Source organism: Physella acuta, unplaced genomic scaffold, assembly GCF_028476545.2.
Source record: "Physella acuta isolate Inbredline_101_S28 unplaced genomic scaffold, ASM2847654v3 ptg001336l, whole genome shotgun sequence".
NCBI classification, from domain to species: Eukaryota; Metazoa; Mollusca; class Gastropoda; family Physidae; genus Physella; species Physella acuta.
The window spans coordinates 7,501-127,500 of NW_026732851.1; the positions used below are offsets into that span (position 1 = coordinate 7,501).

General features: G+C 35.2%; 7 protein-coding genes across 14 annotated transcripts; 5 read left to right on the forward strand and 2 right to left on the reverse strand.

Annotated features, from left to right (window-relative positions):
- The first annotated feature begins 5,440 nt into the window (after positions 1-5,440).
- On the forward strand, positions 5,441-7,641 carry LOC131958564 (hormonally up-regulated neu tumor-associated kinase homolog B-like). The gene is made up of 4 exons (XM_059323652.1): positions 5,441-5,845; positions 6,528-6,746; positions 7,218-7,336; positions 7,566-7,641. Exons 1-4 carry the CDS (start codon positions 5,441-5,443, stop codon positions 7,639-7,641), a joined length of 819 nt encoding a protein of 272 aa, XP_059179635.1.
- Positions 7,642-13,573: 5,932 nt separating this feature from the next.
- Positions 13,574-16,123, forward strand: LOC131958567 (aurora kinase A-like). Its single transcript, XM_059323662.1, has 4 exons — positions 13,574-13,978; positions 14,556-14,774; positions 15,718-15,836; positions 16,048-16,123. The coding sequence occupies exons 1-4, from the start codon at positions 13,574-13,576 to the stop codon at positions 16,121-16,123; spliced, it is 819 nt and encodes a 272-aa protein (XP_059179645.1).
- A 4,373-nt stretch (positions 16,124-20,496) lies between these two features.
- Positions 20,497-27,998, forward strand: LOC131958568 (uncharacterized). The gene is made up of 4 exons (XM_059323664.1): positions 20,497-20,883; positions 26,148-26,366; positions 27,198-27,316; positions 27,923-27,998. The coding sequence occupies exons 1-4, from the start codon at positions 20,497-20,499 to the stop codon at positions 27,996-27,998; spliced, it is 801 nt and encodes a 266-aa protein (XP_059179647.1).
- A 9,934-nt stretch (positions 27,999-37,932) lies between these two features.
- LOC131958561 (leucine-rich repeat protein SHOC-2) lies at positions 37,933-49,658 on the forward strand. 2 transcript variants are annotated; one of them, XM_059323649.1, is made up of 16 exons: positions 37,933-38,414; positions 39,012-39,149; positions 39,782-39,850; positions 40,023-40,238; positions 40,331-40,426; positions 40,724-40,844; positions 41,087-41,195; positions 41,362-41,455; positions 41,589-41,693; positions 41,835-41,949; positions 43,916-44,040; positions 44,253-44,340; positions 44,490-44,559; positions 44,716-44,783; positions 45,017-45,186; positions 45,452-49,658. In XM_059323649.1, the coding sequence occupies exons 1-16, from the start codon at positions 38,148-38,150 to the stop codon at positions 45,479-45,481; spliced, it is 1,881 nt and encodes a 626-aa protein (XP_059179632.1). In that variant the 5' UTR covers positions 37,933-38,147; the 3' UTR covers positions 45,482-49,658. The 2 variants fall into 2 exon arrangements, with proteins under 2 accessions (XP_059179632.1, XP_059179633.1); XM_059323650.1 differs by having other exon boundaries at positions 39,018-39,149.
- A 138-nt stretch (positions 49,659-49,796) lies between these two features.
- LOC131958563 (uncharacterized) lies at positions 49,797-55,218 on the reverse strand. Its single transcript, XM_059323651.1, has 6 exons — positions 55,071-55,218; positions 54,353-54,510; positions 53,447-53,599; positions 53,081-53,199; positions 52,573-52,751; positions 49,797-52,217 (listed from the first exon to the last, which is right to left on the reverse strand). Exons 1-6 carry the CDS (start codon positions 55,187-55,189, stop codon positions 52,094-52,096), a joined length of 852 nt encoding a protein of 283 aa, XP_059179634.1. The 5' UTR covers positions 55,190-55,218; the 3' UTR covers positions 49,797-52,093.
- A 210-nt stretch (positions 55,219-55,428) lies between these two features.
- LOC131958565 (TBC1 domain family member 7) lies at positions 55,429-60,377 on the forward strand. Of its 4 annotated transcripts, none has more exons than XM_059323655.1 (7): positions 55,429-55,501; positions 56,699-56,957; positions 57,311-57,495; positions 57,936-58,079; positions 58,367-58,518; positions 58,919-59,048; positions 59,233-60,377. In XM_059323655.1, the coding sequence occupies exons 2-7, from the start codon at positions 56,768-56,770 to the stop codon at positions 59,518-59,520; spliced, it is 1,089 nt and encodes a 362-aa protein (XP_059179638.1). In that variant the 5' UTR covers positions 55,429-55,501; positions 56,699-56,767; the 3' UTR covers positions 59,521-60,377. The 4 variants fall into 4 exon arrangements, with proteins under 4 accessions (XP_059179638.1, XP_059179639.1, XP_059179636.1 ...); XM_059323656.1 differs by having other exon boundaries at positions 55,453-55,524; XM_059323653.1 differs by having other exon boundaries at positions 55,453-55,501; positions 56,753-56,957.
- Positions 60,378-62,862: 2,485 nt separating this feature from the next.
- LOC131958566 (ubiquitin carboxyl-terminal hydrolase 44-B) lies at positions 62,863-85,025 on the reverse strand. Of its 4 annotated transcripts, none has more exons than XM_059323661.1 (19): positions 84,911-84,950; positions 82,692-82,982; positions 81,126-81,291; positions 80,865-80,942; positions 80,449-80,489; positions 79,973-80,131; positions 79,075-79,125; positions 78,696-78,762; positions 78,203-78,360; positions 76,775-76,922; positions 74,265-74,437; positions 73,578-73,727; positions 73,345-73,447; positions 72,899-73,025; positions 71,721-71,789; positions 71,278-71,389; positions 70,681-70,868; positions 66,706-66,872; positions 62,863-64,851 (listed from the first exon to the last, which is right to left on the reverse strand). In XM_059323661.1, exons 3-19 carry the CDS (start codon positions 81,231-81,233, stop codon positions 64,615-64,617), a joined length of 2,136 nt encoding a protein of 711 aa, XP_059179644.1. In that variant the 5' UTR covers positions 81,234-81,291; positions 82,692-82,982; positions 84,911-84,950; the 3' UTR covers positions 62,863-64,614. The 4 variants fall into 4 exon arrangements, with proteins under 4 accessions (XP_059179644.1, XP_059179643.1, XP_059179641.1 ...); XM_059323660.1 differs by having other exon boundaries at positions 82,672-82,982; XM_059323658.1 differs by having other exon boundaries at positions 82,635-82,982.
- Positions 85,026-120,000: the final 34,975 nt, after the last annotated feature.

Genomic DNA, 120,000 nt, shown 5'->3' on the forward strand with positions numbered 1-120,000 from the left:
CATTTAATAGATCAGCCACTGGGCCATCTAATAGATCTGCTACTGGGCCATCTAATAGATCTGCTACTGGGCCATCTAATAGATCTGCTACTGGGACATCTAATAGATCTGCTACTGGACCATCTAATAGATCTGCTACTGGGACATCTAATAGATCTGCTACTGGGCCATCTAATAGATCTGCTACTGGGACATCTAATAGATCTGCTACTGGGCCATCTAATAGATCTGCTACTGGGCCATCTAATAGATCTGCTACTGGGCCATCTAATAGATCTGCTACTGGGCCATCTAATAGATCTGCTACTGGGCCATCTAATAGATCTGCTACTGGGACATCTAATAGATCTGCTACTGGGCCATCTAATAGATCTGCTACTGGGCCATCTAATAGATCTGCTACTGGGCCATCTAATAGATCTGCTACTGGGCCATCTAATAGATCTGCTACTGGGCCATCTAATAGATCTGCTACTGGGCCATCTAATAGATCTGCTACTGGGCCATCTAATAGATCTGCTACTGGGCCATCTAATAGATCAGCTACTGGGCCATCTAATAGATCTGCTACTGGGACATCTAATAGATCTGCTACTGGGCCATCTAATAGATCTGCTACTGGGCCATCTAATAGATCTGCTACTGGGCCATCTAATAGATCTGCTACTGGGCCATCTAATACATCTGCTACTGGGCCATCTAATAGATTGCTACTGGGCCATCTAATAGATCTGCTACTGGGCCATCTAATAGATCAGCTACTGGGCCATCTAATAGATCTGCTACAGGGCCATCTAATAGATTAGCTACTGGGCCATCTAATAGATCTGCTACTGCGCCATCTAATAAATCTGCTACTGGGACATCTAATAGATCTGCTACTGGGCCATCTAATAGATCAGCTACTGGGCCATCTAATAGATCTGCTACTGGGCCATCTAATAGATCTGCTACTGGGCCATCTAATAGATCTGCTACTGGGCCATCTAATAGATCTGCTACTGGGCCATCTAATAGATCTGCTACTGGGCCATCTAATAGATCTGCTACTGGGCCATCTAATAGATCAGCTACTGGGCCATCTAATAGATCTGCTACTGGGCCATCTAATAGATCTGCTACTGGGCCATCTAATAGATCTGCTACTGGACCATCTAATAGATCAGCTACTGGGCCATCTAATAGATCTGCTACTGGGCCATCTAATAGATCTGCTACTTGGCCATCTAATAGATCTGCTACTGGGCCATCTAATAGATCTGCTACTGGGCCATCTAATAGATCTGCTACTGGGCCATCTAATAGATCTGCTACTGGGCCATCTAATAGATCTGCTACTGGGCCATCTAATAGATCTGCTACTGGGCCATCTAATAGATCTGCTACTGGGCCATCTAATAGATCAGCTACTGGGCCATCTAATAGATCTGCTACTGGGCCATCTAATAGATCTGCTACTGGGCCATCTAATAGATCTGCTACTGGACCATCTAATAGATCAGCTACTGGGCCATCTAATAGATCTGCTACTGGGCCATCTAATAGATCTGCTACTGGGCCATCTAATAGATCTGCTACTGGGCCATCTAATAGATCTGCTACTGGGCCATCTAATAGATCTGCTACTGGGCCATCTAATAGATCTGCTACTGGGCCATCTAATAGATCTGCTACTGGGCCATCTAATAGATCAGCTACTGGGCCATCTAATACATCTGCTACTGGGCCATCTAATAGATTGCTACTGGGCCATCTAATACATCTGCTACTGGGCCATCTAATAGATCTGCTACTGGGCCATCTAATAGATTGCTACTGGGCCATCTAATAGATCTGCTACTGGGCCATCTAATAGATCAGCTACTGGGCCATCTAATAGATCTGCTACTGGGCCATCTAATAGATCTGCTACTGGGCCATCTAATAGATCTGCTACTGGGACATCTAATAGATCTGCTACTGGGCCATCTAATAGATCAGCTACTGGGCCATCTAATAGATCTGCTACTGGGCCATCTAATAGATCTGCTACTGGGCCATCTAATAGATCTGCTACTGGGCCATCTAATAGATCTGCTACTGGGCCATCTAATAGATCTGCTACTGGGCCATCTAATAGATCTGCTACTGGGCCATCTAATAGATCTGCTACTGGGCCATCTAATAGATCTGCTACTGGGCCATCTAATAGATCAGCTACTGGGCCATCTAATAGATCTGCTACTGGGCCATCTAATAGATCTGCTACTGGGCCATCTAATAGATCTGCTACTGGACCATCTAATAGATCAGCTACTGGGCCATCTAATAGATCAGCTACTGAGCCATCTAATAGATCTGCTACTGGGCCATCTAATAGATCTGCTACTGGGCCATCTAATAGATCAGCTACTGGGCCATCTAATAGATCTGCTAATGGGCCATCTAATAGATCTGCTACTGGGCCATTTAATAGATCTGCCACTGGGCCATCTAATAGATCTGCTACTGGGCCATCTAATAGATCTGCTACTGGGCCATCTAATAGATCTGCTACTGGACAATCAAATAGATCTGCTACTGGGCCATCTAATAGATCTGCTACTGGGCCATCTAATAGATCTGCTACAGGGCCATCTAATAGATTTGCTACTGGGCCATCTAATAGATCTGCCACTGGGCCATCTAATAGATCAGCCACTGGGCCATCTAATAGAACTATGAGGACACGTTACAATTTTTTTCTAATGAAGGCAAAGCTACACATTTAAACTTAAGTGTTTGTGTGTATGTGTGTGTATGCGTCTATGTGTGTTTGTATGTATGTCTATGGGTGGGTCTATGTGTATATCTATGTATGTGTATACTGTATGCCCCAGTGTATTACGATGAGTGTGTGTCTGTGTGTTTCTATGATAGTGCATTTTGTGAGTATGTGTGTGCAGTGGCGTAGCGAGGTCGGGTGTCACCCGGTGCGGCACTTAATGGTGTCACCCCCCAGAGCCGCAACGACCCTTCCCGAGGACAAACTTTCAATTTTCGATTTGCACCCCCCACCTCTTAAAATGCTATTTAACACTCTAATTAATCACTCTATTAAGTAGAATTATCATTTTTCTCTATATATTTTGCTATTTTTTGCCTTGGTGTCACCCCCCTAAATGGTGTCACCCGGTGCGGTCCGCACCCCGCACCCCCTCGCTACGCCCCTGTTTGTCACTTGTCCACGTCAACTGACACCTCTATAGGGCACCTGTCATAGCCGCAAAAAACGTTTACGTAGTATGGAGGTGAAAGTCTGAAAAGTATTCGTAAACAATCATGGATTTAATTCAATCATTTGGTCATGTTTAATTTAGTTGGTTGAAAGTCACAGATAAAAAATTTACAACTTTAAAACAATCATTGATTTAATTCAATCATTTGGTCATGTTTGATTTAGTTGGTTGAAAGTTACAGATCAACACATCTACAAGCCTAAAACAATCATTAATTTAATTCAATCACTTAGTCACGTTTAATATAGTTGGTTGAAAGTCGAAAAAGCTGAATGTTTAACTAGGGCAGAAACACAAAAACCTATCTCCACAACAGTCTAAATTTGAACGTGGGCAGAAAAAAAAGACTTATCTCTACAACATGTAAATATTTATTTAGGGCAGCAAATCAAAGACCTATCACTGCATTTAATATGTAACTAGAGCTGCAAAACAAAGACCTATCACTACATTTTAATATTTAACTAGGGCTGCAAAACAAAGACCTATCATTACGTTTTAATATTTAACTAGAGCTGCAAAACAAAGACCTATCACTACATTTTAATATTTAATTAGAGCAACAAAACAAAGCCATTTATCTATATCATTTTAATATTTAACTTGGGCATTAAAACAAAGACCTATCTCCACGACAGTTTAATATTTAACTAGAGCTGCAAAACAAAGCCCTATCCCTATATCATTTTAATATTTGCAAAACAAAGACCTATCAGTATATTTTAGTATTTAACTAGGGCAGCAAAACAAAGACCTATCAGTACATTTTAATATTTAACTAGGGCTGCAAAACAATGACCTATCGCTACATTTTAATATTTAATTAGAGCAAAAAAACAAAGACCTATCAGTACATTTTAATATTTAACTAGGACAGCAAAACAAAGACCTATCTTTACAACAAGCCTACCCTGTGTGTTAACAAAACAGCATCTCACAATATGATTGTTTTCTATTACGCTAAATTAACAAACAGAACAATATGTCATCAGGCACGCTTTTTAATTTACATTTTTCTTAAGTATAGAATTGTCTATTTCTTTTTGCAATATTGCTCTCGACCCGAGTTTTATATGGGAGGCAATTTATAATTAAATTTCAACGAAAATCTAGTAAGAACAAAGCCGCTCTAAAAGCAGCAATTTGGTTCAGGCAATTCATGTCGTATTAATTATAACTGAGTTGTTTACATGCACGAAATCTCAAGATTTACTAAGCGAGAACAAACTTTTTTTTTTAATGTTAGGTTATTTTATTTGATACTGTTTAAATAATATTCAAGTTTTTTTTGGAATGAAAACTACCAGCTTTATTTAGCGGGGAACCATCTTATTTATATTTTTAAGTTATTTTATTTCATGCTGTGTAGATCATTAAAAGTTGTTGTTTTTTTAAAGAAAACTACCAATTTTACTTATAGGGGAACCATCCTTGTTTTTAAATGTCAGGTTATTTTATTTGTTATTGTTTAAATAATTTGAAGGGTCTTTTTTTTTTAAAGAAAATTACCAGCTTTATTGGTATGATGTTTTAAGTGATACTATTTAAATAAATGAAAATTAAATTATCGTGGGCAAAATTGAGAAGTATAATGAATAATTTTTCACAAATGGCCCTTTAAAATTACCCATTATTGGCATTACGTACGTTGGTGATTAGCATTAGTTACCAGAGTATTCTGATCTCATTGAAGTTTACATCAGCTGACCACCTGACCTAACACAACACAACATGGTGCCTAATTTCTTACGTCACCTGTCCACACACCAAAGGGCAGGTAAGAAAACATACAAGGTGGCAGGCGGAACCGCTTCACAGGTGTCATCGCGCCGTAGGTAAACAAAACAACAAGAGACCTAAAACACATCAAGCGCGACGTTAAGCCAGGCGTATCGGCCGCTGGTCAAGCCCTGACGTCATCCTCCCCCTAAACACGATTCGTTAAAAAAAAAAAAACAATGCGTGGCGATCACGCGTTTCAATACACAACCGACCAATCGTATTTAATCAACTGTTCGTTCATTGGCTGTTACAAAATTCATCAACAAACTAACAGTTGAATATAAGTACCATCACCCAGAGTCAAAATTTCATTTCGTTTTCAGCTTTCTTTGAGATCGCTAAGACTTACATTACAGTGATTTTTTAAATACCACGTATCCTGCTTCGAGATTCTTGACACAATGGCCCAGTACAATGTTAACTCCGCAGACTACGAAATCGACCGCGATTTTTTCGAAGAGTTTGACGCCTTCGAAGGTAAAACCATCGGCCGAGGGAGTTCCGGCATGGTGGTGCTAGCCACATCATTCGAGGAACCGTACGTCCAGCGGGCGGTAAAGAAATTCGCCTTACACGGGATCCACACGGACGATGAGGAAGCTGAAGAGGACTCCACGGTAATCCGGAACTTTTTCAAAGAGGTCAGCATCATGAGGCGGGTCAGTAACACCAACATCATGCCGCTGATAGCATCCGTCAAGACGCCCTTCTACCTGGCTATCGTGATGCCGTACTGTCCAAAAGGAGATCTCAGTCGTCTGCTTGTTGAGTTGTCTACGAGTGATCAGCAGAAGTATTCAAGACAGGTAAGTCATTTTTTTATTATATACTCACGCATGTAAATAGTGCTACCATAAGTCAACATGAAATATTATATTGTTGTAATAAATTCTATAGAATTTTACTCGGCGTTAGAACTACGTATATTCATATAATATTTGTGTTTTTAGTTTTTAATAAAGGGTTGATCATTTAGTATTTTGGTTAAATTTCTTGAAGGATTAAACATAGCTGGTAAATCTAATAGTTAGAAGAAAAAATTTACCGCATGGTTTCTTTAACAAAAGAATGTTTTCGTTTAATGTTCACATATTTTCTTGTTGAAATATGCATATTGAAGTTACAAAAAGATCTAATAGATTCATAGGTTTATTCGAGTACTAATATTATACTAATGCTCATAACTGTTATTATTTATAATAACATTACTTTTTATTTTCTTTGTACCTTTAGAAAATAACTATTATTTATTATGACTTTAAATTATTATTATATTATACTCGCATTAATATTTCTGGTCACTTCAAACAATAATTATGTTTATTTATTATAACATTACTTTAAATTATCTTTGTTACTTTAGAAAATTATTATTTATTATTATTATTTATTATGACTTTAGATTGTCATTATGTTAGACCTGTATTATTATTTCTTGTAACTTTATATAATAATAATAATAATAATTCTTATTTATTACGACTTCAGATAACAACAGCTGTGGAGTATCTACACAGCAAGAACATCATCCACGGCGACCTGAAGCCGTTGAACGTCTTGATAGACGAGCACGATAATGCCCTGGTCTCAGACTTCGGTCTGTCTCGGGCAGTGCCTAACAAGACGGTTGAGATTTTCATGAACTTCGGCACCATGTCCTACAGGGCGCCGGAAACATTCCTGGCGGAGAGGGTTAACCCTTTCAAGGTTGGTGTTTCTTTTTTACAGAGTATAATAATACTAAATTTTTTGTTTAATTTTTTTTGTTTTTTTATGGTTTTTTTTTTTTGGGGGGGGGGGGGTCAAATTATACGTTTAATTTTTTTAAATTTAAAAAAAAAAACTTTATAAGTAAATAATTCTAGACTATTTAGTTCAAATATTAACGTATTTTAAAAAATTACTAATTGTGTAAATAAAAAATTATGTCAATATTTTATTTACCGATTTAACAAAAAAGTAGAACTACTAGATTAAATTGTATTTTTATTATTCTTTTATAAAGAGAGACACACTTTAGGTCATATGTTCGATATAGGCAATGTTTTTAAATGCGCCTGAAGTGAAAAAAAAAAGTTGAAAATAATGATGAAAAGGGCGGCCCCCCCCCCTCGTAACGCCCCTGTAATTCATGTTGTCAATATTAAATATAACCACGTCATGTTCCTCTCTCTTCAGGCTGACTTGTACTCCCTGGGTGTCACCCTCTGGGCCATAGCCCTGAAGAAAAAACCCAAGAAATGGATGGACTACGTGGAAGAGATCACCTCCGCCTCACACTTACCTCCCTTTACTAGGTAAATACCGTAAGCTCGGCTCAAGTTTATTCTTACTATATCTGAAATTTTAATTTGTATTATTAGCATTGCAAGTAGGATCGTGTCGATTGGATGAACCGAAACTAGAATGTTTATTAACTTTATACAATAAAATTAGAAGCTATTTAATTTTTTATATTATATTATACAAAACACTGAAATAGTAATTTATCATTGTTAAATGTATGTAATTGTTTTCTTATCACAGGACTGTCATTGTGTCTCTCCTGAACACAGACCCAAAGAAAAGACCAAATGCCAGTCAAATTCTTGAAGATTTATGAAACAATCAGCTTACCTTAACGTTAAGTTAAGCCTAACATGATAAGGTAATTTATTAATTTAAATTTTATAGTTCTCCTTACGCACTTTTAGTTTAAGGTTAGCGTTATATTTATTTTTAATTAGCTTTTATTGCCGAAGCAATATAAAGAGTGGATCGGCTAGTCTTCAAATTATTAAATTTCCAAAAATTAAATTATTGCTAATTTAAATATTTTCTTTTTTTTAAATGTATTTATATTTTATATTCAATTTTTTTTTTGGCTTTCTTTATCTGAGAAAATATTATTTTTAATTGTGCAGGTTCAAGCCCCCCCCCCCCTCCCCCCTCCTCCACCCCCCTCTCCACCCACACACCCACACCGATGGTCAAGAAAAGACCTGAGATGATGGTACGGCTAACCAACAAGATAATTTACCGCGTCAGGCGGTAACGACTAATTGTTCGTACATGGGTGCAGGATACCGAGAACTGATCTACAATGTTGTAGAGACAGTAGAGTGGCAAACCAGTTGCAGCATTTATCAAATACACAACGTATGAATCTTGACTGACATTGTTAGTGGTTGCAGCTATTCATAGATATCCCTGCATAGAATGTGTGTTGGTTTTAACTATAGATCACAAGAATTGCTTAATCTGGAAATAAAGTTGTTTGATGTAGAGCGTTAAAATTGTCTCCGGGTGTTTAGACCTAAGCGTCTTGGTCATAAAGAGCATTTAATTTTTATTTTATTTTAACATCAGAAATCAAAATACTATTTTTATAATGTAAATTGAAAGAACAAATGAAATTGTAAATTGGACATTGTAATTGATTTTTTATGAACATAAAAGTATGCTTAAAAATATTTATTATTTTAAAATCGTGTTTAAACTGAATGGTATAAACTTGTGAATGATGAACACAGTTTTTATGATAGATTTTGGTGGTGACCACGTGAGATATGTAAATTGTGTACCATTTGATTCTTTGAAATCCTTCCTAGACTGTAATTTTACTGTATGATTTTTAACTTGTATATAGTTTAAGTGTGTGTATATTTTTAAGGTTGATTTGAAATGGAATAAATTTTTCAATGCGTATGAACTTTTATATACTGATCATATTGTGTTCTGCTAAATAAATAACGTATATAAAGAACGTATTGACAACAATAAAATTCACTCGCTAAAATTATAATCTGATATTGTTTTTAATGATGCATTTTTAATTAAATAATAATCTGATATGATGAATTTTTAATGAAATAAACACATAAATGTTTACGAACTTTATCTTTTTAATTACTAATTTGTTACTCTGTGGTTCCGTTTGTTTGTGTTTAGATCGTAAATGTTAAACGAAAGGGTTTCCTAATTTCATATTGCCCCACTTCTTGGCTTAATCTGTGTGTTCATTTGACTTATATGTCAGCTATTATGTCAGGGGAGTACTGGCTTGTTGGTTCATTCAATAGGAGAAAACAGAAGTTTTTGTGGAGAAAATATAGCAAACTAAAACTCGAAGTTTTAGATAGATTTTAGTGTGGTAGTGAAATGGTATAAGAAGACATTAATATTTGAAACTGTTTTCAACATGGGTCTAACTTGGTCAAGGAATGTCTGTCTATGTGTGAAATGATGAGTTCCAGACTTAAACCATCTTCAGTGCCAGTAATTAATAAAATTCCGGTATGATGAAGAGATATGGAGTGAAATATTAGAATAAAAATCAATGTAATTCGTCTAAATAGTACAATACTAATAATTTATGTACCTATAACTCAGTGACTTGTCTGTAAATTAAAAAAAAACATGAATTATCAGAACACTTCAACTGATTCATTACAAAACATTCACAATAGTAACGTCATTATTACGAAAAATAACGTTTTTAACCGATACATTTATTTAGTTTCTTTTTTTTTTAAATCCGATTTCAAGTCTTAGGAATAAGGTTGTTTTTTTTTAGTATTTTCTTTTTAGTTGATTCTTAATTAACTTATGATGGGGGTTCTCCAATATACGGCGAAGAATTAAGTCCAAATTACTAGCTTTCTAATAACATTTCATATCACCTAATTATACTTTAAAATATTTTAAAGTTATTTTTCTATACATATTAATTTTTACTTAGAATATTTTTCTTGCACTAACCATGAGGACCTGGTATTGGCTTAAAACATCTTTTACAAGCTAGAGCAATTTCAAATAAAATTTCTTAATTTTTTTTTTTAATTCGTTAAAATTAATAAATATTTACTCAACGGGCCGACGAACGTTATGACAATATCATGAAACAGTGTTTCTTCAAGACTTTTTTCTCCGAGGGGGCACTTGAAATTTTCGGGGGGGGGGGGGGGGAGAGGGGGGTAGACTTTCTTCGGGGGGGGAGGGGGGGTCGGACACTGTAAAAAGTCGATATTTTCTATTCGTTCGGGGGCGGTAGAAACTCTGCCATGAAACGGACAACTTCAAGGGACATATAACAAAATAGACATAAAAGACTTGTAATGATGACCATCTTTGGCTAAGGTGGATAAGAACAGGGACGGTTTATGAAGTTAGCCGACAAAAGTTGTTTAGTTTTGCCAGCTATTGGTAACATGCGGATGACCTACATCCAATGTCACCTGACCAAGGCTTCCATTCTTAAATAAGATACAAACAAAAATAAAAACACGAAACTATTGCGATCTTTGAAATCAATCAATTAAAAAGTATTAAGTCACAGCAAGGAAAACGGCAATATCAAAAGGGGCGCTGATAAAAGACAGTAATGACCGGGCGACAACACATGCGAGTTATCTACCATGATGACAAAAGAATAGCACCTTGAGTGTGGATACCGACACACGAAAATAACCTAGCCAACATGAATTGTTTTGTTGTTGTCGTTAGGCGAGGTATAGAAAAACATGTGGGTGACCTACATAGCTGACACTTGCTCGAGGCTCAAAGATACGCCCGGCGTTTCTCTACCTTTGAAGACTTAGCACAATTATAAGACGCTGATGACGCCGGCTATCTTTGAAAAATCATTCACTGAAAAATCATTGATAATATCAATGACACTAGAATGGCGGAGGTTACATCAAAGGAAAGCCGAAAACATGGTCGCTGAATGGATTGTTATGAATCAGCGACCACGGTGAGAAAATATGACACCTGAAGCGGTTGTGGCATTAGGCTGGGGTAGGGGTGTGGTCCGCACATGGTGACACCATTTAGGGGGTGATACTAAATTGTAAAATCATAAAATATGTTGTCTATAATAGTTTAATCTTTATCCAAGGGGTCATCCATAAATGACGTCACGCTTTTTTGGACGATTTTTACCTCCCCCACCCTACCCTCAGTCACACATCGTCACAAAAAGCCAGACCCCCCCCCTAAAATGACGTCACACCTCAACCTACAACCCATCCTCGAAATTGCAGTTGAATTTTTCTTTAAACGTCGATATTTTTCCAAAATCTTCTCCGAACTCTGTCAAAATAAAGTATTTTGATCAATTCCTCTATTGCAATTTATCAAATCAGTTTTCTAAAACGCGAAATAACGTCTAAAATTCGTTTTCTAACATTGCTTTTTTATAATGCAAAAAATGTGACGTCGCACCATCTGAACCCCCCCCCCCCTCCCCCTCGTCACACATCGTCACAAAATTACGGACCCCCTCCCCCCTGTGAATGTGACGCCATTTATGGACGACCCCCCCAATTAAAATAATCGAATAGTTAGGTAGTAGGGTGACCCTATGCACAAAAACAAAACAAAAATTGGGGAGTGGGGTTACACCAAGCATAAACTAATGTAGGAGTGGGGTGACACCAAGCATAAAATAATTGGAGAGTGGGGTGAGACCAAGCATAAAATAATTGGGGAGTGGGGTGACAACAAGTACAAATTGTTAAAAAGTTGGGGTGACACCTGAGTTGGTACACCTAAGGGATGGCACAGCGATTCGTATTGAAGTCAACCCAAAAACGTTGTTTTATTTTCTATGATGCACACAACACGAAGATGACCAGCATCTCAAGCAAAAAAATTCAGCGTCCGACATTAGTTATAAAATAACTTTGTGGATCAAACTATTACTATGAATCATAGGCGTCGCAGGGCGGGGGGGGGGGGGGTGCGCGTACGGCACCGGGTGGCACCATTTAAACGGGTGATACCAAGAAAAAAAATTGCAAGATAAATAGAATAAAAGTGTTGTTTTTTTTTTGCCAGTTCAATGAATGGTTAATTAGAGCTAAAAGCATTTTAAGCACATAATGACCATCCCAAAAAGGAAGGTGGGGGAGGGTGCGGGGTAACACCATGACTTAAACATGCAAACTATAGAGAAAACAATACTACACCAAGGTGTATTAACAACCGACTATAGATAAACATCATTAAATGTGAACACTTTAACGCTTTACGGGGGTGGATGGGTGACAATAACTGCAAATTTTAGGGTGACACCCGACCTAACGACCCCACTGGCATGAATATATTATTATATTTCCCACCCAGAGTTACTAGAGATAGTTATTTGCGTGGTTGACTTGCGTGTTTACGTGCGTGGGGGGGGGGGGGAGTTGATTTCATGGGTAGTAGACTTGTATGCATGAATTCTCAGGGGGGGGTTGCTAAAATGTTTGTATAATCTTAGGTGTGTTTAGCTTGTGTTGTGTGGGATGGGTGGAGCAGGAGGGATTACTATAAATGTTGCATAATTTCAGGTGTGTGTAGTGTATGTGTGGGGGGGTTACTACATTTTTTTGCATAATTTCAGGGAGCTTGTTTTGTTGTGTGTGTGTGTGGGGGGGGGGGGATTACTAAAACTTGCAAAATTTCAGTGGTGGTTGACTTATATGTGTGGGGGGTGGGTGGGTGTTACTAGAACTATTGCTTTATTCAAAATTGTGTTGTCTATATGATACACTGTGGAAGGGGTCGTTTGTATGATAAAATGTACACAATACAACACCATTTTCCGTACACTTTCAGAATTGTGTTTATAAATATTACATTGTATGTAATGTACAAAGTAATAGAATATTGTTGGAGAACAGTGTTCGGGTGCAAATTGTTTTCATGGATTTATGGGTAGGCAACATAAACAATGTACCATAACAAATTACTATCTATTCACCTTAAAATCACGTACGCTCTTAAGATGATTATTTTAGTCATTAGGTACAATAGAACTAATTAAAAAGCAAACTGGGTTCGAATAGTCTTGTTTCTCAATTTAACGATAACATTTGTTTTACTTGTTAAAATTGTGGAATTAATTAATTACACCTGAACTCAAAAATATTTTTAACTTGACGCCAGGGACGCTCCAGTTCCCGCCCTCCCCCACCCTCACACACACACACCTAAACAAACAGAAAAGGTGTTTTGTGACGTCCATTCAAGTGTCAGATGACGTGAGCGAGCGGCAAGCGCACTGAAGCGTGTCGCCCACCTCACCGTCCCGTCCTCTGATCTATTGATGTCTGTACCTATGGCGTCACTTGACCGCCCCTGTCCATATTTCCATTATTATAATCACATATATCGATTGCCAAAAAAAAAACCCCAGAGGAAATAAAATTTGACCACTGGTCAAAAAAGTTTTATCTAGTTGGTGATGCCAATCCTTGATTGGTCAGAATTAGCATAACGCAGGTTTCCTGATACTTAATATAAGTCGGTTCAAAATTCTAGCATTAGCATGTATGTTTTCAAACCAAGTATTTGTGCACGATTTCACATCCTCAACTGAGTTTGACTCGCATACTTTTCAGTAGTTTGATGTAGGCTATTCCAGACATTGACTACATCCTTCACTGAAACCATCTTATACATCACAGCATTCTAAATCAGGCACTGAAATTTGTCTTTCTCACAAGCGTCTAGAACTAATCCTAGTAGACGTTGGCATATCGTAACTACTCGTTTCTTTATCCACTATGAGTACGGAGAGTTTCAAATACTTCGAGCTTGACTTAGACGGAGACTTTTTCATCGAGTTTCAAATCCACGAGGGCCCCGTCTTAGGCCGAGGCAGCTCAGGTGAAGTCGTCCTCGCCACGTTCATCAAACACCCCCAGTACAGGCGAGCCGTCAAGAAGTTTCCACTCACAGGCGCGGACGCCCAGGGGGACGACGCCGAAGAGGACGCTAGGGTGAGGAGAAACTTCCAGAGAGAGGTGCAGATGATGAAACAGCTTCACCACCCAAACATCATGCCCCTCGTGGCTTACGTCAAGACGCCAAGGTACCTGGCTCTGATTATGCCGTACTGCCCCAAAGGTACACTGGCCAAAATGTTGACCACGTTGGTACCTGCATTGCAAGCCAGATACATGAGACAGGTGTGTTCTTATATCTTTAAATAATTAATAATATAATATTTATTGGTTTTAAAAATGTATGGCCAGATTCATAAAAAAAAATATTTTATTATAATTATTTTATAAATAAAATTTTCTTAAATCAAACTTAATTCATAATACAATTTTTTTTTAAATATCATATTATCTATTTGTTTTATAAATGTAAATAATGATTCATCAAACACCACTGTTCTTAAATAAAATGTATTCCCTCGTTTTATAAATACACTAAAGGTCGTGTTGTTTACAACCCCTGGTATGTTAAGTACAATGCCATGTTTTAGAACCCCGCTTCCATATTCCCCGTTACTTTGTTATTCACCTGTTTCAATAAACTGAATCAGACACCTGGAAAAAAATAGAGAACCAATTTTAAATTAAAAAACAATGTTAATCCCACTATTCGTAAAGTTTGATTAATTTACGTATACTTAATCTCAAATGATTAACAATCATTATTTCCTAACCTTCTGCCCTTACTACATGATATTAATACTGTAAAACCATATTACCATAGACATCTAAAAATAGAACCCCCCCCCCCACCTTGTTGCAGGTGACTGAAGCCGTAGAGTACCTCCACAACCGCAACATCATCCACGGCGACATCAAACCTCAGAACGTCCTCATCAGCGACGACGACACTGCCCTGCTCTCAGACTTTGGTCTCTCCCGGGCGGTGCCACACAGGATGGTGGAGATGTTCGTCCACTTTGGTACCACGACCTACAGGGCTCCGGAGACTTTCAGCGACGACAGGGTTAACCCTTTTAAGGTCAGTCTACTAGCATCAAGTCCCGTCATTTATTTTAGCATTTTTATTTACTTTTATTACGCTTATGATTTGTATCAGCTCTTTTAAAAGTATCCATTATTTTAAAGTTACTGTAGTTTCCAATGGTTTAGGTCCATTTTTATTTATTTAAATATGTGTGTAAACGTATTCTATGGATACATATTAGTAAATATCAATACATAGGTCTATTATAATACATATTAATTTGTAATGATTATAATACCTATCTGATAATTCATCGCATTAACATCCTTGCTTTGACTTGAATATCCATTATATTTACATCCTGTATCAACTCCAAAAATCATCACCTTTAAATCATCTATTAACGTAAACAACAACCATCATAATCACATCTATCAACTTTAACAACCATCATTATCATCCGGTATTAGCTTCAATAATCATCACCCACATCTGATATCAACTTCAACAACTACCATATTGACATCTTGTATCAACTTCAACAACCACCATATAATTACATTCTGTATCAACTTCAACCATTATATCAACATGCTATATCAACTTCATCAACCATCTTTCACATCTTATATCAACTTCATCAACCATCACTCACATCTTCTATTAACTTCAACAACCATCACTTCCATTTTCTATCAACTTCAACAACCATCACTCACATCTTCTATCAACTTCAACAACCATCACTTCCATTTTCTATCAACTTCAACAACCATCACTCACATCTTCTATCAACTTCAACAACCAACACTCACATCCTATATCAACTTCAACAACCATCACTCACATATGTTATCAACTTCAACAACCATCACTCACATATGTTATCAACTTTAACAACCATCACTCCCATCTAATATCAACTACAACAACCATCACTCCCATCTTCTATCAACTTCAACAACCACCACTACCATCTTCTATTAACTCCTTACAGACAGACTTGTATTCCCTTGGAGTCACCCTCTGGGCTATCGCCTTAAAGAGAAAACCCAAGCTAGACATTCCGTTCGTTAGAGAGCTGGAATTGGCCACACACGTGCCACTCAAATACAGGTAATTTATTCTTCTAGATAAATTACCTTTTTGCCTTTTTCTTAAGGAACATTATGTATTTTCATTTGATCTCTTATCCTTATAAAATATTATTATACCCTATTTTTTTATTTATGCATTCTTTATAAAGAAAATTATAACTTTTTCAAAATTAAAAATAAAAATGTTTTTATTAAATATTACATAATTTACGGTTTTCTTTTTTTTACAGGAGTGTGATCGAATCTCTCCTGCACATAAACCCAGCAGAAAGACCCACAGCCACACATGTTCTAGAAGATATGTGATGGACGAGTTCAACTCACAAGTCTACATGTACAGAGGTATTTACTTTTATTACATATCAATGTGATACATTCAATTGCTGTTTATTATCGTAATATAACGTGATTTTAATGAAGATAACCAATGCTGCGACATTAATAATTTGTCCTGTAAGAATTACATATTATTTTTATCCCGTATTAGACAATCTAAAAAATTAAAGGAATTTGGTTGGGTACAAATTAATTTTCCCTGTAACAGCACTATTGTTTCTGAAACTTGTTTAATTAATTTGAAAAAATTAATTAACAAATAAATAATTGAAGTTATAAAATTAAGCATTTTTTTTTCTTAAATTCAACATTTATATAATCTTACATTTTTCTAACAAAGTTTTTTTTTTCATCATAGGTGTCTATATTAAAATGGATGCCAAATGAAGAATGCCAAAAGAATAGCCAATAATTTCATTTTACTATTACAGTGTGTTTTAAGTTAAATTTCTAATTACATTTTTAAAAATAAAGTAATTATTTGACTATTATTGATATTTTACAATTTAGTAACTTTAGTTACTTTTATTAACATTTTTAGTTACTCTTTAGTAACTTTAGTTACTTTAGTAACTTTTTAAACAAAATGAGTTTGGCCCTGGAAAAAAAAAACAAGTAAATTGTAAGAAAAGATAGTTTTTATTATGTTTCTAATTTTTTTAAATCTTAAAACTTTAGTGTAAATTGATTTGAAAAAGTAAGCAAATTTCTTTTATATGCCAAGCAGACCCCCCCCCCCTCCCCCACCCCCTAAATATTTTGCTTTTGTAATTGTCACACGTCCTTGTTCTGTTTTATAGATTTCCTGTATTTTGTCTTCTTTCACTCCCTGATAAACTTCTTAGATACTCTAACACAGTCTTATTTTTTCTTCTGTCATACAATTTTATTTTAGTAGCTTTTAAAGATTTTAGTATTGGAATTGTATTTTTTAGTTTGACAAAATATTGTTTTTCGTGAAAATTGTCAAAAAATTATTTTTTTAAATTGGAATTTATTTCATCCTAATAACAATGAGCAAATGATCATTTTTTTTAATTCTAAAATCAATAGCAAGTTTTGAAAATATTAAGGACGAATATTAAAAAAAAATGTGTGTAGCCACTTAAATTACGAAAACATGTATTTCTAGAGCATTTATTTATCGAAAATCATGTATACGAAATTGTCTCTAGAACTTTACTATTTGCCTCAGCAGTGGCTTTAATAAGCTTATCTTTTTCAATTGTTAACTTTAACGTTAACATCTTTTATCAAATTTATGTTTTAGATTTTTAAAAAAAATATTTAAAATATTTAAAAACAACAACAACAAAAAAAAAAGATTATTTTCATGGTTTAATATTCAAGATTACTGAAGCTGTATTGAGTATATCATTCCACCATAAACAAATTTAATTAGTCTGTGTAAATAAAATTTGTCTGCTTCTTTTATAAAAGTAATTTCAAAGGGATAATAAAAGTAAATTAACTGTAAAAGTGATATTTTTTTCTAAAAATGTATTGCCTTTGTTCTTATCTGTTGAAATCGTAGCCTTACCCCCCCCCCCCCCCCCCCCCCACCCTCACTTTCTTTTTACGACCATATACTCAACTTCACCATTTTGAATCCATAACTATGAAATTAAAATCTACATATTCTATTTTTTTATATTAAGCATTTAATTTTTCAAATGTCTCATAAAATGTCTCATAAAATGTCTGTATGTCTATGTTCTTGTAATGGCAATTGTTTTAATAAAAAAAACAAAAAACGTTTTTGTTCTATTTTGTCGTAATATTTGTCGTATAATAACTTGTGTTATAGATGAAATGTTGTTTATTTGTCGATTTGTTATTCCCGTTACATTCTCGTTACTGATTCATTGACACTTTTGAATAAGTAGGACTATATATACTTATATATTTCTGTGGATTTATATAGCTCTTGTTGATGGAAAGAAACCAAATACCATACACAAATTACCTGTGTACTCCTAGTAACTGAAATTACTTTCATACACATTTTAGCGTAAACAAAAACATCCACTTAATGATATTGATGTTTAATAACAAGCTTTAGTGTAATAATGCATTCAAAAAGAAGAAAATAAATGATTTTCTTAAAATATATAATAATGAACTACTATTAAAATAACTAAAAAGAATAGCGTGGGTCGCTATATTAACTGTTGAATACCTTTACTAGAATTTAAGAAGCGGCCTTAACATTTTTAAGGCAATGGAATTAAATGACCAAAAACTATTGCGCACCAAATGAGCACGACGAAAAATGTGCATATAATATAAAATGGCGTTAAATAGTAGCTTAATATTGGAACTTTTCATTAATTCTTTAAAAATTAATTAATCATCTAATTGCGTCAAATTTGATGGGTACCTGACTTACTTTCGTTAACAAATTTTTAACATAAAGGCCGCTGGGCATAGTGCTGACCTTACCATCCCTGCAAATGCCGAGGTCGTGGAACATATGTAACATAATATTATGTGAGGTGCAGGGGTGGGTAGCAAACTCCAAGTTTCGTGCTGTAAACCTTCAACTCTCTCCTGTCCAACAAAAGTAAAGTTCCCTTTCAAACCTGACGGTCTATGGGGCAAGTGAAGTAGAGTTCACTTGTTTCTGTGACCTCGGCATATGAAGAGATAGTGTGGTCAGCACTATGCCCAGCCGCCTTTACTTTCTCTAACGTGAGTTAGGTACCCATCACTCCATCAGAGTTGGGTGGACTCAGGGACGGTCTACTGACTTGAACCCGGATTCGAACTCGAGACTTACGGGTTAGCAGTCCAGCTCTCTACCGCTAGACCACTCCCCTTCAACAATAGTAGGCCCCCACAATTTGAAACAGAATCAAACACATCACAATTTTAACTAATTATTTTAACATCTTTGTCAGAATTAACAAAAATAATAAAAATAAGGGTCATTTGAGCACTGGGTTGAGATACAGTGTTTATTTTAGGACACCTCCAGGGGAGAGTACTACTATCCTCTGTAGCACGCCACCCCCCCCCCCCCCCTTTTCGGGCGATATAGAAAAAATATGTAATTTATTTAGAAAATATATTTTTTAATCTGTGTGCCCCATCCCCTCCCACACTGGCGAAAAAAATATCTGAACCCAGGTGGGTGGGTGATCCAGTCAAAATATATGGAGAATGATTTATCATTAAAGCTAGGTTTACATTTAAAATGTATTAGACAGGATGTCGCGCGGTTGTCTAATCATTAAAAATGATTAAATGTGTTTTAATTGTGTTTATCATTAGCAATTAATAGGAACTATGTTTTAATAGTAGACTAAATTTGATTTAATTGTGTTAACATTAACAATCAGTTGGGTCTATATTTAAAATGTAGTAGACTAAATGTGTTTTAATTAACATTTAGTTGGATCTATATTTAAAATGTAGTAGGGGGTCGTCCATAAATGACGTCACACTCGGGGGGGGGGGGATGGTGGGTCCGTAATTTTGTGACGGTGTATGATAGGGGAAAGGGGGGGGTTATATGGTGTGACGTCATATTTTTTGCATTATAAAAAAAGCAGTGTTAAAAACGAGCTTTAGCCTTTATTTCGCGTTTTAGAAAACGATTTTAATAAATTGTAATAGGAATTGATCAAAATACTCTGTGTTGACAGATTTCTGACAAGATTTTGGAAAGATATTAAGCAACTTTGAGGTTGGTTGTAGACTGAGGTGTGACGTCATTTTAGGGGGGGGGGGCGGGATTTCGGCGATTTGTGACTACGTGTGACGGAGGGGAGGGGGTGGAGGTAAAAATCGTCAAAAAAAGCGTGACGTCATTTATGGATGACCCCTAGACTAAATGTGTTTTAATTGTGCTTATCATTAACCCACGGTCCGTGCCGCGTGCTGGTAAACAAACAAACGCGGCTCCTGCGGCGAAAGATTTAAACAAAAAAGCTTTTGTTCAGTCGGGCGCGTCAAATATGCTCGTGACGACAACGCCATCGGCCACCTACGGCTGCTGTCGCCTAGCAAGATGGTGTCTTGTTTTTCTTAGGCAAAGGTGATGTTGACGCGACATGAAAGAAAAACAAATTCAGAGAATCCGTCATGCCGAAATCACAGAGTCATCTACACGAGGCTGGGTAAACACGAACGTGTTAATACTTGATGGGCTTATTAAATAAATCAGACAGTTTATAGTGTATCAAACATCACCAAAGTTTAGCGTAACTAAATAATAACTACTCAGACGCATGTTGTAAAATTGATACATTGAGCGGTCAAGCCAATCCACTCATAGTTTCCTCATCGCTTCGATAGATATCATTAAATCTTTATTCGGATAGATTCACACCTTATCCATAATGAACCACTCATTTGAAATCAACACAGAATTTTTATCTAAATTTAAAGCCACAGAAGAGGCTGTCATAGGCATCGGGTCCACGGCTAAAGTCGTACTGGCAACATCAGTCGACGAGCCTGACGTTAAGTTCGCTGTTAAAAAATTCACCCTGTACAAAGTTAACGCCGCTGGGAAGAGGGTCAGTGAGGATTCCATCGTTGCTAGAAACTTCTACAAGGAGGTTGAGATCATGAAGCGGCTGAAGAACCCCAGTGTGATACAGCTTGTTGCCACGGTAACGACCCATAAGTACCTTGCCATTGTGATGCCTTATTGCAGGAAGGGCGCTTTGAGTGTTTTGCTGCCCTCGTTGACTGATGTTCAACAGACGAGGTTCTCTATACAGGTCGGTTATTGCTTTGTTTTCTACAACTTTTTTTTTAAAATGTTAATTAGAACTGGTAGTTCTACGTAGTTGATACGGAAAAACATAATTTTGCAATCTTGTCCGTATGTCTGTCTGTCTGTCTGTGTGTCCGTGTGTAAACACGATAACTTGAGTACCGTTACAGCTAGGTTGATGAAATTTCATATATAAGTATTTTATCAAAATCGTAGATCCGTATCAACTTTTGAGCGATTTCCGATAACCGGAAGTGGTACTTTACCTACTTTGAATTTCTCAAAAGCCTATAACTTGAGTACTATTTCAGATAGATAAATGAAATTTCACATGTAAGTAAAAGATCTAATTCTCTACCTTCTGTTAAATTTTGAGTAATTTCGGTTGACCGGAAGTAGTAATTTACGCTACTTCCGATTTCTCAAAAAACTAATGTAATTTTTTAAAGTACTAATAATATTGCGCACTATTATGCACTTTTTTATTTAGCGTTCACTCGGTGTGCAATTCTTTTGTCTACGAGATTTTATTCTATTTTTAAAACTTTAAGTATTTAAAATGGATTTTAAAAAATCATAAAAAAAAACGTTTTAATTAATAACAAGCTTTTATGTAATGATGCACTAAAAAGTAGAAAATAAATTATAGACTACTATTTAAATAACTATAAAAAAGAAAAGCGTGGGTCACTTTAGTATCTATTGGATACCTTTACTAATGTTAAGGAAGACACCCACGCTTTTCTTTATAGTTATTTAAATAGTAGTCTATAATTTATTTTCTACTTTTTAGTGCATCATTACATAAAAGCTTGTTATTAAAACGCTTTTTATGAATTTTTTTTCAGTACTTTACATGTTTTATTTACAATAGAGTTACATGACTAAAAACCATTGCGCGCCTACTGAACATCACGTTCAGTAGGCGCACAATGGTTTTTGAACGCAGCCATTACGTGATGGCGCAGCTATTGAAGGTGATGACGCGTGTGGTGTGGTTGGCTAGACATGCCTACTAATTCGGTCCAAATTTTTATTAATTCATAAAAAAATAATTAGGCATCCAATTAAGTCAAATTTAGTTTCAGATTGCATTGTCTTCATGTCTTGACCCACGTGTCAAATGTGAATCGTATCGGTGAAGTAGAAGTTTCCGAATTTTCACTCCTGCGTTTCTATCTAGACTGACGACAGACAGACTGGCGACGACAGAGGAAGTGAGTTAAATAAAAGCTTGTAAAAATCATGTTTATAGCCCGAGTTCCCATCCCCTGCTATCTATATATATAAAGCAAAGTGGTCAGGTGCCCGATAGGGCACTTCCCGGCGCAGCAGGCGCGTCAAATTTGGCACGATGGTGCCTTCCGGCTATAGAACATGAAGGCCGGTGACGGTTGGCCGAAAAGTCTACGGAGAGGGGGTCAAAACTGACCTCGACTGACCGGTGCCTTATATGGGCTATATTACGAAAACAAATTTCCTCCGACGACCCCCCTTGAAATTTCGTGAGGTGGTAGGAGATCGCCTTGGGGTGTCACAAAAAACTCGCCATGTCCGGGAAAAATCGGGAAATGGGTCAAAACTGACCAGTCGTAATTCCCTATATAATCTTTGTATTTTATGGGAAAAACAGAGGGTCATTTCAAAACGGATTTTAGGGCACTTACCCTGTTTACATCTGGCTAATTTTTGGCATGTTTATAGGTAAATGGCTTGACCTTTAGGGAAAACTGTCGGTTTGACTCAAAGCCCTCGACGAGGGCTAAAAAGTGACCGCGAGTGAAATTCTCTTTATATGAGATCTATTACGAAAAAAAATTTCCTCCGACGACCCCCCTTGATATTTTGTGAGGTGGTAGGAGAACACCTTGGGGTGTCACAAAAAACTCGCCATGTCCGGGAAAAATCGGGAAATGGGTCAAAACTGACCAGTCGTATTTCCCATTATAATCTTTGTATTTTATGGGGAAAACAGAGGGTCATTTCAAAACGGATTTTAGGGCACTTACCCTGTTTACATCTGGCTAATTTTTGGCATGTTTATAGGTAAATGGCTTGACCGTAGGGCAGACCTGTCGGTTTGACTCAAAGCCCTCGACGAGGGCTAAAAAGTGACCGCGAGTGAAATTCTCTTAATATGAGCTCTATTACGAAAAAAAATTTCCTCCGACGACCTCCCTTGATATTTTGTGAGGTGGTAGGAGAACGCCCTGGGGTGTCACAAAAAACTCGCCATGTCCGGGAAAAATCGGGAAATGGGTCAAAACTGACCAGTCGTATTTCCCTATATAATCTTTGTATTTTATGGGAAAAAAGAGGGTCATTTCAAAACGGATTTTAGGGCACTTACCCTGTTTACATCTGGCTAATTTTTGGAATGTTTATAGGTAAATGGCTTGACCGTAGGGCAGACCTGTCGGTTTGACTCAAAGCCCTCGACGAAAGCTAAAAAGTGACCGCGAGTGAAATTCTCTTTATATGAGCTCTATTACGAAAAAAAATTTCCTCCGACGACCCCCCTTGATATTTTGTGAGGTGGTAGGAGAACGCCTTGGGGTGTCACAAAAAACTCGCCATGTCCGGGAAAAATCGGGAAAAGGGTCAAAACTGACCAGTCGTATTTCCCTATATAATCTTTGTATTTTATGGGAAAAACGGAGGGTCATTTCAAAACGGATTTTAGGGCACTTACCCTCTTTACATCTGGCTAATTTTTGGCATGTTTGTAGAAAAATGGCTTGACCGTAGGGCAGACCTGTCGGTCTCACTCAAAGTCCTCGACGAGGGCTAAAATGTGACCGCGAGTGAAATTCTCTTTATATGAGCTCTATTACGAAAAAAAATTTCCTCCGACGACCCCCCTTGAAATTTTGTGAGGTGGTAGGAGAACACCTTGCGGTGTCACAAAAAACTCGGCATATCTGGGAAAACTTCGTAAAGGGGTCAGAACTGACCAGTTGTATTTCCCAATATAATCTTTGTATTTTATGGGAAAAACAGAGGGTCATTTGAAAACGGCTTTTAGGGCACTTACCCTCTTTACATCTGGCTAATTTTTTGCATACTCTTAGGTAAATGGCTTGACCTTTAGGGAAAACTGTCGGTTTGACTCAAAGCCCTCGACGAGGGCTAAAAAGTGACCGCGAGTGAAATTCTCTTTATATGAGCTCTATTACGAAAAAAAATTTCCTCCGACGACCCCCCTTGATATTTTGTGAGGTGGTAGGAGAACGCCTTTGGGTGTCTCAAAAAACTCGGCATAACTGGGAAAACTTCGTAAAGGGTCTAGAACTGACCAGTCGTATTTCCCTATATAATCTTTGTATTTTATGGGGAAAACAGTGTAATTTCAACACAATTTTTACGTTACTTAACCTCTGTACATCATGCTAATGTTTTGCATACACTTCTATAGATGACTAGGCCGTATGGAAAAACTGTTGGTCAGACTCAAATCCCTCGACCAGTGCTAAAAGATGACCGCGAGTGAAATTCTACTTATATGAGATATATATAAATAAGTTGACGATCGATCCCCTTAATATTATTTGAGGTCGTAGACCGACCCTGGAGGGTAAGAACAAAACTTTTTCCCGTCGGAAAAAGCCATTGTAGTCATTAAATGTGTTTATATATCGTATTTTCTTATATAAGAATAGTAACTTTGTTTAAAAAAAAGTAAACACAGACATACGTCATTCGGTTAATTTTCAAGGGAGGTAACCTTTTTAAATAATTATTTTTCAAATAATTATATACTATTTTAAACAGAAACAGAAAATGACGAAGTATAGCATTTGTTTTAGAAAAAAATAAGTTGTTAATTAAAGTTCGTATCATAATTAAATAAAAAATTAATTTTAAAAGTCAATGTAATATAAATTATGAGATATACTGTTCATGGAACCTCTGTAGTTCTATTTCCATTTTAGTTATAAATTGCGTACTTTCGAATTTTTTCTCTGAAAGCGGATGTTTAAGGACATACTACATCTTCTCTAAAATTATCATTACTGTTTAGATTCAAGCACTCCACGCCTCATCCATCACCAAATAATCAGTATTCAAATTATCAAATTTTTTTCAAAACCTAAGCGAAGCTAGGCAGTATGCCTAGTTTTATATAAAAATATTCGAGAAAGTTTAGGGGAGATCACTCCCGGTTTATTTTTTACACAATTCTTCCTCAAACCTTTCCAAAATGCACCACATAAAACCAAATATGATATTTTAAATTAATTTTAAAAAAAAAAAGCTTCAGTTCCCGCATTAAATTTACAAACCCCAAACCAAACAACAAACCTGATCTTCTTCGATGAAGCTAAGCACCTCTTGAATCTTCCAAAATTGAATGTAACGAATTAGTCCAAAAACACTTATTAATATCTTTACGATTATGTATTATGTAATAATTTATTTAAATTACACGTGAAATATTAATTGGTTTTGTCCTCTTATAATATTACATCACAGATGCCATGAATTACCTACACACTTACTCTTCATAAAAAATATGTTGTTTTTTCTGTTCGGTGAAATTAATGTTAGTTATGTCCCCTTATGTTTCATAGCAAAAGCCGTGATAAAAATGTTAGTTCTTCCCCCTTACGGCAGATAATAGAACCCGTGAAATATAATAATATGTTCGTTTTGTCCCCTTACATTAGATCACAATGCTGTGAAATATTATTTTTGTGTCCCCTTATACCAGTTCACAGAAGCAGTGAAATATTATTGTTGTTGTCTCCCCTTACACCAGATCACAATGCGGTGAAATATTATTGTTGCCCCCCTTATATCAGATCACAATGCGGTGAAATATTATTGTTGTCCCCCTTATATCATATCACAATGCGGTGAAATATTATTGTTGTGTCCCATTACATCAGATCACAGTGCGGTGAAATATTATTGTTGCTCCCCTTATATCAGATCACAATGCGGTGAAATATTATTGTTGTCCCCCTTATATCATATCACAATGCGGTGAAATATTATTGTTGTGTCCCATTACATCAGATCACAATGCGGTGAAATATTATTGTTGTCCCCCTTATATCATATCACAATGCGGTGAAATATTATTGTTGTCTCCCCTTACATCAGATCACAATGCTGTGAAATATTAATTTTTGTGTCCCCTTACATCAGATCACAATGCGATGAATTATTATTGTTATGTCCCCTGATGAAATATTATTGTTGTTTCCCCTTACATCAGATCACAATGCGATGAAATATTATTATTTTTGTCTCCCCTCACACCAGCTCACAGAGGCCGTGAAATACCTCCACACCAAGAACGTCATCCACGGGGACATCAAGCCCCCCAACGTCCTGGTAGACGGGCACGACCACGCCCTTCTCGCAGACTTCGGGCTGTCCCGGGTGGTGCCAAACAAGATGGTGGAGCTGGTGGTGGATTATGGGACACGGTCCTTCAGGGCGCCAGAGACTTTTCGCCAGCTGAGAGTCAATCCCTTTAAGGTACGTTTGTTTGGTGGAGTCAATCCCTTTAAGCTAATTTTGTTTGGTAGAGTCAATCCCTTTAAGCTGGCATGGTAGAGTCAATCCCTTTAAGGTGCTTTTGTTTGGTAGAGTCAATCCCTTTAAGCTAGTATGGTAGAGTCAATTTGTTTAGCAGAGTCAATCCCTTTAAGTAAGGTGTTTTTTTTTTGGTAGAAACATTCCCTTTAACGCCCATTTGAGGTTTTTGGTTGTCAGTCCATTTAAAATAACTGTGTTTGGTAAAGTCAATCCCTTGATGGAGCGTTTATTAGAATGTACAAATCCCTCGACACCACGATAGGGTTAATGGTGATTTATACACAGTGGCGTAACAAGGTCGGGTGTCACCCGGTGAGGCACTTAATGGTGTCACCCCCCCCCCCCAGAGGAGTAGCGACCCTTCCCGGCGCCCGGGGACTAACTTTCGATTTGCTACACCCCCCCCCCTCCCTTCACCCTTGTCGGAATTTGTCAAATTTGCTCTTAATAGACTTTTTAACACTCGAATTAATAACTTAATTAAGTGGAATTATCATAGTTCTCTATATATTTTGCTATTTTTTGCCTTGGTGTCACCCCCGTAAATAGTGTCACCCGGTGCGCCCCCCCCCCCTCGCTACGCCAATGTTTATACACCATTTCTCCAAGTCACTTCCTCCCAAAAAAGTGTACCGAGTATAAATACAAAGTATAAACCCCTTGATTGTCTGTTTGGGGTTTTAATTACTCAAATTAATTATATCAGTATCGCTTCACACATTTTATTTAATTTTTAATTGAAGTTCTTCGCCTCAATTATCTAATCAACAGGCGGATGTGTACTCCCTGGGTGTGACGTTATGGTCCATTGCACTTAAGAAAACGGCTTTTTTCTGGATAGACTACAAAGAGGAGATTACTAAGGCCACTCTTGTACCTATCAGATTGAGGTGAGTTATCTTTTTTAGCTTTTATACTCATAACACAATTTGCCATTATTAGAGATGTCAAAAGTTATTGTACATGTATTAAAGTAGTCCCAGTTTGTTGGAATTAGTAGTTTGGTCATAGAAAGAGAGTTTCTTCCAGGCATCTCTTCGGGGGGTTCAGCCCCCCACCCCCCTCCCCCGAAGAAGGTCTACCGCCCCCCCCCCCGAACGAAATTTAATTCATATAGAAATTATATACGTTTAATAACAGTGTCCGCCCCCACCCGGAAATTTTTATCCGCCCCCCCCCCCCCCCTCCAAAAAAGTTCAAGTGCCCCCGGAGAAAAAAATCTGGAAGAAACACTGGAAACAGATAAGCGCTAATCATTTGCCCGGACTTGCTCTGAAAGGGAATTTCACTTCCGCCTAGTCGTGTAAAATAATTAGGCAGAACTGACTGCATAAAAATTGTATTTTTATTTTTTTTTAATTACATTTAATTATCGGTATTTGCCGGACGAAATCAGAGCATATTTTGAAATACGATTTAGCTACTTCATTAACAGGAAGATGTGTTATATTAATTTAGCAATAATTTAATTTTTTTTTATCTTTGTTATTCTTTAGGAAAGTTGTGTTGTTACTCCTGCAAGAGGACCCAAACAAGCGCCCCAGTGCCACTGATATTCTGCTTGATTTATAAACTCTAATTTGTTCAATTAAAAAAGAGAGACAATACATGTAAGGGAGAGTATTTCTTAACATTTTAAGGAATCAAGTTGCGATTGACATAATAGGGCTTATGATTGTATTAAAATGTGTATACTGTGTTAACTGTGTTGTTAATTAGTATTGGCGTGCAATTTAATTACTACGCTACTATGCTGAACCAAACACTGCTTAATTAAAAAAAATAAACACAAAATAAAACCATTTTTTTGTGTTCGTTGTATGCATTATGAAACAACACTATCAGCCAATCCACGAAGAGAAGTGTAGGTATATTTGATTGGTTGGTTCATACAAGCTCCTCCCCCCTCACCAATCTCAAAGCTGTCAAGCTTGAGTCATTACTAAACGCGAGATAAAGACAGTCTTTGACTACTAGAAATCTAGTACTACTACAGTCGGTACAAACTGCTGCTGTTCTGTCAATTATTTTTCGACATAATTTTATAATCCATTATTATGTCTGGTGGGAGAAATAAATGATTATCTCGTGGCACTGGAGCTGACTTGAGAGGTTCGCTAAGCTTCATCAAAGAAAAGAGTAAATTTAATATTAAACAGTGTCCAATCTAAACTTTAAAATAAATAACCGATGAAAGGAAATAGCCCTTATTTTGAAAGTTAAAAAAAAAAATTAAAAGCAAACAAAAGAAGACATTTTTCAGATCGCAATGGACAGATGAATTATAATTAAATTTACTTGATTAAAAGTTTATTATCAAGTGAACACGTACAAAATCAACGCGATAAAATTTGATTAGAGCACCCCAATGACGGCCAGCAGCACCCCCACTCCCATACGTGGTAGACTTGACTGGTTTTTTTTGCTCAATACTCAGGTATGCACAGCTGTTACAAAGCAGTACAATTCATATCATTTTTTAAAATGGCGATTTAATTCAATACCAGAAGAACTCAGGAACGTGAAAAGAGAAATAATCGAGAAATATTTTTCATTTGATATAATACAAGGGTGATTTCCCCTGTATTAGAACTACTATTTACGCAAGGCCTTTGGAAATAAATTGTCGTGCATAATATGGACTTACTATAATTGAGTTCTCGCTTTTTGTTGATTTTTAATTCGTAAAACATAGGCAGAACCGATCCATTTTTGTTTTCTAAATTAAAAAGGGGCATAAACAGTAAAGGATGCTTTGCCTAAAATATTAAATGGGTTTTTTTCCCTTAGCATGGTAATAAAATAAAAATTAGTTCGCATTTTTTGCTTGTTAAATTGGCTGACATAGTTATTAACTTAAAAAAAAATATATATATGCAACCTAATTCAGTGATCAATTACCATAATATTTTTCAACTTAAAAAAAATTCACAAAAAACGTTTTAACGTAATAATGCACTAAAACTTGGAAATAATCAAAAGCCTGTAACTAGAATACTGTTTATGACGGATAGACGAAATTTTACACATAAGTAAAATATCTAATTCTCTGTTTTATGCTAAATTTTAAGTAATTTCCGGTGAACGGAAGTAGTACTTTACTATGTTTCCGATTTCTCCACAAAATGGCTTATGAATTTATAAAGTACTAATGTTCCGAACTATTACGCGCTAATTGTTTGCAGTTCATTTGATGCGTAATACTTTTCATTTTTAATAAGTTGTGTTAGAAAAACGAGAAAATAGTCGGAAAGAAACACTGCCCCTAAGTGACACATTACCTAGCCTCAGTGGCGTCGCTAGGTTGAATGACATCCGTTGCCGTTGCGGCACCTCATGGCGTCACACAAACCCCACCCCGAATATATATATATATATATATATATATATATATATATATATATATATATATATATATATATATAGTTGCAATTGGTGTCACCACCCCTCCCAATTTACCTAATGGCGTCAATTTGTGCGCACATTAATTATATTAATCCACCCTTTAATTCATGTGCAAAAATCATTGTTTTCATTATAAATTATTAGATTTAGGTCTAACCACCTCCCCGGTTTTTGATTGGCTTATCAGTAGTTCAAATAACTCAATCAACACAATCTTATTTTCCCTCTGTAAAATTTGCAGTTGGTGTCACCCACCTCCCCGGTGATAGTTTTAGAGTATGCACAGTTAATAGTAAAGATGTTTACCTATAGTCAGTTATTAATACAGGTAGATTAACTCTAATTAATCATTAATTAATTAGGCAAAAAGCATATTTCTTTTGGCTGATTTAGAAAAATAAATACAATGCCTATTTCTTAATAATTCTTGTAAGATCGGGTAAACTTATTTGAGTTTTTAAAAACTATTTTGATCACAGTCTGTTGTTTAATAATTTGTTTGTGAAAGCAGTGGCATATCCAATCCATATAAGCCATTTTTAGCTCATTGACGCCATTTCCGTTTATACTGCGCAATGCGCATTTTTACTGCGCAACATTCAGTGAATCAACAGAGGAGTTGGTGTACATTGTTAAATTATGTAAGAAACTTCAGAGAAATAAGCAGCTTGAGCACTATTCATATGCAGGTCTGCTCACTATTTTAGAAATAGCTTTTGTAATTATATTTGAAAATGCAGTTGCACAAACACATGTCACATCCCGATCACTGCAAATTCATTATCTTTTTATGGATCGGGATGTTGTGACTGGGTACAGTTAAGTGTGTCAGGGCCTCGATCTGATGTAGACAACCTTGCCGTGAAAAGTGTAGGGCCAGACGTAAGGATTAAGGCTCAAATTAGGTCGCGTATTGTTCAATGTGTTTGTTCACATACCTAAACCTGTTACCATCCATACTCGGTAGACTATATTATACTTGTGTTAACCCCAGGTGCTATTGTATGAAAAACACATTTGATAATTTATTAGATTTAGAGCTAGAATCTAGATATCTACTAGAGAGATCTAGTCTACTAAATTGTTACCAATAGCCATAATTTAAAGAGATTTCTTGAGTCTAGGTGTCTTTTAGGTAATCCCTTAGTTTAGCGTCGGTTATTATTCCGGAATCGTATAGCAGTAAAAAACAGTAAAACAATGCCAAAGTCTGTCACACACTTCCGGAATTCACCGGGAGTACTGTAAACCATACTTTATTTGGCGTCATCTTTTATTTTTATACAGAATGTTTAAATTTTGGATATATTTATTTTTGTAATCATTTTTACATTTTGTAATCATTTTTACTATTTTCTTAATCTAGATTTTTTTACTTGGTCTAGCAGCTAGATATCTAGCTAGATCTAGATCTAATTAATTAATGGTCGCAAATCCGCTGCAGGCCAAAAACATTAAATTATTAAATTTGACTTCATTATTTATATTTATATTAATATATGTTTTTTTTTTAATTTTTAGATCTACTAATTTAAATCTACTATTATATTTATTCTTGTTTCCTTTAGTCGATTAAACTTAAAAAATAAAACAATTTACTACAATCGACTTTCAATTTATTTATATTTCAATGGTCAAACAAACCATGGTTTACCGTAACTCTATTTACCGAAACTCAACAAACATTACCCGATAATTTCCGACGCTAAACTAAGGGATTACCGTCTTTTATTCCATTCCGTGATTATGTTCAAATTGAAAGAGTAAATTTTATATTTAGTGAATAATATAATGAAAACCCATCTTCATAAAAAACAAAAAGACTTTAAAATATTTAATTGGCTGATTTGGGCAATTCAAGGCCGGGGGTCTGCGTGGTCGAGTCAGTAAAGCTAATGGTTAGCTTTTCTTACTAAATCTAGAATTTACCCAAATTTCAAATTAAACATGACTACTGAATGATAGACATCCATATTTAATCCATTAGGGACTAATTTTGAAGTTTTTAGTTCGTTTTAAACTAAATTACTTAATTTAATATTTATTGACACTCACTGCCATGGACAACACATCTCTCCATGACAACTCTTCTTACCCCTGAAGGCACTTGAAGCTAAAGAGAACCACACATGCGGTTAGACTTTTTAAGTGGCCATGTACCCAGAGTTCCCCACTAGTGATCATCAAATAGCGGTCACGTGGTCAAAAAAATAAAAAAAATTTGGTTGTCATTTTTTGGCCACTCTTATAAAAAAAAGGGTTGACTATATTTGATTTATTTTTTCATAGACTGATAAAACTAATAATGCTTTAGTAGGGAAATCAATTTTGTAATAGGGAAATCTATATTTAAAAAGTTCTAGTATTTTTGATGAAACCAACTTTTAAATTTAGCCTTCATTCTCCAACGCAAATTTTAAAATGCTTTTCTGGCATATATAGCCCTGCCACCTATAGCTTGTTGTTATAACGTGAAAGTCCCGCCATTTTGCGCGTGGTAAACATTTTAAAAACTAATAAGTAGAAGGTCTCTGGAATTTGGCCGAAAAATCGTCGGAAGTCAAGCGTCCGGTCCGGGCGCCATATTGTTGTTAGCAACCGGCCACGCCTCCGGGTTAGCGAGAAATACTACTAATGGTTGCTAATCCGAAAAGAAAAGCAGGCTGAAATCAGAGTCAATGGCACATAACCAGTTGACACGTATCCTTAATTCATTGTGATGGAGGTGTGGTCGAGTCGGCAAAAGCTCATGGCTGATAAATTTTAAAAAGTCTTGAGCTCAAACCCTCTGGCAGATAAGGCTTGATCCCTTCCAACACTAAAAGTTAAGAACGAAGAAGAAAAGCAATTCACATATTGTCTGGAATATTCTCGGTTGTATCTATTTCTAGAATTTAGTGAAGAGATCTTTCTTCCACTTAAGTCAACTCTCTCGCTTGTAAAGTCTATGATGAATTTATTTTTAACATTCAATATAGGCCTAGTAGTTTTTCTTACTATATGTGAAATCTACTCAATTCTCAATTTAAACATGACAACTGAATAAAAAACGTCCATACTTTATCCTCTAGGCACTAATTTGGGGGTTGTAGCGAGTTTAGGCTAAATTATTGAATTTTAAAATGTTTTGTCACTCACAGCTATGATATGACGGATCATCCATGACAACCTGGTTAAAAGTTGAAAGGTTTAACTTTTTAAGTGACCGTGAAATAGATCTAATTTTTTTTCACAAGAGAGTTCCTAAAAGTAGAATTGGCCCGTCTATCGTCGGGATATATTTATAGAGGAAAAACATTTAAGAGAATGTCATCAGAAAAGAATTTTAAAAAAGACAAGACAGAAGTGATGTTTGAATTCTTTTATTTCTTTAATTTTATAACATTTTTTATTGTACAAAAGAGCAAAATAAAAAACCATGCCAGGTAAACGTATCCATTCAAATAGCGGTCACGTGGTCAAAAAAAATAAAAAAATGTGGTTGTCATTTTTTGGACACATCATATAAAAAAAAGTGTTGAAGATATTTGATTTATTTTTTCATAGAATGATAAAACTAATAATGCTTTACTTTGGAAATCAATTTTGTGATACGGAGATCTATATTTAAAAAGTTATATTATTTTGAATGACACAGACTTAAAATTTAGCCTACATTCTCCAAAGCAATTTTTGAACATGCTTTTCTGGCATATTTCGACTTGCCACCTATAGCATGTTTTTATAACGTGAAAACCTGCCATTTTGCTCGTGGTAAACATTTTTAAAAGTAATTCCAAGGAGGTCTCTGGAACTAAGTCGAAAAACTCGCTGGAAGTCATGGTCCGATCCTTACGCCATGTTCTGGTTAGCAACCAAGGACGCTTTCAAGTTAGTGAGAGAACCTACAATATAGGCATAGAATTGAAATCTAGGTCTCAAGGGACTTTATTTGTACATAGCTACGCTGCTAATTCTAACTAATTGGTTTAGGTTCTGTTTTAACTTTTTTAACCGGCCTTAGTCCATGATGTTATTTAGGCTACTAGAACTAGATTCCAAACTTAACTAAGTAGGGCCTATAACTAGCACTAAAAATGAAATAACCATTCAACTAGGCCTATTCATTATCTTTTCCTCTTTGTGCCCAAGACACATGCCGCCACAGAAAGCTCCATTCACTTTTGTCCATTTCTGGCAATTTTCCTAGCAGTCAACCAAGACTGCCTCTGCCAGCTGCTTCTAAGCATTTTAATTGGCCTTCTCTGCTTTCTTTTTCCTTCTGCCTTCCAATTTAACGCAATTCTTCTTTTTTGCTCTTAATGAATGGTAATGACAGTAATGTGGAAGGGATTCTCTCCACCAACACAATAAAGTATTAGGTGTCAATTCGTTATGAGCCATACCGGCTGTTGACTCTAATTTCAGCCTGCTCTTCTATTTGGATGAGCTTAGCAACCTTGGGCTTTATCAGCCCAATTAGCCTATACAGATCAATTAGAAAAATGTGTTTGAGTTAGTTGATGGCTAGCAATTATAGAAAATATAAGTAGCTCCCTGAGAATAATTTAAATTTAAAAAAATTTACTACTAGTTCTGGAGTATTTCTGTTAAGGTTTATGTTTAAGTTGCTAGTTTGACACACTACATACATTTAACTACACAACTTACATACTCCATAGGTAGACTCAAGTAAGGTACAGATATGAATTTTTTAAAATAAATTACTATTTTAATTCCCCCCCCCCCCCCCCCCTGAACAATTTGTTCTACTTTAGCTTATTCCTGGCATTGTCAAACAAATTGGGCAGTGTTGTTTTTGTTTACTCATACTGCTAAATATAGGCATAAATGGTGGATTTCTTATATCAGTGTCTGATTATAGAATCAGGCGATATTTTGAGTCATCCCTTTGAATCCCAGTCAGAGTTCCCCGGCCTGGCCTCACCCAACCCTAGTCCTACCATAAACCTAACCCTAATTTCTATCCAGTAAACTAGGTATTACAACACTGCTGACAACCTAACACATCGATTTTTGGAAGAGTATTATTGGAGATAGGAATGCCCAGTCATCTCTTGATCATTAGACTGTTGACATAGATACATTTTTATAAGTAGTCCTTTTGTCCATTTCATTTTCCATTTTCCTGATGATTATAGATACCAGTGTCCGATAATGGAATCTTCTTTAAAAAAGGGGTGTTGGGTTGTTAGTGTAGTATTGTAATCTCGACTAATTTCCCTTGTTTTCTTTAACTTGCTTTCGTCTCTGTTTTTCCAATCAAATCTTGTGATCGAAATTTCTGGCACTTCCCAGTTAGCTAGCGCGCTGAAATTTTCAGGGAAGCTTTGTTTTGGATGACAATAGAATATTCAATTGTTATTATTACTAAATTGATCCATGGAAACATTTTATTGAGCATTTTAGACCGCTATATAATTGCTATAAAAACGTGGGGAAAAAGGGACATAACCCAGTAACTGTAATTTGATGAAAACAAGGTTCGGTACTCTCCCTCTTTGCTTACTGAGTAGTGTTCACTGGGTGTTTGTATACAAACAACCGTAACAACTGGTGGCCAGTATGGGGGAGACGATATGGTCGAGTGGTTGGGCACACGATTGCTATCCCACTCGACACGGGTTCAAATCTATGTGTTCTAGTCAGTAACGTATTCACACAACGTGTTTTTTACGAGTTGTCTTTTTACGAGACTTTATTGCTATACAACTTTTACGAGATTTTAATGCAAACAAACAGACAAAGACTAAAAAGTAGAAAATAATAATCATTAAAAAAGTTTTAAAAAACCCACGTTTTCTGATTGAACTAAAAAGTAGAAAATAAATGCTATACATCACAATAATGCAAGCGATCACTCTACTATAAGCAATCAAAAACGTGGGCGCCGTGATTTTCTTACAGTTTCTAATACTGTTGACTCTCTACAAGCTCCCTAATAAAAGTCAATAGTATTATCTAATCAATAGTAATGTAACTTTTACTTTGGCGCCCCACGTTTTTCATCGCTTATAGTAGAGTGATCGCTTGCATTATTGTGATGTATAGCATTTATTTTCTACTTTTTAGTTCAATCAGAAAACGTGGGTTTTTTAAAACTTTTTTAATGATTATTATTTATGGTTAGAAATTCAAATTAGGGTTAGGCGTATGGTTGGACCAGGGTTGGGGTTAGGGTTAGGGACAGGGTTAGCATTGACATTATCCAGCCATGTGTGTATTTAGTTAACTACCAGTAACCTAACACCCCTTTTTTAAAGAAGATTCCATTATCAGACACATTCTCCCCATTTTCCTAGTTGCCTTACAATAAAACTTCAAAAAATATTACATTTTTTTCTTAAACTAATCAGTTGAGAAATCTTAATACCTTAGGAGTTTATATAGGCCTAGTAATTACACAATATCAGAGAACCTGAAAACAAATTATTTCAAGTTAAGTTATGCCTACAGTACATACAAACATCCATCTGTAACCTGTTTTTATTTTAGCAGCCATTTGACTGTAGCAGAAAACTAATTTTTCAAATTTTAGTTTAGTAACTTAGAAATATTCATTACTTAACTAAAAAAAAATACCACTGCAAAAATAAAGTTTTGAAACTCCCAATGGTTAATATAGTTTCTTTACCTGCTGTAGGCTAGATATATAAATAGTTAGATTGTAACAGTACACCTTGAGAGCTTGATGGGGAAAGTTCACACATTAATTTCATTTTAAATAATAAGCAAGCGAGTGGTGACATGAAATTTAATAATGCCCATTTTCATAAAATGAATCGGTAACTTGATAATGTGTAACTTAGATTTGATTGGAGTAATTCTATCTACTTTGCCATTACAATATCCAATAGTTGACATAGGCCTACTTCTTAATTGTGGCTACTAATGTAAGAAAACTTTGCTGTAATATTACTGCAAAGGGTCAACATTTGAAAGAGTGTGGCTTGATGATGATGAAATTTGTTAGCAAAACATTACTTGACAGTCTTTATAAAAGTTCTGGTAACTTCACAAGTTATAGACAAATACACGTACAATGGACATGTTGACCCAATATTATTTTTCAGCACACAATGGTGTGGTTATAAAAAGCCCAATAACATATATTTGAGCTTTGCTCCTTTAGTTTTAGACTTAAAAGGGCTTGTTATCCTATTAAAGTAAACTCATGTCATTAAAATAGTGGTATGGGATTTTGGTGTGTTTAGATGGAAAGATACCATTCAGTATTCAATTTTTCCTTGGGACCATGAGTTGGAGTAAAGCATGATATGAGCAGTATCCAGTTGGGTTTTAAATGGTCTTATCTCAGTGGGTCTATACTTGTAGTTGGTTTTATTTTGTATCTCTATTAAATGAAATATTCTTTAATCAGATATTCTCTTTTTACCTTTTATAGGCATATTCTTTGGAGGAAGGATAGCTATTTCAACATGTGCAGATTTTTAAAAATAAAATTTACTTGTAGAAGCTGAAGAGTTTTCATTGCTGTTTTTTACAGGCAAGTTGCATTGATTAACTATGTCAGATCAGCAAATAAATAAATACAATTGAATCATTTAATACAATGTGATAACAGGTGGTTTATGATAGTAGAACTTTCTGTCAAAATAAAAATGAGATAAAAAGTTGAGCTAATTCTTGTTTTTACTTGCTGATTGTTTACTTCTTGTTTAGTTTTAGATCTTTCTGTTACTAATTTTTTCTACATTATTATTTGCTGTTAGGTTTTTAAATAAATGTACTTGATTAAAATTTGCTTGGTTCTAATTTTATGAGGATTTATAAACTTAATATTTGGAGTAGCATAAAAAAAATAGCTAAAAACTAGAATAAGTCACAACTGCTGTTTTTATGTGCCAAAATGTAGAATAACTACTTAAATCTTTTTTAAAAAAAAAATATTCCCTCAACTATTAACAATACAATTGTTCTGATGCATACTTGTTGCCTAACATAGTGGAATGTAGTTTTAGTTCTGCATCTTGTTTAACATTTGAACTTCACAAAAGCCAGGTTGTTTGGAGTTTAAATTTTAAAAATTCCATCTATTTGTAAGTTCAGTTTTTATCATTTTTCCTCTTTAACTTTTCAGATGTTATGATTGCAGCTCAAATCAGGATATTATCTCTTGATTCATCCAACTTTCATGAGCTTGTGTTTAACTAAACTTCAGTTTCACTATTCTACTCACCCAAAAAAAGTTTGATCATTATTGTTTGTAAAATCAATTCATTGAATTCTCAAGCTCACTTGAAAAGCTGTAAAATGTGTGTGACTTGTTAAACTTTTTCTTTACCACTGAGCATCATGTCAAAGAAACCAAATAAATCTCGTGAGAATTCAGCTGCTGCTGAGCGGTTGGCAGACTGGAGAGGAGCGGATAATTACATGGGACAGGGCACTCTATCTATTGCAGACTCTGATTCACCAGAGTATGATCCGAGAGGGGCCTTTGGTCAGGACACTGATGAGGATGTAGATGGTGGTGTAGATACAATGTCTTTAAAAGATGGGGACAGGGAGAAAGAAGGTGGCATAGATAACATATCTTTGAAAGATGGAGACAGGGAAAAGGTACTGAAAAAAGCATAATAATCTTGTCAGTTTATGAAGTTAGGCTTGTATGTTATGCATTGTCCAAGGGTATTTGTGGTAGTGATTCTGTGGTTGAATGTTTTTTAACACTGGTAATTAACATCTTGCACTATGTCTGAGTGTTCTTTGCTTTGTTTCACAGTCTTAAACAAATGTATTTTCTGTGCTTTCTACTGCTGTTTTGCCAAACAAATATATACATGTTTACATTTGGGAGAGAACAGTTAAAGTATTGTTTTAAGTACATTAGTTCTAATAAATGTGCTACATCAATATTTTCTTCTAATTCTATAATTCATTTTTAAATTAATGTGATACATTCATTGTTAATTCTGATTTATAATAACTGCACTTGTTTTGAACAAACATTTCTAATGCAATTTTTAAAAACTTTTTCTCCCTTCCTGTAACCCTGATGGCCTTTTGAAACCTCTGAACCCGGATGAACTAACATACTTATAAAAACATCACGCTCCTGCTGTCCTTCCCCACCACAAATAATCCCTACATGGAAAAAAACACTTGTTGCAACCAACCTGTGACTTAATTATTCTGATGGATTTGTTAAATCACAAGCTACAGGATAAGAAAAGTAGTATGTCATCCTTGGCTATTGACCCCAGTACAGGCAAAAAACAAGTTTCAGTCACAATGCCTGGACAGAGCAAAGCTAAGCCCTGTGTTCCACAGAGACCTTCAGTCAAAGCTGATTTGGTAAGGAAATTTAAACCTCACTCTTTGTAATAAAACTTAAACATATAAACCCACAGTTAGTTAGAATTTATTATTATATATGGTTATATGCTTTTCTGTAACAGTAAATTATTAAGTTTACTAGTTGGAGATGTTTTTGCCTGTACTGTAAAGTAGTAAAAATGAGTTTTGAAATACAGTAAAATCACAAGTACTGTTACTTAGCTGTGATTGTATCTCACAGTGGGTAAACAGATACCAAGTGGCATCTGGTATATCTCGGCAGCTACATGTAGTATTGTCATATCTTGTCAGCCAGCTGTTGACTGAAGCAGTTTGTGTCCTTGTGCACCAGGAAGCAAGTGCTTGAATATATTTATCTTTCAGAGATATTTTCCACTATAATGCTGTTTTTGTCTTGCCAACTGTTGTATAGAGCCACTTAGCAGTTAAATTTAGCATAAACTTTGTATCATATGATGAGAGTATAAACATTGCTTTTGATTATAAATATGTTACTTTCACCAATTTTAAAATTAATTTTTGACTACAAATGACACAGCAAGGCTTTTTTTTTGTACTTTTTTTTTAAAAACCTCTTTTACAATTATTGAATGAGTCTCTTTTTAAAGGTTGTCTTTTATAAATTTTAGGATGTTGCCAAAGAGTTTAAAAAATGTAAAGAAGAAGCAGCTTCTAGATTGGATCTTAGTAAATCACAGGTAATGTTATTATAAAAATTGGAATTATTAATCTATATATACATCTTATAACATGGGTACTATTGTTAACTTTATTTTTACTTCCCTATTGTCAGTGCCAGCATGTTATAAAGTATTTCAACAATATACACATCTCATCCCTGACCGCCCCTTCCTCATTTGTATGTTGTAGATTTCATCACTACCAACAAGTATAAAAGAATTAACACAGTTAACAGAGGTGTACTTGTACAGTAACAGGCTCACCCAGCTGCCAGCAGAGATGGGATCCTTGACAGGCCTCTTAACCCTAGCTCTGAGTGAAAATAATATATCTGGTTTACCAGAAACTTTTGCTTCCCTAAACAAGCTACGGGTTTTGGATCTTAGGCATAATAAACTGCAGGAGGTTTGTGTTCTGTATTGGTTCTTATTTTTTTAATAGCTTTGTTGTTTTTTTATTAGATTTCTGATTTTCACAATTCTTGTTTGGTTTTACAGATTCCCAAGGTTGTGTACCAGTTGCGTTCATTAACAACATTGTTCCTTAGATTCAACAGAATAAAAGTGGTTGAAGAAGAGATTAGTAATTTAACTGTAAGTATTTAGTTGTTGCTTGTACACTGTAATTTCAGTACAAAAAAATACCATGTATATCTGCTGATGCATAATAAAAACTTTAGGGAATATTTCTTGCATTGTAAGTTTGTGAACTGGTCATGTATCCCTGCAACTGATAAAAAAAACAGAATCTATACATGGCTGTGATGCTTAAGTCTAGATGAGATTAGGTTATTTAAAAAAATATTAGTAACCCAGTTTGGTCACCCTATGTTATTTGCATATTGTTTGAAACGTTAAATCAAGTATTGATAATTGTATTTTATTTTGCAGAATTTAACCAGGTTTAGTTTACGCGAAAACAAAATTAGAGAATTACCTAAAGGAATAGGAAAATTAGAAAAGCTTGTCATATTTGATATTTCACACAATCATCTTGAGCATTTGCCTGATGGTGAGTATTTTTCCTGTTAGTGTTAGATATTTTTATGTATACTACTGAAGACAAGATGGTGATAAAAATAAATTGTATTGTCTGAAATTCTAGCACAACTGTAGTGTAGTTTATTGCTTAAAACTTAAACTTTAAGTGCACATAATTCAAATATTTATCTGTTATCGCTTATTATTTATACATTTTTATTTTGTTTAGTTTAATAGTTTAATTTACTACACCACTTTTTTTTGTTACTTCAGATATTGGAAAATGTGTAATGTTAAACTCCCTTGACCTTCAACACAATGAACTTTTAGACATCCCAGAATCAATTGGCAATCTGAAAGAACTAAATCGACTAGGGCTTAGGTAAGAAATTGCATATAACAGTAATTAAACATCAGAACAACTAACTATGAACAAAACATTTGTCTGATAAACCTAGAAAATATTATTTGGCAATTTTTTATTTGATTGTATATTAACTATCTTCATTTTTCCCCCTCAGCTTTAATTTCAAATGGTTTTTCAACAGGTATAACAGGTTAAGTGTGATTCCAGGCACATTAGCAAATTGTGTAAACATGGACGAGTTCAATGTGGAAGGAAATAACATATCATCATTACCAGTAAGTATTTGATACTCTGTCAACCAAATACTGACGATTATAAATTAAATTGAATTAGAAATAGTTATTTTTTTTAAAAATAAAATCTGTTGTGATTTCTTAGCTTTGCTAATTCTGATTTGTCCTTAAATAGGAGGGACTTTTATCCAGTTTAACAAAGTTGACAAGCATAACATTATCTAGAAACAAATTTGAGAAGTATCCTACTGGTGGTCCATCACAGTTCTGTTCTGTATATGTAAGTATTTAATTCTTTTATATTTAAGTATTTTACAACTTACCTTAATTTTCATATTTAAGAATTCTTTTTAAAACATTGGTATATTTAACATATTTTTTATTTAAATTTTCATCTATTTTTTCGATCTTTCTTCATCAGTCATTGAATATGGAACATAATAGGGTGAACAACATTCCCTTAGGAATTTTTTCTCGAGCACGGCACCTCACAAAACTTAATATGAAAGACAATTTACTGTCTGCATTACCACTAGGTGAGTTTCTTTTGCAGTTGATTGAAATAGAAAGACCCTACCCAGAGTATTCAATAGGTTGTTTCTTTTGAACCTTTTCTAAAAACTTGTAAATTAAGTTACAAGCATGCGCCATATATTACAAACTCATTTGAAATGTAACAGTGAAAGTGTTTAAATTATATGCATTTTAAGATGTTTTAATCTGTAATATCATAATAAAAGGTATATTTATATGCTGTAAGAAATATAGTATTAACTAACAGAAGTTCCCAGTCTGGCTTTTAGTTAGTTAATTATAGTAAGTACTTATTGAGTTTTGAACTAAGTGGGTTCATTTTTTAATTTAATTTTATGAAAAAGTTGATGAAAGATATTCAGAATTAAGTTAGATATAGTTAGATATTAAAGTCATTAATATATTATATTGGTAAGTTATTTGCTGTTAGCTGGTGCATAAATCCCTTTAGTAAAAAAAAATTTTAAATTTAAATCGACAACTACTGTACTTGGGTCAAACCGACACTCGAATATGCGCATTATTTTGCGATTGGTCGATTGCGCTAGGTCTGACGGTGCTAGATCAAGATTAAATGTAGATTAAGATTCGGAATTTCGGCGGATATTTCCGCTGATATTTTTAGTTAACTATTTATCAAAAAACACGGGAAGAGGTAATCTAAAATAATGCAGTTATTCAAATGAAACTTATATCTCTTAAGCCTGGTAATCTAGCTATCGATATAGCCTAATTTATCTAGATCTATCGGTAATTTAACCCGCCTAAATCTACAGTTTCGCAATCTCAAATTAATATTGAAATCCTTGCAAAAGGTGACTATGAGGACTAGACTAACCCACCCCACCTCGTAGCAACGGTGGCTCTTGTGACCTCGCCTTGACCGCAAGTACGTGTTCGGTACTGCTTGTGGAAAAAAAAATGACGTCACAGTCAATTTCAAATAGCTGTTCCTGCAATACGTATGCTGCGTAGGCCTACAGATTAAAAAAAAAATACTAATCTCAACTACGACCGTGTCTTGTTTGTGGAAGAAAAAATACGTTCAGACTGGGGGGAGTCTGGCTTTTGTAGGAGAGAGGGGAGGTAAATATCGTCCAAAAAAAAGTGGATGACCCCTAACAATTTACAGCTATTCCAAAAAAAACATAAATATCGACGTGGCTAGGTTATCATAATGATTAACTTTGGTTCACACGTCAGACCCTTTCTAATTTTAGCTAACCTGGTCCATTTCATTTTTCCATCACATGAACCTAAAACTTTCAAATTGTAACTAATCTTAATCTAGGCTCTTTACAGTTGAAGACAAATATTATTACCCATCCAATCTTTAAAAGAATATATTCTATAAGGCATTAGGCCCCCTATTTAAAATTAAAAACAGGAGTACATCTAGAAGCTACACTAGATTAGTACAGTTTAAATTAGCTAAATGGTTAAATAAAACTTAATTGCTACTTTTGTTACATTGTAATTTTTAAAAAGTTGTTTATAAGGTAAACATTAAATTGCAATTAGACAAGACTTTCAATGTTATTTTAGAGTAACATAAACTTCTTGTATTTCAAATATTAACTTCATTAAACAATTAATTAGTACAGTAACAGTATGAAGCTGCTTAACCGTAATAAAAAGTAGATAAAACATATTGTTATTATCCGAAGAAAATTTCCTAATTTTTTTTCCTGGCCTGGTCACATCCCTGTTATTAGCAGACATTTAAATCTAAAAAAGACTTCATTTTATAGCACTCTGACCACTTGGTCAAACAAATCACGACAACACTATTACGTTAAGTTTTCAAAAACATGTGCATGTACATTCTCATCTGTCTACACCAATCTTGTTTATAAAGCACATGTTGATACGTAACCAGGTTTAACTTTATATAAAGCCAATATCTTGTGTGATATATAAAACCAGTATCTAGTGTGAGAAACTAAAGTGTTGAAATATTTTTAACAGACATGGGAAGCTGGGAAAATATGGTAGAACTAAACCTAGGAACCAACCAGCTGACAAAAATTCCAGATGACATTCACAACCTTCACAAGTTGGAAGTTCTTATCCTTAGTAATAATTCTTTACGTGTAAGTTGTTAGAGCCTTGATTAATCTGATAATTAAAATGTTGATAATCTACATCAAATAAAAGATATACGTTGTTAAAGGTTTAACCTAAAAGCAGTTGAGATTTACCAGTTTTACTGCACTGTGAAGTGAAATGTTAAAAATGTTATAGTAAATAAACCTCTTTACTAACTAATATTTTAATTTATAAGTAGTGTTTTTTTACTTTACAGAGGTTACCTGCCAACATTGGAAGTTTAAAAAAATTGCGAGTTTTAGACTTAGAAGAGAATAAACTCGAGTTTTTACCTTCTGAAATAGGTAACACTGATTAGTTATAAATAATACATCTTAAAAAAGTAGCACACAATTTATTCACCCCAGTTTTGTTTGTTTTTTAATTAAATATACTTGAACTTCAGACAAATTCATCACATTATAAACAAGACATTGAAATTTTATTTGTATAGGTCATCTTCAAGAGTTACAGAAACTAATAGTCCAAACAAATCAGTTGACCTCATTACCAAGAACTATTGGGTAAGTGTAATTTAATCTTCCTTCCCTGTCTTATCCCCCAGATAAAGCAAGTGATCATCCCATGTGCATAATACATTTTATGTTTTCATTTGTTATCTAAATTTTTAAAATGTTGACTCAACATCTAGGCTTTATAAGTATATTGTATATCAACAGATTTTTGAAGAACTTACAATATCTTGGTGCTGGTGAAAATAAACTAAATTCACTGCCAGTTGAAATAGGTAATTGACTTGTTTAACATATCTTTTTATAGTTTTGTACATATTTTTTCAGACACTTATTCAGTATAAACTAATAATTTATGCATTATACAACTTTAGTTGTGTGGAGTGATTTTTTTAATGGAAATATTAATGATATTAAATTAATAAAGCTAACTTCTTAAAGCATTGGTCACAAATGTATAAATATTTTTCTTAAAGTATAACTTGTCTTTATATTTTGTTGTTGACAGGGGCACTTTCATCATTAGAGTCATTGTACATAAATGACAACCAAGAACTTCACAGTTTGCCAAGTGAGCTTGCATTCTGTGCAAATCTTCAGATAATGTCCATAGAGAACTGTCCATTGAGTCAAATCCCAGCAGATATTGTGGCCCGTGGTCCCTCACTAGTTATACAGGTATGCCAAGTTCTCCTTGTTCATTCAGACATTGTTTTACATAGTACACTTAGTCTATTTTATAACGCTCTGAAATTTCATGTTGAAGCATTGGTTTTGACTTACTGTATGCAATGCTGTTTTTTGGGTAAGTGTTCAGGGTTTACCAAAGTTATCTGACTATGAAAAGATAAGGCTGATCTTATATATGTTTTATGGATGTGTTACTCATGGGTGGAAAATTGGAAGTTGAAAGAATTCAATGATTTCTCTTAATACATTTCAGTACTTGAAACTTCAGAGCCAGTATACATAGTCCATGTGTTCAAGCCAGAAATTCTTGATTGTGAACTGTCTGGCATGGCTAAAACAAGCTTGCGAGAAAAGACACCTTATATACTCCAAAGTCTGGGATCACTTTGCTGCTTGATTCTCACACTCACCATTAAGGTCCCAGTCTCGGGTGAGCACCATCTGCATTGGTTCATACATTCTTCACAATAAAATTGTTTGTTCTCTCTTCGCATAAGTTTGATGTAATTAGAGTGTACAATTACCTTTAAAAAAAAAAACCATAAGACTGTAGTAATGTGTTTTTCTTTGCCATTAAGCAAGCGCAGAGATTTGAGCATATACATTTTATTGAGATTTTGAGCATATACATTTTATTCCTTGATAAAATGCGTTGTCAGCTGTCAATATTAAGAGTTGATAAAATACGACACAATTATGCTTAGTACCTTATGTATTAAGTTTCAGACTTTACATGCAGTTATGTAATACTTAATACACCAAAATAGAAGCTTTAATATACTTGAATTTTCATATGCTAGTTTGCAAGATGTACTTTCACTGAAATTGGTGCATACATTTTTAGAATTTCAGAAAGAAATATAATGGCTGTGATGAAACATTTAAAATAAAATACTTCCCCATCCATTAATTGATTTCTTTTGGATGGTGGAAAGAAGTTGGAAAACAGATTCTACATTTTAAAATGTCTTTCTTACATGTATACACTTTCATATTGCATCTATACCTAATAAAAGCCTGATTTATACATTTTACTTACATTTTTTTTTTTAGTTTTTCAAGTCCACTATTATTTAGATTCTATATTAATTAATGATCACAAACTGGGTCCTGTTCTAACCAGCATCCCATATCACTGGTGGTTTTGGTGCTTGATAACCATGACTCATCGTATTCATCATTCATACTAGAAACTTAGTAGCCATCTACAGCGGTTCTTGATAGGCAGTGGAATGTTATTATTTTAGCTTGAATGGATTGCTAGGTGTAACATTTTATTATTTTTTTATTGTATGTATATTTCTCTGTATTTTACCCAGTTGCTAAGTACTATAGGAAAAGCAGGTCTTAACTAAAATTTATTTTAAAAATTGTATAGGTTTGAAATTTTAAAATAAAATAAAAATTATTTTTAAAAAAAACTTTATTTTTCACAAATATAGTTTTTTATCAACCCGTCCCCCCCTCCCTAGTGTTAACAAAAAGCAACAACACCAAGACAACTGGTGCCTGGTCACAGCAGGTTACAATTGTATCCTTAGTTCAAAAGATATTGTTTTTGACTCAAGTAGAGTTTGAGTTTAACAGTTTCAGTACCATATTTATGTCTTTGTTGTTCATGCTGCAGTAGTTGAAACAAGCAGAGTAGTCCTGTAAAGAGCTTCCTGGATAACAAGACTAGAATTATGGATTTATGACAGTGTATCTTATTTATTTTTTTAAAATGGTCTTTTTAAATTAAAAAAATACAATATTTAGACATAAAAAATATATGAAGTTATCAGTTTTATTTTTTGTCAGCTTGAGTTTATCCAGGATTAGAGTTCAATAAATAGGCTTGATAGTGTGTTTGAAACTCAACTATTTCTACCTTTTCGCTGATGAAAATATTTAAATATATTATAAGCACCGGTTTTAGTGAACTATCTGCTACATTTATACATCCCAACCTGTACATTGTTAGGTGTACACAATTTCTATGCTCAATGTACTATTTGTGTAAAATTTGTTGTGTGATTTCACAACTTTTGGTTCAGAAAATTATTTCCTGTGCCTCATGTATTATTTACATAAAAATTATTAAATATTCTTTGAACTGTAAACAACAGTGCCAAAGGCAAAATTGTGTGTATTCATGTATCATTCCCTAATACTGTAAACATTATTTTTTAAAGATTATGAAACTCCAATTAAACTTGAATGATTTGTATTTGTAACTGTTTTAACATATTAAAGACCAAGTAATTTCAGAATTAGTTTGTGCTACAATACTTTAAAGCAGTATTGATGTATTTTGTTAATGATTTTGCTAGGTTTTGAAGTTGGCTTTTTAAAAAATTCCTTAGTCTGTGTTGGTTGCATTGAGGTGCTGTAACTGAAAATTTTATCACATTGCTATTGTAAGTTATTTTAAACTTCTAGGACTTTTATTTGTGTGTACCTTATGGAACATATGTAGAACAAGGTAGTACAAAGTTATTGAATACACAAAGCATAGGTATCAACAATATACAGTACATTTTGCCTTGCTCTTGTAAACACCCTTGCTAAATTATTTTAATCTGTAGCTTTATACTGATGGTTTAAAAGTAATGCCTCGTTAAATCAAAGCTCACTGATTTAAAAATGAATTATCAAAATTAAATATTTTGGTTCCATTAATGCTGCACATTTCTGATGTCAGTCGACATTTGGCTTTTTCTTCCCAGATGACTTTAAACATGTAGGACTTTTATTTATTGATTTTTAAAAAAAAGTAAAGCCTTTACTTTTTAAATATAAATTACAATACTCTGAAAAATCAAGTGTTTCTAGTTTGTGTGTATTCGTTAATAGCAGGGGTTTCATCCATGCTACATCCTTTATAGCCAGGGGATTGCTGTACTTAAGGAAATACAATAACAAGTTTGGTAATTTCCAATGTTCTAGAAGTCATGCTATTTTTTGTGCTTACAGTTGAAAAAAAGGAAGGAATGGGATGTTACAGAAGCCTCATAATAATTATAGATTGGTTCAGTAAGTTGTTTTTTTATCAATGTGAAAAGAAATATTTTTTTTTGTAAAATGTGTTTTCCTGTTTCTCTAACAACTGTGTTCATTTCTGTAAATACTGCCATGAGCATCTGAGTGTATGAACTAGTGGTGTGTGTTTGTGTCTTACTTGCCTGCAAACTGCTAGTGGGTGAGAGGAAATGTTATTTTCTCTGTTCATATTAAATATTGCTGTATCATTCAGTGTTGTGCTGTAGACAAATCTTGATGTATTTCCTCTATTTAATGTCAGATTTTCAAAGTTTTCCATTTTGGAATGCTGCATTGTCATGGCAACCTGTTTTTGTTTTTAGTATGATGTCATACACCTAGATTTCTAAGTGTAAGAATTCCAATATCCAAGTGGACAGATGAATGTATAAAGGACACTTGAGTACTAGTATGGATGCTATTATTGCATTATATTTGTAACTTTTTCATACTTAAGATGAAGGGGCAGTGCCAAAATTTTCTGAGGTTCAGTATTTTTTTTGTTTGTTTTTCTAAGCTCAATTCCAAGAAACACCTGTTGTATGCTGGTTAAATGTGAGAAGTAAGCTCTGTGTGTGACAGCTATGTTTGTGTGTTAGGGTGAAGGCCTGCATGTAAGGTGGATTGTATTATTGCATTTTTAGAAAATCCTAGCACATTATATAAAAAGCAGAGTCAAAGATGTATATTTTGTATATCATGTTAGATATCTTGTGTGTGACATGAAAAAAAAAAGACAACTGTCTAATCCTACTAGTGTATTTGTTATTAAGTCTATTTTGTTCCTCATTGGATTACTACAAATGTTTTCCAAGAATGCATGACACCTGCATACTCTAGAAAACAATGAAAGAGTAATTGTAATAGTGCTACAAATTACTAATGTTTTTGCATATTGTTAAATTGATGGCGGTCACCACTTTTTTTTACAAGTCTTGATTATTTTAATCCAAATATATATTTTATTGTTAATATAAAAAATCAGCAAAAGTAATTGTCTGCTAATTGTGCATAGTTCAATTTGAGAAAAAGGGTAAATAATTGCATTGGCATGTCCTTACAAAACTGCATTTGCATTATGTTTGGAATTGGTTTCATTATAAAGTCCACACTATTAGCCTAATTAAAGAATTCTCACTGAATGATGGTTCCATCCTGTAGCATTCCTTTGTTTTTGTCAGTAACTTGATGAATCTAGTAATGGTTCTTTGTGCATCACTTTTATGGAGCTTACATCTTAGCTTGATGTTTGTGTTTATCAAATGTAGCATTTGAAAACTTGTATTGAATGTGTATGGTATGCATGTTTTATTTTGCTCTTTCTGCTTGGAAAGCTAGATTGGTTTGATTGTGTAAAGAAATGTCAATTTTAAAATGTTAATAAAAATTAATAAAAATATGGGTAATTAAAATTTATATAGTTGTGTTATAAAAAACGGTCTTGGGTGACTTGTTTTTGAATTTTAACAATAGTTGTACCTTAAGTAGAATATTTTACTGTTAAAATATGTGAAACACGTAAATTAGCTCATTTTTAAAAAGGACAAAATAATGACTAAGAAAATTCTATTTAATTCTTTTTTATTAAAAAGTCTAAAAATGATCAAAAGAAAAAGATTACACAACAAATGTAAAGATTCAAAATAAAATGAGGAAACCCTGTTGAAATATTACTCCAATATTACTAAACCAGCTGATTGGAATGGTAAGAACAAATTTATCATTTCAGTAATATTAGTCATCAAGCTGAGCTGTTACTAGTCCAGAAACACCATGTTCTGTGGGTGTTAACTATAATTTTTCCATGAATCAATCATTGGTACCTAACAACAGAGAAAGTAATAGAACCAGGGTATTGGCCCACACTAATTTGGTAACTACATTTTAACTCAAGCTGATCAGACCTATACAAGGAAACTTTACAAGTAAAATTTTCAGGGTAAATTTTTAAAAATGTGTGCACAAAAAAAATATGAAAAAAAAATATAGAGAAATAATAAAGTATTAGATACCTGAATAATAAATGTGTATTGTATATCTTTGTTAAGGTACAAACATTTTTGATTGCACAAAGAAATAGTTGTGTAAATATTACTGTACAAATCACAAAAAAGTGTATTTTAAACATTCAATGCAGTTTTCCCAAATTTAAAAACAAAACACCCAAAAGCAATTTTGAAAGAATTTCAAACCCTGTGTTGATATTTTTATAACAACATTGGAATTAAGAATTCTAATACAAATAAAATATTAACAAATGTTTGAATAGAAATACACCCAACGATTTTAAATGTTTACAAAATTTTACATATATGCATATAATTTGATCTGTAGTAAAACAATAAAATTATTCTATATTTACATGACTAACTACAGAATGAAACTCCTAAATAGATACAGTAATAATTTTAATAAAAATATTATTGGGTGTTAAGAAATAAATGTGTACAAAATTAACCTTAATTAAAGAAGAAAATTAATTATAACGAGCCGGCCCGCTGCATAACATACGCCGCTATTTAGTTGTTTCTAATTTTCAGTAATTCATAATTTGTGAATTCGACAGTACCAACGCTGACACTGAAAATATTTCTTTAAAACACTATAAGTAGCTCGTTAAGGACCATAACCCCCCCACCCCCTACGTTTAAAATCGTTGGCTCTGCTTGTAAACATTTAGAGTGAACACAGCTCACTAAAACCATGTAGGGGTGGGGAGGTAGGGAGAGTGTTTGCAGCTTGTTTTCTAACCGGTCGAAGAGGAGAATTATATATATAGATAGATTAATGCTGGAGACATCCACATTGTGCAAGAAAGATAAAGGCAAGGAATGTCAAGGTATACATTCTTATAAGAGTATTAAGGCAGATAAGCATTTTAATTTTACACAAATGCATTGAGCACAGCAAATAAATTATCTCATTTTATTCACTTAATAATTAACATACCCCACATTATGATTACAACAAAAAAATGTAAATTTTTTTTTCTTAACCAGTAAAACTGATGTTTCAAATACTATTACAATTACTATACAAACAAGTTACAATTTTTACAGAAGCTAAGAATGATTAAAATTCTTTTACAATGGCAAAGCTTACTTAAAAAAAAAAATTCATAAAATTTATTGTCATTCTTGAAACATTACAGGGATCAAAGGAAATTATTGCTGTGAAATAATTTATCACTAAATCTAATGACATTTCAATAAAAAGTAAACACATTTTTGTTTCAAATAGGCATACAGGTAAATTTATTAGCAAAAATCTAGTCATCAAGCATTGCAGCTGAACACAATTGTGAAAATGCATTGCTAAGTTACAACATGTTTGTAATTGTTAACACAACAATTAAAGAATAAGAATATGTGTACACCTCAAAAGATAAATAACAACATGAGAAAAATCCCTGTCAACATTGTAAAAATTGTATTCTATTTTACTGGGGTGATTTATTTTTTCAATTGCATCTTTTGATTCTTAGTGGCTTTTGATTCTTTTTTTTTTTTTTTTTTCAGCTCAAAATAAATGCAACAATTCAATATATAATTTTATTAGTAAACAAATAATCAAAATGTACGGGGAAAAAAGAACTAGATAGTATATATACTCATTCTCACATATAATGAAATAAACAACCAAGGCCAAAAAAAAATTATACTGGCCTTTCGTACTGGGATACAAAAGTTCAAATAAATTATTACTCTTAAGTAATACATACAAAAATCAAATTAACAGGGAGCACAAGTGCTGTTTAACAAAGGTGACTCAAGAATACATTAAAGAATGTGAAGAGAAAATCAAACTTTTGAATCCAAAATCAAAAGAATTTCCAACAAGTGGAATGTAAGTTGAAGATTATGGTCCAAAGAGATTATTTATTTATAGTCCAGTTGTAGTCCCTGTAGCTAATGTTGACATGCCCCATCATCTCTAGCTTGAGTACAATGATGCTAAACTTATCCTGCTCTGATGGCCCTAAATAATTCTGGATCCACCTGGAAAAAAAATGTCTGATCCACATTTTTTCTAAGTGCCCTTAACTTTTTTTTATACTAATTGTAGTCTAATAGTAGCTTAATTTTTGTGTTTAAGTTTTTTGAAAGTTTTGGAAAAAGTCAAATCCAGCAAGCTAATAACTATTACAATCATTACTCAAATGTAAACTAAAATGTCCCATCTGTATAAAATAAATCATCTTTCAATTTATCAAATAAAATAAAACCAGATTTTATTGGAGCTAACTACCAAACTCATTACAAGAGATATGTTTAGACAAGAGAAATCTATGTTAAATATGAAAAAGTTATTGGGATCAGTTACTGGCCAGTAACTAGTAAATGTGAGACTTACTTAAGCACATCAATGTCATCTTTCCCAAAGTCGGACCTATACCACTGGAACAGCTTAGAGATGGCAATCTCATCACCTCTGGCCTTAATCTCCACCTCCTGGCCACAGAAATTTCTCGTGGCCTTATCCAAGGCAGAGTCGATATTCTCCACACTGTATACGCTTATGGCTGGGCATGACTAAATAAAAAAAAAAACAACACACTACAAGCTCTATTACGCTGCGACTGATTAGGACAATTCTTTTGCTAAAAGCATCAATTAGCTGACAAATATTTTTTCTTTTCATACTATATACAAAGATGCAACACAGAAATTATATTGCTTTTAAATATTATTCAACTAGCTTCCAGGAAATTGAATTTTGTTTTCTAAATTATTATTATTATTTTTTTTGCAAATGAGTTAAACAGATTTTAATGCAGGCAATAATATGCAGATGAAAGTAAATTGATATTTACTAGAAAAGAGCTCAAGGGACACAACTCTATTTTAAAGCCCACACATACCTTAGCTCCACACACCAGAGCAAAATGGATGCGGGGATCTAGAGTATGACAAATAAACTTTAACCTTGGGTCATCAGGAGGAAACTGAGGTGTAATAGAGGCAGGATGGGAATTGTTACCTGCAAAAACATTGGGTGAATTGGGAAATATTACCTAAAACTTGTTTTTATTTTAATAGGAACTTACTCCAAAATATAAAGATAGATCAAAAGTAGTGAATTAAATAACTAATCAATACATTTTTTTTTATTTCATGTAGCTTTCACCAGCATTTAATTTAATGGAAAAAAAAGTTTAAAAAAGAGAGAATTAAACATTTTAGATGAAGATATTTAAAGTCATAAAACATAAGTAGGAGCTACATACATCTCAAGATACCATGTTCTATATCATCCAGGGAGTAAACATGGCCTCCAATATTGTATGCTGTTGTTTTAAAGAATTGTCTAACGCTGAGAACAGAGTCAGGCAGGGCTGGCTGCTCCAGTAATCCATGAATTGTTAGCGAGTTATATATGTCTTAACTTGTGTGAAGGATGGCAACAAAATAGGTTTCAGATCATACTGGGTTAAATCTTAAGGTTTGAAAGGGTACTTTACTTTTTTAAGGCTAAACCGAGAAGTTGTCTTCTTTGTAACATATCCACAAGGGAGATTATGGTGTGGTTCTGATCTGAAACTTTTTAGAGGCAGCCTAACTGAAACATACATCTAGGACAGTGGTTCTTAAACCAGGGTTCGATCAAACCCAACGGGTTCAGTGAGACAGTCTCAGGGCTTCGGCTCAGGTCAAGGCAAACAACAGAATCATGTGATTCATTGTCATATTTTGGCACTGCAGGTGGTAGAACTCTTGAGAAAGGTTCAGTGAAAGCGCATATGAAACTGATGAGGTTCGGTACTTTCAAAAAGGTTAAGAACCACTGGGAGTGGTTGTGGACAATTGGAGCAGCACAATTAAATATAACTAATTGTGGATGGGCACAACAGATTATTATTAAAAACTTAAAAGGCAGAGGCAAACAAAAACCATGCATTTTGTGGGTAAAATATGATTACGCTATCAATATAAATGAGAATTCAGGAGCTCCAGATATCTAAGGCCATGGGCTGCCTATCCAGCCTCCACATTAGCCCATAAATTATGCTGAGAAGAAAGTGTACAAGGTTGAGATTGTGAATACTTTACACTGACTTCTTAGATGATCTTACAAAATATAACTACCATCATGATCTTAAGATTGGAAAAAAAATATATTTCTGAAAGGATACTCAAAAAGAAAACTTTTCTTTCAACCTCTGACATGTGGCTTAAATCAACTCTGCATAGATCATTTGCATCTGTTAAATATGCTCTGAACTCTGGGCTTTCCTTCATTTGCAAGTAGTTTACTGACTTCCCATCTTCACTTATAAACCTTCCTTTTAATCTGAGGATCAGAAGAATGCACTTAATGAATAATTTGATGTGCAGTTGAATTGGATCGTGATAATTTTAGTGGTTCACTTTTTAATTAGAGGCATCATGGGATTTTAAAAATAAAATGGAATTTTAAAAAGAAATTATGTACTGAGGTCACTGAAACAGACGAACCCTGCTTCATCTGTAACATGGATCGTCAGGTTCAAAAGGGTGGTTTACTTTTACTTATTTTAAATCATTTAATTTAGCCGGTTAGCCTAATTTAAAAATTTTGCATGTTCTTCAACATATTGATCTAGCTGGTCTAGAATTTAGATCTAGTTTTTACCACTTCCTTTCACCTTTTGTTTTGGAGTTTCTCGCATCTGGCATTGATTTTCATCAGGCCCTAATTTTAATTAACTATTTTATTAGGCCTAATAATTAGTAATTAAAGTAATTAAAAATTATTTTCTACCAACACCCTTTTTTTACTTTTGCTTACTTTTTGTTTTGAAAATTAAAATTATTGAAATGATAGGGCCTAATTTTTTTTATTACTAAATAAAATCTAGATTCTAGACCTACCTGAGTAATGATTTTCGCAAATTTTCGGCTAACTTTATACCAGGTATCGGAGTGTCTTCTGTTTTTAAGTCTCGTAATTTTGTGTTGATAACTCTAACATCAGACAGTGTATTCTCCATTTTGATGCTTAACAATTTTCCTTAGTAAAAGCTATGGAAAAATACTTTTTCGTACTCACTCTCATTTGCATTAAAGCCAAATTTCTTCAATGAGGCTTGTAGTAGTAGTTTATAGATCTGTATATACTTTGTTTTATACTTTGTTGATTGAGTACAATTTCAAATTTCATGCGTAGTGCCATCAGTGTTCTTTAAATAATTCATTACGATCTTAATTTTCCGAAACTCACTTTGACTCTGACTCTTCATAACTGTGAATTCGAAAGTAGAAAAGAAAACATCAACAGTAGTCAGTAGACCTAAAAGTGAAAGGTAAAATTTTAAATAGTTAAAAGGTAAAATTTAAAATAGTTAACTTTTAAGTAGTTCCTAATAGTATAGTATCGTCCGACGCTGTAAGAAAATATTGCCTAACGTTAGAAAGGTCTTTTAGGCCGATATTTGTAACGAAGTGACTACTCGACTCGGAAGATGATTGAAGAAGATTTTTCTTTTTCTCCCCAACGTCTCCACTTAGTTTTAGTCGGCAAAAGATAGACTGCGCATGCACAGTGACCTAGGGTTTGGGCTAAATTAGGGTTAGGGATACGATTAGGGTTAGTACTATTAGGAGTATTAGAGGGTTAGGGTTAGGGACAGGTTTAGGGATAGGATTCGGGTTGGTGTTAGGGTTCTGCGGTTGTAAACACACGCATGTGCAGTACCATTGAAAACATCGCCGCGATGGCAAGTCATAGTTTCTCTCCATTGCGTATTCGTATCTAATTCCGGCTAGCATTTTCTCAAAACTCAAAAAATAGTAAATACCGACTACGATTTTACCCACTGATTTATTTCAACCTTTTTACTTTTTACCTAGATCTAGGTAAAGACTAAATAAATAAAATATTTTATTAACTTTTTAAAAGTTAATAAATTTCCTCTAGGCTATAAAGTTATAAACAGAGCCGGCGCCAGGTTATTTAGCGCCCTAGGCAACACTTATTAAAAGCGCCCCCCTTAGGGTTGCCAGATACCTTTTCCGAAAATACTGGACACCTTTCTATCCTTCCCTTCTCAGGTATGCAGCAAAGCAGAAGAAGGGGGGTAACAGAGTATTATTCATATACTTGTCCAGTATTTTTATTTATTTTATCCTGGACAGTCTGCTCAAATACTGGACTGTCCAGTTCAAAACTGGACACCTGGCAACCCTAGCCCCCCCTCCCGCAATTTTTTTTCGTCCGGGGACAAACTTTCGATTTGCACCCCCCCTTCAACTTTCAATTTGGTTTTCCAACACATTTTGGCTTCCCCCTATTGACAGCGCACTAGGCGACCACCTAGTCCGCCTTATAGGTAGCGCCGGCCCTGGCTATAAAGTACTAATTTTTCACTTAATTATGCACATGTTATTTAAGTTCATCAGGCGCGCAATTTTTTTTTTATTCAATGCCATTTTTAACTATTTTAACATGTTGTTTCTCATTGACCCTATGTTGTACCTAATAGTAACATCATTTATCACAGACAGATGGAATGCTTATACTTTTATAGGCCTAAGAATATAAATTCTCAATATAGGAGAGACTGAACATCATGGCAGACCAGGAGAGAAATTTTCGCACACATTACTATGAAAAAGTGGGCTTTAGGGCAGTGGAGGAGAAGAAGTCCATTGAAATTCTGCTAAAGGAGCAACCTATAAGAAAGGACAAGCTCCTCCAGTTTAGTCTACGCTTTGGTATACCTGCAATGTACAGAACTTATGTGTGGAAAATTTTATTGGGTAAGTGGTTCAAATTTACAGTTACATTTTTACGGTGGGTATTCTCTAAATTTATATTTAGTTATGCATATATAATTAGAATAATAGTACATTACAAGTATAACAATACACATACAATCATAATAGATTAATATATAGGGGGGGGGGGAGGGGGACAAAAAAGTACAAATCATATAACTGTTAATATTTAATAGATATTTTTAATAGCATGGCTGAGGATAAAGAGTTAGTGTAGTTGTGTAGAATTGAAAAGAAAAGAGTGCTGCATTAATGGTATTAATGTTCAATGTATTTGTTATACTTGGAAATATTTTCAATTTTTTAAAGCATACTTTGGCTTTTATCTATTTTAGGCATCTTGCCAGCCAATCAGGCAAGTCAAGCATATGTGTTGAACCACAGGCAAGAACAGGTGAAAGAGCTGGAGCGTGCCCTTGTGCTTCTTTCTCCTGAATACCTGGGTGGGTCACAAGAGCAAAAGATCCTGCGGATGAAACTTATTGAGGATGGCAAACTTCCTCTTCAGAATAAGTTCCTTGTGAGCTTTGTCTTTATTTGTTTTGTTTAGAGATTACCTTGATGCAGTTTTGATTTAATTTGGTTTGTTCCTTTTTATTTTTTAGATTTAGTAGCTGTTCCGGTTTTTACTTTCACTGTTGTGTTATCTCATTAAAACATATTTTGAAAATATTAGATTACGGCAATAATGTTACCTTGATGCTTTAGGAAAATAGGGTGTTTTGCTAGACAATCGGAGTTTCAAAATTAGTAGATATTTTGTTAGTAAATGATTACAAGGTCATTGTGTGTGCTAATTGAAAGGTTAATAACAAAAATTAACATATAATACTTCCCAGCAATCTAAATATTGTTTTTATAAATTAAAATACGAGGTTTTTTGGTGGAAAAAAAGTCAAGCGTTAATTTTTTTTCAATAATAAATAAGCTAAATAAAAGCAATGAAACTTGTATCTCCAGGACACAGATATCAGCAACCAATACTTTGTCTGTATAGCCCAGGCTGTGGGAAGTCTGGTCAGCTCTGAGGTGGACCTGTACTGGATATCCACTAGGTTCTACAAACATATCAAAGACAATTTCTACAAACACGTTCCACAGTTTGTAAGTCACTCTACTTCACTTGCGACTTGCTGATTTTTAGAAGAAAAAAATGTGTTTGGTTAAAAATATTTAATTCAACTTTTTCCTATATTTCAAGCTGTTGCTGTTTTTTTGTTTGTTTAAAACTGTCTTTTATTTAAAATATTTTAAGCAATTATTTTGTTTTGCAATAATTATACTTGTAATAAATTTCAATTAATTAACCTAAGTTAATTCATTGAAATTTGTTTGAAGTATTTTAATGTTTTTTTTTTTTTTTAAATTTACAATATTTTTTCCGAAATCAGCCTGAACATACAATGCAATGTTTAAAGAAAGAGGAAGATGGCAAAAGACTTTATCAACATTTGTATGATTATCAAGTAGTGGATGAGCTCCCCTTGAATGAATGGTTTTACACTTGCTATGCTAATGTTTTGCCAGATAATTCATTAGAGAGGTAACAGGTTAAGAAAATTTCTTCCAACTTTTTTTGCACTATTGTATGTTTATTTTGTTAAGTTGTATAAACACCAAAACACTTTAAAACAAAAATTACCCTGTTTTCGCTGTCATCTCATTACATTATTTCACTTTGAACTCTTTGGAGTTGTTTTTATTTTGGTAAAAAAAAATATACTATATCGTGACCTATACAGTTTTAACAGAGTAATGTAGTATTTCATCCATAACACTTGTAGCTATTTTATTGTGCCTGACTATGATAAAATCTAAGATTAATTTCTTTACCATATTAAGTTAAATTTATAAACTACACATTGAATCACATAAATTTCATGATAATTTTATCATAAAATATAAAATTTAATTGTGACTAACCTTTATATTTTCTGCTACAGAATTTGGGATCGTGTTATTGGTGGGTCAAGTGAAATATTTGTTTACGTTGCTGTAGCAGTGCTGTTGGTGCTGCGTCGACCAATTTTAGCCATGCAATCTGCCCATGATATTGCTAATTATTTAAAACAGGTTAGACTTTACATTTAGTCAAACATTGGCACATGTTGGCTTTGACATTGATTCAAATTAATTTTTTTATTTAAAATTGGTCCATTTTCTCTCACATTCTATTAGGGAGATTAATTTTTTTTTAAAATATTGTTTTGTAAAAATAAGTATTGGTTGAAATTTTTAAACTATTTATTCAAACCAGATCCCAGAAGATTGTGGGGACAAAATTGTTAACGAGGCCTTGACCCTCCTTCACAAAAACTCTGGACAACATCCCCCAAAACCAGACTCACCTAGCACTGAGAGTGGAAAAAACTTGGTGAAACCTGCAGACAGAAACTCTAGTAGTAAACCAACACTTACTAAAACCCAATACAGCTCTGTTGATGGTAGCTTTTCCACTGAAAAGATTGGAAAAAATGTTCTTGAGAAGTCTGTTTCTATTGACATTGGTAGAAGATCTCCGAATGATAAGTTTATTCAAATGTAATTAAAATAATGTATGCTTGTTTTAATGAAGTTTTACCTCTAATAATATGGTTGATAACCATAACATGTTTTAAAAAAGTTTTAAAAAGCATGCATGACTAGTCAATCTCTTCTATGATAGAATTTGCATTTGTATGTCAGTTCATTAGTTTGAATGGTAGTTCATTTATTTGAATAACAGTTTTTTTTAATTTGAATGATATTCTTGTGAGCTTGTTTATTGGTTTGTTTAGATGCTGGTTCATTAGCTTGCAATCAAGCAAATAGAAATGTTGCAGTTGATGAATATGTGATTGGAACTAGAATAATAGTTTTTATACTAAACAATTTAAGCATGTGTATAAAACAGCTGAAGTAGTTGTGTCTGAAGAGAGTTGTGCTTTCTGGCGTGATTGTTCCCCTTACATTGACAGTTGTTCCAATCAAAAAAGGTCATGTATATAACAAAAGTATATTCAGACAACCAGCTGGCTTGGTTGTCTTGTAGAAACTACTTTCGTTAGTTCTAGTCAAATTTTGTGGGTTACTGAAAGTGAAGTAATGTGGCTGAGTTATTGGTTTGTATGCCTTAACACATGAATTGTGATTTTAAAAGTTGAACATAGTATTTAAGAGGTTTTATGAAGATGATTGCTACTCTCCCCTTAAGACAACACCTTGTTTTACCTGAGATGCATAGACGGTGAAAAACACCATCCTTACATGTCAATTTGCTGTATGTACAACCTGCATTCCTATGGAAGCAATTGTGATTTTGTATATGTGTGTGTGTGTGCCGATTGGGGTGATTATTCCTGTATTATTAAAAATGTGCATTGTAAATAATTTTAAATGTATGTAAATTAAAATAAAATTGAAAAACAGTTTTTGGGAATTTTGGATTTAGCAAACAAATTTACTATTTGGTTTTGAAGAAAAAAACCCATCACAACCTCACTAACATTATTTTTATTATTTGATTTTTTTTTTTTAATTTATATTTTTAACAATTTAAAAAAAAAAAATATGAAGAGCATCAGATACAAACATATTAATAGAAAATAGTTTGGTCTGTTGTGTAGTTATCCAAAGACTTACTCTCAAGACTATGTTATAGAGTTTTAATTAATTAAAAAGCCTAATAAATGGTAACAGAGCAGATTACTGGAGACACTGCCATTGTGATTGCTCTGAACAAAAATTAATCTAACACACTTTTTAGCATATACATAATCTAAACAGACATTGTTTCAGAAAAACCATATTTGCTAAGTTTTCCTACATCTAATGACTGTGTGTAAAGAAACTCCTCTTCGGCTACCCTTCAACATATGAAATAATATTGTTAGTTCACGTATTGTAAGAAATGCTACTTTGTTTACATGTTAGGGGTCATACATAAATGACAATATGCAATTTCTTTCTAAAAATATACATCTTTGATAAACTTAGATATTTTTTATTGCAAAGATAAAATAACTGCTATAATTCAAGTTAATTTTCTTTTATATAATGCAATAATGTGACATTTCACTTTTTTAACCCATTCACAACATCACAACACTATACTAACCCCATCTAGAATACACATGCTATATGTAAATGGAATCATTCAAAAAAGGAAGGCATTGGTTGTTTTTGTAACGATTGGAAAAGTTGAAACAGTTAACAATATTTGAATGGGCTAATAGAAAAATGAATCTTTTCTATTTTTAACCAACATGGGATTTGACCATGAGGGATGGTGGTGAGCAGTGTGACACACCTATCATTATGGATGTGGGACTGTGGTGAGCAGTGTGACACATCTATCATTATGGATGTGGGATGGTGGTGAGCAGTGTGACACACCTATCATTATGGAGGTGGGATTGTGGTGAGCAGTGTGACACACCTATCATTATGGATGTGGGATGGTGGTGAGCAGTATGACACACCTATCATTATGGATGTGGGACTGTGGTGAGCAGTGTGACACACCTATCATTATGGATGTGGGATGGTGGTGAGCAGTATGACACACCTATCATTATGTATGAGGGCTATGTGAGAATGTGATGAGCACGTAAGACATCAGGCATTATGAACATAGTTATTTTTTTACATAACAACATTGCAGAAAAAACTCTGTGAAGACAATGCAGGTGTATAACAGGTCTAGCTATACAAAAGGTATTTTCAGTATGTTTTTTTTTGTTTGGTATGTCTCTATGAAAACATCTCATGTTAGTTTTAAATGTGCACTACTATAATGAGTATAGGATACTCTGACTAAAAAAAACTTCCAAACTCATCTTACATTTATCTTAACATAATAAAATGATGTATAGAAGTTATATTAAACACTAATGACATTAATGAGAATCACTATGATGTCTATACACTTAAAAAATAATTCTACTAAGAAACAACACAAAGGCAAGGAATCAACTGTTTTTAAAAAAAAAGTAAGATTCAATGTAAAAAAAAAATTAAAACAAATAATTTTGGGTAAACTGTCATAAAAAATAAATTTTCTTTACAGAACAAAATTTTGAAATTGCTTTAAAAACATTAGCTGTGTCAACACACTGCTGTTGTTTTTGTATACAAATTATAGCAATAAACATAGATAAACAAAGAAAATTTCATAACCAAAATAGCTGACCCGTACTCATAGTATTTGCTTCTAGTCATTTGACACATTAAAAAAAAAATTAGTAAATAATCATTAGGTATTATGATTTTTTTTACAATATGCTCATATATTCATAGGAAAATAAAATCTTTTATTTTTTTTATAAATGTAGATGATATTTATAAGAGAGTTTCAAAATTATGTTGATGACTTATAGTTTAAATGATAGGTATGGGTAATATTTGAGCACTTCATCAAATCCAATTTGGCTGCAGTATAAAAAATATTTTCCAGGTAATAATTCAACGAACCTGTAGTAATAACTGTACGTGAATTACATCGCTTATTTATTTATAGAAAACAAAAAATAGAAACATTTAAAAAGTAGAATAGTTAAACAAATTCAAATTTCTCTTCAGTGATGACAAACAACAAATCCACACATAGGGTCCTGTACAACAAAACACAATGTTGGACAATAAATAGTATAGACAACAACAGAAAAAAAATATTAAATGCGTTTTGTGTGTTAAATTTTAACAATGAGACGCATTGGTTCCAATGGTCACTAGACATACTTAACGTGTACACAGAATTTATTGCTTCTAAAGACACCAGTGTTTCTCCCAGACTTTTTCCTCCGGACACTGTTAAAAGTATATATTTTTATATTTTCTATATATAAATTCCATTTTGGGGGGGGGGGGGGGGGGGGAGACTCTGGCAGAGCCCCCCCCCCCTCCTCCCCGAAAAGATGTCTGGAAGAAACACTGAAAGACACACAAGTAGAAAGTAAATTTAGTCTCTACTGGAAGCACTGAGGGTAAAAAATTTAAGACAAAAGTCACAATTAGAGACACAATCAAAGACAGACAATCTGAGACACAATTAGAAAACAAAATGTAGCCTCTACTGGAAGCACTGGAATAAGGAAGAAGAGTAAAAAATATAATTTTTAAACAAACAAAACAAAACAAATTTGCTTAGTTTCAAGAGATAGTTGTAAGAATAATACTGAGAACTGTATTCAACAGTACAACATTCAAAACATGAAGACACTGAGTTTTTTTCAAACATGAAGAAAACATGTCATTTATTTACAAAATTAAAATCAAATGCCAACCAGGGCATACTGTGTTTTCCTTACAGAATAAGATTCATCAACTAACTGGCATATTGGCTCACAGGGCGATGAAGTAGATTTCATCTGTTTTGCAGAATTGGTATGTGAAAGTGCTGTGTGGTCAGAACCATAGCCAAATGGTCTTTAACTCTCTCCTGACTACAGTCATGTACCCAGACGGATGAAGTAGAGTTAACCTGTTTAGTAGATTTGGTATGTGAAAATATTTGTCCCTGGTTACAGTCAGATAGACTTCAATTACTGTAAAATCAACTGAACTCTAGATGTTTAGGTTAGCAGTCATTTGCTCTAACACCTGACCATACCATCCTTCATATAACATGAGTGTATATTGTCAGTAAATATTAAAATAATAAAAACACGATCAGACAAAATAAGTGAATGTAAGAAGTGACCATTCCAAGTATTTCCAACAGTTTATCAAATCGCTCGGGTACATTAGACCAAGGTTGGCATGCCACTATACACATACAAGTATAGCAATAAGTTTGAATAGTTACAATACATCGTCATGGTCGGCTGAGATCAAATGTAGCGTTTTTACAACAACAAACATATTGAGAATATTTTATATAAATAATACATTTCAAGTTTTGTTGGTGTTTTTACTTGGTATGCAATGAATATCATCATAACATATTCAAAGAGATTAGAAAAAACTAGTTCTGACTACTGATGTAAAAAAAAATTTGATAATTATTTAGAAGATTACCATTAAACAATTAAGTTGTTCACAGAATTTAAAAAAAAAAGTATAACCAATAGTAATTTTTATAATGTATGCCAATAATAGTTTTCTAAAGGATTAAGATAAACATTTTTTTCCAAATTGCTTTTTAAATAATGTGTGACAACTCGGACAAACAGTTGACTCAATGTACTTAGCACAATTAGAGTAGAAAAAAAGGGTGAGGTAGATTTTGTCAGAAAACTTAAGTCATAAAATGTTAAATATTTAGCGTTTATTACCTCAAAAATAAAAATGTTATAAGGTAAAGTGGTTTTTGAAAAACAAAATGTACTACAACTTAATAAGTTAGATTATGAACAAATAAACGAATATTTGAAATATGATTAATAAACAAAACATAACATTTGATGGTCGAACGCAAGTATGCTCGTGAATAAATAATACTTCAAATTCAGCAGAGTAATTTTATCTACGACATGAAGTTGTGAAATTTTTTATTGTATTTACAATTACTCAGCTTACTCTTCTAACTGTTCTAAGCAGTTGTAAATATTTCTCCTTTTAGTGTAGTTTTAAATCAAGACTTGTTTTGCATAGGCAAAAAAAAATAACAACCAAAGATTTTGTCAACAAAATAACATTTTTAAAACAGGGAAGTCTCCATTCATAAATTCTCCATGTGCCTGACTGTCTTAGGGGGAGGGGGTTCTTCGTCAGTCGGCGTGGACGACGTCCTTTTATTTTTGTGGTCAGTTCGAGGCGAGGACAGCCTTTTGACCAGCACTGGATCTCTATGGAAGCTGATAGACACCTCGTCGTCTATTGCTTGCACAGTTTGTCCGGGGGTCAGCTGCCGCAGGGTTTCCATCATCTCCTGGTCTAGTTCAGGTATGGTGGACAGCTATGGAATAAATAGTCAATAAATGATATCTGACAGTTTCAGGTAAGGTTGGACAGCTATAAAAAAATAGTCAATAAATGATATCTGACAGTTTCAGGTATGGCGGACAGCTATGGAATAAATAGTCAATAAATGATATCTGACAGTTTCAGGTAAGGTTGGACAGCTATAAAAAAATAGTCAATAAATGATATCTGACAGTTTCAGGTATGGCGGACAGCTATAAAATAAATAGTCAATAAATGATATCTGACAGTTTCAGGTAAGGTTGGACAGCTATAAAATAAATAGTCAATAAATGATATCTGACAGTTTCAGGTAAGGTGGACAGCTATAAAAAAATAGTCAATAAATGATATCTGACAGTTTCAGGTATGGCGGACAGCTATAAAATAAATAGTCAATAAATGATATCTGACAGTTTCAGGTAAGGTTGGACAGCTATAAAATAAATAGTCAATAAATGATATCTGACAGTTTCATGAATGGTGGACAGCTATAAAATAAATAGTCAATAAATGATATCTGACAGTTTCGAACATCTTTTGATCTAGCTTAAGAATGGTGGACAGCTATAAAATAAATAGTCAATAAATGATATCTGACAGTTTCGAACATCTTTTGATCTAGCTTAAGAATGGTGGACAGCTATAAAATAAATAGTCAATAAATGATATCTGACAGTTTCGAACATCTTTTGATCTAGCTTAAGAATGGTGGACAGCTATAAAATAAATAGTCAATAAATGATATCTGACAGTTTCGAACATCTTTTGATCTAGCTTAAGAATGGTGGACAGCTATAAAATAAATAGTCAATAAATGATATCTGACAGTTTCGAACATCTTTTGATCTAGCTTAAGAATGGTGGACAGCTATAAAATAAATAGTCAATAAATGATATCTGACAGTTTCGAACATCTTTTGATCTAGCTTAAGAATGGTGGACAGCTATAAAATAAATAGTCAATAAATGATATCTGACAGTTTCGAACATCTTTTGATCTAGCTTAAGAATGGTGGACAGCTATAAAATAAATAGTCAATAAATGATATCTGACAGTTTCGAACATCTTTTGATCTAGCTTAAGAATGGTGGACAGCTATAAAATAAATAGTCAATAAATGATATCTGACAGTTTCATGAATGGTGGACAGCTATAAAATAAATAGTCAATAAATGATATCTGACAGTTTCGAACATCTTTTGATCTAGCTTAAGAATGGTGGACAGCTATAAAATAAATAATTAATAAATGACATTTGACAGTTTCCATTATCTCCTGGTCTAGCATTGTGGCCAGCTATAAAATAAATAGTTATTTAATGATTTCAGACAGTTTCCAACATCTTTTGATCTAACTATAGAATGGTGGATAGCTTAAGATAAATTAGTCATTCATTTTTATCTGACATAGTTTCCATAATCTGATGTAGCCAGGAATTGTGGACAACTAAAAATGAATACTAGTCACTAAATGTTACTTATTTCTATTTTCTTGCTTGGTGTGGCAGTGAAAAAGGTAAGTAAAGGTAAGCAGAAGAATAAGTACTCAGTAGGGAAGATGTTTTAGATGAGTGTATAGTGTGCAGCTAAAGGCTGATGGTTTCATATCATCGTAAAGACGTTTCCTTGGCTATTCTCACAACATTTTTTTAGAAGAAGAAATGACATTTTCTGAGTAAAATAATAATTAAAATAATAAATTTTAATAATACAAATTTTATATTGATTTTAAAAAAAATTTTTGTTGTCTAAAATTTAAGGAATTATTTAGTTACAACTTTATAATACCAAGCACAAAATGACAAGACAGATCAGTTAGAATATGTGTATGGAATCAGCTACTCACTGTGGATAAGGTGTCTGGCTCCCCACTCTTCCCAATCAATGCTGGCATGTCCTCTAGGTTAACTGTGGTCAGTTGCCTGGTGTAAAACAGAATGTAGGCCTGGGAGCCAAGTACTTCAGTGAGGGGGACCAGCTGGACACGGGCATCATTACAGTGGAGCCAGGACTCTGGGGAGATGGAAATACACTGATAATTCTATAGGTAGATTACAGGTAGGTATTCATTGAGATGTTAATACACTGATAATTCTATAGGTAGATTACAGGTAGGTATTCGTTGAGATGTAAATATACTGATAATTCTATAGGTAGATTACAGGTAGGTATTCATTGAGATGTAAATACACTAATTCTATAGGTAGATTACAGGTAGGTATTTGTTGAGATATAAATCTACTGATAATTCTATAGGTAGATTACAGGTAGGTATTCGTTGAGATGTAAATACACTAATTCTATAGGTAGATTACAGGTAGGTATTCATTGAGATGTAAATATACTGATAATTCTATAGGTAGATTACAGGTAGGTATTCATTGAGATGTAAATATACTGATAATTCTATAGGTAGATTACAGGTAGGTATTCATTGAGATGTAAATACACTGATTCTATAGGTAGATTACAGGTAGGTATTCGTTGAGATGTAAATATACTGATAATTCTATAGGTAGATTACAGGTAGGTATTCGTTGAGATGTTAATACACTGATAATTCTATAGGTAGATTACAGGTAGGTATTCGTTGAGATGTTAATACACTGATAATTCTATAGGTAGATTACAGGTAGGTATTCATTGAGATGTAAATACAATGATAATTCTATAGGTAGATTACAGGTAGGTATTCATTGAGATGTTAATACACTGATAATTCTATAGGTAGATTACAGGTAGGTATTCGTTGAGATGTAAATACACTGATAATTCTATAGGTAGATTACAGGTAGGTATTCATTGAGATGTTAATACACTGATAATTCTATAGGTAGATTACAGGTAGGTATTCATTGAGATGTTAATACACTGATAATTCTATAGGTAGATTACAGGTAGGTATTCATTGAGATGTTAATACACTGATAATTCTATAGGTAGATTACAGGTAGGTATTCGTTGAGATGTAAATATACTGATAATTCTATAGGTAGATTACAGGTAGGTATTCATTGAGATGTAAATATACTGATAATTCTATAGGTAGATTACAGGTAGGTATTCATTGAGATGTAAATACACTGATAATTCTATAGGTAGATTACAGGTAGGTATTCATTGAGATGTAAATATACTGATAATTCTATAGGTAGATTACAGGTAGGTATTCGTTGAGATGTAAATACACTGATAATTCTATAGGTAGATTACAGGTAGGTATTCATTGAGATGTAAATATACTGATAATTCTATAGGTAGATTACAGGTAGGTATTCATTGAGATGTAAATACACTGATAATTCTATAGGTAGATTACAGGTAGGTATTCATTGAGATGTAAATACACTGATAATTCTATAGGTAGATTACAGGTAGGTATTCATTGAGATGTAAATATACTGATAATTCTATAGGTAGATTACAGGTAGGTATTCATTGAGATGTAAATATACTGATAATTCTATAGGTAGATTACAGGTAGGTATTCATTGAGATGTAAATACACTGATAATTCTATAGGTAGATTACAGGTAGGTATTCATTGAGATGTAAATATACTGATAATTCTATAGGTAGATTACAGGTAGGTATTCATTGAGATGTAAATATACTGATAATTCTATAGGTAGATTACAGGTAGGTATTCATTGAGATGTAAATACACTGATAATTCTATAGGTAGATTACAGGTAGGTATTCATTGAGATGTAAATATACTGATAATTCTATAGGTAGATTACAGGTAGGTATTCATTGAGATGTTAATACACTGATAATTCTATAGGTAGATTACAGGTAGGTATTCATTGAGATGTAAATATACTGATAATTCTATAGGTAGATTACAGGTAGGTATTCATTGAGATGTTAATACACTGATAATTCTATAGGTAGATTACAGGTAGGTATTCATTGAGATGTAAATACGCTGATAATTCTATAGGTAGATTACAGGTAGGTATTCATTGAGATGTAAATACACTGATAATTCTATAGGTAGATTACAGGTAGGTATTCATTGAGATGTAAATACACAGATTCTATAGGTAGATTACAGGTAGGTATTCATTGAGATGTAAATACACTGATAATTCTATAGGTAGATTACAGGTAGGTATTCATTGAGATGTAAATATACTGATAATTCTATAGGTAGATTACAGGTAGGTATTCGTTGAGATGTAAATACACTGATAATTCTATAGGTAGATTACAGGTAGGTATTCATTGAGATGTAAATATACTGATAATTCTATAGGTAGATTACAGGTAGGTATTCATTGAGATGTAAATATACTGATAATTCTATAGGTAGATTACAGGTAGGTATTCATTGAGATGTAAATATACTGATAATTCTATAGGTAGATTACAGGTAGGTATTCATTGAGATGTAAATACACTGATAATTCTATAGGTAGATTACAGGTAGGTATTCGTTGAGATGTAAATATACTGATAATTCTATAGGTAGATTACAGGTAGGTATTCGTTGAGATGTAAATATACTGATAATTCTATAGGTAGATTACAGGTAGGTATTCATTGAGATGTAAATACACTGATAATTCTATAGGTAGATTACAGGTAGGTATTCGTTGAGATGTTAATACACTGATAATTCTATAGGTAGATTACAGGTAGGTATTCGTTGAGATGTTAATACACTGATAATTCTATAGGTAGATTACAGGTAGGTATTCGTTGAGATGTTAATACACTGATAATTCTATAGGTAGATTACAGGTAGGTATTCGTTGAGATGTTAATACACTGATAATTCTATAGGTAGATTACAGGTAGGTATTCGTTGAGATGTTAATACACTGATAATTCTATAGGTAGATTACAGGTAGGTATTCGTTGAGATGTTAATACACTGATAATTCTATAGGTAGATTACAGGTAGGTATTCATTGAGATGTAAATACGCTGATAATTCTATAGGTAGATTACAGGTAGGTATTCGTTGAGATGTTAATACGCTGATAATTCTATAGGTAGATTACAGGTAGGTATTCATTGAGATGTAAATATACTGATAATTCTATAGGTAGATTACAGGTAGGTATTCGTTGAGATGTTAATACACTGATAATTCTATAGGTAGATTACAGGTAGGTATTCATTGAGATGTAAATATACTGATAATTCTATAGGTAGATTACAGGTATGTATTCGTTGAGATGTTAATACACTGATAATTCTATAGGTAGATTACAAGTAGGTATTCATTGAGATGTAAATACGCTGATAATTCTATAGGTAGATTACAGGAAGTTAATCGTTGAGATGTAATATGCTGATAATTCTAGCAGTAGATTAGAGGTAGATATGTTGTGTTGCAAAGGTTAAAATGCATCCACTGGCCTAACACCATCTCCAATGATAAACTACAAGGAGAGATGGAAATGGAAGCAGTTTCCAAGATAATTGAAAAAATTAGATGGTGCTGGATGGAGCACGTCCTAAGAATGAATCCAGATGATATTGCAGGAATAGTGTTAAACTGGATGCCTCACGAAAAAAGTGGAATTGCATGGCAGGGAAGCAGCTGGCAGAGGCAGGTCTGTCATGGAGGACTGCCTAGAAAATAGTTAGACCAAAAAAGTGGAGGGAGCTTTTTGTGCCGGCCCCATGTGTCTTGGGCACAAAATGATTAGAGGTAGATATTTGTTGAGATGTAAATATACTGACAACTCAGGCAGTAATTAGAAGTAGGTGTTTGATAAGATATAAATATAATTTTGAACATGCATTTTTGCATCCAACACCAACCACGTCAAACACCAAGCACACACAGATCTATAGCACTGACCAGCGTAACTGTTAAAGGTGTAAGCTGTGTAGTGACCAGCTCTGAAGCCTGCACCATGGTGGACAACCACAGCATTCAGTTTGTACTTGGCCACTTCAGGCTTGCCTTGGCAAAATGGGGAGATGTCTAGTTCCTCATCAAATGCAACATGGGTGCCAATCTTCTCTCTGTGATTTCGACCACACCACCTAATATTTAGAGAAATTATAGCTTTCAGTAATGCATAATAAAAACATTTATAAAAGGGTAATAAAGAATATGACCTGAAGGTCAAAAAGGTGGGTGAAGTAGAGTTCACTTGTTTCAATAAACATAACATATGAAAGGATAAAATGTATTTATTTTAATTCCCAGCTGCCTTTACTTTTCCTAATGTCTCAGGTACCCACTAGCGCTCAGGGAAGTTCTACTGACTCAATCCAAGATCCAACACATGACTTTTGGATACAGTTGTGCCAGGTACCACCTCGTTTCAGTATTCTTATAATAAAGAAACACATTTATATATAGTAGACTTAAACTTTTAAAATTTAACCTCAAGGTTTCAGTGACTGTATTAAGTGAATAAAAATAACAGATGTACATATGGTAACAGACCTAAATCTTTTTAAGTGCAGCCTCAAGATTTCAGGGGGCCTGCTGATGAGCAACTGTTTCTTTGCATTGGTTCTAACAATAGGCTGTCTGCTTGCAGGCCTGCGTCTCCTTTCTAAACATTCAAATTTTAAAGATGTTTACTGACAATGTTTAGGAAAAATAAAACATTTCTACTGACAATGTTTAGGAAAAATAAAACATTTCTACTGACAATGTTAAGAAAAATAAAACATTTCTACTGACAATGTTTAGGAAAAATAAAACATTTCTACTGACAATGTTTAGGAAAAATAAAACATTTCTACTGACAACGTTTAGGAAAAATAAAACATTTCTACTGACAATGTTTAGGAAAATATACAATAAAAGCTCAATTGTGAGCCCAACATCAACATAGTATGTTTTGTTGGTGAACATGTCTTATTGCTAAACTGTGGACTTACGGTTGCATTTTTCACATATATATGACAGAGGCTCTAACTCTTCTACATCTGTGAAAGTTGACAGCATTTCTATAAAAAACATAACAGAATAAAAGTTAGCTTCATTTATAAACCATGTTTTAATACTAAAATAGTACAGTAATTGGGAACAATTTAAAACTAAATTAAAATTATAAATAAGTATACTTTACACAAAAAAAACAATATTGAAAACTAAACAGTTATTGGAGAAAATCTGAACTCACAATTTTAATTTACTAGGTGCACTACAGTATAAAAAGTAACCTTTAAAGGAATAAGATTGCAAACTATAATTTTTCTTTCTTAAGCAGGTTATTTTAAAAAAAAAAAAAAAACAAGCTATTGAAGAAAATTGAATTCACAAAATCATTTTTGCAAGGTAAGATTACATAAAGTGGGTAAGCCATACACTTTCTTGTATATTTGTATTTAACAGTAAGGGTCAGGAAGCTTTTCTAGGTTAATTAGGTTATAGAAATGGCAAGAGAGTTTGTGACAAAACTGCTTGTTTTTTTTTTTAGAACACACCAAGAGCAAAAATGTTCTTAGAATGTACTGCTTTTAAAGAATATGATATAAAATTATCAAATTGAGAATGTTGTTGAGAAACCAGAAATAGAATAAAGTACACTTCTGATTACCTGAGATAGTTAAAAGGTTGAGAGAAACTACCTTTAGGAACTGGTACTTAAATATGAAATTACGTCTTGGTACTCAAATTATTGGGTTTACACACATACATAGACATACACTCAGACAAGATTTTTCTAACTCAGGAAGGTTTAAAATGCCAAGCTCTGTCCAAATCTCAATTTAAATTTTTTGCACATTTACAATTCTTCCTCCTGCAATTTATATATGCAGTAAAAAAGTAAAGTTCCCTTTCTGAACCTGATGGTCAAATAGGGCAAGTGAAGTAGAGTTCACCTGCTTCTGTGACCTCGCCATATGAAAGGATAGTTCAGTAAGCACTATGACCAGCTGCCTTTACTTTACAAAACATAAGTTAGGAACCCATAAAAGCTGGGTGGACTCAGAGACATTCTATTAATCCCCAGATTCGAACTTGAGACTTTCGGGTTAGTAGTCTGTCACTCTACCTGTAAGCCATGCTATCCCCTGTATACAAGGAAGTAAAAGAAAATAATTATTCTAACCTGTGAGGTGACACATGTTACGCTTGACCTGACTTGCTGTGTACTGGAAACACCTGGGGAACTCCAGTGAGAGGTCAAGAAATGGTTCGTGTCTTGATGAAACGTTGGTGCACGACATGCAAGTGACCTGTAGATAAAGAACAGGAATCTCTCAACCTAAAGATCAACTTGTTTTTTATATTCATCAACAGGATAATATCTTTAATCTGAATATCCAATCCAAATGGAAGTCTATATAATAACTTCACATAAAATATAGCATTACTGTTAAATTAATTATGAGGGTAATGAATGTTGGCTATATTATAAAAAAGCAGATTTAAATAATTTTTTATGCTTCCATTTTGCCCATCACAAAATGTTAAAATAACTTCTTGTCTAGATTAAAAGAAAAAATATTTCGATAGGCTAAAAAAATAAACCTGGCTAGTTTAAAGGAGACAAACCTGGCTAATAATTTCACCGCGAAAACTTTGATCAACAATGTTTTCTACTCCATTACACTGGGGCAAGTTTTCTATTTCCTGAGATACTTTGTCCAGAAGTTCACTAGCAATCAAGAAAAAACAATTTAAAATAGAGATATAATAATCTATAATACTAATTATACTATAATTCAAAACATATGATCATGTTATATCAAATAATAATTGATAATTACACAAAAAAGAAAACTTACCATAAAAATTCCTGAGCATCATGTTGCAAATGACCTTTAAATGCTGGTATTGCCTTCCACACAGCATGCAAGAATCCATGGGGACTGACCTGTGCCCATTTACCTGACCATAAAACACGGAGGAGGCCGTGCATCTCCTGACAAAGTGATCTGGGGAAAAAATGGGTTTTGTTGTGTTGTTGCCATTTTAATTTTAACACAAATTTTTAACACTAATGGTTTATTAAAATACAAGTAATTTTAGATATTTTAATAATTGCCGTGACTGACTACGAAATCACCTGTGTCCTTAATCCTTAAAGACAACAATAGAAATTAAACCTAACACTAGTCTTAATTCTGTAGTGAAAATGGCTAAAAAAAACATAATACATCAGAGATAAATTTTACAATAATGCTAATGCTTCCAGGTTCCTAACCCTAATAAAATACCAGCAGAATAAAAAAAAACAATTTGGTATGATTCTGTAAAACCCCAAAACAATAAACTTAACTAGTCTTAATTCTGTAATAAAAATGGCTAAAATAAAGCATGATATACCCAAGACAAATTTTACCACAATGCTAAAACTTCCAGATTCCTAACCGAAATACCAGCAGAATAAAAAAACAAATTAGGTATGATAAAAACCCCAAAACAACAGCAATGAAAAAAAAAAATGAACACTCAAATTGACATAAACTCACAAAGTTTCAAGAGCCTCTGATTTGACCTGTTCCATTGGCTCTATAGGGGCCTCATCCAGAGGTTCAGCACTGGCGCTACTGCCTCCACCATTCAGGCCACCTTTCTTGCTGGGATCACTGGCTGAAGATTTTATACTGCTGGATAGTTGTGTTGATGGCCGGTAGTTTAAGTGCTGAGAAAGTTTAAAACAAATTTGATTAAAAATCAAACATAAAGTAGCAAGGGGCTGGAGCTGGGATGGAAAAACAGGTACTTGTCAATATATATTTTTTTATGTAGCAGGCATGGCATGTTCTTTATTTAAACCTATAACCCTTGCATAATTCTAACTTAAAGGTTTATAGTAGAGTTATTGCAACTTCCTACTTAATGAAAAAATGTGTATAACTAGAAAACACAATTTAAATATATTTTATTTAACCCTTTCCCCGGCAACATATTTGGTACCCTGTCCCCGGCAACTGGGTGGATCACACCCTAAGACTTTCTTATAGTAAATTCTTTTCTTTGTTCATTGTGGGGTGGGTAACAATACTGACACAGTTAAGGTATTCAAGGCACAGAGGCCATGGAGAACACAAGACATGTTGTTGTCAATGGGAGAGCTGTAATATGATACTAGTGGTTGATGGGATTCTCAAGCAAGAGTTAACCTGTGGGTGGACACATGTAGTGATTTATACTCTTTGCTGGAGCTCTGACTTGCAGTTACAGACAGAACTGTAGTTTAGAGTTACAATAGGTTAACGAAATGCAGGGGTAAGATTGCCTGTGGGAGGACATATATAGTGATTTGTACTCTTTTAGGGAGCTCTGGAATGTAGATAGAGACATTCGAGCCTTTTAGAGTAACTTGACATTAAACTCATTAGGAGTACGAATGAGGACAAAAAGGCAAAACAACTTTGTAATGCTGCTTGAAAGTTAATACTGGGCAATTAATTGATCAAACTGGGAGTGGGGTGGGTGTTCTACAGGTTGTGACCCTGAGAGTAAGGTTTATAAATAGTCACAAACGTTATTGAGAACACAACAGAAACAAGTCTTGAACGCTTTCGTCTAAACTCAAGTGCTAATGATAAAGGAATGTATTTGCCAGTTTTTGTATAGCAGGTGAAAATGACCAACAAGTTTTGAGTCTGAACTATTAGTATCAGAGGTAGAAGATGAAGAATGGCAGCCATCAGTATCAGAGGTAGAAGATGAAGAATGGCAGCCACCAGTATCAAGCAGCTCTGATGACGAGGTCTACCCAATATACTGCATTTCAACTATCAATAATGTGTCAACAGTTGGCACTCATAATGAAATGAAACGGCTGGTGCAAAGTGAAGAAAAAGAAATATTTTCAGGAAAGACAAAGTAACAGTACACCAGACCACTGCCTGAAGTGCTAATCCCAGGAAATTTATAAACAGCCTGACTCAAAATATTTCTTCTGTACATGAATACAAAAAAATACAACCAATATTTGACTGCATTAGCAGGGATGGAGAGAAAGCAAGAGGAGACACTGGCACTCTGCAGAATAACAATTTAGTTGTATGTCAATTCAGTTCTGCTTATGGAATTTTTGAAGGCAGAATTTTCTATGAAGAAATTCAGCAACCTTCTGGGTCATATTCACTTCACAACAATAACACTAACAGTCCATCAGGCTCATGGTATATTTGTTCCCATTATGGTAGATATTCCATTCAAATTTAGAAAGGTGTTATGTTTCTGGAGATATCATTACTAATTAGCAACTGGTTGATTTTAGAGGTGGGAGTAGATTTATCCAATACATACCAAGCAATTCCGATAAGTATGGAATTAAAATATTTAGGGCATGTGACTCATGTAACACCACTAAAAGGGTGACCATATTTTGTCAAAGAAAACTAAAGTTCCCTGCCAGCAAAAGGAAATGTCCAGTTATTATAATTTTAACTAACAACTGTGCTCTCTGAGGTGCTAATTATTAAAACGTGTTAATGTTCTATTATTTTATTACTAAAGTTGATTACTTCAATCCTGTTTGATATTTTCGTTACTCAAATACCTTCAGATTGTTAATTTATATTAAACTTTGAAAATGCAACACAATGACTTAACCCACAATGAGTAAAAACAAATTATTAGAAGCCAGTTTATAAGTTATAAATATTTTTTTCCATTCAAAATTGTTTAAGGGTTTGTAGCACCCAGTTGCCAGGGACCGTATAAAAAAATTTCAAACCCTCATAAAAAAATTTTTTACGCATATTTTTAAAATTTACAACCTCCAATGTGTTCATCCCAACCACCTTATAGATGGGAATGAGGCCCAGAAAAGTTTATAAAACGAGACTCGAGATATGAGCAAAAATATAGTGACTTCGGGTCGATTACACCCAGTCGCCGGGGAAAGGGTTAAAAAATATAAGTTTAGACTTATCTGCAATTATTGTTAAAAAGTAAAATGTAACTTAAATCTAAGTTTTAGGTTTTAAAAAAAAAAATTTTAAAACCTCCCACTATTCCATACCTGGAAGTAATCAACTGTGTTGAGCCGGACATTTCTGAGGGACAAAGGGGAAAGACTGGAGGGTGATGAGCCAGGTACAGGAGTACCACTGGGAGAAAACAGGCCAAACACAAGCTGGCAGAAATATTCTCGGAAATCTTCCAAATGGCTGAAAGCATAGAGCGCATAACATGCACTTATATTAACATTTTACCTTCATAAACAACAGTATTTTATAATATTGTTAAACAAGTTAATTAAAAAAGTCTAGTGACATTTGTGCGCAATTTCCTTATGTTATCTAAAAATAGCTCTGACGTATAATGTTGGGGTGCGTTCAAGCTAGAAGAACAATCGGTTTGTAGGTGTTTATGTAATTTTAAAATTTGTGACCGAACGAGAGAATATTTTTGAAAACTTTCTTCGGCAATATTGTTCTAAATTATGACAGGAATCGATTGGTACATGTTTCAAGTCGCTAAGTGGTCTGGTTGCCGAGATATGGGCCAAAAACTGCATTTTTTGGAGGTTTTTTGGCTTTTCCGGGAAATACATGAAAGAAACCCGGAATTTTTATGGCCTATGCTCATTCTCGTAACTTGCTTAACATAATTGCTTTTGGAACTATTCATCGATATTGCTTTGTTGAGGAGGAGATACGACTTAAAGCCCGGACACACATTCATCCATCCATCCATTCCCAGAAATGACGAGTTAATAAACGCAATTCTCCAGAATGGAAATTGCGCTAAAAAAATATGTGTGATGTTATTTCTAATGTTGACTGCCATAAAAATAAATGAAAAATAAAATAGATGTGATGTAATTTCTAATGTTGACTGCCATAAAACTGAATAAAAAATAAAATAGATGTGATGTAATTTTTAATGTTGACTGCCATAAAACTGAATAAAAAATAAAATAGATGTGATGTAATTTCTAATGTTGACTGCCAATAAAACTAAATGAAAGCACAATCTAGTCTCTATGACAAGTTTTGATTTTGAAATTATTTAACCCTGAAGTTTTATACCTTCTTTATTAAAAAAAAAAACCCCACATTTATTTTGGACATTTAGTATAAACTTTAAACTAGCATTTGACTTGAAATTTAGAGCAGAGAAAACAAAAATAATATTCCCAGTACTAGATTTTTGTTTGTAAAATGTTGCAGTAAAGAAAGCAGGCAATACGCTTTTTTTTTTATAATGGAAAAAAATAACTTGTTTAAAATAAAGTTTGAGAAAATTCTTTAAGTTAAAAAAATGGCCTTTTCATGAGATTTAACTTTCCAGTGCTCCAGTGTTTTTATTAGGTTGCTCAAATAAATGTAGAGGTTACCAAGCCAAGACAAAGAGGAACAAAATCCCAAAATTCATATACATTAAATTTATAAATAATTAAGCAGTTAATAAGCAAAACTTTTTTTAAAAATAATTTTCAACTCACCCAAGAGACTGTAGAATGGAATTGATGTAGCAGGTGTTGCCAAGGTTACGGAGACCAGTGACCCCAGGAATTAGTGTCCTCCTCTTGACGTGGAATAAGCTGGACCTCGCCCGCGTCAGCATTGGGGGTTGCCCAGATGAGGTTTGACTTTTTTTTATCTGAGCTCAACCAAGCATAGAGAATTGGTTTCTACTTTATTTACACCCTAAGATTCTAAACTTAAATACAGTTCCCCTTGAATATTTTTTTTTCTCAAGACACATAGAGCAGATAAAGAAGAGTTTATTTTGGTGATGTCAGCCCAGTGGCTTTAGTTTTCCTTAATGTAAGTCAGGTACCCATTAGAGCTGGGTGGACTCAGGGAGAACCTATAGACTCGAGTGAGGGATCCGAACTCGAGACTTTTGGGCTAACAATCGTTCGCTCAACCATCGAACCACACCATCACATAATACTCCAAATATGTTTTTTAAAAAAAAACACAAGAATATACCTTTTGCTCTTTTTCATTTTGTACATAAGTTTGCCATGCCGACAGCACTCTGGAGAGTAATGCTTTTCTGTGGGACATAAATTTAAAAAAAAAAAATTAACACTCTCTCTAATGAACAGCGGATTGTTTAGTTCATAACTTTAACTAAATATATTCAGGGATAATTCAATCTTGGATGGATAGATCCATGTTGTTTAAGTTACACTAAGTTAATTATACTAAGTCAGGTTAAAGGGGAGGGTTAACGATAGTGTTAGTGCTATATTTAAATTTTGGTTAGCACAGCATCTTTAATGAAAACCAATCCAAAGCTTATCTCAATTGTTTATAAAAACCACATGAAAACAATTGACATGTAACAGAAGAATATAAGACAAACCTGTGGTGGCACTCAGCAGTGATATACCTATCATCCTCGTCTGCATTTGTCCTATAAAAAATAAAATAAATTGTTAAAATATTTTTAAAAAATAATAATTGATCTTTGCTTAATAAATTTAAAAGCAAAGTGAAATACTGTTTTATAAGGCAGATAAATAAAGTTAATCTATTTTATTAACTTTGTCATATACAAAGAACTGTTTGATCAAACAAGCTACTTTTACTTTCCCTGACTTGGGTCAGGTACTCATAAGAGCTGAGTGTACTCAGGGATGCCTAAGTGACTTCATCCTGAGATTTAAACTTGACTTTGGTTGGTGTTAGCAACTATACACTCAACAACATGATCAGGTTACATAATCATTTCAGACCTGATGGCCAATAAAGAGCACAACAGTTTTTGTGACCTCAGCAAAATATAAAGGGATAGTGTGCAATGCGGCCTGTCTTAATTTTCCCCAACGTCAAGTACCAATCAGGGGACGGAGTGGTCTAGCGGTAGAGAGCTAACCGTAAGTCTCGAGTTCAAATCCGGGTTCAAGTCAGTAGACCGTCCCTGAGTCCACCCAACTCTGATAGGTACCTAACTCACGTTAAGGAAAGTAAAGGCGGCTGGGCATAGCGCTAACCACACTATCTCTTCATATGCCGAGGTCACAGAAACAAGTGAACTCTACTTCACTTGTCCCATAGACCGTCAGGTTTGAAAGGGAAACTTTACTTTTTTACAAGTACCAATTAGAGTTTATTGGACTTAGGGATGAACTATGGGCTTGAACTCTATTGAAATTGAGACCTGGTTAATAAACATGTCCTCTACCACTCTACCATGTTGTCCCATAAGTAAGTAAATGAAAAATAGAACTAGCAAATGAAAAATAGAACTAGCTGTTTGCCTTGAAATTTCTTGTTGGTGCGTGTAGGACTGGAGCAACTTTCCTCCTTTATCAAGCGCCTCCTGTGGGGACATGGTACCAATGTCTGTTAAAGCTGTTCTGATTGTTTCAATGTCTCCATTTTCAAGGTTTCCGATAATATATTCATCACAAATGTAGCTGAAATACAGTGTAATATAATAATTGTTTACCATTTTACTATTGCTTAGAGAGCTAAGAAAAATAAACCTTAAATTAATGAATAAAAAATAAACACTTGCTTTGATTATTTATTTAAAATTTTCTAGCACTTCAGTGAAGATTGAAAGAGTAATTGAGTATTTTATTGAGACATTTACATCTTGTATTATTGATATTACACCACCATTTCTACAATCAGGGTGTGATTGAGAGTAGAAAGAATACCACAACATAGCTTCAGTATCACCCTGTCTTTTAAGGATAAAAAAGTTTTAGAGCCACTGTACTACACTTACCAGTAAACATATTTTTCATTTATCTCTATTGCCAGTGGGTGCTGGGGAAAATATATAACACACTTATGAGACAGTTTACACAATTAAATAAAAAATAAATAAAAACAACAGAGACATGTATTAGCTGATTCACACAACAACAAAAATTCAATACACACATTTACAATAAGAAACAAACAAAAAAATCAAAGAAATTTTACTCTTTTGTCCTCATATAATTATGCAGTTTGACAACATATATTACAAAAAAAGGGCTATAATTAATTAACAAATACCAACTTTAGATACAAGGATCATGACAAACAATGAACAGGTTTAAATTCTTTAATGTTAACATGTAGCTGATGTTCAATAGCTTAAAGAATGCAAGAAAAATATTTTAAAAATTTCAGGAAAAAAATGCATTACTGACTCACCTGAGTTGTCTGAAAGTGCTTCTCAGCATGTTGTTCATTCTGTCGACCACAGGCAACATTAGAACAACTCAAGCATGCCTGGGAAAATCAGTTTAAAAAGGTTAAAAAGTCATTTCAACAAATTTTAACTAAACGCCACACATGCGAATTACACCTGAAAAGTAACTTATTACCACAATAATTTTTTTTTAACTGAATTTTTAAAATTAACACCACATTTATCAAATATGATTCAGTATAGTGGACGAAGTATAAACATACCCAAACCGTTTCTGTCGTGCCACATACTGAACACTGCCAACGTGTAGGGTCGAGGATTGAATCAATGTTAGAAACAACCAGTGTCTCAACGTGTGGGCATTTTTCCATGTTTGAACCAATCAACTTTGTTGGTTTTAATTATATTTCCATTGCAAAATCAAAGAGGCTGAAAAGTTTTAGAGGGAAATAATGACTCCAATACATGTATACTCACAATTTAAATACTAAATGTAAAAATCTTTTTCCACTAATTATCTTCTCTAGGTGAAACAGTGAATTAGATTAAGATCCAAATATATGCTTTACTAAAATCTGTCCCAAGTATAAGACTTGGACATTAACAAAGACTACAGGAATCTTTACTTTAAGTATGTATTACTATGTAATAATAACTGTGTATAAAAAGCTGCAAGTAGAAACTTTATTAAAATCTAACAAGATATCTACTAGATATGGTCTCCTTTGACTTGTGGTTTAACCTTTAACCCATGGTTTAACCTTTAACCCTTACCATGTAGGAAGCTAATGAAGCTTTAGTAAGAAAAATAATAGTTATAGCACTAATAATAGACAATACAACTGTCATTAGAGGTCTAAAGTTAATAAATAAATACTAAACTAGATTTAGGCCTAGATCTAATGATATAGATCAGGGGTCTCCAAACTTTTCAGTCCGAGGGCCGCTTTAACTATCAAATTTCAGTTCGGGGGCCACTTTCTTCCTGGCATGTCTTTAATTTTTCTGGTCAAAATTCCTCAGCCATCTCCAACAAACGCTTTTTTCCGTGGACAAAAATATCTATGCGGGCCGGATGAGAGGGCCTGGCGGGCCGCATGTGGCCCGCGGGCCGTAGTTTGGAGACCCCTGATATAGATAAAACTAGTGAGTAGACCTCACCTATGCAACATACTCCTAAGCAGAGTTTCTTCCCCCCCCCCCCCCCCCCAAAAAATAATTCTACTGCCCCCCTGAACAAAATGAAATTTATATAATTTATATAGAAAATATATACTTTTAACAGTGTCCGCCCCCCTCCCCGAAGAAAGTCTACCCCCCCCCCCCCCCCCCAAAATTTCAAGTGCCCCCTCGGAGAAAAAAGTCTGGAAGAAACACTGCCCTAAGTTAGTTTAATCAGTTAATGAATGAGTAGGCTTATAATTAGGATCTATAATCTAAGACATTTTAAGTAAGGTTCTAACTTAGAATCTAAGATTTAAAATTTAAACTAAGAATCTTTCTAAGAAATCTAAATCTATCTAGATCTAGATATCTAGATCTATTTATTTAGTAGTTATTCTAGCAATGTAGTCTAGTAGTAGTTACTAGTACTAGTGGTTAGATTTTCTAGTATTAGTATGACTAGTATTAGAAATCTAGTAAGTTATAATCTAAGAATCTAAGACCTAAGAATAAGATAACTTAAAAAAAAACTGTTCAGCCTAGATCTAGAACTAGAATCTACTTAATTTTTTTTTTAACTGAGCTTAAATAATAGGCCTAATAACAACCAGCCTGTCTTTTGTTATTTTGGCAGGTATATCATACATTTTTATCACTAAACACACAAAAGCGACTTATTTTCTCCCACTTAAGAAATGGTCTTTCTTCTTTTTATGATGTTTTTCAGCTGTGATTTCTCTTTCTTTTCCGTACTTTTTTTTTAAGATGCCAATTTTTTTTTTTAATACTTTTCTAGATTTAGATCTCCTTGCTGTTTTTTCTTTAAGAATGATTAAAATGATCTGTGTGGCATAAAATCGTGCGACGTAATTAAAATACTTTATAAAGTAGATAACCCATTCTGCGAAGATAAAATAAAAACAACACAGCACTTAAAATTTCAACACAGGCCATACCTAGGGACTTTGAGAAAATTTCCAAAATGATTTACCTAGGTTAAAAAGCATATCATCTTAAAGAGCTACATCAGATTAAGACAAAACAGTTTACTTTTTCAAAATTGGACATTCCGTTTTAAAGTTATGATTTTTTTACTGAATTAAAAGTTACTATAGGATTTGGTGGTAAATTTCGCGGGCAAATTTTGTGTGTTCTTCATATAAACCAATTCCAAATCTCTATTACATGGAAATTTGTATTCAAATTTTCAGAGTTTCAAGATTAATATGTTATGAGGCAATTAAACTTAACATATTTGTAAAAATATGAAAGGGATGACAAAATGTGTGCCTTGAGGTGATGCAACCCCCCTAATTTTGTAAAGTGACTTTTTTCAAGTTTATCATTATTCTAAATCTAACAGGTTATCAATATCAATATTATGCCACAATCTGAATGTGTTAAGAGTCACTTAAGGGACCTTTAAGGGACCTCATAACCTGGAGCTTTGTAATGTAATTTTAGACTCATTTCTCTCCAACCGGTAAAGGTTCGGATATCGCCAAACATAAATCTAGACAAAAATAGACAGCAAAATTAGTTAAAAAAGAATTACTCCATTAATGGTATTAATAAAAACATATTTTAATATAAATTACATAGTAATTTACATAGTAATTTATGACCACAACACTAACAAAATAACAAATCGCCTTGAACAACATCAGTTAATAACTAATAAGTAATGTACTGTCAATAGAGGCGCTAACATTGTCATCCTACTCCTCTTTTATTTGCAATCCAATAGGCTACTCCAAGTGAATCTACACTTTACTGCTGACTTTTTTCTTTAACTTAAAAAAATTATACTTCTAAAACAGATCTCCCCCCTTTAACATTCCACTTATGTTTAATCCTCGCCCCCTCCATTCTACAAAAAAGTAGATAAAATTTCCTGTCTCTAGCATCCTATCATGAAGTTATTTTGGCATGAAGATGACTTACAACAAGTTGTAGCATTATAATTTAGTTGTTCTCCTAATTGCAAAACCTATGCTGCTGTCTTCTGTGCATTTTTCTTGTTACTGGCAAAAATGTAGAGCGCAAAGCCATCAGAATTCTGTCCTTCTGTGAACTAACAAGAAGCTCCAAGTCCTGAAGAGATTTGGAAGGCCACTCCATTTGAATTACTGAAATAAGAAATAAAAGCTTTGAATGCATTCTTTTTCTTATTATATGATACTAGAAAGTAATATGTTAACTTGTACACTCAAGTTTCTATATTGTTCCAAGAAAACGAAATCCTAATTCAATTTTGGTCCAACACTAAATATTTTGAAAAAAAAATAAAATATTGTCTTTTTAATAAAATATAATGATTGAACACTGTTAAAATATAAATATCAGTTGCAGATGCCTTGAATTAGTTGAGATTTCAATAGATACATAATAGGTATCATTGTTCTTAACCAAATCGGCCATTATCGATAATAGGTAACTATCGCCATTTGCCGATCGTCGGCTTAAATTTTAAGACCATGTTCACTTCGCGAGGCATTATCTAATTCATGCGAGGGTTAAATTTACAAAATAAAGACTTTATAAGAAACTTAAAACAAAAATCTAGGTGTATCTTTTAAAAAAAAATGACTATCTTGTTTAGATATTAAATAAATTAAATATTTATACATACCTGTCCGAGAAGTGTGAATTACTCGAAGATACGTCGATGGTGAAGAGAAAAAGTTTTAATCAATAGAAAGGTGGATTATTCCTAGGTCGATATTCATGACGATTTGAGTGAAGTGAATGATTTTTAAATGAGAATCTGGCTTTATACAGTGAGCTATGTTTTGCCTGACGGAAACCAGAATCAAGTTTGATACGGCGGCGGTAGCGCAGTTTCCGGCCCGAGATTTGACGGATATCGTAGTCCCTACCATACCATTCGTTTCGTTTAGTTCCTTGAAAGCTGAAGGCCTTCACCATTGAATAAAAAAAAAGAAAACAAATATCACGCAGTAGCATCCCTTTAGCAAGAAAATCTTCTGCGATTTATTTCATGTATTGTAGGTCCTAACGGTATCTGCATAGGATAAGGCCCTAACACAGATTTAATTATTTTATTTGTTAATTTTAAACTCATTTCTGTATACATCTAGATCTACATTCTTGATAGATCTATAAATATTTAGCGTACATGTAGCTTACTAATTATTGTATGTCATAAACATTGTTTAGGCCTAATTACTTTAAAATAATCTTCAATCACACCCCGTAAAAAATGCAACCAGCTTATAAAAAATAAATTTAAATAAAAAATAAATTGTACCTAGAATCTAGAAAAGGTATAGATCTACATCTACATTTGTTTTAAAAATTAAATAGCATTAGTCTTAGGAGTCGAACCCAAACGACGTCAAACTTTTTGGCGATTTTTTAGCCTGCGTACAGTGTTTCTTCCAGACTTTTTTCTCCGGGGGGGCACTTGAAATTTTCGGGGGGGCGGTAAACTTTCTTCGGGGGGGCGAACACTGTTAAAAGTATATATTTTCTATATAAATTATATAAATTTCATTTCGTTCGGGGGGGCGGTAAAAAATTTTCGGGGGGGGGCTTCGCCCCCCCGAAGAGATGCCTGGAAGAAACTCTGCCTGCGTATCTGCCCCCAGCCCCTTACGATCCTGCCCCCACCACTCGTTATCAATAAGTCCGACACCCCCCCCCACTAGGATTATAATGTCATTTATGTACAACCTCTTATTTTAAAAAAACAACTGTGAATATGAATTATTTATATATATATATATATATATATATATATATATATATATATATATATATATATGTGTATATATATATATATATATATATATATATATATATATATATATATATATATATATATATATTAGTCTTATTTGTCGAATAAACGTTGCTGTAAGTTAAACTACTAAAATAAATTGTGCTTAAATTATGCCAGTTTAAACCGTTGTTTCTTCTTTACTTTTTGGTGATTTACCATAACAGGCACGTGAACCAATGCATTGTCTAGCTGCATCTATATTAGCTGTAGAAGGAGTCTAGATTTTGCCTCCCATTTTAATATTGGCCTAATCATGCACGCTATGTATCTTGCGGCCAAAACTGTACTTTAAAATGCCGTCCCCAATGTATTGATTGAAAAGAAAAGCATTGCTAGGAAAAAGGAAATCCGCTACATGTAGATATACCCCGAAATAAAATATATAGATCTTAATCTTAGGTTACTTCGAGGAAAAAAAAATACATCGCCTATTCTTTTATTTAAGTCAACAGACCACACATTACTAAACAATACCGGATACTCAAAAAATACAGCAGTCTTAGTTCGCATATTAAATATTAAAGTTGCAAAAAGTTCTTTGTGTACATTATTTGACACAGTGGCGTAGGCAGGGGGGGGTCATAACCCCCCCCCCCCCCCATAGACCCCTCGGTATATATAAAAAGTATGAGGGAGGGGTTTGCAAATCGAAAGTTTGTCCCCGGGTAAAAATTGGAACCCCCCCCCCCCTTGAGACGATCCTGGCTACGCCACTGATTTGACACATTTCACAAGATCGAACACATTTAAAATGCAGGTTTACATAATTTACAATAGATTTTAGGCAGAATATTGTTAAGAATATGCCTACTACTTTTTCTAATGGGGAGAACTTAGTAAAATAAAACAACATTGTGGAACTGCTTTTCTTTTTCCTCAGATTAAATACAAGTCCCGTCTGTTTAGATCTAGATTTTAAAGATCTAGATCTAGATCTATTATGGATTAGATCTAGATTCTAAATAACAGAAGGACTAGCATGCGTATTTTGCATTTTGTTCAGTTCGCGCAGTTTTTGAAAACGCAAGTAGCAAACGTAGAATCAGCAATGATAGCTCGCCGACACCACTTGGTTGTCTCCCTTGCCTTAGTCTGGAGCGAACTACAAGTTCACTGGAAGAGTTCAAATTTAAATAGGGGTTTCAAGTTATGCAGCAAAGTAAAGCTAATTTGTCATTAACTGAACGAGTAGCTTAAACTCATTTTAAGTTTGTGGTCGGTTATATTATATTTGAGCTGTGTATTTTCCTTTTACTAAATATTATATTAAATACATGTTCGACTATAACGTCTTGTATTCCCAGTTATTGGGACTGTCAGTTTTAGAAATGATCTGAAACATGGCGGACGAGGGTGAAAACACGAATGGGATTGTAAATACTATGGAAGATAAAACAGAAGAAGTTTTTCTAAATGGAGATAAAAATGAGTGTTTAAATGTTTGTGATGAAGAAGAGGAAGACGAAGAAGACGACGAAGACGAAAATGGAGTATGCATTTCGGATACAAATTTACCGGACCAAGTTATACCTCGGAGATCTAGTCTAATGAATAAAGATGGAAAAAAACGATCCAATAGGAAAAAAACCGTTTCGTTCAGTAGTATGCCTACGGAAAAGAAAATCGCAACAGGTATTGTTACAGTTACAGTATTGATGATTTTATAAATTAATAATTATGCCTCTAATAATTAATTGAGGTTATTTACTACTTATTTATATAGATCTATAGTCTAATAATGCCTAAATTATTTTAGAGACCTTATTACTAATTACATTCAAATAAATTAAAAACTATCCAGATCTAAAACAAATCTTCAAACTTTAAATTTAATACAACAAACTTAATGATTAAATAATTAATTCGTTTTTTTTTTTTTTTTTAAATATCTAAAATAAATCTTAATTGCATTTGATATTATAAGCTAGTTCAAATTATTAGGCCCAGGGGCCTACTTATGATAGTTTTAAAATTTTAATATAAGGCTTATTCACTTTTTATTCTAGATCTAATTATTAATAAATCAATACAGTGTATTATATAATATACTATTATATTCCTACACAATTTCTTCACTATTTTACAAACATGTTATTAAACATGCAAAACATCTTTCTAATATTTTATTAATAATCATGCTCACATTTAAAAAGGTCACTGATAGTGATAGCAATTTTTTTTTAATTTAAATTACAGTCCTACAAAAAAAAAAATTTATTGGATAAAACTTAATGTCAAAACATTAAAAAAGTAAAAGCCACCATAATTTTAGAATTTTTGTATTTTACTGTTGGCCTGAATTATTGAAAATTTTAGGTCTAATAATTTTTAATTTTAAATTCTATAATTTAAAATACTAGTTTTATTCACATTTGTTTAGTCAAGTTACAATAAAAAATATATAGATATTTCTAGAAGAATCAGTGCATCATTTTTGTTCTGTAAAACTAGATAGGCCAACATAGGGATGGTTTGTAAAAATAAAATCTTTAATGGGTAAAGGTCATCATGTTTTCTTTTCAGTAGTTTCTTAATGTGAAAAGGGGGGAGATGGTGTGTGGATGACACCGAATAAAAAATCATATAATTTACTGACAACAAATAAAAAATGATAAAATTGTTGAAAGGGGCTGGGGTGACACCCTCTGTTACTGCACTGGATAAAACCCAACCAAGTGATACCACTGTTTCTTCTTTCCTAATCTTTGATGGTCAGATGTATCTGGGTCAGTTTTCCTGCATAATCTTCTAAGATGGTTTATGTGTATTATGCTATCTGTTTTGGAATAATGAACACACTGGTAATCGTCAAGAGCACTGTTGGAAAATCAGTTTAAATATCTTCTTTGAATTTAAAAGAAACTTCACTTTAACAAGTTTTGGTTATTAGAATTACCACCAACAAATGTATACAGTTTCAAAGCTTTGGCCTCCTGTGTTGAACCATTCCTCTGATTATATCATTGTTGACATGCTAAGCTAGGCCAGGGAAGTGTGTTTAGGGGGGGGCACTTGTTTGTTTAGTGTAGCAGCCTTACAGTAAATATTATAATATTTATTCTGGTTTAAATTTTAAATTTTGTTTCGGTTAATGCACTCGGAAATGTCTGCTTATCTAATATTCACATCTGCTTAAATATTATTACTTGTTCTTATAGGCTTAACATATAAAGGAAACATTTTTATAGAAAAAAATGTGGTCTTTGTTTTATAATCCATAAATTGCCTAGAATAGACTAGAACTGGTTAAACATTAATGGTATTGATCCATTAGCAATAATAGTTTGGTTTCAGGAGCTTCAGTGCATACCTTTTTTTCTGACTGTGTCGGTATATAAAAAACATCTAGTAAGTTTGAATAAGATTAAGAAGGGATGCAAACTATAGCCTGATTATGGAGGGCAGTTAAATATAGCCTATTAAAAAGGGCTACTAGCTATGGTCTGATAATGAAGGGCTACTAGCTATGGTCTGATAATGAAGGGCTACTATGGCCTAATAAAGAAGGATTACTATGGTCTGATAAAGAAGGGCTACAGTGGCTTGTTAAAGAAGGGCTAACAATAGAAAAAAAAACTATTCTCTGATGAATATAAGCTACTCTGCCCTGAAAAAGACGGGCAGATAACTCGAGTGTTATTCTCTGTGTTGCCAAAACACCTACAGTGACAACAGGTGTTCACCGGGCCTTGAAATTTCTTAAAGGCTGTGTTTGGTAATGGTTAATGTTCACTGAACCGTGCCGTATTTATCTTAAATAATTATCTCCCTTCTGTTCTCTGCCTCGTATTCACTTGGTGCACTTTGCGCGAACAACAAACCTAGATAACAATCGGTTATGGAACTTGGGCCTATTGAAATGTGTTTAACAGTGCAGTGTAACGTATGTCCTTATGTAATTGTCTAAATATTTTAAACTGTTTTAATAGGTTACGTGCTGTTAGATTTGCGATATAACGTTAAGGGATAGATACAATGGTAAGGGTAAAACAATATCGTAACTACGTTTAGTTGGGGGTAGGGCAGTCCTCGGTACAGTTGTTCTTTTCATCGATGAATATATAGGGCGCGTCAAATACAAACGCAAGATAGTATGATAGAGACTGTTCAGGAAAGTTCCTTTCTTATACGGCTTTTACACTTGCGGCATGTATACCCAACATGTCAAGAAAAAAAACAACAACTCGCAATAAATTAATGTTGTATGAAAACATTTTCCTCTAGGAAACATGTATACATATTTGATGCAATTTTTTTCCTACATGTTGCTAGTGTAAACGATGTTTAGACAATCGAAACGGTTATACGTAATGCGGTGCAGATGTGGGGTCCTGGTCTCGGATCCAACCGAAACGCACTTTTCTGTGTTTACAATACGCACAGCGTTAGGATTTCTATAAACAGCGATCGTGTTTGTGGTAAATTTCAGCCAACATACACTTACTTGTCTGCAAAGTGCTAAGTCCACTCTAGGTGTTCAGTAATCAAGATTAGACCACATGTCTTTAACTGCGTCGTGAGTGTGACGAAATGCGTTGCATGCTCTACTCGTTTACATTTCTTTACAAAGAGTCTACTGATGCAGTTTTTTTTCAGGCACCTCTTCAAGTAGCACTACTCCACCCCCCCCCCCCCCCCCAACCCCGGACAAAACAAAAACAGTTTATATAGAAAATATATTATAGACTACTATAATCCCATCCTTTCCCAGGACGTTTTAAGTGCACCTCCCTATCCCGGAAAAGAAATATCGGAAAGAAACCCTCTATTGATGATATTTCATCACGTGGTACAGTTGTCGCCTGTAATAGTACAAAGTCTGCCCTGTTGCCATTTCATCAAGCAAGGCGATTGCCTACTCGCCCACTAGATCTAGTACATACATCAAGCAAGGCGATTGCATACTCGCCCACTAGATCTAGTACATACACACTTGAAACCAGCTTAAGCAGAAAACCACTCACTCACGCGGTGCCTCCTAATGTTTAATTTTCACGCTCCCTGCTCACCCCTGTGGTAGAGCACAACATGCCTGTCGCTGTGCTTGTTGATTAACGGTTGCCCCACCTGTTAGGGCTAGTGCAGTCGATATCGATACTTCAACCACTAACGGTTACCCCACCTGTTAGGGTTAGTGCAGTCGATATCGATACTTCAACCACTAACGGTTACCCACCTGTTAGGGTTAGTGCAGTCGATATCGATACTTCAACCACTAACGGTTACCCCACCTGTTAGGGTTAGTGCAGTCGATATCGATACTTCAACCACTAACGGTTACCCACCTGTTAGGGTTAGTGCAGTCGATATCGATACTTCAACCACTAACAGTTACCCACCTGTTAGGGTTAGTGCAGTCGATATCGATACTTCAACCACTAACGGTTACCCACCTGTTAGGGTTAGTACAGTCGATATCGATACTTCAACCACTAACGGTTACCCACCTGTCACTGTTAGGGTTAGTGCAGTCGATATCGATACTTCAACCACTAACGGTTACCCACCTGTTAGGGTTAGTGCAGTCGATATCGATACTTCAACCACTAACGGTTACCCACCTGTTAGGGTTAGTGCAGTCGATATCGATACTTCAACCACTAACGGTTACCCACCTGTTAGGGTTAGTGCAGTCGATATCGATACTTCAACCACTAACGGTTACCCACCTGTTAGGGTTAGTGCAGTCGATATCGATACTTCAACCACTAACGGTTACCCACCTGTTAGGGTTAGTGCAGTCGATATCGATACTTCAACCACTGGCCTAAAACTTGGGCTTAACCCCTTAGCTCGTATAGAGAGAACGTAGATCTGAACTGAATTGGATCTAAATGTGTGGATTGGTCTGTAGTTGAATACGATACCAAACAGTGTTTCTTTCAGACTTTTTTTTCTCCTGGGAGGTGGGGGGGGGGGGTAACACGAGTAAACGTATATTTTTTTTCTATATAAGTTCTATGTCTTTAGGGGGGGGGGGGGTAGACGTGCTTCGCCGCTCACCATCCCCTCCCCGATGGAGATGCCTGAAAGAAACACTGATCCCAAGATGTTGCATATATATATATATATATATATATATATATATATATATATATATATATATATATATATATATATATATATTATATATATATATATATATATATATATATATATATATATATATATCTGGGTATGGCTGGTCATTTTGAACCATAAAAGCAGTATTGATTTTATTATCGAAATAATTCAAAATTCAGTTGCCTCTTGAAACAACGGAAGAGACTGCGAGTAGATGTAGCGTAGGCACTAGGGATTAATGTAAAAAAATAATATGCTGCTTTTTAAAGAACCCGGAACAGGAAATATCTGCTTGAAAAGATTACACCGCTAATTCCCCCCCCCCCCCCCCCCCCTCCCCTTTCTTCCTTCTCAAGCTGGTTTAGCGTTAAAAGAAAACAACGATTGTTTTGTAAAAACATTAACCTCTGGTCCCCACTTAAAACGAAACTAAAAATAAAACAGCGCGCTTGTTTTGTTTTCTGGTAATAGAACCCGTGTTTTTAATTTAATTTTTTTACGCCGTCATTTCACTTTAAAACATTTTTAAAAAAATGAACTGTGATGTCAGTTTATTGAAGTAGGGGGCAAGTCTGTGTTGGGGGTGGTGGGGGAGGTGTCCGATTAAAAACAAAACAGTAACAGTAATGAAAGAGAAGAAGGTGTTGGTGAATATTTGGGGCGGAGGGGTGAGGGAAGGATGGCATGACGTCATATATTCTATGCCATCACGGCCGATATTGATCCGACTTTAAATGCAAATACCGATACATCGGAGGAGGATGGCGTGCTAGTTCAGATACCACTGGCGTCGGGTGAGGGTGTCAACACAGCTGCATTAACTACACACTCTTCCAGTCGCTCATACTGCATGAATTATATATTTATACATACATACATACATATACTCACACACACATATGTGTCATGCCGACATATTTGTTTTATAATCTATTATTGTTTTTGTTTTAATGAGTCCTACGTTCATTTCTGTAACTTTTATCAGGATGGCAATACTTTACCCTCCAATACTAAGCCTAAATATAACAATAGGCCTGCTTTACCCTCCAATACTAAACCTATATATAACAATACTAAGCCTAAATATAACAATAGGCCTACTTTACCCTCCAATACTAAACCTATATATAACAATACTAAGCCTAAATATAACAATAGGCCTGCTTTACCCTCCAATACTAAACCTATATATAACAATACTAAGCCTAAATATAACAATAGGCCTACTTTACCCTCCAATACTAAACCTATATATAACAATACTAAGCCTAAATATAACAATAGGCCTGCTTTACCCTCCAATTCTAAACCTATATATAACAATACTAAGCCTAAATATAACAATAGGCCTACTTTACCCTCCAATACTAAACCTATATATAACAATACTAAGCCTAAATATAACAATAGGCCTACTTTACCCTCCAATACTAAACCTATATATAACAATACTAAGCCTAAATATAACAATAGGCCCGCTTTACCCTCCAATACTAAACCTATATAACAATACTAAGCCTAAATATAACAATAGGCCTGCTTTACCCTCCAATACTAAACCTATATATAACAATACTAAGCCTAAATATAACAATAGGCCTACTTTACCCTCCAATACTAAACTTATATATAACAATACTAAGCCTAAATATAACAATAGGCCTGCTTTACCCTCCAATACTAAACCTATATATAACAATACTAAGCCTAAATATAACAATAGGCCTGCTTTACCCTCCAATACTAAACCTATATATAACAATACTAAGCCTAAATATAACAATAGGCCTACTTTACCCTCCAATACTAAACCTATATATAACAATACTAAGCCTAAATATAACAATAGGCCTGCTTTACCCTCCAATACTAAACCTATATATAACAATACTAAGCCTAAATATAACAATAGGCCTGCTTTACCCTCCAATACTAAACCTATATAACAATACTAAGCCTAAATATAACAATAGTCACTTAACCCTCCAATACTAAACCTATATATAACAATAGTCCTACTTTAACCTCCAATACTAAGCCTAAAAATAAACAATAAAGTGTTCTTATCGGCAATTTAGTGTACGGCTAATCCAAACAAACTTTAACGATGTGAGCGTAACATTTTTGTTTCTCGCGCTATGGTCTGTATTAGCTCATCGCGCGACAGTCCCTGCTTTAAAACCATCTTGCAACCCTAACTGTAATTATAGTGTCGTCATGGATGCAGCTGTTGTTTTGGCTGAGTAACAGTCCCGCAATAGATGCAACAGTGCCTACCAACCATATTGCAACGCTAACTGTACTTGTAGTACCGTCATATATGCTGTTGTTTTGACTGCACCAACACCCCCACACTAACTATGCGTACCGACCATATTGCAACCCTAACTGTACTTATATTGCCGCCGTAGTTGCAACAGTTGTGACTGTATCAACAGCCCCACACTAACTGTGCCTACCAACCATCTTGCAACCCTAACTGTACTTATATTGCCGCCGTAGTTGCAACAGTTGTGACTGTATCAACAGCCCCACACTAACTGTGCCTACCAACCATATTGCAACCCTAACTGTACTTATATTACCGTCATAGATGCAGCTCTTGTGACTAAACCAACAGTCCCATAATATATTCAGCCTAGCCTACCAACAGTGTCAAAATACATGCCCACAGTAACTCAATCGAAGTAAAGTAGACAGATGTGTCTGGCGCAATGACGAGTCCTACTTGTCGAGGCGTTGCCCTGTCGTCCATCAAGTGCCCCATTTCATTTTCTCCTTCTCCTCGAGGGTTTGATCTCGAGTGCCAATTTGTTTAATCAATCAACATTAATTAACACATGGACATTAACCTGCTCGTCTTTTCTTTTATTTGTTTTAATGGATGACGGAGCTGGTGCGTTTGTTGCGACAGAGACACGGGCCCATACTTAAATACTGCGGTGTAATTAACGATCACGTTTAGGTACACAGCGAGTCGCTGGGACCCAATAGAGACTGCATTGAATGGTTTAAAGGTGGGATATGGCAGACAAGGAAGCAGGAATAAATTAGGATCTAGCCTAGGTTCTTCTTCTTCGTTCTTAATTTTTAATGTTGGGAGGGATCGAGCCTTATCTGCCAGAGGGTTTGAACTCGAGACTTTTTTTTTTCGAGTTTATCAACCATGAGCTTTGCCGACTCGACCATGCTTCCATCACAATTAAGGACTAAGTTTAATTTGGTGTATTTTAGTGTACTTTAAAAATGTAGCTGTCCGAAGAATTGAGTTAAGAATTGGATATTACGTCATCCCTTGAGTCTGTCCAGCTGTAATGGGGTACCTGACTCGAGTTGGGGAAAATAAATAAGGCTGAGAGTAGCGCTCATACTACTTCAATTCCTACACGTAGGTTGTCAAAGGAATGAACTATACTTCATCGACAACGTGGATCGCTGTATCTGAAACAAAACTATCATTTAAATAAAATATTAGTTTTAATTTGACGCTAAAACTTTAAGTACCGTAAGTTCAACCAAGATAACGTATTGAATAGGGCAATCCGGAGTCATCGTTGCCGTATTGAAGCCGCACAACGGCAGATTAACGCCGTTCAATACAAACTGTAACAGTTTAAAATCGGCTGCTACATTACTGAACGGCATGCTCATCCCATAATTTCACTATTTTTTTACGTGCGTTGACAATGGAAATCGATGCTTGTTTCTGGATTGCAAACGTCGTCACAGGAGAATCATAGTGTGGAGGGTGGGTGGGGTGGGGGGGTCGATAGAATTGGGGTGGGGTGGATGGGAGGTGTGGGTGTGCTATCTCATTGAGAGTGAGGAGTTGGGCAGAATGTGGGGTTACAAAGAGATCAGAAACTTTCAAGTGCCAGATTTTTTTTTTACCGCTTGTTTGTTGTATGTTGGGAATCGTTGTAAAAGTGTTCAATGGCTGAAAGGGCAATACCACATTAGGGCAGGCGTAGCAATTCAATTAGGGCGTGGCACGTGAATGTTTCGCACTGTGTGGCATTGATGGCCGTGTGGTGTGTGGCTGCTCATTTGGTATGCAGGATCTCAATGTCAGAGCAACTCTCTTATTCCAGAAGGCCACTCCCGTCCTGTGTGTAACTGTTTTGTTTCTATCATGTCATTCAGCCGTCCGATGTTTAGACTGTTTTGTTTCTAACCGACCGATGTTTAACTGTTTTGTTTCTAACCGTCCGATGTTTAGACTGTTTTGTTTCTTACCGTCCGGTGTTTAGACTGTTTTGTTTCTATCCCGTCTTTCAGCCGTCCGATGTTTAGACCTTTGTTTGTATCACTTCATTCAACCGTCCGATGTTTAGACTGTTTTGTTTCTATCACTTCATTCAACCGTCCGATGTTTAGACTGTTTAGTTTCTAACCGTCTGTTAGCCGTCCGATGTTTAGACTGTTTTGTTTCTAACCGTCTGATGTTCAGACTGTTTAGTTTCTAACCGTCTGTTAGCCGTCCGACGTTCAGACCTTTGTTTCTATTATGTTATTCAGACGTCCGATGTTTAGACTGTTTAGTTTCTATCCCGTCTTTCAGCCGTCCGATGTTTAGACCTTTGTTTCTATCACTTCATTCAACCGTCCGATGTTTAGACTGTTTTGTTTCTATCACTTCATTCAACCGTCCGATGTTTAGACTGTTTAGTTTCTAACCGTCTGTTAGCCGTCCGATGTTTAGACTGTTTTGTTTCTAACCGTCTGCTAGCCGTCCGATGTTCAGACTGTTTAGTTTCTAACCGTCTGTTAGCCGTCCGACGTTCAGACCTTTGTTTCTATTATGTTATTCAGACGTCCGATGTTTAGACTGTTTAGTTTCTAACCGTCTGTTAGCCGTCCGATGTTTAGACCTTTGTTTCTATCATGTCATTCAGACGTCCGATGTTTAGACTGTTTTGTTTCTATCCCAACATTCAGCCGTCCGATATTTAGACTGTTTTGTTAACACGTTTTTCTTAACTCAGCTTCGCGTTTGTTTGTTTGTTGTTAAAATTTTTCTTGTATAAGTAGGCCATTTATTTCCCTGTCTTGCAGGTAGGCCAAGGCTTTTCTAAATTCTGAGTGGACAGTTTTTCTGATTGAACTGTTTGGCATGCCACGTACTTTACGCCCAATCACCAAGCAATCGTATGTTCACTGCGGTATTACATTTGGTTACTTCTTTTCCTTATTGCATGTAGGCTCTATTTTTAATTAGTTCGGACTTTTTTTTTACGAATTATATATTTTAAGACTTACATTATTAACTGAAATATACTTTATACTTTTCTTTGTAAATAAAAAAAAAACGTTTTATAACTAAAAAGGTAGGCCTCCATTATTCGATCCTCTCTGACATTTATTTAACCATTTTACAATAGATACAGTAAGACTCCTGTTAACTGAAACTATGTTTCCCTCAGCAGTAGTATTGAGCTGAGCGCTTCCACACATAAACAACTGCCACTTTTCAAATCTAAACCCATATCGTGACCTACTGTGTCAGTAATGATCGAGCATGCGTTCATTAGACATGAAGGTCGGACCATTCACAGCATGATTCGACCTTCATTCAACTGAAGTGGATCGATCAACTGATTTTTTAGAACCTGAAATTAGACTATAGGCTAGAATAAACAGGGACTGACACAAGTGATTTAAAACAATATTTTTACCTGTGTTGTTAAGTTTTTGTTATTTTTACCTGTGTTGTTAAGTTTTTGTTATATTTATAATTCAATCAATCTAAAGTAGTTGTTTCATTATTAAATATAAAACAATCGTAATACACTGAGTTAGCATCTTAAGACAATTATGTTTTATTGATATGCTCATAAAATTATACCCCCCCCCCCCACAACACTAAGCTAACTAGCATATTACTCACTAATATTGACTCTGTGTACTATAAAAAAAAAACGCCTAACGGAAATTCATAGTAATGAGGGTTGATAGACATGTTCATTTTTATTTTATTGACAGCTGTTATTCTGTCCAATTGATTTACTAGATCTAGTAGAAAGTCTTATTCGATTATTTGTATAAACAATTGCTATTTTCTTTAGTGAATTTGCTAGTCGAAAGAATGTTTGTTTTTGTGCATTAATTAATGCTTGTTTTCAAGGAATTCGCCATTAGAAAGTTATTTTCGACTCATTATTCACAATTGCTAACTTCTTTAATGAATTTATCAGTAGAAAAATATTTTTTTGATTTTGTATCAAATACTGCTATCGTCTTTCATGAATTTTACCAATAGAAAGTAATTTTCGTTTCAGTTTTCATAACTGCTATCATATTTAATGAATGTAACAGTAGAAAGCAATCTATGATTTTGTACCAACAATTCAGACAATTTGCCACTAGAAAGTCAGCATCGATTGTGTCTAAATATCGCTATTCTGTTCTATGCATTAACCCTTGCCGGGCTGTGTGTGTTAACCCTTGCCGGACTGTGTGTGTTAACCCTTGCCGGGCTGTGTGTGTTAACCCTTGCCGGACTGTGTGTGTTAACCCTTGCCGGACTGTGTGTGTTAACCCTTGTTGGACTGTGTGTGTGTTAACCCTTGTTGGACTGTGTTTGTCAACCAACCGCTATTCTGTTCTATGCATTAACCCTTCCCGGGCTTTGTATGTTAACCCTTGCCTGGCTGTGTTTAGGGTCGACCTTTGTCAGTGTAAGTGATTGGTGCTGCTAATGTGGCAAGTCTAAGTCAGCTGTTGACATCTGAAGGGCATTGTCCTGGCAAGCTGCTTCGTTTTCGCCTTGGCTATGTTCACACGTCGAGAAAAAAAAAAAAACTGTTTTTTTATTATATGAATAACAGAAATCGATAGGTGTTTTAATACTATTTGCATAGTAAGGCATATATATTAAACTCCTGGTCAATGATTACACACAGTGGCGTAGCTAGGATTTTTGGGCCCCTATGCAAAAAGTGTTAGTGGGCCCCTCAGAGGCGTAGCGACCCTTCCCGGCGGCCGGGGACAAACTTTCGATTTGCCCCCCCCTCAGACTTTCGATTTGCACACCCCCTTAGACTTTCGATTTGCACCCCACCCTCAAACTTTCGAAAAAGGGCCCCTATTTGCCTTGGACACCTATGCCTTGCTTATGCTAGCTTTACGGTAGCTACTCCACTGATTACACATGCAAACTATGTGTTGAGGTGGTGGTTCGTATGTTACTGTTAAAAACGTGTGTTAGGTGTATTCCATCATCACAAGACCAAAGATGATTTTTTTTTACGCCGTGTTTATAGACTCGTGAATACCTGTACGGCCTCGACATTCACGTGCAAACTTGGCCCGGTACACCGGCACTAATGGGGCAATTAATTGATTTAAAATAATTGTAATTAACAATGTTGATCTGCCACGTATACATTAATTGTAATTATTTATTCATGCTGTGGTAATAATTAGTTCATTTTATTTTAATTATTAATCAAAATTAATTATCATTAGAGTTAATTTAAAAAAAATAAAGTTAATTGATGCTTTAGAAGAAGAAAAAATAGTTTTAAACTGCAATCCCCTCAAGCACCTGATGAATTATCACGGGAGGTAATTTCATTAACAGGGGCGATAATTCTTCATTTTTAATTAACTGGTTATTTTTTTTTTTCTTCTTCGTTCAAACTGCCTTATTGTGTGTCATACACTTCTTTAAGCACCTGGGTTCGTCAATGGTTGGAGCTCGTTAGTCCAAATGGCTCTCGTTGCCCATGCTCGTCTAGTGTAATTAATCTGGTCTCTTGTCTAGAAAACAAGGCAGGCTAATGACCAAAACTTAATTGGTGTAATGGATAAATTAACACATTATTTTTTAAACAATAACGACAGTCTTAAGTCGTGGAGTTGAAATGTAGCCTCACTTTAGTTCATCTTAACATCAGATTTGAGTCCTGGTTACAAAACTTGAGGTTAGATTAGTGCAGGCCGTTGGAGAGTTGAAATAGTGGAGTGTGCTTGCTAGTGGTACTTGAGTTCCTAATACTAATACCGCGTTACTGCATACCTTTATATACTCGTTTATACGTATTTAGATATATTCCTTATCGGAATGTATGTATAGATGTATTTATGATTATATGTGGATGCATATATTAAAAAAAAGTAAATTTCCCGTTTCGAACCTGACGGTCTATGGGTCAAGTGAAGTAGAGTTTACCTGATTTAATGACCTCGGGATATTAAGGGATAGTGTGGTCAGTACTATGACCGCTTGCTTATATTAATGTAGGCTAAAATAGTATTTGGCTGTTAACTTATGGGGAAAAAAATTCTGTGACGGAAAGTTTTTTTTTTGTAAACAAGACAGCCATCATTATCGGTCATCATCTTTGTCGGTCTTTCGGTCCTGGTAACCGTTACAAACAAGCACGCGAGAGAAGTTTAGTTTTTTCCCTCCTCTCATTTGCTTAATTGCGGAGGAAATAGGTCAAGATAAAAAAGTCAACAACAATGCTCAGTTGGAGGTTATTTTAAATGATGCTGTAAAAACCCCAGGGGTGGGGACTGAAATGTGGTGATAGACCAGACAAAACTATGGGGGAGAGAAAAACTTGGACAAAGAAAGACAAATAAAGGTTGTTATGTCATTTAAATAGAATATAACTTAAGGTTCAACTTTTTTTTTTTTTTTTTTTTTTTTTTAAAGAAAAATAAGCTGAACACTCCACAACGTAATATAACCAAGTGAGCTCTGATACCCACACTTGGCTAATGAAAATGAGATTCACAGCGATGTTGGTAAGGTTAACAATAGTTAACATATACCAGCGGGATGTAGACTGTAGATTCCTTTGATGTTTTCGTGTTTGTTTATGATTGGTAACTTCAAGGGAACTCGTGGTTTATGCTGGTGCATATACCACGCTAATTGGTGTTATTTTTTATTTTGTTAAGGGGAGGGGTCGTCCATAAATTACGCCACACTCATAAAGAGACAGGGTGGGTCCATAATTTTGTGTCTATTGGTCGTTTTTTTTTAGTAAAATTTAAAATAAAATTATTTTAGAGACGATTTTAAAGAAGGTCTTTAAGAACAAACTGCTAAAATTCCAGTTTTGTGCTTTGCTTAATTAAAAAGGCAAAAATATCCTTTTTTTTCACTTGGTCGAGCATCATTACGACCCCCCCCCCCTCTCCCTCCCTCTACCTCCCAATGAGCTTGACGTCATTTAAATTAGCCCTTGCACCACGTGACCACACGCAGAAGTCGGCCATCTTGTTTACAGTGCTATGGTTCAAGTGAGGGCGGCTTGGCCTAGAGCGGATCTAGTGAGTACCTCCCCAGTAGACCTACTTTATAAGACCGATCTCAACTGTTTACAAATACGACGTGTCCTGTATATCCTTCACGCTGTTTAGACGTGTTTATGTCATCTACTTAGTATTCCCCAGTAGACTTACGTTAAAGGATCGCTCTGAATTCGATATAAGATGTTCTAAATTCCCTCCACGCTTTTTATAAATGTTTAGGTCGTTTCCTTTACTGAGATGGGGTTTGGGTGACCTTTGACATGTAGGGTCTAGAACTCACACTTTTTATTTTAAAAGTGGTGTCACTTAATACATTGTATTTTCATGACTATTAATATTAGCATTGTGTACTTGAGCTAGTTATTTAAAACTATGTCCTTGAATTTGTATGATGGAACTATTTCTCTAAAGCCGATTGTATTGTAGAAGTAATAGACATAATAGATGGATTAGTCGGAGTAAGCCGAGTTATGCTTATACATGAATTGTGTTGTTATTGTCGGACTATAGAAAGGAATCAACAAAGACATTGTAAATAATATTGGTTTTGTATATCATCTTGCATAAGTTGAGATCGATGATTTTTTAGACAATTTTCCTTATAGATATTTTTCTCCGGTTGGTGGTGGGGGGGGGGGGGGGGCAGACACTTTTTGAAGTATATATTTTCTATTTAAATTATATATTCCCTCTGGATCTATTTCGTTCTGGGATATTTGAAAGAGAATTAAAAAAAAATAAGAACCCCTTTCCCTCTCCCCTAATCTTTCTAGAAGGAGGTTTGATAACATGAAATAATCCAGGATTTAGTGACGTAATTACTTTCTTTTTTAAAACGTCCCTTGATCACCCATGACAGGCGCTATTCGGCATGTGCCAGGCATGCGCCCAGCCGATTCCAACATGCCTGCAGTTTGAAGACGGTGATCCTGTGGAGAAGGTCATTGACCTGGTGTGCATGAGGTCATTGACCGGGCCGGTGGTGCGTGACCGCAGATCGACGGGTCTAATCATTACAGATCTGTAGACCGTCTGCCGCACGTCAAGACTGGCGTACCGCCGGTTGCTGGAACACGTATTCAATACACTTGTCTTGTACTGGGGATTTATCGCCACGTTGAAGGAAAGGTATCTTCAAAATTAACCAGTGTCGACTCCCCCCCCCCCCCCACACACACTCACACACTCCCCGATTTCACTTAAGACAAGAACATGTGTACCAAGTATAAAATTGGGCGGTCTTCCGTGGGCGGACCTCTGTGAGCGGTTTTCTGCAACAAATTGTACACGAAGGGGGACTAATAGATCCGTGTATCTTGCTGCACTCCCTGACACACCACACAGGTTAGGTAGCTGCTTTCTTGCTCCAAACAGCCCTGCCTGTCTACTACGCTACAAATGCCATTTAGATGTAAAGCTCATGGTTGCTAAACAAAAAAGCCTCGACTGCCAACCCGAGGACAGATGACGCTCGTAAGCTGGGGACAGCCACTCTTCTAGGAGAGACAACTCCAAAATCAAACAATTGCTGCCTTGTAGTTTGTTCTTGGTTGGACAAAGGCCATGGAAACACATCTAAAAAGAAAAAACAGGCTGAAATCGGAGTCAATGGCCTCAATGGGGCAAAACCAGTTGACACGTATACTTAATTGTGTTGGAAGAGATCCCTTTCAACACTAAAATTAAGAACGGAAAAGATTTAATTAATCAATAACAGAGCGACGTGGTCGGGCAGAAACACTAATGACTGCTTACACTAAAAGTCGCGAGTTCGGACTCCGTGTTGATAAGCCTTGATAACTGGGACCAGCTACCTATCAAAGGGAGTTTCTTCCAGACATATATTCGGTGGTGCTCTGCCCCCCCCCCCTTCCCGAACGAAATGGAATTGATTTAGAAAATATATAGAGGGGTTTAACAGCGTTCGCCCCCCCCCCCCCCCCCGCCTCTAGGAGAAAAAAGTCTAGAAGAAACACTGGCATCAATAAGAGGGAATTCCAATCAAGCAACTGCATCCTTGCTGATTGCTGTTGCGTGGACAAAGTCTGTGGAAGAAAATCGAGAAACAAGTCGGAGTCATCGGGCGCTATGGTGTATAACATGTTGTCACGTAACACTTAATTGTATTGGAGGAAATCCTCTCTATCATAATTATTAAGAACGAAGAAGAATAAATTAAAGATTATTATTATTTTTTTTTATGTCGACATGATACACTCTTGTATGGCGTGCCAGCAGCTATTTGTATGGAGTCCGTTTCTGTCTACAGCCCTACATTAAAGCTGCTAAATATAAGCCTTTGTGACTTGAAATTCACGAAGCCATATGTTACGCCGGGGAAAGCTAATTTGATTCCTCTTCAATAGAGAATAGAGAAAGCATTCAAAGGTTTCTCGCAATCCCAACACTGCGTTGTGAGAAATGATTTGGTCAAAATGTAGTTTTTATATCCTAGTCTAGGGTTTAGATAGCGTTACTAGTCCTTTGGTATTATATAAGGACGTGTGGCTTTTATTATAGCGCTAATTTTTCTTCTATTTTCCGTTGCTATTGTTACTATAATAGGGTAGGCTTATGTCTAAACTGAGGTTATCTTTTTCCTATATAAGTATCTATATACGTTAAAAGAAAACGTTGTTTTCGTAATAGTATTCGGTGGCGTTTGCGGGATTTTCTTATGGAGAGGGGGTTTAAATTGTCGTTGTATCATGCTTTTGTTTTTGGAAGTTTAAACTTTTTCAACTAAAGCGACAAGACACGTCAGTCGCCAATATTTGTAATTCAATCATGAGCTGTCGCTTTGTAGGTCCAACGGGGAGGATTGGGGGGGGGGGGGGGAGGGTTAACACTTTTTTGCATAAATGAGGTTCTTGTATAACAGTAGGTTATACAACTGTTGCTTGTATAACTGTTGTTTGTATAACAGTAGGTTATATAACTGTTGCTTGTATAACTGGTGCTTGTATAACAGTAGGTTATATAACTGTTGCTTGTATAACTGGTGCTTGTATAACAGTAGGTTATATAACTGTTGCTTGTATAACTGGTGCTTGTATAACTGTAGGTTATATAACTGGTGCTTGTATAACAGTAGGTTATATAACTGTTACTTGTATAAATGTTGCTTGTATAACTGCAGGTTATATAACTTGCTTGTATAACTGTAGGTTGTATAACTTGCTTATATAACTGCCTACTTTTCCCCCAAACATCATTCAACCAAATTGCCACCACAGTGTTCCTTGTGGGAATATCCCCTTTAATATACTTAAAATAATCTTTTGTTAACTTTCCCTTATCGATTTCCCCATGCAGCCAGTTACTTTTGCATAACGGTCACGTATTATGGCGCCGGGGTCATACATAGACACCAATTTACTAACGCCAGCCCTTGTTGGAGGCGATAGTCTGCCAGCGTTGGCGGGAGATGGATCTAGTTGGCCCACGGCCATGCGTTCATTCCACCATCAACTCTCCTGCTAAACGCGCTGCAAAGAAATGTATTATTAGAATCACGTGTTCTCTGGACTTTGTTTTCATTGCGTGCCGTTGGGAAAAAAAAAACCACACACACACACACACACACACACTTTCCATCCCCTCCCCAAGCTAATTATATCGCGTGCCGTTTCACAAACCAGATTATTCCAAACTTCAAAGTCAAAACTAATTACTTGCAATGCATAATTTGTTCTTTCTTTCTTTCATAAATTAAAAAAAAATCTTTTAAAATGTTAATTTCCCTTTAAATAGCCGCATGCTCCCTTCCTTTATAAACACAAACATGTGCATCGATAACATATGCTGGTATACTGATTTACATCTACACCTTATGCTGCTATAACCGTTGACATAAGTTTTATATGGTGTTGCAATCATTTACATGAACAGTATATGCTGCTACAGCTGGGCATAGTGCTGACCACACTATACCTTCATATGCCGAGGTCACAGACACAGGTGAACTCTACTTCATCTGCCCCATGGACCGTCAGGTTCTGAAATAGAACTTTACTTTATGCTGTTACAATAATTTACATCGACGTGTACTCAATGTTGACTCGGCTTAGTTAATATTTTATAAATAAATATGTTTTGAAAGGCTGCAATTTTAAAGAGGGGGGGGGGAGGGGGGGTGGGGTGTAGGCGCAGGTGTGCCATAATTTTAAGGAAAAGTGTTTGGCTTCTTTTGTCGATGGTGAGTTGGGGACTGTAAAAATCATTTAAAAAGCGTGACATCGTTCACGAATGCCCCCCCCCCCCCCCCATCAATCACCCCTACCCCAACAATACATCAGACCATACGATTCCATGATTGCGCCGTGGTCGCACCGCTCAGTACTTGTCTGAAATCTCCGCCCTCCCTAGACAGCCCCACCCCCTACCCAGACATCCTCCCCCCCCCCTGACGGCCAGACATGATGGAAGACTCCCCAGACATGTATATCGCCAGCTTTGGGGCAGCGACCACACCCCTGCCCCGTATCTCCCCAAGTCCACGCCGCTACTTACCCTGCCTGGGAAGCCGGGGCGATTTGCATAATGTCTCCTTCGTGATCCTGGACTGACATTTGGGAGATGAGTTTGCAAGACGTTCCGGAGCTGCAGAACTAATAGTGTGTCTGGCAGGAAGCGGTTTTGTAAGCGGCGGTACGTTTTTGGAAAGTTCCGCTTGAATGTAGATGAGGCTAGTTTTAGATAAAGGAAACGCGAGTTTATTTAAGTGGTTTGTTTCGCGTTTGTTTTAAAAAAAACAATCAGTGGTAAGCTTTCAATCTCGGCAACGATGGTGAGAGATTTGTTCGTTGAGCCGGTGTGGCGAGGGTACTTTTAAGGGAAGAGTGCTGTAACGTGGGTAGAGTGACATGGGGGGGGGGGGGGGGGAGCTGGGGGTAAGAATGTTAATGAGTCTGGTGTTGGTCAGTTTTTGTGTAATCAAAATGTTTGTATTAAAGGCTGTGTACTGTTCTTTAGTTCAAGAATCAATCGGACGGAAAAGTACAGATTGATTAGGCGTTAGTAGTGGGGAAATATATAAGGTTGGGGGGGGGGGGGGTATATGAGGTGGACACACAGTGGATATAGACCAGGCGAGATGAAAGTGAAAGATGGACACATGAAAAAAATCAATACAAATGAAAACTCTATAGGCCCAAGTGTATGGCGTAGTGGACATACATGAAACAGTGGGTATAATGAAAGAGAGGACATGATGAACAAATGCTTATAATAAAACAGTGGACATATTTTAAACAGCATGCATATATAAAATGCTGGACACACTTAAAATAAGGGACTGATAGAAAAAAAAATTGTAAACATCGAACATTGGCCAGGGATTTTCAGGCACTTCGCGAAGTGGCCGGACAAAGTGAGAAAACATGTTTCCACTTTTCAGCTTATCGGAAATGATCTAAACACATCTACCAGTTCCAGAAATTGTCAAATAAATTTGTAACTGGCCTCACACGTATACATAATTTACTCATTCTCTAGTCTCCACACAACACACACACGTAGCCGGGAATGTCCCGGGGCTGGGGTCCGCCGGGAGTGGGAGAAGTGGGAAAATCCGCTGGGCCTAGCCTGGGATGTTGTGATAGAGGATGCTGTGACAGCACAACTAAAAGGAAGCTTATTGTTCGCCAGCTAACACTTACACTACTTGAGCGATAGTTGGTGTGAAAAAAACAGCTTGTCGTTCAAGTTGTGCTAGCCTTGATAGTAGAATCGGTAGAATCGGCGATTGTATACTCTCTCTCTCTCTCTCTCTCTCTCTCTTTACATATATATATATATATATATATATATATATATATATATATATATATATATATATATATAAACGAGGGAATATGCGTATATCAAACCTAACCGATTGCATACATCGTAATATCTATTATCATTCTCCATGTTAATACTATCTTAATTCTGAACAAAATTATTTCAATCACTTTTTTAGCGCAATTTCCATTCTGGAGAATTGCGTTTATTTTTTCATTCTTAAAATAATAGACTTTGGAAAATTCAGCTCCGTTTGCTGATAATTATAATCTGCAGGTTGTTTTGTTATCATATTTATTGATTTGTTATTTATTTTAAATTTAAATTTTAAATTTGTTAAAATTGCTGTATCCAATACACTTAAAATAATGGGAGTTTATTGGTGAAAATATGTACACAAAACTAGCGGTGTAATTGTGTGATTTGTACAACTTAATATTTAAAAAACAATCTTCTTTGAACTTCTTATTGCTGGTTTAATTATTGTGATGAATATCTATTGTAGACAAGTTGTAAATATTTTTGTTGTTGTTGTTGCTTAACACGATTTAAAACTGGACCAAGTGTTAAAATTGTCCTGCTGTAGAACAGTGTGTTGATGTGTACATAGAGTTGGATGCTGCTGACAGATTGTGAACCCCTAGTTTTCAGTGTTCTAGTGACCAAACGAGACCCTTGTTCACTTGCTTCCACTCTTTCCGTTGTCCGGGTCCTGTATTTAAATAGACACGTGTGTGTATGTATGTGTGTCTGTCTGTGTGTGTGTGTGTGTTAAGTTTAGGAAAAGCGGAAATGACTTAGTTTTGGAGGAGAGCGGGAAAAAAAATCCCATTCAGCAGAAATACCGCTAACAGTTTTCTTTTTCCGCACAATTAGTGTGGCTACAGCGAGTGTCGATTGAATAACTGGATAGCATATGCCTAGAACGTTTCAGTTATATATATATATATATATATATATATATATATATATATATATATATATATATATATATATATATATGTGTGTGTGTGTATGTGCATGTATGTGAGTATGTGTGGGGTAGTGTGGGTGTTCATCTCTAAATAGTGTGGTTTTGTACTTCAAGTAAAGGCTACACTCAGTCTGATAACTAAACCAGGGATGAACGTAAACTGGAGTAGGTACTGATCGGCCATCAAGGCCGTTCCCGACCCCCCCCCCCCCTCCCATCTTTCTCTATCTGCACTGCCCACACCACCTGCAGCATAAAGCCCCTTCCATGGATGAATCACCCATTAACACCCCACCCCCAACCCCCAACCCCCCCACCCCATTTACCCAGCACCTCCATATTGCCATCAGATAAGTGATCGTTTGATCTTCGGGAAATCCCGGTAGTTTAAAGCAGGCTACCGTAAAGTAACGACCCCGCTCTACTTTTACTTTCTATTTTGCTTTTATTACCTCATACTGTGAGCACGTGGGCTGCATGATAGGCGAAAATAGACTTTACTATACAGGGGATACAGATTGTAGGATAGACTAGGATAATGCAGGAATATGGTAGAATACAGTGGATTTACCTACCAAACATGAGAAAAATACAGGCCGTATTCGATATGATATATCCAATAGAGCATATAAGTTATAACCATGCTACTGGGTATGCATGGACTACAAGATACACGTTATTGAATATAGGATACAGTATATATACTATAGGATATATCCAATAGGCTATAGGATACAGGATATATGCAATAGACTATAGGATACAAGATATATGCTATCGGATATATGCAACAGACTATAGGATACAGGATATATACTATCGGATATATCCAATAGACTCAGTGGCGTAGCGAGGTCGGGTGTCACCCGGTGCGGTACTTAATGGTGTCACCCCTCCCCCCACCAGAGGCGTAGAAACCTTCCCGGGGACAAACTTTCACATTTTCGATTTGCACCCCCCCCCCTCAAACTTTCGATTTGCACTACCCCCCTCAAGTTTTTCTCTACTTATTTTGCTATTCTAATTTTGCCTTGGTGTCACCCCTCTAAATGGTGTCACCCGGTGCGGTCCGCACCCCCCCCCCTCGCTACGCCTCTGAATAGACTATATGATACAAGCTTTAAAATATACAATACATCCTATACAGAAACCATATTTCCTTTAGGATATAGCATATATGGGTTTAGTATACATTATATAAATACTATATGATAAGGCTATACATAGACTATAGGAAACAGGCTATAGAGTATTGGATACAAGTTGGTGACTATATGATACTTGGTATTGTCAATAGGATACATGCTAATTACTTTACAGGCTATAGGCTATATGATATTGGCTATTTACTATACGATAAGACTAGACATAGTCTATCATATACAAACTTTAGAATATAGGGTTAAGTATACTGGCTATATACTATATTATAAGGGTATACATAGACTATATGATACTGGCAACATATAGACTCTATAAAACAAGCTTTAGACCACATAATACATGTTATATACTGTAGGATATTCTGTAGGATACTTAACTGTAAGTGGGGACGAACTTTCTAAGCACGGATGTAAACCTTGATGATTTTGACCCCTCTGGGTCTATTAATAGTTTGTTCTTGACCCTTGAACTCACGTGCAGACTTCTGTTGCTGCATATAAAAATAAACCTTGTAGTAATAAATGGATAGCATCTAACTAAACCTCTGGACGGACGCCCTGTACTGAGTAATGCTCTAAATTACTGTCTATTTTTGTCACGGTATTGGGATTTTATAGCTAAACCTATTTACAGCATGTAATTCTTCTACTTCACTTTTTTTTTTTTTTTTTTTTTTTTTTTTACTTCCAACGACTTTGTAGTACATTATAATGATTGCTGTATGTTTAGTCTTTCTATTTTTACTTAAAATTTCCCAACAATTATTTCGGCCCTTATATATTTTGTTACAATTCTATTGCCCTGTGTATTTTAAGCAGCCAACGTTGACATAAGGCATCAACTATTTTTGTAGCTGATGGAATCTACTTAGCATCTCTTGAAGGAATGGATACATCGTTAGATAAGGCCATTGTTTATTTAGTCTAAGTTAGGGTAAGCAGCTGAGCGTGCTATACAATCGATTCACCGACTTAATTTAACTGATGAACATGATGGATGCTATCAGTTTTATCGATGCTTTTTTTTTCTTTCCTCTCAAATGAAATATATATATATATTGTTACGAACCCAAGTGATTTTTACCTGGGTTTGGTCCCATCGAGGAGGGCCAGGTAATTAAAATGAAATGCTTAGGCATGTTAATGCACTGGCCAGCATAGGCCGTGAGAACCTTTGGGCCGTGACGGCCACACCGGATTGGTTACCACGCTGTGGGCGATGCATACCTGGTGTCTTGGGGTCCGAGCTATTAACGTGGCCAAGAACTCGTGATTTACGGCTGGGAAAACCTTCCAGATCGCACAGGGCCGAGATGGACGGTCATGTCCTGACCTGACCTGACCTGGGGGTCAGGCTCGATTAACAAGGTTCCCACACTAGCGAGGGACAACTTGAGTACTTTAGGAGGGTAAACCGGAGACTGGAGACACTCACTCTCTCGACAGACACTCGGGACACACACACGGAGACGGACGGACGTCTCGGATAGCTAGGTTTAGAGAAGACAGACATGGGTCGTCTTTGTGAGCTAGTGGAAAGCCACGACATGTTTTAGACTTAGGCTAGGCTAGACGGTTAGGGACAAGTAGGGTAGTCGTACTAAGTGCTTTAGTTGTTGTAGATAGTTGTGTATTTTTCCTATTGTGTTCCATGTGGTGGCGGGTTAATGTTAGATGTTGTATTTTGTGGCGAATAAATAGAGATTACTGAAGTTGGCTTTTATTTATTTTTATTTTCTTCTTCTTGTTTCCGATTACGTAACAATTGGTGGCTAGAGTCCGGGATAGGACAGACAACGAGTTGAATAGTTTCTTTTGATGCCATTTTCAGTTGGGGGCTCACGAGCTTGTGTTTTAGGTTTAAGTTTTATGAGTAGTGAGAGTAAAGTTGTTCACGGAATCAGGAGAGTTTTCCAAACATTGAGTAAGTAGCGAGCTTATCACCTTTGTATTGACACTGAGTTTATTTTGCTTGATTTTTATGTTGGTCCAGTAGAGCTGGAATTTTTATTTTTATTCAGTATAGCTGGAGGGATTAATGCCCAGTATACTTGAATGTTTTTTGTGTGGTCCAGTGGAACTGGAGTGTTCGGGTTTATTCAGTACAGCTGGAGGGTCATTCCCAGGTACGTGAATAAATTCGTAATTTTTGTTTGGTTTGCTCAGTATAGCTGGAGGGTCAATTCCCAGTATACGTGAGTTAATCGTTTGTGGTCCAGTGTAACTGGATATTTAGTTTGGTTGGCCCAGTATAGCTGGTGTCTACCTATTTGAAGTGTCAAAGGTGATAGCCCTACTTTTAATGTTTAAGTTAAAGTTGTTTGTTGTGAGCCACATTTTTAATAGTTAACCGCCACCATTTAGCTGGATAAGTTCCGTAAGTGTGAATCATGGACGTAATGAGTTTTATGGAGTGTCCAACTCTAGAAGTTTTAGACAGGTTTTGTCGCGTAGAGTTGTTGCGTCTAGTTGAGGAGCTAGGACTAGAGGTTGATGTGTCGGATAGAGATAGAGCTCTACGAGATCATATTTGTGTTGAGTTAGTAAATACAGGTAGATTAGAGGAGGAGTGTCTAGACTCGATAGAATATTATGAGATCGGACGTGTTAGGGTTGAAGAAATTGAGAGGAAGTATCAAGCTAAGTTGTTAGAGATTAGGAGGGATATATTCATGTCAGAATCTTGGAAGGAAATTGACATTAAAAGTTTAGAGAAACTGTTCGGACATGAAGTTAAACTATTAGAGATCAGGAGGGAACGGGATTTACTTATGCTATGGGAGGAGGCGCAGATTAGTGGGTTGTTTGACTTTCCAGAATCTGTCTCTGTTTTCTCTCAGGCTAGTGTAGTAGTTTCCGAGGATCGGCATAGAGATGAAGATAGTTTGTTGTCTGATAGAGTTGGTAGTGAGTTTTGTCAGTCTCAGACTAAGGCTGCCACTAGCTTTGGCTCAGTCCCTGAAGTCGACTCTAACCTAGCAGAATCAGCACAAACGTCAAAACGTGCTGATAGCTTACGAGTTGAGAGTTGTGTGCCGACAAGTACTGAAGGCATTCAGCAAGTTATTGGTTTAGATAATATCACGGCGACCACTCTGTTATTGGCCAGTCATGAAAAGGGGCTGTCAATATCTGACCCAGTGGATACAACCACCGATGATATAACGGCAACCACTCTGATGTTGACCAGTCATGAAAAGGGGCAGTCAATATCAGAACCAGTGGTTACAACCACCGCTGAAATCACGGTAACCACCGAGAGAGTGAATACCCATGAGAACAGGCTGTCCTCGTCTGAACCTGAACCAGTAACTGAATCTGATCAAGACCTTACCACTTGTGGTCTTGAAGGCGTCATGACCTTAACTGGAGGTCATGTGAATGGTGACCCACATCTTCAATTAGATGAGTCAACGAATCTTTGGCCAGTATCAGTAATGGACGGAATCGTTACCCATTGTCTTGGAGGCGAGCCTAACACGGGCTGTCCTCCCATTATCACAGCCGTGTTTAATTTCTCCCCGACCAAGTCCAGCAACCCAGAGGCCATGACCTCACCTGGAGGTCACGTGGATGGTGTTCTACATCCAGAGATCGAGGAGACGGTGAATCTTTTGTCAGCGGTGACGAGCAAAGTCGTTACCTTTTGTTTAGGAAATGAGCCTAACTCAGGCTTCCCTCCCCTTATCTCGGAGGTGATTTATTGTTCTCTGACCGACCCGGTCAAGACCAGCAACCTGGAGGCCATGACCTCACCTGGAGGTCACGCGGATGGTGTTCTACATCCCGAGTTTGAGGAGACGACGAATCTTTTGTCAACGTCGGTGACAAGCGTAGTTGTTACCTCTTGTTTAGGAGTTGAGCCTAACTCAGGCTTCCCTCCCCTTATCACGGAGGTGATTTACGGTTCTCCGACCGACCCGGTCAAGACCAACCACCTGGAGACGGTGACCTCAGCGGGTCACGCTGTTTCCATCAACCGAGGGTGCGTACATGCGAGCGCATACCCCATCGCTTTCACGGAGACGGGGCATGTAATTGTTCCCTCTTTGTATGACTCGATGTTCAGGATTAACATCGTGTCAAAACATGGCTACATTGCAAGAAGTCCTGTGAAACCACGCCTTATGTGCGAGTTGTTGTTGTTGTGGACGGACAATAACTCTGTCACTAAAATTGTGCTGCGCCGGTATAAAGTTCGGCTAAAGTTTTATATTTACGAACTCATGATGACCCGCAAGACGGAAAAATAATTTGTGTTTCAAACCGATTAGAACTGTTCCAGAGTTTGAATTTTTTTTTCAGGTTTTCCCAAGGTGCAAGTGTTCTAATCAAAATGAACTGTTTTCAGGCATAAAGAATGTACCCTTTTACATGTCTTGTTTAAAAAAAAAAAATGGGTAATTGATGTTTTACATGATGATGAATTTGTGACTGTTTTTAATTGTATTGACAGGTTTTGTTGTCTGATGACGTAACTATCAGTAAAACGAAGACTGTTGGTTTCAACATTGAGATTATTTGCGACAGTGACATATGTGTTGCAGATTTGCGGTTTTATTTACTTTGATGTCTATGTTTGATGACATTGTGTTTGGGGTATTTAGTCAAACTTGTTATTGTGACTAAATCATCCACGTGTCTTATCTTTTTAGTAATGATTATGTTAAATGGATTTAGTCCCATTTAGGTTTATTCTGGGACTTTTGAGGAATTGTGAGATTGGGATGGTTGTCTAGTAAGAGATGTTCAATTAATTCACCATGGTGGCGAATTAATTTCTTGAAGGGTGGGGGTGTTACGAACCCAAGTGATTTTTACCTGGGTTTGGTCCCATCGAGGAGGGCCAGGTAATTAAAATGAAATGCTTAGGCATGTTAATGCACTGGCCAGCATAGGCCGTGAGAACCTTTGGGCCGTGACGGCCACACCGGATTGGTTACCACGCTGTGGGCGATGCATACCTGGTGTCTTGGGGTCCGAGCTATTAACGTGGCCAAGAACTCGTGATTTACGGCTGGGAAAACCTTCCAGATCGCACAGGGCCGAGATGGACGGTCATGTCCTGACCTGACCTGACCTGGGGGTCAGGCTCGATTAACAAGGTTCCCACACTAGCGAGGGACAACTTGAGTACTTTAGGAGGGTAAACCGGAGACTGGAGACACTCACTCTCTCGACAGACACTCGGGACACACACACGGAGACGGACGGACGTCTCGGATAGCTAGGTTTAGAGAAGACAGACATGGGTCGTCTTTGTGAGCTAGTGGAAAGCCACGACATGTTTTAGACTTAGGCTAGGCTAGACGGTTAGGGACAAGTAGGGTAGTCGTACTAAGTACTTTAGTTGTTGTAGATAGTTGTGTATTTTTCCTATTGTGTTCCATGTGGTGGCGGGTTAATGTTAGATGTTGTATTTTGTGGCGAATAAATAGAGATTACTGAAGTTGGCTTTTATTTATTTTTATTTTTTCTTCTTCTTGTTTACGATCCCCTGACTAGTTCGAAAGGATTAGAGAAGGGGGTGCGTAACAATATATATATATATATATATATATATATATATATATATATATATATATATATATATATATATATATATATATATATATATATATATATATATATATATATATAAAGTAAAGTTCCCTTTTGAACATAACGATCCATAGGACAACGGGATATGAAGGGATGGTGCAGTCAGCACTTTGCCCAGCCGCCTTTACTTTCCCTAACGTGAGTTGGGTACCCATCAGAGCTGAGTGGACTCAGGGACGTTCATCGTAATTCAACTACTCCGTCCCCAATCAAATACATACCCAGTGATATTTTTTTTTTCTATAACAAGCAAAATATATTAAAACAACGATCCCCATAATTATTTTCTTGCCAATTGAGTAAATAATTTGCTATTAACTTTTTACTATACACATTGTAATTCACATAAATCTGCTCAGATATATTTTCATGCAGTTAATGTTTCCAAATTAGCACGGGTATTGTCTATACTTAAGTTAATGCTGGGGATATATTTAGATACGAATGCGTCCCACCTATTTACACAGTCTTAGATCGGATTACATCTAGAGCTGTTTGTTCTATTAAGGTTTTTAGTACAGATTCGTGCACTGTAATAAGTTTACATACGGTGCAATACGTACAGTGTTGTATTTCAGCGTTCTCGTAACGTTAGTTTACTTAGAGCAGGGGTCTCCAAACTACGGCCCGCGGGCCAGATGCGGCCCGCGAAGTCCTCTCTTCCGGCCCGCGGAGATCTTTTTGTCCAAGGAAAAATCGTTTGTTGGTGATGATGAGGAACTTTGCCCAGAAAAATCAAGACATTACTGGCAGAAACTGGCCCCCGAACTGAAATTTGATAGTTAATGCAGCCCTCGGACTAAAAAGTTTGGAGACCCCTGACTTAGAGGATACATGAAGTGTCATATTCTTCTAGGTGGCTGTGTCGTCTTACAGTATATTGTGTGGTGCCTGGGTTAAGGTTGAGGGTCATGTGGTATACGTGGTTTGGCTGGTGTTGGCTATGGTGTGCCTGGAGGTCGCTGATTGTAACACGTCATTGGGTATTTTTAATGGTTCGAGGGGTAGGGGAGCTAAGGTTAGGCTTGAGAGTTGATAGGTTTGAGGATATAGTTGGTTAGGTTTGGAAGTTAGGAGTTAAAATCATGATTAGGATATTAGAATATGAAACATTGTACGAGGCGACATGACAGCTTGCCAGTGGGAAGAGCCTTGGAATAGTAACATTGATGGATGCATTTACCGTGGGAGGCGGCAGAACAGACATGACAGCTTGCCAGTGGGAAGAGCCATGGAATAGAAACATTGATGGATGTATTTACCGTGGGAGGCGATGGGACAGTGGGAAGAGCCATGGAATAGAAACATTGTTGGATGTATTTATCGTGGGAGGCGGCAGAACAGACATGACAGCTTGCCAGTGGGAAGAGCCTTGGAATAGAAAGTAATCTCAGGGGCTTGGATATTGCGTGACTGTCCAGAGCTTCGTGAGGAGGTTCACATTTTTTTTGGCCGGCCTGTTTCTCCAAGCGAGCTATCGCTTTCCATTATCGCCCAGTGGCGTGTGTTCTCTATGATTTATCATTAAATCCTTTACAGTTGGGTCCATTTCGGGTGATTGCTGTGTGTTCACCATAGGATTTTGGGGGTGTGGGTGGGGGGTGGTTAATGGGTAATTAGTGCCTACAAATCTTGGTTTGATTTCCACCTTTTCATTAACGTCAATGCGGGGGAAGATGAGAAGTTGACTGAGATTGAGGAGTTGGATAGTGGAGAGCACTGTCTGAACTTGAATGGGTTCGAACCCAGGTAGTGGTCGGGTAGTTGTATAGAGCTAGATCAGGGGTCTCCAAACTTTTCAGTCCCAGGGCCGCATTAACTATCGAATTTCAGTTCGGGGGCCAGTTTCTTCCAGGCATGTCTTTGATTTTTCTGCGCCAAGTTCCTCATCCTCACCAACAAACTATTTTTCTTTGGACAAAAATATCTCCGCGGGCCGGATGAGAGGACTTCGCGGGCCGCGGGTCGTAGTTTGGAGACCCCTGAGCTAGAGCATCCAGTGGAATGGGATAACATTTTAGTATTGTTTGAATACGACAGGACAGTGCATGTCAAATTATGAATTTAAAAAAATTCAATTATTACTTGACGTAAGGGTTAGTGCCAAGACCGGTGTTAGGATTAGGGTCGAGATTAGCAAAAATAAAATTTAAAAAATAAGCTTTGAATACGATCTGCTAACGTATAAATAGACCCACTATTTATGTAACAGTCACGGAAATATCTGCCTCATCAATCATAATGTCTCACAACTTCACGTTAACTTTACGTCTTCATATTACGGCTAAGAAAAGAAAATACATTCTAGTCAACACCGTCCAGAGATATAAAGCCCAAACGAATGTGGCTAGCAGACAGCCAAAGCTCATGGGAACAGCCAAGACAGTCTGTTACTGTCTCCATACATCTTCACAGTGAGAGGAAGAGCTTTCTTTTCTTTTCACTGCCAACACGCACTAAACAAAGTAGTCCGGCGGAGTAATTTACGCATAAACACCAATAAATCTTGACTCTCTTGGACTTCTATACACGCGAGTAACTTTGTTGCACCGACAGATATCCTAAGAAAAAGTCCCAAAAAGCATTTTCTTAATTCTACTTTTAACCCTAGCTCCAAACCTAGCGTTGAGCTAATCCTATACAATAAAAAAAAATACACTTTCGCCACTGGTGGTTAGTAAAATAGGTGAAATAGAGTTCATGTGTTTCTGTGACCTCGGCAAGTGATTCTTAATGTGTCCAATCGCCTTCACCAGCTGACTAACTTGAATCTCGACGTCTAGAACCGAACTCGAAATCACTGCGTTAATAATCATGCGCTCTACCGCTCGGTCACACCACCACATAGAAATCTTAACTCTAACCCAGGCTTCCTGCATGAGATTATACAAACCCAATAGTTTACATTAAACCTCAGATGTAACCTCTCGTTTAACTAAGCCAGCCCTGACTTGTTATATTTACAAAACCATTATGCTAAGTTTTTTTTTCTTGATCACTACTCCCAACACTTCAGAAGACTAAACATAATTCTAGTTGACCGGTGTGTATGGGTATAACATCAGAAGTATTTTGATTCACCCATGTATATGGGTATAATATTTAAAGTATTCTAGTTTAACGGTGTCTATGGGTATAATATTAGAAGTATTCTAGTTTAACGGTGTGTATGGGTATAATATTTGAAGTATTCTAGTTTAACGGTGTGTATGGGTATAATATTAAAAGTATTCTAGTTTAACGGTGTCTATGGGTATAATATTAGAAGTATTCTAGTTTAACGGTGTGTATGGGTATAATATTAGAAGTATTCTAGTTTAACGGTGTGTATGGGTATAATATTAGACGTATTCTAGTTTAACGATGTTTATGGGTATAATATTAGAACTATTCTAGTTTAACGGTGTGTATGGGTATAATATTAGAAGTATTCTAGTTTAACGGTGTGTATGGGTTTAATATTAGAAGTATTCTAGTTTAACGGTGTGTATGGGTATAATATTAAAAGTATTCTAGTATAACGGTGTGTATGGGTATAATATTAGAAGTATTCTAGTTTAATGGTATGTATGGGTATAATATTAGAAGTATTCTAGTTTAATGGTGTGTATGGGTATAATATTAGAAGTATTCTAGTTTAATGGTGTGTATGGGTATAATATTAGAAGTATTCTAGTTTAACGGTGTCTATGGGTATAATATTAAAAGTATTCTAGTTTAACGGTGTCTATGGGTATAATATTAGAAGTATTCTAGTTTAACGGTGTGTATGGGTATAATATTAGAAGTATTCTAGTTTAACGGTGTGTATGGGTATAATATTAGACGTATTCTAGTTTAACGATGTTTATGGGTATAATATTAGAACTATTCTAGTTTAACGGTGTGTATGGGTATAATATTAGAAGTATTCTAGTTTAACGGTGTGTATGGTATAATATTAGAAGTATTCTAGTTTAACGGTGTATATGGGTATAATATTAGAAGTATTCTAGTTTAACGGTGTTTATGGGTATAATATTAGAAGTATTCTAGTTTAACGGTGTGTATGGGTATAACATCAGAAGTATTTTGATTTACCGATGTGTATGGGTATAATATCAAAAGTATTCTAGTTTAACGGTGTGTATGGTATAATATTAGAAGTATTCTAGTTTAACGGTGTGTATGGTATAATATTAGAAGTATTCTAGTTTAACGGTGTATATGGGTATAATATTAGAAGTATTCTAGTTTAACGGTGTGTATGGGTATAATATTAGAAGTATTCTAGTTTAACGGTGTGTATGGGTATAATATTAGAAGTATTCTAGTTTTATGGTATGTATGGGTATAATATTAGAAGTATTCTAGTTTAACGGTGTGTATGGGTATAATATTAGAAGTATTCTAGTTTTATGGTATGTATGGGTATAATATTAGAAGTATTCTAGTTTAACGGTGTGTATGGGTATAATATTAAAAGTATCCTAGTTTAACGGTGTGTATGGGTATAATATTAGAAGTATTCTAGTTTAACGGTGTGTATGGGTATAATATTAAAAGTATTCTAGTTTAACGGTGTGTATGGGTATAATATTAGAAGTATTCTAGTTTAACGGTGTGTATGGGTATAATAATAAAAGTGTTCTAGTTTAACGGTGTGTATGGGTATAATATTAGAAGTATTCTAGTTTAACGGTGTTTATGGGTATAATATTAGAAGTATTCTAGTTTAACGGTGTGTATGGGTTTAATATTAGAAGTATTCTAGTTTAACGGTGTGTATGGGTATAATATTAAAAGTATTCTAGTTTAACGGTGTGTATGGGTATAATATTAGAAGTATTCTAGTTTAACGGTGTGTATGGGTATAATAATAAAAGTATTCTAGTTTAACGGTGTGTATGGGTATAATATTAGAAGTATTCTAGTTTAACAGTGTGTATGGGTATAATATTAGAAGTATTCTAGTTTAACGGTGTGTATGGGTATAATATTAGAAGTATTCTAGTTTTATGGTATGTATGGGTATAATATTAGAAGTATTCTAGTTTAACGGTGTGTATGGGTATAATATTAGAAGTATTCTAGTTTAACGGTGTGTATGGGTATAATATTAGAAGTATTCTATTTGACCTATGTGAATGGGTATAACATAAGAAATATTCTAGTTGACCTATATGAATGGGTATAACATTAGAGGTATTCTAGTTGACCTATGTGAAGTCGTCTCGTGTCTAAAGCCTTAATCTCCAGCTCTGTGCAATACCCGTGATATATCCAAGCAGTGGCGTAGCCAAGATCGTCTCAAGGGGGGGGGGGGTGGTTCCAATTTT

Coding starts and splice junctions, on each gene's coding strand:
- LOC131958564 (XM_059323652.1), top strand. CDS start 5,441: ATGGCCCAGTACAATGTTAACTCCGCAGACTACGAAATCGACCGCGAT. Junction 6,747..7,217: donor AGAGGGTTAACCCTTTCAAG/GTTGGTGTTTCT, acceptor CTCTCTCTTCAG/GCTGACTTGTACTCCCTGGG. Junction 7,337..7,565: donor CACTTACCTCCCTTTACTAG/GTAAATACCGTA, acceptor TTCTTATCACAG/GACTGTCATTGTGTCTCTCC.
- LOC131958567 (XM_059323662.1), top strand. CDS start 13,574: ATGAGTACGGAGAGTTTCAAATACTTCGAGCTTGACTTAGACGGAGAC. Junction 13,979..14,555: donor AAGCCAGATACATGAGACAG/GTGTGTTCTTAT, acceptor ACCTTGTTGCAG/GTGACTGAAGCCGTAGAGTA. Junction 15,837..16,047: donor CACGTGCCACTCAAATACAG/GTAATTTATTCT, acceptor TTTTTTTTACAG/GAGTGTGATCGAATCTCTCC.
- LOC131958568 (XM_059323664.1), top strand. CDS start 20,497: ATGAACCACTCATTTGAAATCAACACAGAATTTTTATCTAAATTTAAA. Junction 20,884..26,147: donor AGACGAGGTTCTCTATACAG/GTCGGTTATTGC, acceptor CCCTCACACCAG/CTCACAGAGGCCGTGAAATA. Junction 26,367..27,197: donor TGAGAGTCAATCCCTTTAAG/GTACGTTTGTTT, acceptor TCTAATCAACAG/GCGGATGTGTACTCCCTGGG.
- LOC131958561 (XM_059323649.1), top strand. CDS start 38,148: ATGTCAAAGAAACCAAATAAATCTCGTGAGAATTCAGCTGCTGCTGAG. Junction 41,196..41,361: donor CTAAATCGACTAGGGCTTAG/GTAAGAAATTGC, acceptor GTTTTTCAACAG/GTATAACAGGTTAAGTGTGA. Junction 41,950..43,915: donor ACTGTCTGCATTACCACTAG/GTGAGTTTCTTT, acceptor TATTTTTAACAG/ACATGGGAAGCTGGGAAAAT.
- LOC131958563 (XM_059323651.1), bottom strand. CDS start 55,189: ATGGAGAATACACTGTCTGATGTTAGAGTTATCAACACAAAATTACGA. Junction 53,200..53,446: donor AGAACATGGTATCTTGAGAT/GTATGTAGCTCC, acceptor ATGTTTTTGCAG/GTAACAATTCCCATCCTGCC. Junction 52,752..53,080: donor CTCTGGTGTGTGGAGCTAAG/GTATGTGTGGGC, acceptor TTTTTTATTTAG/TCATGCCCAGCCATAAGCGT.
- LOC131958565 (XM_059323655.1), top strand. CDS start 56,768: ATGGCAGACCAGGAGAGAAATTTTCGCACACATTACTATGAAAAAGTG. Junction 57,496..57,935: donor CTCTTCAGAATAAGTTCCTT/GTGAGCTTTGTC, acceptor TTGTATCTCCAG/GACACAGATATCAGCAACCA. Junction 58,080..58,366: donor ACAAACACGTTCCACAGTTT/GTAAGTCACTCT, acceptor TTCCGAAATCAG/CCTGAACATACAATGCAATG.
- LOC131958566 (XM_059323659.1), bottom strand. CDS start 81,233: ATGGAAAAATGCCCACACGTTGAGACACTGGTTGTTTCTAACATTGAT. Junction 79,126..79,972: donor CACCAACAAGAAATTTCAAG/GCAAACAGCTAG, acceptor TATTTTTTATAG/GACAAATGCAGACGAGGATG. Junction 76,923..78,202: donor TCCATTCTACAGTCTCTTGG/GTGAGTTGAAAA, acceptor CTATGCTTTCAG/CCATTTGGAAGATTTCCGAG.